The sequence below is a fragment of the Xenopus laevis genome, chromosome 6L (assembly GCF_017654675.1).
Source record: "Xenopus laevis strain J_2021 chromosome 6L, Xenopus_laevis_v10.1, whole genome shotgun sequence".
Taxonomy (NCBI): Eukaryota; Metazoa; Chordata; class Amphibia; order Anura; family Pipidae; genus Xenopus; species Xenopus laevis.
In genome coordinates, this window is record NC_054381.1 from 12611605 (window position 1) to 12734947 (window position 123343).

Consider the following 123343-nt stretch of genomic DNA (forward strand, 5'->3'; position numbering starts at 1 on the left):
TTTTTCAAAACACATCAGTTAATAGTGCTGCTCCAGCAGAATTCTGCACTGAAATCCATTTCTCAAAAGAGCAAACAGATTTTTTTATATTCAATTTTGAAATCTTACATGGGGCTAGACATTTTGTCAATTTCCCAGCTGCCCCTGGTCATGTGACTTGTGCCTGCACTTTAGGAGAGAAATGCTTTCTGGCAGGCTGCTGTTTTTCCTTCTCAATGTAACTGAATGTGTCTCAGTGGGACATGGGTTTTTACTATTGAGTGTTGTTCTTAGATCTACCAGGCAGCTGTTATCTTGTGTTAGGGAGCTGTTATCTGGTTACCTTCCCATTGTTCTGTTGTTTGGCTGCTGGGGGGGAAAAGGGAGGGGGGTGATATCACTACAACTTGCAGTACAGCAGTAAAGAGTGACTGAAGTTTATCAGAGCACAAGTCACATGACTTTAAATTTCTTTAATACAAGAAATTAAAAAGGCACTTTTCAAACAGGTCTGTGCCCTAAGATCAATATGTAGATTTAGCACAACAGTTTTGCCTCTGCAGTACAGAGGATTATTGTTATGATTATTTACCTTTATTTGCATATCTTCTGTAAACAGCACAGACTGGGGATAAACAGCAGCTGGGAATGATGAACCTCGGTTAATCAGCCCTATTGTTACAGTATAAGCTGCCTCAGTTCAATGTATCTGTACCATTGATTCACCTATAGGCCCTAAGGGAACTACGCAATATTGCTGACAAGATGCCATCAATGATATAACCTCGCTTGCTCTGCCCGGGGCAGGTTCAATAAACTCAATGTGTCAATTCAAACACAGCCTAAAATCAAAAGTGATCACAGGAATACGTGGATTAGAGAAAAGAACTGATCTTGTAAAGCTGATAAGCAACATTAGTATAAGGAACCACACGCATAACCATAATTAACCTTTCTTGGCCAAGTCTAATATTATTACAGCATTTTATCTATTGAGCCGGCCCTCACCCATGATGGAAATCAGACCTGGAGCCACAGCCTCTGATAGACAGATTCTATTCTACATGATAGCAGAAGCTTTGACTACAGTTGGGGTTGACTTACAATTTCAATATCCCATTGGCATGTCTGGAAGGTTTTAGGTTGCCCTGAAAGACTAAAGGGGTGGATAGACCCTTGTGAGTGGGGTTACTGGAAGAAGGGAAGATGACCTTGTTCACAAACACATACTGAGATATTTAATCAGTCGGCTTTTTACTCTGGTTCTTCAAGTCCAAGGTTACCATCCCTAGAAGAGTCAGCTAACTCTACTGTTGTGCCCAAACCACTGTACAGTTGCCAGGACTTGTTGTTCTCTCTTTCTACACATTGTGAGCTGTCCATTCTCTGGTCCCATTGAAGGACCTGATGCTCATACTCATCATGTCTGTAATGTAAGGAATATATACAGATGGAGCCAATTTTCCTAATTCATGTATCACATGCAGGTGGCATCTCCTTAATTTAAAGGGAAAAGGGTACGGGAATATTTGGCCTTTGCCACAACATTGTCTGATCCTACTGTGCGCGTGAATAAATTGCAGGAATTCCATCTGCAGGATATGAAGAGGATGGATCCTCAATGGCCAAGTGTTCCCATCAAGAAAGTCCTACAAGTTCTACCAGAGGATTAATAGTTTATTGGAAAGTGAAGGCATCTAGGGGCATGGGTTGGAGTGTCCTGTTCCTTCTGTTAGGAGATATGGTGGTGCCCTAGGGGGCACTGATGCTGGGATCATAGGTTCAGTTTCAGCCAGGGCAATTTCTGCATGCCTCATTTCTACATCCTCTGAGTAACCTGGTTTCCTCCCACACTCCAAAAACATGCAGGTTACTTGGCTCCTGATCAAACTGATCCTAGTGCAGATGTGATAGGGACTTTAGACTCAATTGAGGCAGGGACTAATGCCTGTTAATAGGCCCTATATGAATAATGGATAAAATAACAAGTGTTGTTGTATCTTTCATATTTCATATGTTGCTTTTTCTGCCTAAACTTTCAGCAACAGATAGGTCAATGTTGCAATTAAGATATTAGTTGTGTTTGCCACAGGAATACAACAGATAGTTAGCACCACACACCAGAGCGCGTATCAGAGTTTAATGGTACATACCATTTATTATGGTGTCTTGGCCTATTGGGAAGAATGATCTCTAGAGTTTTAAGAGTGTATCATTGCGAAATAAATATGCCACACGTCTCCATGAACAGAGTAAAGTCTACAGCCCCACTCACACCTTCAGTGTCTGTGCTTGAATAAATGATAAATGGCATTCATACAATGGAAATGTCTTCTTTAGAGAATTTCTGATATATAACAGGCTAAAATTGCATTGAGGAAAGAATCAATGGACTCCGGTTATAAAGAGCTCTTTGTACTTTGCCCCCTTGCCCTATGCTTTGCACCCATAGACAGAGGTCCTTTAGGTACATTTATGGGATTAATTATTAAGATTTTTTTGGACCTGGGAAATTACACATGGTTTATCCATTTTAAGGACACTAAAAAAACCCTAGCATTTTTTTAAAAAAAAAATCCTATAGTAAGGCTGTCCAACTGGGCCCTCCAACAAATTTATATGAGCCCCTGCATACCATAGACATCTTTGGAGAACAACACTGTGAACATCACTACAGTGCTGTATTCACTAGGGGTGGGTTGGGGGAGACACATAGGGATGACCCCCATCCTGTATAATAAATCAGAGAGAGGGGCAAAGCTCAGCTAGAACTTGGACAGAAATACCTAGTGAGTAAGTATTAAGGGGCTACTGTTTTGTGCTTTTTGCTCTAGGCATGGCCTATACATGGCCTTTCTAAAGAACCCCTCAAGTGTCTTACTAATACAGAACAAAAGCAATTCAGACAATAACTATTGTGTTAATTGGACATTATGGCATTGCCCTTTTCTGTAGCTTTCTGGATAATGGGTTTCTTGAAATCCCAATGCTTCTCAATAATTTACTGCAGAACTCTACTGGATGTAAGATCCCAGGCTCTGCAACAAGGCTTTAGCTTGTGTCTCCTCTGAAAGACTCTTGGCTAGAGAAGATTAAACTGGCCCAACATAAAGTGGCCTTAAACATTTTAAGCTTCATTGACTGAGCTTCATTACTTACTGGTTCATCTTGACATTGGTTCATGTAAACAGTAAATAGGTACCATGCATGGTTGGCAAATGTGTCAGAAATGTTGTGTGCAAATGTTGCAAAGTGTAAATGTTGGGTTCATATATGTTTTGTTGCATTTAAATAAAGGGAATAGGTGTAATGTGATAATAGATTTAAGTTAATGTAAGTTTAACTGTAGTTTAGACCCCAGACACTAAATACAGTGTAAAGGGTGTAACAAGGGAGGACACACCAAGGGTGGGGTTCTTCTTCTTCTTACTGACATTGGCTGGACAGATACAGGTACAGAGAGGGTCTCATTGTGAGTACTAGGTACTTCAGTTAGACAGGATAGCTAGAATGGGCAGCCCAGACCCCAACAAGGAGGTAGTGGCCTAGAGGCTATGGCTAAGCCAGAGATAGGGCAGAAGTGATAGTTGTAGGGCCAGCGGATACATCCTGAACCAGGGACAAGGAAATTCCTACCCAGATTAGGGCAGAGGGGCGTAGATTGTACTCCAGATTGCTAGGATAGGAAGGAGGTGCAAGGTCCTGGAAAGGGATGTATGTGCCCATGGCAAATAGGGTTGTGATTTCACTAGTGGAATGTCTTGCATACCTGTCAGTGAGTCTGTAACGTGGATGTAAGCACAGAACTGCATGTGACACCTGGATGTGGGTATCTTGTTGCTGAAGAAGTGCCTTTAAGTGAGTTACCCCCCGGAATTAGGCTTACATGCTGAACAACGGCAGTGCTGTATTAGTAGGGCAAACGCTATTGTGGAGAACTTTGGCAATTCTGATACATGCAGGGTTGGGTGCAGAAGTCCTTTTTATTAAGTTGCCCTAGTTTTCCCTAAGGGGTCATTCATGACCATAAGTACAGTGAGCAAAGTGCAATTCTGAGTGCAGTCATCATGTTTTGATTATCTTTTCAGACAATGAGCGTTTTCTCCCAAAATTCCAGCACCACCCAGGATAATTGCAGGAATGATGTTCTGGCTGGCTCGCAGGGCTGATTTCCACACCAGTTTGCCGGGTTGCGGGCGGGTTTGGGTTGAGCTCTTCCTTCCGCTATCCCCACCTTACTGTGCCGGCTTCTGTCTCTGGCAGCCTCTATTTATAGGAATGCACCTGCCCCACCATTCCCCTTTTGTGACAGGGCAGGTCAGGAACGGGTCTATAAAAAGAGTGGCCATGCCAGGTCGGGTAGGGTTTTGGCTGGGAGAACTTGGGTTGGGAGGCCTCGGGTTGGGTCAGGTGCGGGTCCAAATTTTTCTGACCCGCACATCACTCAACTGCACCTAATGCAATTGCGACCAGTGAGTGACAATTAGCACAAATGATTTCACACTTTGGCACTTTGGCAGATGCAATTGTGTTTTTTACATTTACTAAATCCAGTTGGCGTCATTTTTGGCATTCGCATAAGTGATGTGTGCCCCCTAGTGATGCAACTGCACGGCGGTGATTTACTCGGGAGCTGGACCACCAAGTTTGGCGCTAGCTCCAGGGTTTCCGCACATCAATAGACGCAACTGCACTCAATTCGATACAGAAATCAGGAAGAACCCAACGGCGCCGAGCACAACTCAGTGAGATCTCTAAAATATATAAGAAAAGTCCTGAAAAGGTTTCATGAAAAAAATTCACCTGCTTGTCACTGAATTGTAACAAGAAGAACAAACTTACCCTTCCATTTAAATAAACTGCCACGCAGCAATAAATATACATTTTTGTGATCCGTTATCTGGAAACCTGTTATCCAGGAAGTTTTGAATTACTGGAAGACCATCTCCCATTAACTCTATTTTAATAAAATAATTTGTAAAAATGATTTCCCTTTTCTCTGTAATAATAAAACTGTAGCTTGTAATTGACCCAAACTAAGATCCAATTAATCCTTATTGGAAGCAAAACCAGTCTATTGTTTTTATTTTATGGTTTAGATGATATTCTAGTTGACTTAAAGTACGAATATCCAAATTAAGGAATGATAAATTATCTGGAAAACCACAGGTCCTGAGCATTCTGGATAATAGGTCCCATACCTGCACTTTGATATGGACCTGTGATTTCAATGCAGTTTAATCTCCCACACAAAAATGACTTGTGGCGATATTTTTCCTTTGCAATTATATATTTCAAAATCTATTGACAGAAACATCATCTCGTTCAATAATAGCCGGTAATAAATAGTGGGTTGCGCGCGGGAACAGATGGGCGCTTTATTGCCTGTGCTATTAATTACTAAAAGAAAGTGTCGGGCGCATACGGAACCGACTTTGTACCAAGACTTATTTTCAAAGTTCCAAATATTATTTTTCACAGCCGTTTCCACAAAATGCCTTTCCCTGCATTCGATATCTATAAATCACTGAGCTCGGCTGAAACGGGGAACAACAGCAGATGTTATTAGATCCTTAAGAAGCCTTTTGAAGTTTTATTCCTTTACTGCTGTGCGACCCGTTAATGATCCGTGCGGAGCGGCAGCCTTTTCTCTCGCGCAGCCAGCAACTAAGTACTATGGATTATAAGATATATTTCCCTCTTAAATAAAAAATACAAGGTTTATGGGAGGTATTCGGCAGTATAGTATTGCACATAGCACCACTGAAGTGGGTCAGGGAGGGTTGGGAAATACAGTATCTGGATTTCCTAAAAAGGAATGTGGATTTGGCATTTTCTCAGACAAGGAATCTGCGTAAAGTCTTCCACCCCATCACCCATGGCCTACGTCCTGGGACAATGCCTCTATGGTCTGACATACCCTAAGTCTCTTTTATTGCAGACAGTTGCAATTTAGTATGTGGTCTTGATTATGCTGAAATACTAGGAAAGAATGCTGCATTATGGGAAAAAAACATGGTGACTTACCCTGCAAGTAAATTCCTGATACAAGACAGATGCAATGGCTCATCGGTGGTGTAACTACCTATACAGCAGATCTTTTGACTGCAGGGGAGCCCAGGGCCAAAAGGGCCAAGACCCAAGGTCTGCTGTACAATAGTTCTCCTTCTCCAGACATTTCAGAAGGTTGAACTTTGTCAGCTCTCTCATTGATAGTAGGCTGTGAGCAGATTAGTGGTTGAGTTGCCATCTTTGTGGAAAAAAGGGGACGTCAACAAAAGGGGTGGGCCGTGACATGGGGAGGTGATGAAATGTGGGCAGACAGTGATGGACTGGGCCGGCAGCACACCGGTAAAAAACACAGTGGACCCTGCCAGCTCAGACCAACTATTGGCGATGCCCTTCAACCTCCCTTTAGGCCCCTGGTCGTGAGCAGGAAAAAAGGTAGGAGCAGGGGGCCAGAGGGAGGTTGCAGCTAGGGCAGGGGGGCCTGAGGTGCCTAATGGTGTCTTCGCTGCTGGGGAAGGAGGCCTGGGGGGGTGGGAGGCCCCAAAGCAGCAGCCCAGGGGGCAGAGCTATGACATCACAGGTATAACAGGAGAAATGGGGAAGGAGAAAAAGAAGAGAAAGGGTAAGTTTGGGGCAAGTTCTGGGCCGATCGGAGGCTTAAGAGGGGCAGGTCAGGGGCTGAACTTTGGAATATTACAGATTTACCAGCAACTACCGTACATTTAAGGTAAATATGTAATTCTGGCAGGCGCTTTACTGGCTAGGCCCGTTAAAATGGTTGGGTAGCAATCCTAAATAGGGATTGGTCCTGAAAGGGGAGGGGGTTGGGCTTGAGAGGGAGTGATGGGCATCCTCCAAAGTTTTTATGCGGAGGGCACAGGTATGCTCAGTGCAACTCTACGGAGGCGCAAGGAGTGTTTTTGGACTGCAAGTAGAATGCCAACTTGCAGTCTTACATGACCCATAGAATGGGAATAGGATTTAGTTTTAGGACATGACTCAGGCGTGCATCCTAAATACGACCAGAGGGTTTCAGCAATGTATTATAAAATCTTGATATCCCAAGTCTCCCTGTGCCATCAGTCTACTGCTCTTATTTCAGCTTCCCTCATAAGGTTTGAGAGAATCAAAGCTGGAAGAGAAACAATTCAATATCCAGTCTTTTTCAACCCAAATGAATCAGTAACCTCTCCGCTGGCCTATCCAAAAGACAAATTGGATGCAGTTTCACTGGGTTCATACAAAGACCTGCTCTGGGACAACACTTTTATTTACAGTAGAGTGAGTTTAAATGTAATGTTCCTCCATTAATTGGATACTGTATTTAGTAGAAAATCAATAATCAATTTATAGGTCATTTAACCAATTCTCTCGCTTTTCTCAGATTAACAAAATGAACATATCGATCAACTGTTAGAGCAGAAGGAGAGCTGTACAGCAGGGATATCCATTCTGTAAACTCTAAAAGCCCAGACCCGCTCCCTGTACAAAGCCTACTGCACCTTCCAAACTTCTTCCCTGGTCCAAGGGGGGTGTGGGGGGATGAAGGGGGCCCGAGGCAGCAGCCCCAGTGGGCCTTGGGCCTCCCAGTCCGACACTGGTTAGGCTCATGCAGGATTCTAAAAAAAGAGGGCAAGATTGCAACAGCAGGGCAAGATGATGGCAGTAACATTTTGAGCAGCAATGGGCGAATCTGTCAGGAATATGTCAGAAATGGCAAACATTTTGAAACGCACTGAATGCAATGGGTGATTTTTTTGTGACTTTTTTGCGCAAAAATATAACGGAGTTAATGCCCGTTGGGGGCTCCTTTTTCTGCCACTGTTCTGTGCAAAATATATTGGGGGATCATTGGCCCTTTTGTTGATGCATTTGCGGTGAAAATTTTGCATAAATATTCGCTAATGGCGAAATGCAAAAAAAAAGTCACTTGTTGCTGTTGAATGATTTCCATTCAATACAATATTGGTTGCACATGGACCATATCCATAAGCCCCTTATCCAGAAAGCTCTGAATTACAGGAAGGCCGTCTCTCATAGACTCCATTTAATCCTGTAAGGGCCCGAAGGCTCAGTATGGAATGCGGACCCAGGAGGAGGCAGTTCAACAAACAAAGTTCAAGGTACAAAAGGGTATGGCAACAGAATGGTCAGAGTCAAGGCAAAGAGGTCAATCCAGGCAGAATAGGGTCAAAACAGTTAAACAGGCAAAGGTACACAGGAATCAATATAGCAATATTAGAATCACACCCAGTAAAAGCAAAACCTATATTTGGGCAACATTGCAGTCTTCAGGCTCCTTTAAATAGGCCTCCTTTGGCGCCAAAATTGGACGTGATGACGTTGACGCTGGTGTGTTTACGCTGACGTGTTTATGCTGACGTGTTTATGCTGGCGTTCAAACGCTAGCGTCCATTCCGGCGCTGGCGTCCAATCGGCTGGCGAGAAGGAGCTGGCTTCACAGTGCTGTGACCAGGAAGAACCATGTGGGAGGACAGGGCGCCGCCAAACAATTACAATTACATTTTTTTTATTCCCTAATTAAATAATTCAGTTTGCATAACTGATATAAAGACGTTACTGTTAAATCTCCGGGCTGAAGACGCTCGCCACCTCGTTGAGACGTTCCCATCATCCCCTTCCTTGTACACCGAGTGTCATCCTAAATTCCCCTTCCATTTCTGTTCCCAGACAAATCTGACTTTGTTTTTTATTCTCTTGCGTTTCACAGGGAATTGCCAGCTGTCAAGTCGCCTTTAATGCCAAGTGTACTTTGAAAGAAGATGTTTCCATTTCGGAAGAGCGGTTGTGACAGAATTACTGACGACTTCATCCAACACGCACTTAACTTTACATAATCATCAGCTTCCTCGGAATTTATTGCTCGCACCGATTTCTTTAAGCGACAGATCTGGCACCAGAACAAAAGCGTTCCCTGCCGAGACATGTCAGAGCCGTGTGCTATAGGCTGCCGTCATACAGAACAATCCCAAATCATTCTGTCATTTGCACTTTCATTTTTTTTTTTTTGCTTTTTGAAACCTGCAAGAAAAAAAGAAGCTGAAAATTGAAGGATTTTCACTAAGGTTCTATTTGCTGGAGATCCGCTGTCACGTTCAATCAGGGGGAAAAAACTCTGCTATCGCCGACGTGAAAGTGAAAATGTAATATATAGAAATATACGACTGCCTCTTCTTTTTTAATAAAGGCATTTCAGTTGCAGACAAGGCAAAGCCGAAAGCCTTAAACACTTTGATTTGATGAGCCCAGGTGACGCTCGCATTCCACGAGGACATATTATTAAGTTGTCCAAATTCTGATACTCGGGAAGGGGCTGCGATGTTCTGTAAAGAAGGAGAGAGGAGTAGAAGCCTTTATTCTAATATATGGCTCCCTTTTTATTTGAAATACTGACAGATACATTAGTTTCGATTTTGTTACTCTTTGATGGAGTTTTTTGTCTTTGGAATCCAAGCAAGAACAACTTGTACCCACAGGGGCTCATTTATAAACACTGGGCAAATATGCCTCCGGACGGTGGCCCATAGCAACCATTTTTTTAAAGCCAGCTACAGGTAGAAAGTAAACATCCATTAGGTATGCATTATTTGGGATATGGACGAATCCCCGAATCCTTCATGAAATACTCGGACGAATACCTAACCGAATTTGTATATGCAAATTAGGGAGGAGAAAGGATAAAGTGTAAAAAAACATTTTTTACTTCCTTGTTTTGTGACAAAAAGTTTTTCCATTTCCACCACTAATTTGCATATGCAAATTAGGGTTCGAATTCAGTTCGGCCAGGCACATGTAACCTCAATACACAAGGTATGGAAGACTTTCTCTTAAAAAGTTGTAGTTTATTGCTGTCACTCCTTCATAACAGGTAGACAGCGGCACAACCTTTTCTCCTCACCTCTCCTTAATAAATACTGCTGTCCCTTCCTCTATCACTGCCATAATGGCCACCCTATTTCCTGTTCCTGTTTGCTTTATTCACTCTTCAGTATCAACAACTTTCACAGTTCAACTTATGACTCACTGCCACCTAGTGGTCAAACTAATTATACATTAACCATTACTTAACAATTCACATTTCGCCCCCTTACACACGAGGATTCAGCCCAATCTGAATCCTGCTGAAAAAGCATGAAACCCGAAGCAAATCCTGGATTCTGTGCATCCCTAGTTGCCATGGGTTACTGCCCAGATGCAAATCTGCCCAGTGTTGATAGATGACCCCTCGCAGTGTGCATTTGGTTTCAATGTATGCTTTTTATCATAGGCATCATATGTTATTTGCACCCAGGAAACTACAGCAAGTGCCCTGGGTCACATTGGCAGAGCTGATTTCAATGATAGTGGTTCTGCTTTAATGATTGGCAGGAGAAGAATTCCCATTTTACTGGGCAAAAGCTGTTCTCACTTTTATAGAGTAGTTGGAGTGGAGGTCATTGGGCAATTTAATGCTGGGAGTCACTGTGTATATGTAAACTATATGTACATATTCCCCGGCTTTTCATACTAAAATTTCACTGTGCCATTTGATGCTGGAAATCACTGTGATATTTTATGCTGGGGGTCACTATTCATATTAATGCTGGGAGTCACTGTGAGATTTGATGGTAGAAGTCACTGTGCCAATGCACCGCATTTGCCGTATTCTTACATATTCCTTGGCATTTCATGCTCCACTTCTCTGGGCAATTTTATACTGACGGTGACTTGTGCCATTTGATGCTGGTAAACACTGTGGAATTTATGCTGGGGATCACTGTGTCATTTAATGCTGGGAGTCACTGTACAATGTAATGCCGGGTGCCACTGTCATGTTATGCTGAGGGTCACTGTTTGATGCTTTAGAATACTCAAAAGAAATTGCAATTATCCTTTATTAAAGGGGACCCGTCACCCCAAAAAAATATTCATAATCCTATTTTATCACATTAGTCAAGCATAATTACACTGTATAAATTATTTGAATCTTGTTTCCTTCAGTCTGGGGATTCATAATTATAACAAGCAGGCAGGAGCCATTTTGTGGACACTGTTATTAAGACAAACCTTGTATCATCTCAGAATCTTGTTTGTGCACCAAAATGGGGGACCTGATGTCCATCCCCATACTTGATGAAGAGCCTAGCTCAAAACGTGTTGTGTTGAATAAAAGCACTGATTTTGCAGCAACCCACTGCGTTGGACTGAAATTCATCACTTCTTGTTCTATTTGATATTGGCTTCATTGGACGGAAGCATAGTGATTGAACAGTCTGGTCGAATCCACTCTATTTTGTCCATCCCCATGCCCTGGCTACACAATTAAACAGTGAAGAAAACGGGGGAATGTGGGGAGAGCAGAGACATCTAGGAAGTGCTGAATGGAAAGTGAAAGTAATTTTATGTCCCGCCTCTATGCCACTGGTATAGAGGAGGGGCAGACAATATTTGATTGACAGCTGAGATTATGAATGCTTTAATAAAAAATGGAAATTGGACTTCATGTTTAATTTGAAAAGGACTTTTATTATAGAGATTTTTGTGTCTGGGTGACAGGTCAGCTTTAAGCCAGGTTTGCCACTTGTTTGAGTATTCTACAATACGATGACGTGGCCATACGTTTAGGAATAGCACCACCGTGTATATCAGCACCTTAGAAGTGTGAGTAGCGCTCCCTAAATATGTGTAACTGTTTAATGCTGGGGGACAATGTGTCAGTTAATCCTGGGGTTTTTTATAGTGCAGACAGATATCTATCGGACAGTTAATGCAACCTCATTCAAGGGTTTCCATAGGCCCAGTGAGCCTCCTCTATGTAAAAAGGAATCACCCTAGGTAACCTAGGTGGGGAGCCATGTTTCTTCTGCTTATGTGTTCCTTGCAGGGGATTGTTGTGGGCGCTTGCTCAGTGCAACTTTCAAGAATTCCTATACTGCGATTGTGCCCAGCTGAATCCTATGCAGGGAAAACCCTGGTGGCACCTAATAAATTGCCACCCCCTTGATTTTAGTTTTCCTTGTCCTTCAAAAACACTAAAAAGTCACATCCCATCACATCTATCACAATCAATTTTTTTTCCCCATAAATTCATCTTCCTTTATAGCCCATGATCATCCTCTCATTTATTCAGTGGTCTCATTCCGAAGGGGGGGGGAAAAATCAGTCCGCGTGGCTGGGCTCTTTCTTGTGATTGATCGCCGTGTTGATGACATCATAAAGAATTGGTGCCCTGAGGCACAAACATATTGGAAATACAGATATTGCTTCACACAACAGCTTGTTCCGGAGAAAATCTACTCAATTTAATTCTTAATTCATTGTCATTTTGTAAATAATGTTTTTTTTTAGATATCATATGTGTGTGTTTGCTGTGCCTTGAAGGTTACTCAAGGGGAAAATCATTTTCTTTTAGTTTCATGACTGGTGTGTAAAGGCTTAGCTTCCCCTTGCATGAGTGCCGTACATTGGTGCCTATAGCACATGCTGTTGCTGAGCAGCCCGGACACCTGCTTTGGGGGGGGGGTAGGGTAGTCTGGACAATATAAGGGCAGAGACGAGAAGATTTGGGGAGATTAGTCGCCCGGCAACAAATTGCCTCTTCTTCGGACAACTAATCTCCCGGAACTGCCACGCCACCACCTAGAAAATTTTCTGAAGTCGCCCAAGTGAGGCAACTTTGGGCAACTTCGGACAATATAAGGGCAGAGACAGACGAGAAGATTCGGGGCGACTAACCTCTCTGAACTGCCTCTCCGCCGGCTAGAATGTAAATCGCCGGAAGATGGCACAACGTGAGGCGACTTCAGAAATAAAAGGGCAGAGACAGACGAGAAGATTTGGGGAGATTAGTCACCTGGTGACAAATTTCCTCTTCTTCGGGAGACTAAACTCCCCAAACTGCCTTCTAGTTGCCCGAAGAAGAGGCGATTTGTCGAATCTTCTCATCTGTCTCTGACCTAAAAGTTTGGACCCCCAAATTAAATAGGAATTTAAACCAAATCTATTGACATGTATGGGAAGGAAGTGTATTTTTGCTTTTCTTTTTTATAATTGTGGCCCCTCTTGATAGTTGTACCTTTCAGCAGATCCAAACGATTGAGCATTTGGCACACAGCATTAATACAGGTATGGGACCTGTTATCCAGAATGCTCGGGACCTGGGGTTTTCTGGATAATGGAACTTTCTGTAATTTGGATCTTCATACTTTAAATCTACTAGAAAATCATGTAAACATTAAATAAACCCAACAGGCTGGTTTTGCTTCCAATAAGGATTAATTACATCTTAGTTGGGATCAAGTACAAGCTACTGTTTTATTATTACACAGAAAAAGGAAATCACTTTTAAAAATTGGGATTATTTGGATAAAATATGGCATTTCCATAATTCAGAGTTTTCTGCATAATGGGTTTCAGGATAACAGATCCCATACCAGTAATTAGAAGTGTTTATTACTGGCATTCCATAGAAGATGCTCAGTTCCCAGCGATTGATTCCTAACCTAACGTCTCCATTGTAGAATGTATCTTGAGTCGTATTCCCATAAATTTCCATTTCCGTGTTCGCGTGTCAGTTTCGGCATCTGCTCTGCGATCCGCGAACCACGGCATTTTCACACTCAGCGTATCGCTTTAACAGAGCTCCATAGATCTACAAGGGAGACATACCAGTAAAGCATTTTAGAATTTATTGCATTAGAAGCATTCGTAGAAAAAAAAAAATCAATTTGTGAACAATCTGCTTCCCTGAAATAGGAATAAAGCAAATCTTTTCCTACACATGCATGTTAAAACTTCTAAATGACTATTTCATAGGCATGTTCGATCTTTCTCCTCTGGGCTATAAGGAAAACACAGCAATACAATTTGATGATAAACTCAGTTATAAACTGATAAAGGTGGGAAAATAAAATATTTTAACAATGCGCTTTGTCTCTGTCTCTATATATTAGGTACCTATCTAGTGCTACCAATCCCTATTTATGTAGGGAAATGAGAGAGAGCAGACAGTAACCCTTCCAACACTTTCCTCTTCTCTCTGTCTCTATATATTAGGTACCTATCTAGTGCTACCAATCCCTATTTCTGTAGGGAAATCACAGCAGAGCAGACAGTAACCCTTCCAACACTTTCCTCTTGTCTCTGTCTCTATATATTAGGTACCTATCTAGTGCTACCAATCCCTATGTATGTAGGGAAATGAGAGAGAGCAGACAGTAACCCTTCCAACACTTTCCTCTTGTCTCTATATATTAGGTACCTATCTAGTGCTACCAATCCCTATGTATGTAGGGAAATGAGAGAGAGCAGACAGTAACCCTTCCAACACTTTCCTCTTGTCTCTATATATTAGGTACCTATCTAGTGCTACCAATCCCTATTTCTGTAGGGAAATGAGAGAGAGCAGACAGTAACCCTTCCAACACTTTCCTCTTGTCTCTATATATTAGGTACATATCTAGTGCTACCAATCCCTATTTCTCTAGGGAAATCACAGCAGATCAGACAGTAACCCTTCCAACACTTTCCTCTTGTCTCTATCTCTATATATTAGGTACCTACTGTATCTAGTGCTACCAATCCCTATTTCTGTAGGGAAATGAGAGCAGAGGGGTTAAATACATACACGTTGGGACATAATAAAATATATCTGCCATGGGTATGTCAGAATCAATTTACAGGGCCGGCAGTTTGTTTTGCAAATACATCAATTGCCAGAATGCATTCCATAAGGAAATGTACAGCACCTGCAAAAGCCAATTCCTTTTTATTTACAGACATATTTAGTCTGATTCAATATTAGAATTATTTAGTGTTTAATTGACAGTAAGGAGAAGAAGCATTGGCTGCTGGTTAATGTGACTGGAGCTCCTGATATGTCAGCCCTATGGCTCCCAATATAAATAATGTTACAGTCTCACTAATGGCACAATTAATGGATTCTGAGAAAAAACGAACGATGTTCTGAGAAAATCTAAACGATAAATATTAAATCCTATATATATTGCCAAAAGATCTCAGATGTACCAAGAAAATACAAGCAAACTTGCTCCTATTAGAATAGAGGTGAGTTTTTTTATCTCCAGGACTGTACAACATACCAACTGTCCTCTTGTTTATGGAGGAATTATACCCCCCTGTGATTCCCATTCACCTATTGAGCTATAATGGCTACTTTTAAATTAATTTTTAGTATGAAAGAGAAAGTGATATACTGAGAAAACTTGCAATTGGTTTTCATTTTTTATTATTTGTGGGTTTTGAGTTATTTAGCTTTTTATTCAGCAGCTCTCCAGTTTGAAATTGGTTGCTAGGGTCTACATTACTGTAGCAACCATGCATTGATATGCATAAGAGACTGGAATATGATATTTAAAAGTCGTAATTATGAGATTTAAAGTCATAATTATGAGATTTAAAAATCATAATTATGAGATTAAAAGTCATAATTTCGACTTTTTAAAATCATAATTTTGAGAATAAAAATCATAATTCACCATAATTTTTCTTAGCCTTAGAGAACATTTGTTTTTTTTATATTTCAAAGCTGGAAAAATTTAGAAGAAGAAGGCAAATAATTAAGCCATTCTAAAACATAATAAAAGTTAACTTAAAGGTGAACCACCCTAATAAGAAGCCATGATGGGGGCTTGACCTGGCGATCCAAGGGGCGTGGCATGACATTAGTGGGTGTGGACAGTCAAATAAAGTAATAAAACCACTATCCAGACAACTGGTCTGGTTTTCTTATAATCTATGATACCATTAAATATGTCATTACAGTGTGAACTAGTCACAATTCTGCTGGAATGATTTAGAGTACAGGGATCCCCTTACACTCACACTGTTTAGAAGGAGGGAAGGAGCTCAGAAAGATTATTGGACCCATTTCCATAAATAACAAGTAATGTATGGACATTAATATAAGACTTTTAGATTAATTGTTTTTAACCCATGTTTGCTATGGAGATGGGGGTGAGTATAGACAATGTTTACTAACACTGGATATACCTAGGTCGTTACAGGGCCTTGCTGAAAACATTTGAAGTCCCCCATAACCCTTGAAAAATTACCTCTGTTCACAAAAATACTTAAAAATAGGACCTACAATCGTTCAGGGCTTCACTGGGCACCCTATGCTCCTGCCCCCCTCCCCCAGAGCCTGTTCCCCCTATTGTTAACCCACTGTATTTTTATAAACAAATACATAAATAAATACAATAATAATAATCATAAAAAATAATAATAAAATAAATACATAAATAAGACAGGAAAAGGGCATAGGCACATAGGCACTACTGATGCAAGAGACCAATGTCTATGTATGTTACATATCATGCTGATTTCCATAATTCCAGGATAGTTACCGGTACATGGATATAGCATTTCTTAAAGGAACAGTAACACCAAAAAATGAATGTTTTAAAGTAATGAAAATATAATGTAGTGTTGCCCTGCACTTGCAAAACTGGTGTGTTTGCTTCAGAAACACTACTATAGTTTATATAAATAAGCTGCTGTGTAGCCATGGGGGCAGCCATTCAAGCACAGGATACACAGTAGATAACAGATAAGTACTACTATAGTTTATATAAACAAGCTGCTGTGTAGCCATGGGGGCAGCCATTCAAGCACAGGATACACAGTAGATAACAGATAAGTACTACTATAGTTTATATAAACAAGCTGCTGTGTAGCCATGGGGGCAGCCATTCAAGCACAGGATACACAGTAGATAACAGATAAGTACTACTATAGTTTATATAAACAAGCTGCTGTGTAGCCATGGGGGCAGCCATTCAAGCACGATACACAGTAGATAACAGATAAGTACTACTATAGTTTATATAAACAAGCTGCTGTGTAGCCATGGGGGCAGCCATTCAAGCACAGGATACACAGTAGATAACAGATAAGTACTACTATAGATTATATAAACAAGCTGCTGTGTAGCCATGGGGGCAGCCATTCAAGCACAGGATACACAGTAGATAACAGATAAGTACTACTATAGTTTATATAAACAAGCTGCTGTTTAGCCATGGGGGCAGCCATTCAAGCACAGGATACACAGTAGATAACAGATAAGTACTACTATAGTTTATATAAACACGCTGCTGTGTAGCCATGGGGGCAGCCATTCGAGCACAGGATACACAGTAGATAACAGATAAGTACTACTATAGTTTATATAAACAAGCTGCTGTGTAGCCATGGGGGCAGCCATTCAAGCACAGGATACACAGTAGATAACAGATAAGTACTACTATAGTTTATATAAACACGCTGCTGTGTAGCCATGGGGGCAGCCATTCGAGCACAGGATACACAGTAGATAACAGATAAGTACTACTATAGTTTTATTATTAACAGAAAAAGGAAATCATTTTTAAAAATTTGAATCAGCAATCCCAGTCATGGAATTGTATGGAGTTACACTAGTGCAGTTATAAGTCAGAAGGGCACCAGATAGTGAATGGGGGTGCAGATTAAAGGATATAAATACATCTCTTATTTAATAACATTTTCCCATTCATATGTGGCCCCAACTCCAGCCATTCTGCCTTTTTCCATGACAGCTGTGAATTTGGTTGGACAGGCATGGGACCTGTTATCCAGAATGTTCAGGGGTTTTCCAGATAAGGGGTCTTTCCATAATTTGGATTTCCATACCTTCAGTCTACTAAAAAAATCAATTAAACATTAAACCCAACCGGGTTGTTTTGCCTCCAAAAAATATTAATTATACCTTAGTTGTGATCAAGTACAAGCTACTGTTTTATTATTACAGAGAAAAAATAAATCATTTTTTAAAAACTTGATTTACTGAAGACGCGTTCCCGTAATTCGGAGCTTTCTTGAAATTCGGATTCTGGATAACAGATCCCATACCTGTAACCAAATTATATAAAAACTTTCTGAAATTTCACTTTGCACGTCCTATCACTGGTGCAGGGGACACCTGGGAGATGAAAGAAGATGGCAGTAGGGTCTCAGCAAGCAGTAATCTTGGGTAGTGTGTGTTTAAAGAAGAGGAGCATAAGCAACTAGAAGCACTGATGGGGGGGGGCTATCAACTTGACACCCCCAGTGAGTTTCCCTTCAAACTGTTATCACTTGGGAAATAAAACTGAACCCCAGTGGAAACTTCGGCAGTAGATGATTTTTGCCATATGGCAAGTTGGAAACCTCATGTATAACCTCATGTACTGAGAATATATCTACTTTGTACTTATATATGGTTTCTCCTTCTGAAACTGGGTGCCCAGGGCCAATGCTCTTTCTGTTCTATTAAATGCCCTGTAGGCTTTATTTCTGCTCTTCCATCTCTTTCTCTGCTTTCATGGCCAAGGAAAAGGCACATCTGGAAGCAATGGGAGCTGTTTCCATATCTCAGGTTTTGGCAGGCCCTATGCATTTCTGTCCCCAAATATTCAATATAATATTTAGTTTTCCAGAATGTTCTGCACCTTGTCAGCTCCTGGTCTTGGGGTGACTGCTAACTGATGTCCTTCAGATGATTTCAGACTTTCGGCGAAGGGTGATACCGATGTCTCTACTGTAAGACCTGGAAAACAAGCACAGGCTGCCATCAACACAGGACATTATTCTGATAAAGAAAATGTAAAATAGTTTGTTTTGATGAATTTCATATTGATGGCTTAAAGCACTTTACAAGTCAAATGGTCTGCTTGCCTAGTAGATAAGTATTCTGAATACAATTAGCACCATATATCATGTGATATTGAAACATTGCCAGGGCCGGATTTGTGGAAAGGCCACCTAGGCCCGGGCGACAGGATTTTAGGGGGGCGGCATGCTGTCCAACCACACCCACATTGGTTCAAAAACACTGGGGATGGAGATCCAATATTTTTTTAATTTCCTGTGCACCAATCCCCATTGCTCGAGACAGGGGCGACAAACAGCAGTGGGCCTAGGGGTACCCACTATGTAAATCCGGCCTGAACATTGCTCAGACATACAGACTATTGCAGAACAGCCAAAAAGGGAATTTTCTTACCTATTCTTATAAGTGTATTAGATTTTTTGCCTAAGAAGTGAGTTTTCACTGGAAGTTGATGCATGTCTTAAAAGTATGAAAAATACTTTAGTTCTAAAATCTTAGTTTTAGTAATGCTAATTATGAGGTTCCTGTTGCACTCTGGAGAGAACACATTCAAGTATGATCCTTTACCTAATTTAGAAGAAAGAGGCATATGTGTGTGTGTGCAAATCCCTACAGCAACTCAGTACTCGAGACTTGAGTTACACCCACAGCATGGTCATAGCCCTTTCTTCTGCCCTAAAGGAAGCCAACCACAGGCCAATCCTGTTTGGTATGTGATCAATCAGCCCACGGAATGATCAGATGGATTTTGCACAAGGGACATACACTGTATGACCAACTTTCTATTGTTCCAGTCATTCAGACTGACAGCCGATAAGACCAGAACATCAGGTAGTGAAGAAAAGTTGTGGCTCTTCTTCATATCTCCATTTATTGGCCAACAACCCTACATGATGAATCTGTCTGCCATATCGATAAGTCGACATATCTCTGTTTCCTAGATCTTGTTTTTTTTTTTTCTTGGATGTTTTTTTTTTGATGAATACAATAATGAGGCTGCTTAAGTCTACACACTTGAGTCTGTTCACTGATGAAACACTCACCAAGTGTATTAATCAATTGTACTTCTTGTGCAATATAGACTCTCCATTATAGGTTCATAGATCCTCTCAACATAGTCTCCATTGCTCCAATCTGGGCCAACAAGTACCTATGTGCAATCCTTGCAATTACATATAAGAATAACAGCAGTGCAGCTAATTGGAAGATACACAGTGAAGGAATTTTCTTAATAAACAAAAAAACATTTGCCATGTGCAACGTGAATATTATTTTCTGCTGTTGGAACACACGTCAATCAAGGCAGCGGCACATTTTTATTTTATGTACAGTGGCTTTCCTTTATAACAAAGATGGAATCTAAATGAAGTGTTATCGATAGGAAAGCTCAACTTGAGGTGCTCCGTTTCCTTTTCTTTTCTATTGGGAAGCTGTCTCTCTGTGTTAAAGGAACCGTTCAGTGTGAAACTCTGAGTTAGTCAGCGACTTGAAGGGGGGCCACATGGTACATTTCTGTTCAGTGAGTTTGCAATTGATCCTCAGCATTCAGCTCAGATTCAAAAGCAACAGATATGACCCATGTGCCCCCCTCAAGTCTCTGATTGGTTACTGCCTGGTAGCCAGGGTAACCAGTCAGCGTAAACCAAGAGAGCTGAAAAGCAGGAAGTAGTGTTCTGGCTATTATGTTACACATCCAGTCACTCCAGCCTTTATACATTACATTTTTGGCTAACTAACTATATTAGATACATTTTTTATTTTGCACAGCCTATTTATTTACCCAGTTTTTATTTTTACACTGTACAATTCCTTTAAACTCTAATAAATATTCAAAGGCTAACACAAAGCAAATAATACGCCTTTAAGGAAATATGTGAATTTTATGGAAAAAGCCACCAATTCCCTGTATTCAGGCAAAAACGCAATTTGCTTTTGGGCCCCAGAATCAACGAGGCCAAGTGTTGATAAATGTCCAAAGGAAGTATGATATTGTGTTGTTTTGAATAATTTTACTACTTTAAGTTTTCCATTCAGGTCTAGGACAGGTTCAGCGTCGGACAGGGAGGTCTGGGGCTGCCCTCATGGCCCCCCACCCCAGCCACAACCCCTGCCCCGTCAGTGCATACCTGTTTTTCTCTTATCATTTGGGGCAGGGAGGGGGAGATCAGGGAGTGCACAGTTTCAGGCAGCCATTGGGAGCAGGTACGGGGCCCACCAGGTTTTTCCTGGTGTCCGCCAGTCCAGTCCAACCATAGACAGGTTTGTGTTCAAAAATACTTAATTTGAATAATAAAAGAAAATGTAATCCTAAACCTCCAATATACATTCAACAGTTTTTAGAGTTTCTTTAAAATAACTTTTTTTTTTTTTTTTAAATTTGAGTATTACAAAGTACTGGCTATTTGGCAGCTACAGCCCCTATTACTGCAGTAGAGACAACACAATGTAATGTACTCAGGGAACTTTCCCTTGTTTAAGCCTCCATAGAATAGCTTGGATAGTATTAAGGAAAAATAGCAGAAATTTCTGCCAGCTATATAAGGCCGCTGTCATTTTCTTTACTCTTATTCCCTGAGGGACGCCCTCTACAAATACCCTTTGGACCCTGCAATTGATTGCATAATAATCTGAGGTTTTGCAAAAAGTCTCCTTGGTGACCAGTTGTCAAACCACAGGGACAAAAAGCCCAAGAGAACAAGGAAAAGAAGATAAACATGCCCTTTAGAAAGGTTTTTTGTGCTCTGATGAGTGGCCAATTTACTCACCCAGCTTAAACACCCCATCACTTTGCAAAGTAAGCGAGCTGTAAAGGGCAAACGGAGGCGAGTGCCAGGAAAATGAATGTCACACAGAAATGTTTTAATAAAACACTTTGTTTAACACAAATAGGAGTCTAGAATCTAGAATGATATTTTACATTTCAAAGGCACAAGAGAAAAACATAAAGTCATTCATGACCTCCAAGGTAGTGTGCAAAGTGCAAAAAAATGGCACTTGCCCAAGCGACACTTTAATCCCACTGAGGCTAGACCTTAAGAAAGCTGGCCATAAATTAATACAAATTCATCTTGATGGTCTTTGCTCAATGAACGATAACATACAGTGTGTTATATGTGATTGATCCCACTGTATTAAATGTATCTAATTATAGGATATGATGAGGTTCAGATGGGTTGTACTTAAGTCCCAATAATATGTATGGCATAGCCTGGTGGTCCCCAACTGTTTTTAACCACGAGCAACATTAAGATGTAAAATAAAGTTGGAGAGCAATGCAAACATAAAAATGTTCCTATGGGTACCAAATAAGAGCTGTGGTTGGTCATTTGGTAGCTCCTATGTGCACTAACAGTCTACAGGAGACTGTTTGGCAGTACACATGGTCTTAATACAACCAAAACTTGCCTCCAAACCAGGAATTCAAAAAGTACCACCTGCTTTGAGGCCACTGGGAGCAACATCCAAGGGGTTGGAAAGCAACATGTAACTTGTGAGCCACTGGTTGGGGAATACTGACCAAGCCAATCTATAGAACTAAACATTCCCTCAAAGATCTCAAACTGTTCAGAATGAAAAGATGGGCTTGCTGTTTGTCAGCCAATACATTTTCATGCATGCTTTGGTTTCATTTACCGTCTGCAGGACCCAGTGGAGTTATTTGCAATCCCCCTGGACAGAAGTGCAAGAGCATTAAGGGATGCAAAACCGTCTCCCACTTTTATGGAGCTCATTTATGGAGCATCTTTGACGGGGCCAGTCTGCACTGGATTGGGGTATACAATTTCATCTTTCCTCTAAATATCAATATTAGACGAGATCCAGTACTGCTCACTAATATCTTGTTAGCAGCAAGACAAACTATTGAAATCAAAATCGATACCATTTGATGAATTAGAAATAAACAAGTTTCCTCTATTTTTGAAAATTTAGTGCCCTTGGGGGCAATGTAGGCACCCTGATCCAGTGTCTGGTTTCCTTCTCTCCTTGTGATTATTATAATACACGTATGGTATATGTTATCTGGAAACCCGTTATCCATAGAGCTCCATATTATGGAAAGGCAATCTCCCATAGACTAACGATTTCCTTTTTCTTTGTAATACTAAAACAGTAACTTGTACTTGATCCCAACTAAGATATAATTAATCCTTATTGGAAGCAAAATGTTTACATTTTTTTCTAGTAGATTTAAGAAATGAACATCCAAATTATCCAAAGATCCGTTATCTGGAAAACCCCAAGTCCTGAGTATTCTGGATAACAGGTCCCATACCTGAGCCGATCAACTCTCTATTTACATTAACTGCTGATATTTCTTGATGACTAAATACTTATATGTGGCTAAATGTATGTAACACAACTCAAAACTTCCATATAAACAATGATTTAAAAAGAAAAAGAAATCTGGTCATAGGACCGATTCATGTGAGTTTTTTTTTAACTCTAATAAATTCGAATATACTAGGAATTTGGGAGTGTATTTAAAAAAAAAATCAAATATCTTAAACTGGAATGACCCTAAAAACTCTAAAACTCGAATAGATTTCTAATAGAATTAGACAAAACTTGAATCAAGTTTCAAGAAAAAAACTTGAATGTCAGGAAGACTATTAACATCTTCAAATACATATTCATCTTCATATACATGAACACGGCAGGTTTATGCTGGTGGCCGAATAGTCAAATTCAAATTATTCCCAGGGTATAGTTTTGTTAAATCTCGGAGTTTTAATCAAAATTTTAATTGAGTTTGGATAATTCGCAATTTGAATTTGAGAGTTTTTTTTAATTTTTTTTATTGGAAATCCAGCATATTTAAACAAGTTATTTCACTCCTGTAAAAATATAGTTTTGTTCTTCAATATTGCATATAAACATATGTCCAATAAAGTATTAATTTATACAAGAATTCTTACATTTTCATTTCTTCAACGCACTTAATACATGAATGTTTGCAATAGAGAGATATGTTGGGTGAGCTGTAAGATCTATTTAGATGGGGTGGCAGTGTTCACACTTCTATAACTACCACCACAACTAAATCAATAAATGCTGGAGATTCCTTTTCTTTTTAAACCAATAATAACAAAACTAACAAAATGATTAATTAAGAGTTAAACATCCCCTTTTTTTGTGTCCTAAATGTATCAAGTGTCGGATATCCATAGTCGCCCATAGGTTGATAAATCCTGGGAGGCAGCTATTGTCTTTGTCATGCTGGAGTCATTGTTGCGAAGATTAATGGGTTGGTGCCTCGTAGGCATTCTAGGTCATACCACGGGGTGTATCGGAAGAAGTTGAGAGTTTTGACCAAAAAAGAAATTCAAGAATTCGAATTTACTATTAGACCCTTAATAAATCTGCCCTTAGTCAAGGAGCTTGCCTTAGGTGTCCCTTAAAATTTGGCCCGGCATTGTGACTGGTGCAAAGATTGTGAAGAATTTCTTCTCCAAAACAATCCGATGGGACAAGGTTAGAGATCAGCCTTGAAGGAAACGTTAAGCTGCGAGGAACGGTGAAGAGCGAGCTCAAGGATCTCAATAACTGGAAGTAGGATATATTAATGTTCTCCATCCGAGAGAATCTATGGCATCAACAGTGCCAATGCTAACTGGTTTAAAATAGATTACAACATTGACATGGTAGAGAAATGAACATTATATCAGCAACTTTCCTTATTACTTGGCTACTTCTGACAAATGGGCTTGTTTATATCCTATTGACCTTCCCTGCTGCGGAGAATAGCACTGGGAATGGGAATGATTAAAGAATCCACTGTTCCAGGGACAGTGTTAATGTTGATATAAGGAGCAAGGTTTTACTTTTTATAAAAGAATGATAACTCTCTTTTCTTCAAGTAATTTCTCACTTGCGAATACGGACTGCACACAGGACAGGGAGAGAACCATCATTTACATTGGTTCAAATGGTGCCCTTGGTGCAGTGAGCATGTAAGTTGCCTCCCGCTGTTATATTAAATTAGCATGTGTAAAATACATTGTATATGAATACAACGTAACATGATAAAAGACACCCTTTGTTCTATTTGCCTCCACAAAGGCCATTTGCTTCTTGAGTTACTCAAGAAATTAAGATCATATCACACTTTGGTAAATGGGGGATTATATAAGGGATGTTGCGATCACCTTACAGGTGTGAGGAGCATGAAGCAGGCGCAGTTGCACCTCCCCTCAGAAACTGTAAGATAAATTGGTCCATATAGCAGGAGATACAGTGATGAAGGCAACTCAACCAGTTGATGTATCAAAAAGGAACCCTAGCAAACTTAATGAGGGGGGTGAAATTATTTTACAACTGAGATGCCATGCACAAGTAGATCTACTGAACTGGCAGGTCCAAGATGTTCTCCTGGCCAACAAATGAATCACCTTGGGTGCATGTGAAAACCTTGGAAGGACCACATCCAAAGCAGACGTGGATTGTACTTCCCAGATATTGATGGTGGAAACCATAAATGGACCAACAGGCTACTGACTCAAGTGCTAGCCAATATCGATCCATGTTGTGGTCATGTTAATCATCTAAATGGATGAATCAAGGTTAAAGCAGTGGTTTTTAGATTATTTATGTCAACACATTTCACTGTGATTCAACATTTGGTCCAGGGTTACCCTATATCTAAAACAAGGTAACTTTTATATGATATGAAAGTTTTCTATGGAGCTATAGTGCTGGGGACATCTAGAACATCTAATGCGTTTATCCCAAATTTACCCTATTTGCTATTACATTGGGTTTATGGGACTAATTTACAACAGACAAAGAAGGCTAGTTCCACAGGGATTTTTTGATCTAAGAAGTGAACAGGAACAGTACATTGGGAACTTCAAAGAGAGACATTGGGGTTGGTGGCAGTTGACACTTGCCTTTTGTTTTGATATCTAGATGTAGATATCTCTTTATCACATATTCTATAGACTTTTTGCTTTTTTTTGCCTTTTTCTCATGGAGAAGGGACTTTTTTCTTCAAGGAAATATAAACCCTCAAAACAAGTCAATGTGCTCTGCAGGGCTGGAACTAGGGGTAGGCAGAAGAGGCACCTTCCTAGGGTGTAATGATAGGGGAGTGCTGGGCAGGTACCCGTTAAAGGTTCTAATGCATACACCTGGTCTATGTTCACACAACCCTCTTCTGCCCAGATCTCCCCTCCACCAATCATCCCTGTATCACAGCAGCATGGCACATGCTTGGGCACAGATGGGGGTGGGAGGAGCGAGGTGGCCAGCTGCGTTGCCTAGTGCCCTTGGTTGGCTTAGCCTGGCCCTGGTCCTCTGCTCACCACTTTACATTATCTTGTCAATTCTCATTACATACCCAATTAAACTTCTTGCAATATCCTGAACCAATAAATTCTCATGCCTATAGACATATTGGAGAAATCAAGCAGAGGGTGTAGGTTGATGCTAATAACGCTGTAGCCTATCAAGGAGACATTTTAAGGGTAAATCATCTACTCGTAGTACAGAATGTTATTGGGCCGAGTGAAACATGATAAAAATTACACCTGAACAGTGAGGGTAAATGGAAATAGATCTTACACTATAACCACATATGTGTGTTTCTCAGGAATTAACAGACTTTATGACCTTCCCTGGGTTTCAGGCAACTTAGAATCTTATGGAACATTGGTGTCCTTATTTCGGACTGCCTAAATCCTGTGCTGGTGGTACCCACCTCTGTCTCTGCCAGAGAATTTCTCACCGCCGCCCCTCACTGTCTGTGCATTCAGGCTCTGCACTCACACATTTGTCTCTGACTTAGGGAAACAGAGATGGAAGTTTAATGGAGATAAGTGGGCACAGAGGAAGCTACAGCCCATTAGTACGTCGAGAGCTATTTCTCCATCTGTATAATAAACTTGTCTACGAGTTAGATTGTGGAACATCTCTCATACAGCACTATAATTATTATTACATATACAGCAAAACAAGACTATCACCCAGGGTCAGACTGGGTCCGTTTCCACCTGCCTGAAACTCTGTGCTCTCTGACCTCTCTCCCTGGGAGGTTGGAGGAAGGTTGCGGCTGGCAAGGGGGGCCCTGAAGTTGGGAGCCCACGGCGGGAACCTGATGTGACAGCCCAAGTGTGCCTGGACCCATAATACCTAGTTAGAAGGGTCCTTTACCCAGGGGGCATATTAATAGTCTACTCCCCCACCTGGGACACAAGGGGACCCAAGTAAAAAAAATACTGACATATAGCACAGTTGACCATGTCCTAACATGCCCAGACCAGTCCCATTACAAACAAACTCATGACCCTACATAACACCCCATTCAACCCTTTTTTCAGCTGGCATCGTACTGCTGTGCCTATCTGGGACCCTGGGTCGCACTTAACAGCAGAATAAGCGGACTTGGGTTGGCCCACTCGATTTTTTCCCTGTGTCAAGCCAGCCCAGTACTACCCTGGGCAAAAGCAGCTAAACTTTGGTTTTCTGCAGGACAAAGGCCATGCTGGTCATTTTAGTTGACTGAGTGAAGCACAATGATTCAATAGGGTGCAGCACTGTTTATACACCCCTAGCCCAGCATGAATGATAGATGTGTCTTGGGGGTCAGTAACATCAATTTTTAAAAAAAAAAAAAAATTGGTTAATATACAAACACCAAGACAAATTAAACGTTAAAGTCAAAAAGCCTTTATTAAGAAATAACTTACCGAAACTCCGCTCCTCTTCAGAAAAGTTGACGCTGGGACAATCCAACGTGCGGCGATCGATTTCTCCTCCCTGGCTATCTCCTATAAGGAAGGCAGGGAGGAGACATCAACACCGCTGTCTCGTCTTTTCTGAAGAGGAGCGGAAGCCGAGTTTCGGTAAGTTATTTCTTAATAAAGGCTTTGCGATTTTAAAGTTTAATTTGTCTTGGTGGGGTTTTTTTTCAATGTATACTAACGAATTTTTTTTAAAAAAAATTTGACGCTACTGGTCCTTTAAGCATATCTTATCACTTTAAATAATTTTGTGGAACTACACTACCTTAAAATATTCTGTTTTCATCCCAAATGAGAAGGGCGAGTGAGATTTATTTTTTTTTGAGTGTGAATCTTTATTTGCCGTGGGGGTTTTTTTTCACCTGTGTATTTCAGATATTCCCTACCCAAATGTCAGCCGAGATTTTAGAAATAAGGGATCAGGATTAATGACTAAAATTCCGAGTATCCTAGCAACACCACCCTGTGATTTTGGTAAGAAAGGAAAGAATATAGCCTTTGTGCTCTCGTGGGTCTCTGTGTGGCTCTGTGCCAGTTTATACTGGATTTCTACCACTTATCCAGCACAACAGAAAGTGGTAAATAACAGATGTCAGAAGGCAAATATGTGATTTATTTTGGTCACAGTCCAGTGTCGGACTGGCCCGGCGGGATACCGGGAAAAAACCCGGTGGGCCCCGACCCCTAATGGGCCCCTGCCGGGCCAGTCCCCCGTCCCGATCATACTTTAAAGAAAAAAATGTTTTTCTATGTGCCGCGCAGCGCCATTTGCGCATGTGCGCGGCACCTTTCAGTGAGAAGCGGCGCCTACACGCAGGCGCGCCGAGCAGCGCCTTCGCGCAAGCGTGTTCAGTGGGTCACAGTAGGGAGGCAGGGGGGTCGAGGGGGCCCTGGACTTTAGTCCCGGTGGGCCACGGGCCCCCCAGTCCGACCCTGTCACAGTCTCACAGAACAGATACAGTTCAATTACAAATAATTAATTTGGACATATACGAGAATGCTCAGGACCTGGGTTTTTTCAGATACGGGGTCTTAATAATGTGGATCTCCATACCGTAAGTCTACTAGAAAATCATGTTAACATTAAATAAAGCCAATAGGATTATTTTGCTTTCAATATGGATTCATTATATTTTAGGTGGGATCAAGTACAAGCGACTGTTTTATTATTACAGACAAAAAGATATCATTTTTAAAAATTTTAATTATTTGATTAAAACGGAGTCTATGGGATTGCCTTCCTTCCTTCTGATCTTTCTGGCTAACATGATTTTGGAAAATGAACCCTATACCTGTAAATAAATATAACAATAAAATTGCAGCCTCACAGAGCAATATCGTTTTTTTTTTTTGGCTTCCAAGTCTGTGATCACCATTTGAAAGCTGAAAGTCAGAAGAAGGAGGCAAAACATTCAAAAACTATAAAAAAAAATAAAGAGTTATATAATATACTAAAGGCTGACTTTAAGATGAAGAACCCTTTTAATGACGTCCAAGTTAGGTGAGGGTCGGGGATATGAGGGAGTCTTCGTGCCTCCCCTGGCAGTGCTGTATTAATAGGGGTGGTCCTAGGTCTCCTGCAGCAATTCATCTAGCATGAAAGGAAGGCTGCAAAGTGCAAAAACATGGCTGATTGCATCTGTTTTTTGCACTTTGCACCTTGAATTCAATGCTGTAAATCTTTAATCTCACTGCTGGCTGCCCATAGGTTTCCTATTACTTTCCATAGGGCTCCCATTGCATTTTATAATCTATCTCAAGAGGCCAGGAAGAGGCATGTCCAAGACAGCATGGAATTACATCATTGGGAGTGAGTCCAGCAGAAGAGTCATACAGGTCCTGTTATCCAGAATGCTTGGGACCTGGGGTTTTCTGGGTAATGGATCTTTATACCTTACGTCTACTAGAAAATCATTTAAAAATTAAATAAACCCAATAGGCTGGTTTTGCTTCCAATATAGACTAACTACAGCACATCTTAGTTGGGATCAAATAAGGGTACAGGTATGGGACCTGTAAACCAGAATGCAGGGACATGGGGTTTTCTGGATAACAGATCTATCTGTTATTTGGATCTTCATACCTTAAGTCTACTAGAAAATCATGTAAACATAAAATAAACCCAATAGGCCGGTTTTGCATCAAATCGAGATTCATTATATCTTAGTTGGGGTTAAGAACAAGGTACTGTTTTATTATGACAGAGAAAAATGAAATCATATTTCAAAATCTGGATTATTTGGATAAATTAGAGTCTAAGCAAGACGGCCTTTCTGTAATTCGGAGCTTTCTGCATTAGAGGTTTCCAAATTAATGGATCCCATACCTGTACTTGAAAGTAGTTACAATTAAAATGAAATATCCTTTAGGTTATGCCCCAGCTATGCCCAGTCATTTGCCCAATCAACAGAAAAACCAAAAGTGGTTCAAAACATTCCAGAAAACAGACCCCTGACCTGTAACTTACTTTATCCATAATCAATACAGGGCACTTTTAAATAATACTATAAAACCCATGAAAGGCTTACATTTCCTCACTAATATACCTTCCCTTGTGTCTGGGTACAAACAAAGCCATTTGTGCTCCGAGACCACTTCTTCCATTAGATGTTAATTAAATTTCATCTTAGATCATCGCAACAGCGAGGGCCCCGCAGCTCTGAAACACTTCATCTTGTTTGATCAGTTTTTAACCATTGTTCAAGCGGAGATTGATTTAGCCAGGAGATGCCAATGTTGACAAAAGAACGGCAAGGTCACCGTAATGCACAAAGGACAATAAATTACAGTCTTCTTTGGTATTGAAGTTAATAGACATATTGTTCCGGGCATTTTTTTTAATCTTTCCTTCATCTTATCAATTTACTGGAGTTTCACAATACGCATAAATGTAGAAAGAATTTATCATTGAGTGATATTGCCCTTGGGGAAAGTAGCAGGATTAATGGAGAGGCTGCAATAATATCCTTCAATTATTCATATTGGTATTAATTCATACGCCTCTCTAATAATGTGCTATTATGGATAGTCAACAGTAATAGGTGGATTGATTGTGGTCCCATTTTTGGGAACCAACCCTTTTAGATCAGTTGGATTGTAATATCTAGTCAAATAGCAGAAGGCTGGTCACTTTAAATGGATCATATCTAAATGGATCATGTGAGAGTCCATCATCTAATAAAAAAGTGGCAAGACCCACACCTTCCTTCTTCAGTTTATTGGAGTTGTGTGCGGGACAAGAATAACTCAACTCGCACTCAACCCTAACCAGAAAAATGTTGCTATTGTAGGACCTGCACCCAACCTGTTACCATCATCTTGCTCTGTACGCTTCTTCCGTTGCGCCTCAAGATATGGGATCTTTGGGAGCAGTGGAATAGTGGACTTCCCAACTCTGACCCACACCAAACCCTACCTTGCAATGGTTGGGAAAATTTCAACTGGATCCCACCCAAACTGGTGGTCAAACCATGAGTCACAGCAGGTTTTGGGTCAAGAAGCCAAACAACCTGGTCTGTGCTGATTGTCCTGAGCCACTGGACTGCATAGCATGTGTTAAGACTCACCCTGGTAATCTAGCGTGGGGGTAACGGGGACACCCGCCACGTACGTCTTCTTCACATGCGATGCTGTAATGGAGCAGGAGCGTGTGCTGCTTCCAAGTTTCAGGTGGTCAACGTGCACCAGCATGAAATACAAATATTTAAAGGGCTTTTACATGTAATTCATTACCCAACATAAAGGTCTTATTATTAAGTTCCTGGGTGCTTTCTTGTTGTGAATCTCGTTGTGTTGGCCCTGCCTGTCTCTGGTTTAGTCCTGTCTGCTGCCTGTCCAGACCATTTGCCATTCTGAATACTCTCTTGGATTTTTGCCTTGTACTGTGACCTGACTATTCTCTTGCCTACCGATTCGGTACTGCCTCTGCTTTTTAGTGCTGACCTGGCCTGTTCCCGATCACGCTTCTTGTTCTTCGTTTCTGTACAATGAGTGATTCCCTTGCCTGCCCAGAACTCTCTGCCTGGTCCTCTCATACTAAGACCTGGCGGCACCTGAGTAGCGGAGGGTTCATGACGAAATGAAAGGTGGCTGTTATAGGTGGAAGACTGAGCCGTGACCGGGACCTTGGGGGTTGTTCTGGGTTTGGGATTCCAATTGTAACAGCATGTGTGTGGCCTGCTTTGAACTGAAATATTATGGGAGAAGGAAAGCTATTGAGGCAGTTTATTAGATTAGCTACAATATTGCAAGCTATAACACTATATTTATTCTGTGGAATGATTTACCATACCTGAGTAAACAGCTCTAGAAGCTTTTTGTTTGTTTAGGATAGCAGCTGCCATATTAGCTTGTGACATCACTTCCTGCCTGAGTCTCTCCCTGAGCATGCTCAAGCCCGTGCCCTGGAGGTTTTAGCTGAAAGAAGGAAGTCTGATACAGAAGCCCATGAGTACACAATAGAAGGAAAGAAATATGGTGGGTTTACGTGCCATAAAATCCAATGGAGAGAAAATGCCTAGGGTCAATGACGATCATCCCTTTGGATCAGGTCACAGGCCAACCAGCCATTGGATTTACATAGCATGTGTGGGGCCTTCTTTCATTGGAAATCCACTGACCACACTGTATTTGTTCGCTCTGGGTGAAGGAATTTGGAAAGCGACAGTGTAACAGCTGCAGTATATTGGTCCTTTATGGTGAGTTTGGGTATTGGTTTTGCACACAGGAATATAATAAGAACGAGAGAGATGGGGTTGGATGGCTAAATATGGTCAATGTATTCAAAGTAAATACATTTCTATGAGATATTTTAAACTTAGCATATGACAGAGGCTGATAGAGCAGCTGTATCTTAGGGCTGCACCAGGGGTTGATATAATATGCAAATAAATGAGCCATTGTATGTCATCAGAGGACAGTTGCTAATAATGCCAATCAACTTAGAAACTGCTTTCAAAAACAAGCAAAAACATGAATTGGAGGATTCTAAAACAAAAAAAAAAGAAAACCCATAACCTAATTGGCCAGAGCAGAGAAGAGGGTCATCGGAAAAAAGTAGATCCAACAGATGGGTACGTTGAGTGCAAATAAAGGTGGAGAAGAATGCTATAGAGATCACTAATGTGGGGGCAGCAATGATATAATATCATGTAATAGTACCTGTTAATTCTGTTGGCATATGATGTCATACGTCATTTCAGGTTAAGACTGGGTAAGGCCAACTTGGTAATGTTAATTTCCTTAAAAACAATTGCTTTACCGCACCGCATGCAATTTACAGTAACAAGTCAGACATCCTTACCATGAGCGGCTTGGTATGCAGAGCCCAGACAAGCAGAGTTGGCCGTGGCGATGGTGTACACGGGGGCATTGAATACATCTGACAGGACCTGCAAAATCAAAAGAATAAGCAAGAAGCAGATATAAGGCACCAACATTTAACTGCAGCCTAAATACAACAAGACATTGGAAACAGGGTTGGATGGGAAAAGACCTGGTGAGCTCCACCGGCCCAAACCCGCATCACCTAAGATTGTGAGGCACCATAAGAAGGTATGAATTGGAGGGGACGGAGGGGGGGTTGAAGCTGGGGCAGGGGGGGGGTTGTGGGGGTGGGGGGGCTGGACAGGGCAGGGTCCCTGATGCAACTGCCCTGGTGGGCTTAGATTCCCCCCCCCCCCGGTCCGATGCTGATTGGAGAGAATATTACACCTGGCTTACACAGGACATTCTCTGTTATAGCTGTATCATGGGCGAATTTTAATGAAGGCTAAACCTCCCCAAATCAACACTGATGAATTTCATACAAGAAACAGTATGGGGGGTACATTGATGCTGGAAATGCGTTTTTCCTGTAGTGTTCTAAGGTTATTATGCAGGAAAATGACACTGTATTTACAGTATACTACTATGTGTCTGGGTGCATTTTATATAGAATTTGCACTGTATTTATCCAGCCATGTGTTCTGCAGTATTTTATATGAAGCTGTTACTCAGGGTCGGACTGGGCCGGCAGGACACCGGGTAAAAAAAACCCGGAGGGCACCAACGACACAGACCCGCTATTAGAAGTGATCCCTGAACTCCCTTCGGGCCCCCGGTTGCCGCAGAGAGAAGGAAGGCAAAGGGTGGCCAGAGGGGGGTTGAGGCGTGGGGGGGGGGCTGAGGTGTCTTCAGCAGAGGGGTGGGGGCCAGGGGGAGGTTTGGGGACCCTGAAGCAGCAGCTCCAGAGGGATTTTGGCCCCCTAGTCCAACCCTGCTGGTACTAACTGTCTGATATTTTATGTAAAACAGACACTACATTGATTGTACCATGTTCTTGCAGTTTTATTCAGGAAACTGGTCCTGGAATACTATAAAGCAGGGAACCCCAACCTTTTACCTGTGAGCCACATTCATAGGTAAAAAGAGTTGGGAAACAACACAAGCATGAAAAAGTCACTTGGGGTGCCAAATAAGGGCTGTGATTGGCTATTTGGTAGCCCCTATGTGGACTGGCAGCCTACAGGAGGCTCTTGGCACTATACTTAGTTTTTAAGCAATTAAAACTTGCTTCCAAGCCTGGAATTCAAAAATAAGCACCTGCTTTGAGGACCCCGAGAGCAACATCCAAGGGGTTGGAGAGCAACATGTTACTCACGAGCTACTGATTGGGGATCACTGATATAAAGTAATCCACGGATAAAATATCTTTAAATAGCTTCAACAAAAACAAGTATCATTCTCCTCCTTTGCCTGTACCACATGTTTGTGTGTTTTATTGTTACAAAAAATTATATTTCAGGGAAGTTTTCTGCCACCCCAGAATGACAACCTGATTTAGCTGGTTTTACCGTGTTTAACTATCCTGCCAAAATGGCCATAAAGCCATATAATGTGATACTCCAGGCCAAACACTGCTCCTGCCTATGGGTTTTCAGGGCTCACATAAAAGACAGTTGAGTCATATTATGATAATTAATGTTGTGTATGATATAAGTCATATATTCAGTACACATTTAATGGCATGCGCAGTATCAATACATTCCCACCCCAAAACTCGACTCCTTTGTGAACAAACCTGCAATATATCTTGATTCCTGGACGCCCCTCCTGTAGCTAGAATTCTTGTTTGAGGCACTAAAAAACAAAAAATAAAAAGCTCTTACTATACAATAATTCATTTTGGGGAACGAATGACACCACCAGGCCCTTATGATTAATATCACTAATCACTGTCTATGAAGGAGGTAAAAAGGAGGGAGCCATACCATAGAGAAGAAGTTTTTCAGAATTTTGAGATCAGAGAATCGTTTTACAATCCAAACCCCCCACCTTAGCGCTTCAAAAGGTTACAAATAATTTGAAACATGGTCATTCTAAAGATCCATGGCTACCCAAGATAGTACATAATAACACCTTCAGGTGGAGCCCCCCCCCCCCCCACTTCCACAACTTTGGATTCCCTAGGGGGGCCAACCACATAAACTGGGAACTGCTGCCATATAGGTGACATACATTATATGGTTACAGGTATGTGGACACTGGCCCAATACAATTATTGCCAGTCCTGGGGTATCAATATGAAATTGCTCCTCCTTTTGCTGCTGCAACAGCCCCTAATCTTCTCATCCCATTAGATGTTGGAACATTCTTGGAGCAAGAGCATTAGTGAGGTTGGGCACTGATATTGGGGCTCACAGTCTGAGTTCCAATTGATTCCAAAGGAGTTTGGTTGGGTTGAGGTCAGGGTTCTGTGCTGGCCAGTCAGGTTTTTCCACTCCCAGAAACCCATTCTGTATGGACTTCACCTTGTGCATTTTGGCATTACTGTGCTGAAACAGGGACGAGTTCTCAAACTACAAGTATGGGACCTGTTATCAAGAATGCTCGGGACCTGGGGTTTTCCAGATAACAGATTTTTACGTAATTTGGATCTTCTTACCTTAAAGGGATTCTGTCATGATTATTATAATGCAGTTTTTATTTCTAAATGACACTGTTTACACTGCAAATAATTCACTCTTCAATATAAAATTTCATTCCTGAACCAGCAAGTGTATTTTTAGTTGTAATATTGGTGTGTAGGGGCATCTCAGGTCATTTTGCCTGGTCATGTGCTTTCAGAAAGAGCCAGCACTTTAGGATGGAACTGCTTTCTGACAGGCTGTTGTTTCTCCTACTCAATGTAACTGAATGTGTCTCAGTGGGACCTGGATTTTACTATTGAGTGCTGTTATTAGATCTACCAGGCAGCTGTTATCTTGTGTTAGAGAGCTGGTTACCTTCCCATTGTTATGTTGTTAGGCTGCTGGGTGTGGAGGGGAAAGGGGTGATATCACTCCAACTTGCAGTACAGTAGTAAAGAGTGACTGAAGTTTATCAGAGCACAAGTCACATGACTGGGGGCAGCTTTGAAACTGACAATATGTCTAGCCCCATGTCAGATTTCAAAATTAAATATAAAAAAATCTGTTTGAGAAATGGATTTTGGTGCAGATTTCTGCTGGAGCAGCACTTTTAACTGATACATTTTGAAAAAAACATGTTTTCCCGTAACAGTATCCCTTTAAGTCTTCTAGAAAATCATGTAAACATTAAATAAAGCCAATAGGCTGGTTTTGCCCCCAGTAAGGATTAATTATATCTTAGTTGGGATCAAGTACAATCTACGGTTTTATTATTACAAAGAAAAAGAACAGAAAAATTTGAGTCTATTGGAGACGGCCTTTCTGTAATTCGGAGCTTGGCCTTCTTATTTTTTTTTTATAGTTTCCAGCTTTCAAATGAGGGTCACTGACCCCAAATTCCCTATAATGCAACAAATGTATTGTTATTTCTATTTTTTATTACTCATCTAACTCTAACCCATCTCCTATTCATATCCCAGTCTCTTATTTGAATCAATGCATGGTTGCTAGAGCAATTTGGACCCTAGCAACCAGACTGCTGAAATGGCAAATTGGAGAGCTGCTGAATAAAAAGCTTAATAACTCAAAAACCACAAATGAAAACCAATTGCAAATTGTCTTATATCAGTCTCTACATCTACTAAAAGTTAATATAAAGGCAAACAACTCTTAATAGAATTAATAGCCAATTCCATTAATCAGAATAGGGCATCCGCATACTTTTGGCCATACAGTGTAGCACCTTTCATAGAATAGAAACAGCAATAAAACACGTTGGGTCTTACATTTATTTTGCATGCTGTTATTGCCCAAAAGCTTGATTTATCACGTGACAAGCTTAGCGTATATCACCCTAAATTTGCCTTTAGAAAAGAGCAATCTCAGCAAGATATTTGTAGCTCGTGTTTTAAAAGCCAAGCAGCTGAAATCTCTGCAGAGGGAGGACTAAACGAAAGCACACGCTCATTAGCTAATCCGGAAACTCATATGTCCAACAACGCTAAGCCCCACTTATTGCAGGCAAAGCCCTGAATGATGATTTTTTTTCTGTCTTCTCTTTATTGATGATCCCAAGTGAGCTGCCGTAGACAATATGAAATTCGCCAGCTTTAAAAAAGAATTAAAGAGCAGCTCCTGGGAAAGGGTTTGTACACAAAGGAAAGCTTGTTCTGACACTATATTCAGTTAGAAGAGCTTTCGTTGACACGGTGAAAGGCAGTCAACTCAAAAACAAAACAGTTGCTTCCAGCATCCGTACAGCTCTTTATTCTTTGTGTTTAGTTGCTGAAAGGGAATTGGGATATTTAATATTTTATGTTTTCACTGCTTATACCTTTCCAATCTTTAGCAGTCTGCAGTTATCACTGGGTATTGCTTCAACAAAAATGAAGGGTTAAGAGTTGATCATCACTCTTAACTAGAGTGCGCCGGGTCCCCCTGCAAAAAAAATCTTCAGAGGGGCCCAGCGCATTCTGATCCCAATCCTCCTTCCGACTCCCCACCCTGTGCCGACCTGTGACCCCCGTCCCCGCCGGAGGAAAGAGAACGGCTGGGGAGGGGGTTTTCTCTTGTTATCTATATTTCTCTTGTTTGATACTGTGCCCCACAAACGACTGCTTTCTAAACTAAGGTCTGTTGGGCTTAATGAAGGCATCTGCACGTGGATAGGAAACTGGCTACAGGATCAGGTACAGAGGGTGGTTGTTAATGGGACATTCTCTACTTGGAGTAAGGTTCTTAGTGGGGTCCCTCAGGGCTCTGTATTGGGTCCACTTTTATTTAACTTGTTCATTAATGACATAGGGGTAAGTAATGTATCAGTGTTTGCAGACGACACAAAACTATCAGCCCAATTAATTCCATCCAGGATGTGGCACTTGCAACAGAATCTTGACAAACTGGCAATCTGGGCAGCTAAGGGCAAATGAGATTCAATGTTGATAAATGTAAAGTCCTGCACCTGGGATGTAAAAATATCCACTTATACCCTTAATGGGACTGCACTAGGCAAATCCATAATGGAAAAGGACCTTGGAGTCCTTGTAGATGATAAACTTGGCTGTAGCAAGCAATGCCAGTCAGCAGCATCAAAGGCAAATAAGGTCTTGAGCTGTATTAAAAGGGGCATAGAGTCACGGGAGGAGGGGGTCATTCTTCCACTGTATAGAGCACTTGTAAGGCCCCATCTAGAATATGCCGTACAGTTTAGGTCTCCATCACTCAAACAGGACATTATTGTATTAGAGAGGGTACAGAGAAGGGCAACTAAGCTGGTAAAAGGTATTGAAAATCTTAGCTATGAGGAAAGACTGGCCAAATTGGGGATGTTCACGCTGGAGAAGAGGCGCTTAAGGGGTGATATGATGACTATGTATAAATATATAAGGGGATCATATAATAATCTCTCTAATGCTTTATTTACCAGTAGGTCTTTCCAGCTGACACAAGGTCACCCATTCCGATTAGAAGAAAAGAGATTCCGACTAAATATTCGGGTCTGTTACAGTGAGAGCTGTGAAGATGTGGAATTGTCTCCCTGAATCAGTGGTACAGGCTGATACATTAGATAGGTATAAGAAGGGGTTGGATTGCTTTTTGGCAAGTGAGGGAATACAGGTTATGGGAGATAGCTCATAGTACAAGTTGATCCAGGGACTGGGCCATTTTGGAGTCAGGAAGGAATTTTTTTTCCCCTCTGAGGCTCCAGATGGGTTTCTTTGCCTTCCTCTGGATCAAATGGCAGTTAAGAAGATTAAAAAAAGTTAAAAGGTTGAACTTGATGGACGTGTGTCTTTTTTCAAACTAACTTATTATGTTACTATGGATGAAGTAGACCCTGCAGTCCAGGCCCCCTTGCAACTGTGGGGTCTGCTTCCTCTATAGTTATACCACAGTCACCATACCATTCTAATATACCTACTATATCATCTCTCCCTACTATACCTGCTATCCCACAGTCACACTCCCTTCCCAGAGACTATTATCCACTGTTACTATAGACACCATCTCTCCCTACTATACCTGCTATCCCACAGTCACACTCCCTTCCCAGAGACTATTATCCACTGTTACTATAGACACCATCTCTCCCTACTATACCTGCTATCCCACAGTCACACTCCCTTCCCAGAGACTATTATCCCACTGTTACTATAGGTACCATCTCTCCCTACTATACCTTTTAACATTCCTAATGATATATCTATAAAAGATTTCCATGGTTAAATAAAGACACACAGGGCCCATTGGTGAGATAAAGTATCATATATAATTAGTTTTCAAATATGTCTCCAAAACTAAATCCTCATTTGTATAAAGAAGCTTCCATTTAACTTCAGCATTTTTCCATATCAATTCCAGTAAATATATTAAATGTATTTAAATTCACTGAGGATTATTATAAGAGAAAGACATTCCATCTCTTCATGCTAAAAATAGTGCAATAAAATATCAGTGCCAAAGAGGAGAAATATATATAATATATATAAAAATATAAAACAAATAATAAACAAATACATTGCATGGAGTGATTGATGAGATGCTAAAAAATGAGTGGGATGAGAATTGGCAATAAAAAATTCAATATTTCGTTTCTGAAAGTAAATTATAAGAGAGAAGAAGAGAGGCCCATATAAAACCGCACCAAAATTAATGACCATGAAATTAAGCAAATGTTTGAACCCAGAGCTGGTGATTCAGAAGAGTCCAGTAAATCTTGGGTACGGATGCCAAGTTTTAGCGGTCCCTCTTCTCACAAGTGAAGCGTTTACATAAAGAATTTGCAAAATGTTTTCATTGGGAAAAAGGCAGTTAAGTGCCGGCTATTTAACATTGCATCTGTCACAGTGTCACTGAAATCAGTAACTTGAGTCGTATTAAAAGAGTAGCAAAGTCCCTGACTGAAAATGGGCTGTTTTCAACGAATCTCATCAAAAATCTTTTTTTTTGACCCAACATTTGCCAAGGATCCCATAATCCAGAGTTTGGCAGACTTTTCCAGTTCAAGAAGATTTGGAGGAGCAAATACACATTCGCCCCAAATCTTACCCTAACTGAACCTTAAAGGAATTGTTCAGTGTAAAAATAAAAACTGGGTAAATAGATAGGCTGTGCAAAATAAAAAATGTGTCTAATATAGTTAGTTAGCCAAAAATGTAATGTATAAAGGCTGGAGTGACTGGATGTGTAACATAATAGCCAGAACACTACTTCCTGCTTTTCAGCTCTCTTGCTTTCCACTGATTGGTTACAAGCAGTAACCAATCAGTTGGAGTCATTTATCAACATTGGGCAAATTTGCCCATGGGTAGTAACCCATGGCAACCAATCAAATTGCTGCATTCATTGTTCTACTTGCAGCTGGCTTTAAAAAGCGAATCACTGATTGGTTGCTATGGGAAACTGCGATTGGAGTAGACCCTCGCACACCCGTTATGTAGATGTGTAGATTAGCTCGGTGCTCGATGAATGGAGGGTACGGTGACCTCCCAGTAACTAGAACAAAAGAACACACCGGCACACGAGACTTGTATCTGCAGGGCGAGCCCTTGCAAAAGTTTTTACTGCACCACCGCAGTAAAAACTTTTGCAAGGGCTCGCCCTGCAGATACAAGTCTCGTGTGCCGGTGTGTTCTTTTGTTCTAGTGCTATGGGAAACTGCCCATGGGCAAATTTGCCCAGTGTTGATAAATGAGCTCCAGTGACTTGAGGGGGGGGCACATGGGTCATAACTGTTGCTTTTGACTCTGAGCTGAATGCTGAGGATCAATTACAAACTCACTGAACAGTTATGTCCCATGTGGCCCCCCTTATAGTCACTGACTAACTCAGAGTTAGAGAGCTGAAAAGCAAGAAGTAGTGTTCTGGCTATTATGTTACACATCCAGTCACTCCAGCCTTTATACATTACATTTTTGCCTAACTAACTATATTAGAAACATTTTTTATTTTGCACAGACTATTTACCGAGTTTTTATTTTTACACTGAACTGCTCCTTTAAGCTGACTTTTGGGGTGTATATAGGAGAGCAAGCATTCTCCTTTAAATTTCCTCTAAACTTACATGTAGGCCGTGTCCCCCCCCCACCACCGTACCAGCCCCCTGAGGTAGAGTCCTGCACAGTGGCGGAACTACCGGGGGAGCAGGGGGTGCGAGCGGGCCAGGGCCCGCACCCCCTCAGGGCCCCCCGGCAGTGCGTTCGCCGCTGAAAATGCGGCCAAATGCGGTCGTTCGGAGGGGGCGGGGCCCGGCTGAGCGTCACGCACCAGGGCCCGCCCCCCTCTACGATCGCTATTGGTCCTGCACGAGTTAATTTTCTTCAACCCATTACCGCAACCTGGACCTACAATTCACAATTTGCCCCCACTGATCCACTACCCGACCCAGCATGCAATAGGGCAATTTACCTTTTGACCCAGGACACAAGAAACTGGAAGTGCCATTACCGTGGACTAGGCGTGACATCACTCTCAGTGTGTCCCAATCTGCCCCAAATTAGATCTCATTGAAAGCAAAGCACCTCCTCTCCAGCCCAATGCGACCAAAATCCGCCCCACAATAATCCCGTTATGTCATAGATGTTCCACTTCAAGATCTTCCAAGATCTTTTACATTTTTTCTAAAAAAGGTGGCACCCCGAACCACAAATGACCTTAAAGTTCCCACTCACATCTTACAGACTGTAGGTCTCATTTATGAAGGCAGTAAAAAGCATATCTCCCAACTGTCCCGTGTTTAGAGGGACAGTCCCTCTTTTGACAGCTCAACCCACAGTCCCTAGTTTGTACAGGAAAGTCCCATTTTTCTCTGCAAGGAACAGCCAGAAAAAGAAAAAGTTTCTAACTTAATTGGCTTTTGGCAGAGAGCCCAGAACAGCCAGAGCAGCAGATAAGATATTTTTGTAACAATTTCGAGATAAGCAAATAAGTAATTGTAACAATATGAGATAACAGGTCCCTTGGGAAAAGTTACAGCTTAAAGGGCAATTCACCTTCATTAGCAAAACTGTAATAACTGGGAAATTTTTTTTTATGTATTTATTTATTATGCTTTAACATCATATGACAATACAGCACTGCCCATAATCCTATCATCCAGCCATTGATTAAGTCTACAGACGTTGTCTATAATATATATATACTGTATATTCACACAGGGGCTGTTTAAACATACATTATGTGGGTTTCAATTTTAAGGATTTTTATTTAATTATACACGGAATATAAACTCCTTTCCCCAGTGCATTATTTATTAATCAGATTCAGTAGTTCTGGGATTATCAACTGCACCCTCCCTTCTAATGCTGCGCTAACCTTTACAATTTATTCCAAGCAGCTCACTTAATAACCCAATGTTCTTTTAAGCTGAATGTAGAAATGAGAAACACATATACCGTAGGTATAACGGATAAGCAAGAGCCTCTCTCTCTCATATACACGCAGCGGGATGAGTTCAACAACTCGTTCCATTTAACAAACACAATCACTTTCATTTATATATCAAACACACAACAATGGCATTCTATGGCAAATATGTCAGGGAATTTACACCCATTACTCTAACATGGGCACAATAACGCTGGACACATGAGCTGATGTTGGGTATAAATCATTACTGATTGCAATTAGGCATGTGCACATATGAGCCGTTGAGGGGTTCTATGACCATATAAAGGCACAAGGCTGCAGGCTGAGTTATACAGGGAACTCTGAGTATCACTCATGTATTATAAGGGATAATGTACCCCCTACTGTAAATGATAAGGATATTAGAAGTCACTGAGGGGTTCTGTGACCATATAAAGGCACAAGGCTGCAGGCTGAGTTATACAGGGAACTCTGAGTATCACTCATGTATTATAAGGGATAATGTACCCCTACTGTAAATGATAAGGATATTAGAAGTCACTGAGGGGTTGTTCTGTGACCATATAAAGGCACAAGGCTGCAGGCTGAGTTATACAGGGAACTCTGAGTATCACTCATGTATTATAAGGGATAATGTACCCCCTACTGTAAATGATAAGGATATAAGAAGTCACTGAGGGGTTGTTCTGTGACCATATAAAGACACAAAGCTGCAGGCTGAGTTATACAGGGAACTCTGAATATCACTCATGTATTATAAGGGATAATGTACCCCCTACTGTAAATGATAAGGATATTAGAAGTCACTGAGGGGTTCTGCGACCATGCAAAGACACAAGGCTGCAAGCTGAGTTATACAGGGAACTCTGAATATCACTCATGTATTATAAGGGATAATGTACCCCCTACTGTAAATGATAAGGATATTAGAAGTCACTGAGGAGTTCTGTGACAATATAAAGGCACAAGGCTGCAGGCTGAGTTATACAGGGAACTCTGAGTATCACTCATGTATTCTAAGGGATAATGTACCCCCTACTGTAAATGATAAGGATATTAGAAGTCAATGAGGGGTTCTGTGACCATATAAAGGTACAAGACTGCAGGCTGAGTTATACAGGGAACTCTGAGTATCACTCGTATTATAAGGGATAATGTACCCCCTACTGTAAATGATAAGGATATTAGAAGTCACTGAGGGGTTGTTCTGTGACCATATAAAGGCACAAGGCTGCAGACTGAAATATACAGGGATACATGAGTATCACTCATGTATTATAAGGGACAATGTACCCCCTACTGTAAATGATAAGGATATTAGAAGTCACTGAGGGGTTGTTCTGTGACCATATAAAGGCACAAGGCTGCAGGCTGAGTTATACAGGGAACTCGGAGTATCACTCATGTATTATAAGGGATAATGTATCCCCTACTGTAAATGATAAGGATATTAGAAGTCACTGAGGGGTTGTTCTGTGACCATATAAAGACACAATTTGTAACAAGAGTTCTGGGGTGAGGGTTGTACCTCTCTGCTATCAGTATAACTGGAGTGAAAATTAATACCTTCTTTTTTTATACAGTTAGGCATGTGTAGTTGAATACAATGCCCAAAGGGGCTATTTCTTGCAAAATTAAAACCTCTAGTTACATGAGCCCACTGGGAAAATGTTTGAAGAAATCCAGACGGGAAATAAGTAGAAGCTTGTAAAACACAGATACTCATAAAGGGCAACTTATCCTGACAAATACTGGATGCTTACTGGCGTTGCTGAATAATAAATCGTCACTTCGCATGCAATAAAACTGACGGCAGTGGCTCTTAAAGCATGTTATCCTCTCTTTAAAATGCCACCAGGATTGTTAGTCTTTAGACAATATCATAAATAGTGCGGTTAATTTACGAGTGGCACCGAGCTCCACGCGACTATAAATAGCAGCTTTATATGAGTAAGTGTTGGGAATAGCTTTAAGGTTAATCTGCAGTTCAGTGAACGTGTTCTACGTATCCATCAGCCCTTTCTCTAAACACTATAATAAAAGGTGAGAGGGGTAAATCAGTCACAACGATGGTGATCGCAGACAGTTAGGCCAATGCTCTGTGTTTGCTGCGCTATACGGGCACCGATCATGCAGGAAAATGCTCCATGTAAGGCACAGATGGAGACATTCCGGGCATTTTGTGGCCATATTTGCCTTCATGGAGACTTATTTATAAATGCGAGTGTAGAGTGCAAGGCATTATTTTGAGTACAGGTGTGGGATCCGTAATACGGAAACCCATTATCCAGAAAGCTCCGAATTACAGGAAGGCTGTCTGTTATAATAAAACAATACCTTGTACTTGATCCCAACTAAGATATTATTGGGACTCATTTATCAACACTGCGCAAAATTGCCCACCGGCAGTTACCTATAGCTACCAATCAGTGATTAGCTTTTTAAAGCCAGCTGCAAGAAGAACAGTGAAAGCAGCAATGTGATTGGTTACCATGGGTTATTGCCCATCGGCAAATTTGCCCGGTGTTGATAAATGACCCCCAATGAATCCTTATTAGAAGCAAAACCAGCTTACTGGGTTTTTTTAATGTCTACGTGATTTTTTTTTAACAGACAAGATATAAAGATCCAAATTATGGAAAAATCCAGTATCCGGAGAACTCCAGGTCCCCAGCATTCTGGATAATAGGTCCCATACATACATATATATATATATATATATATATATATATATATATATATATATATATATATATATATATATATATATATATCTCTCTCTCTCTCTCTCTCTAAGGGAGACAGACATTATTTTATATATATATATATATATATATATATATATATATATATATATATATATATATATACACATATATACACATATATACACATATATATATATATAGATATATATAGAAAAAAGGAAAAATTTTATTAATTCAACGTTTCAGCAACCACACGTGTGCCGTCTTCCTGACCTAGGAGTGCGGCTTTTTTGTATGGATACTATCTTTCTTTGACCGGCACCCAGGCGGTTGGCTATTGGGTTAAGAGTGCACTGGTTTGTGGATGTTTAGATATATATAGATATATATATAGGTATTCGTCTCCCATAGACTCCATTTTATCCAAATAATCCAAATTTTTAAAAATTCTTTTCTTTATCTCAATAATAATAAAACAGTAGCATATACTTGATCCCAACTAAGATATAATTAATCCGTATTGGAAACAAAACCAGTCTATTGGGTTTATTTAATGTTTACGTGAAACTGGGCAAATGGGAGGTATGCTGATCCCATCTAAAACAAATGCTTGCTATTGCTACTTTTTACTTTCTATTCAGACCATCCCCTCTTCATATTCCAGTCTCTTATTCCAACCAATGCATGGTTGCTAGGGGAATTTGGACCCTTGCAACCAGATGCTGCTGAATAAAAAGCTAAATAATTCAAAAACCACAAATAACAAAAAATGAAAACCAATTGCAAATTGTCTCAGAATATCAATCTATACATCATACTAAAAGTTGACTCGTATGTGAACAACCCCTTTAAGGTATGAAGATCTAAATTACGGAAAGATCCATTAACCAGAAAACCCCAGGTCCCATACCTGGTATGTTTGCCTACCATATTGGGGGACTTAAACTGCACTGTAGGGCCCAGTGACAGAAAGCTACCCAACTGCCATGGATGTCAGCTCTGGTTTTGATGCTGCATTCTGAGCATGGAAAACATATGTTTGGGCATAGCAAACAAAAAGGATTCGGTTCGGGATCCGGCTGTTTTCAGCAGGATTCGGATTCGGCCAAATCCTTCTGCCCGGCCGAACCGAATCCGAATCCTAATTTGCATATGCAAATTAGGGTTGGGGGGAAATCATGTGACTTTTTGTCACAAAACAAGGAAGTATTTTTTTTTCCCATTCCAACCCCTAATTTGCATATGCAAATTAGGATTTGGATTCGGTTCGGTATTTGGCCGAATCTTTCGCGAAAGATTCGTGGGTTCGGCCGAATCCAAAATAGTGGATTCGGTGCATCCCTAACAAAAAAACATTGTTCTGTTGGCTTTAGAATCTGTACACTTTTTTTGCACGGCAATGCAGGTGTTAATTCCTTCCTTTTTGGAGGTTCTATACCCACGGGAGAAGATCGCTATCCGATCCGCTGATTCGCGCCCACTGCCCGGCGTTGGGACTATGTAAATACCAGGCCCCCTATGTAATAAATGTGCATGAAATAAATGCACAAATGGGATAAACTAAAAAAAGTATTTCTATTAGAATGTAATTAAAGATAATACAGTAACGCAGTAATACAACATTTCCACACTGTCTAATCACAATACAGTTAAATCTGCAGATAAAAGCATCCTCCATTTGTCAAATGTAATGAAACATGTCAGCTACACGGAGCCGCAGTTGCAATTCAGCAGGGAGAGGAGCAGCGCGGCGACATGTTGCTTTGAATGACAAGGTCACCGCTCTCCCTTTTTTCCTTCCTCTGCATTTCCACTGCTAAACGCTCAAGGTGCTGTAAATTAATTTGTAAAAAAAAAAAAATGGAGACAAGGCATCTAACGTGATTAGCGCAGACTGTCAAAGCAAGTCGAAATAACACCCCGGAGCGCTGGCGGACTAATTGGCGACCGTTAGAAGAGCTTTGGTAGTTAGAAGAGCAGTAGGAAAAAGAAAATCTAATTTTCAGTAGGGTTTTAAAGTTTTGGCTCATATGTTCGATTTGGAGGGGGGAGTCATGGTGCTCCAGGAGTTTGCTCCGAGTCTAATTACCCATAGTGGCCAGTGAGTAGGCAGTATTTACTGGTCTGCTGTCTGGAAGCAAATATTTGATTGGTTGCTATGGGTTACTAGACCTGAAACACCTTATTGAAGGTCAATGCTGAAATCTTTGAGATTAATGAACTACCTGTACCCCTTGGGAATGGAGGGGGGTCCCAAAACTGGTGTAACTCTGCACTATCAAGTACAGTAAGACTAATAAAGGAAAAGGATCGCTAGTTCCTATGAGAACTAGATACTCCACTGGGGAAGTGCCAGTACACTGACCCAGTACACTCAAGGAGTAGATCTCTGGCCCATTATATTCAAGGAGTAGATATCTGACCTATTATACACAAAGAGTAGATCTCTGACCCATTATACCCAAGGAGTAGATCTCTGACCCATTATACCCAAGGAGTAGATCTCTGACCCATTATACCCAAGAAGTAATTCTTTGACCCATTATACCCAAGGAGTAGATCTCTGACCCATTATACCCAAGAAGTAAATCTCTGACCCATTATACCAAGAGTAGATCTCTGACCCATTATACTCAAGGAGTAGATCGCTGACGTATTATACCCAAGGAATAGATCTCGGACCCTTTATTTCCAAGGAATAGATCTCTGACCCATTATACCCAAGAAGTAAATCTCTGACCCATTATACCAAGAGTAGGTCTCTGACCCATTATATTCAAGGAGTAGATATCTGACCTATTATACACAAGGAGTAGATCTCTGACCCATTATACCCAAGGAGTAGATCTCTGACCCATTATACCCAAAAAAGTAATTCTTTGACCCATTATACCCAAGGAGTAGATCTCTGACCCATTATACCCAAGAAGTAAATCTCTGACCCATTATACCAAGAGTAGATCTCTGACCCATTATACTCAAGGAGTAGATCGCTGACTTATTATACCCAAGGAATAGATCTCGGACCCTTTATTTCCAAGGAATAGATCTCTGACCCATTATACCCAAGCAGTAGATCTCTGACCCATTTTACCCAAGGAGTAGATCTCTGACCCATTATACCCAAGAAGTAAATCTTTGACCCATTATACCCAAGAAGTAGATCTCTGACCCATTATACCCAAGAAGTTAATCTTTGACCCATTATACCCAAGGATTAGATCTCTGACCTATTATACCCAAGAAGTAAATATATGACCCATTATACCAAGAGTAGATCTCAGACCCATTATACTCAAGGAGTAGATCGCTGACTTTTTACACCCAAGGAATATATCTGACCCTTTATTTCAAAGGAGTAGATCTCTGACCCATTATACCCAAGAAGTAAATCTCTGACCCATTATACCAAGAGTAGATCTCTGACCCATTATACTCAAGGAGTAGATCGCTGACTTTTTACACCCAAGGAATATATCTGACCCTTTATTTCAAAGGAGTAGATCTCTGACCCATTATACCCAAGAAGTAAATCTCTGACCCATTATACCAAGAGTAGATCTCTGACCCATTATACTCAAGGAGTAGATCGCTGACTTTTTATACCCAAAGAATATATATGACCCTTTATTGCAAAGGAGTAGATCTCTGACCCATTATTCCCAAGGAGCAGATCTATGGAGGCCATAGTTTCATCACCATACAGGGCCTGGCTCAACTGCAGATTCTGCAATATTAGGAAAAAATCAAACACATGAAATAACTAAAAACTCTGTGTTTGTAGGTCCCTCTAATAAAGAAGCTGCCCTCCTCCCTGTGTGAATGGAATTATCCTGTCTTAATATGCCCAATCGTAAATCTGCCGGCTACTTTTCATACACCAGGAAAATAGATGATTTGTTTTTATGCCCATGCATCAAATTTACAGGCAGCAGAAATTTGCAGAGAGCACCACAAATCTGTTTTAGCTGCAGTCTGGCTGGAAAGGTCACATGCAGCTAAAGAAACAATGGTTACGTCCACTTTAAAAATGCTTTTTGCAAAGTTCTGCTTTGTTGCAGTATCACACACCTACGCTTTGAAAACAGACGCATTATACATTTAGATGCATTGTGCAAGGCTTGACGCCAACCAGAATAGCCGGTGGCATGCGTCTACAATAACAGCTGTGCAGGGCGTGCGTTTAAAGGGCAAGTCATGTCAAAAAGTGAAAATATTTCTTGTAATGTTTCTATCTGTTTCTATCTATTCATCGCCCACTTACAAACAAACAACTCCTAGGGAAAAAAAATGTCCTATTATATACAAGATATGTTTTCACTCTATAGTTCTATAGAGAGCCATCAATGGCACTTGATTCCTATTTGTCTTCCGGAGTAAGAACTAAATCCATTGTATTCTGCAGGGCTTATCTGTTATCTGCCATGTGACCCTGTGGGTTTTTTTGTCCTATTCAGCTACAATAACTCCCCCATGGTTACACAGCAGCTTCTTTATATCAGCTATAGTAGCATTTCTGCAGCAAACACACTATTTTATCATGACAGGTTAACAGTACATTATAGAACACATATTTGTTGTTACTTTCCCGTTAAAGCAGTTGTTCATTTTTAAATTAACTTTTCGAATGATGTAGAGAGTGATATTCTGAGACAATTTGCATTTGGGCTTTAATTTTTTATTATTTGTTGTTTTTGAGTTATTTGGCTTTTTATTCAGCAGCTTGCAAGTTCAGCAATATGGTTGCTAGGGTCCAAATTACCCTAGCAAACATGCATAGATTTGAATAAGAGACTGGAATATGAATAGGAGATGCCTGAATAGAAAAATGAGTAATAATAACTAGTGATAACACATTTGTAGCCTTTCAGAGTATTCCTTTTTTAGATGGGGTCAATGACCCCCATAAACGCTGACAGATCAAGCGAATGGAGTGCAGTATGAAAGATCGGATCTTGCCATAACAACTGCAACAGGTCACCTCCTGATCAGAACATCAGCTCTGAAGGCAAGTGCCCGTTTACTTCAAATCCAGAATCAACAGTGATGCAAGAATTGGATAATCCCATAATAAAGAGTGTGACTATGACACCTACAGATCCTGGTGCAGCAAGGTGTAGAGACATCTACCCAACTAGAGAGCCATCTGACATTAACCAAGGCTTCAGTAAAGACATCAGGCCTCCTGATCATTCACTAGAAATTAATGATCGGCCTGGACTTGACTTTGCTGCTCCAGTATTAGATTCCCAGAGTTCCAAGAAGACCTTGGAGTTTGGGGTACAATAGACTCTTAGTAGGGATGGAGCTAATGCTACACAAGGTTCTTCTGCTACGGTGAAAAGGGACAACATGTTTCACATTAGGTGGGTTGTGGAGTGTAACCCCCCAGAGCCAAGCTCTGTCATTGATAACGTTCTGGTAAAGTTCTGGCCATGGGTTTTGTGCCCTCAGACTTGCATGTAGTCATTGACCTCCCTAGAGGACAATATCAGTTTTGTGAAGCCTCAAGATCTCAATACATTTCTGAAAAATTTTGAGCAGCACAAATCCAAAGCAATGTGGTTGGGTTTCTCAGCAAAACCCATTTCTAGATCCCAGGTGTGCACAGTAACCATATTGGTACATAATGAATCCCTTCCAGTGAATAATTTAATAGCCTGGCTAAGCAGGTATGGAGACATTGTAGACACTCCCACTAAAATTCTCGAAAAGAAAAAGATTTGGACTGGCTGAAGCAAATAAATAACATCATCCAGCACCTTCCTAGATCTGCTTATTTGGGGAGAGACAGGATCTTGTGTTTTTACAATAGGTCAGGTGCCAACCAAGCATATCTTGTTCAGTTGCAAAGTGCTCTCTGTGCTGCCCCATTAAAGATATTGCTACCTATTTTTGGCCTACTACATGCAGCTCATGTATTGCTCCTTCCTCCAATGTTGGCACTTTGTAGAAAGTATTTTTTATGTTCTCAGCAGATATCATAACCTACTGCATGTGGGATTCTGGTTACTCTGAAACCCCATTGGCGCAGCATGTTTGAAAAGACTAGGGTGTCTAAAGGGGAAGAAAAGAATATTTTATTTGTGTATTTGATGTAAAAATGCAATGTAATGTGATTTATCAATTAGCCTTATTCAAGGGGATGCCGTGTGTTTTGTTAGCATTGGAGTAACAATAGAGGAAGCAGACCCCGTGGTCACAGGGGGAAAAGGTGGCCCAGCCCAGAAGGTCTGCTTTATCTATAGCAGGGTCCCCAACCTCTTTTTTTACCCATGAGCCACATTCAAATGTAAAAAGAGTTGGGGAACAACACGAGCATGAACACTGTTCCTGGGTGGTGCAAAATAAGGGCTGCAATTGGTTATTTGCTAGTCCCTATGTGGACTGGCAGCCTACTCTGCCTCTGTTTGGCAGTACACTTGTTTTTATGCACCCAAAAAAACTTGCCTCCAACTAGGAATTCAAAATTAAGCATCCGCTTTGAGGCCACTGGTAACAACATCCAAGGGGTTAGTGAGCAACATGTTGCTCAGGGGATCACTGCTCTATAGTCAGGGCCGGATTTAACGAAACGGCGCCCCAAGGCCGCACAATCCATACCCTTGCTGCTTCCGGTCGCGCCGCCCTGTGTCCGCAGGATCCTAGCGCCGGCTGTGGCGCTCGCTGAGGCAGAAGCGCTGGGGAGCGTTAAGTCCCCAGCGCTTCAAAGATGCAGCTGGGCGGCAGGCAGCCCCAAAAATTTTGCCGCTCTAGGCCCGGGCCTATGTGGCTTTGCCACAAATCTGGGCCTGTCTATAGTACAGCAATCATCCCCTCTCCGGCAGCTCTAGTACCTGAAACTGATTTCATCATTCACCTATGTCTCTATGGGTATAATGTCCTATCCCCAATAGGGCCCAGTTTGGCTGTACCTTTGTAAAATGCAGAGTAGAGCAGTGGGGTTGACAGCCACCATCTCTCGCCACTTGATGTCCTTCTCCCAACATAAGGGAGTGGAAGGGTAACCAATGACGAGGGTTTCAGCTATATAAATGGTCTTTGTTTTCTTGAAACTAAGGCAAGTTAAGGAAGAAACTAAAGTCAGGGTGCTAAAAATAAAATGTTCTAACAAGGAAGCCCAGGTCTCTGTCTTCTATGAGCTGCTGCTTGAAAGCAATCACCATATACAGTCCGTTGCCCTACACCACTGTGATATGTATCTTTTTTATTATGGGAGCCACAAGTCAAAAATTCCCTCTCTGCCCTGCCGTATATTTACCTCTGGGAACATGGCTAAGGCAATGTTCTCTACATGGAGAATCACTTTCACAAAATAATTAGAAGCCGAAGTAACTGGAAATAAAGTTTACGCACGTAAGGACTAATCAGAGATGATGAATTTCTCCCGATCTCCTTTAACTGACACCGTGCATCAGCAGTGGAACATTTTTATTGACTAATGTACTTTCATGCCTTCCCTTCCCTTTCCAATGACAATTTGAAAGTCTGAGCGAAACATACAGCAAAATGACACTAAATTAGAGAGTCTTGTCGATAGCGTTATATGCTGAAATGTCAGCCTGACAACTGCCTTTACTTATACTGCCGGTTATTTCTCCAACAGGCCGACAGTTATAGACAATGGGTTAAGCGTGATCTTTGGAGAACTCGTATATTTCCTTTTAATTGTGCACAAGGGTCAATATCTTATTTAAATTCCACAGGTCATTTGCTTGAGCTATATGGTGTCGCCGCATTTATGTAGCTTTATTCTGAAGCCACCACAGCTTGGCTTAGAGATCTTTGTTATCCTTTCCAAATTCAAAATATCTATACATGGAACCCTATTGTGGTCTCCAAAAGCCACGGCTACAACTGAGGCTGATCCTATAAGGGCAATGCTCCTTGTGTTGTTTTTTTCAAAAAATGCTCTAGTTTTCTTGGGAAACTGCCAGGATTTGACAGTTTTGGCAATAGATGATTTTCTGGTGTAGATGATTTTCAGTCCATTTCACTAGCATTGTGTGGCTTCTCTAATATACTCCAAGGTGCAATTCATCCATGCCATCCTGTAAACATTATTTTTACCTTTATTTTGAATTTGCCACAGGGAATAATGTTAAAAAGGTGGTTCACCTTTAACTTAACTTCTAGTATGTTATAGAATGGCTACTTTTCAATTGGCCTTAATCTTTTCTTTTTTATAGTTTTTGATTGATTTCCCTGTTTGTTCAGACACTCTACAGCTTTCAACTGGTAGTCACTGACCCCCATCTAAAAAACAAATGCTATTGTTATTGCTACTTTTCATTACTCTATTCAGGCCTCTCCTATTCATATTTCTGTCTCTTATTCATATCAATGCATGGTTGCTAGGGTAATTTGGACCCTAGCAACCAGATGGCTGAAACTGCAAACTGGAGAGCTGCTTTATAAAAAGCTAAATAACTTAAAATCTACAAATACTAAAGAAATGAAAACCAATTGCGCCGTCCATAATTCGAAACTTTTCTTATTCCAGTCAATTTTTTTTTTTTTCAACACATTCATAACTTTTTAAAGGGGATGGTTCACCTTTAAGTTAGCTTTTAGTATGTTATAGAATGGCCAGTTCTAAGCAACTATTCAATTGGTCATTATTTCTTTTTTCTTTTTTTCTTTTTTTTTTACAGTTTTTTAAAATTATTATTATTTGCCTTCTTCTGAAACTTAAAATCCTTCAAATGGGAGCCACTGACCCCATCCTACAAACAAATGCTCAGAAATACTTTTGTTATTGCTACTTTTTATTACTCATCTTTCTATTCAGGCCTCTCCTATTCATATTCCAGTCTCTTATTCAAATCAGTGCATGGTTGCTAGGGGAATTTGGACCCAGAACCAGATTGCTGAAACAGTAAACCGTTTGCAAATTTGTCTTAAAATATCACTCTCTACTTGATACTAAAAGTAAACTCAGAGGTAAACCATCCAGGGGAGTAACTACAGAGGAAGCAGACCCTGCAGCTGCAGGGAGGCCCAGGAGGTATTGGGGCCCCAGGAAGTATTGGGGCCCCATGAGGCCCTAATTCATATACAATTTCAATAAATATTAGTACATTTATTGATTTGGTATAAATTTATTGGGGCCTGAAAAATAATTTGCTGTGGGGCCCAGTTATATCTAGTTACATCACTGAAACCACCCCTTTAACAGAGCATGGATTGAATCAATCAAACTGAATTTGATAATTAGGCCCCATTCTGTAACTCCAAAGAATCTAGTTGTATTCGTCTAGGGACATATTTTCCTCTACTCAAGTGAAAAGTCAAGAAGATATCTTTTGTGACAGATCACGCATGTACCGTGCTCCAACAACCAAATGCCAGAAATAACCAGATTGTTTTCACCCCTGGAATTCATTGGAATCCATACATTATTCATCAGCTTTGTCCTCTCACTAGGTATTCCATTTTGTTAAAAAACATTGCATCTCTTCTTAAATTGCATATTGTCCAATTTGTGTGTGTCCTTCATGTTGTCCTTTGTGTATCACTTTAATCAGGGTTTGTCATCGAGAGACGGAGCCGGTTCAAGTGCTATTCACGGAGAAGTGATTAGGAAAGGAGAGGCCATGATCATGTGTTTGTCAGTGCCATTGGAGATCATAAACACATCTAATGGAATGTTTTAGATTTCATGTTAAGTCAAGAATCAAAACAGATGAGACATTATTGGAATTGGTTCTGCCTCACTAGACAACATCAATGGAGGGAGAGAGAGAGACGGCTTTGAGAGCTTGGAGTCCACACCATTTGCATCTCATTTAGGAGCTGGTTAATTTAACCTCAACAATTAAATGTCACGCAAATACCTCGGAAATAATGAAAGAGATTATCTGAGCTACTATTAAATTCATTAGACTTGATCTCAATTATTATTATCTCACTTAATGACACCGTTACCAAGTTGCTCTTCAGAGAGAAATGTAGGACCATGGGTTGCACCAGCACATGTTGCATTTTCAGGTGGATATTGTTGAACTCCCATAATCCTCCGTTATACACTGGGTGCGGGTAACTGGTTCAGTGGTGCAGACAGAGGAGGGGGCCACAGGTTGAAAATATCTCATATTTGCCCTTGAAAGGTAATGCAGGTGAGAATTATTGGGTGTAGAAGAGGCCATTTTTCTTCTTTCAACACATTAAACATCTCTTTTGTGTTTGTATGTCTGTGAGTTAGCAAAGTTTATGAATACTGAGCTCGTACAAATTTGTTTTGATTTAGCACCTTGGAATGATCCCAGAACTGGACTGACCTGTATTCAATCAAAGCATGAGAATGGTCACAGGGCTTGACCGACCTGTATCCAATCAGAGCATTAGAATGATCATATGGCTAGACCAACCTGTATCCAATCAGAGCATTAGAATGATCACAGGGTTAAACCAGCCTGTATCAAATCAGAACATTAGAATTATCACAGGCCTAGACCAACCTGTATCCAATCAGAACATTAGAATGATCACAGGGCTAAACCAACCTGTATCCAATCAGAGCATTAGAATGATCACAGGGCTAGACCAACCTGTATCCAATCAGAACATTAGAATGATCTCAGGACTAGAGCAACCTGTATCCAATTAGAGCATTAGAATGATCACAGGGCTAGACCAACCTGTATCCAATCAGAACATTAGAATGATCACATGGCTAGACCAACCTGTATCCAATCAGAACATTAGAATGATCACAGGGCTAGACCAACCTGTATCCAATTAGAGCATTAAGATGATCACATGGCTAGACCAACCTGTATCCAATCAGAACATTAGAATGATCACAGGGCTAGATCAACCTGTATCCAATCAGAACATTAAGATGATCACATGGCTAGACCAACCTGTATCCAATCAGAACATTAGAATGATCACAGGACTAGACCAACCTGTATCCAATTAGAGCATTAGAATGATCACAGGGCTAGACCAACCTCTCTCTATCCAACCAGAACATTAGAATGATCACATGGCTAGACCAACTTGTATCCAATCAGAACATTAGAATGATCACAGGGCTAGACCAACCTGTATCCAATTAGAGCATTAAGATGATCACATGGCTAGACCAACCTGTATCCAAGCATAAGAATATTCACAGGTAAAACAAACAATCAAGTATATAAAAATTTCAGAAGATACTGTCTGCTCCAGGGTTGTCCATTAGGAATCCTCTGGCTGTTGAGGAGATGCTGTTGGACAAACCTCATTTTTGTCAAGACAGGGGCCACACCAATCTTTATTCCAGAGGGCCTCGCTAATCAAACTCCAGCCCTGTGGCTGTCGAATAATAAAACCGACCGCCTTTGTCGCTCAATTAGATAACACTGTTAAAATATTTGATTGGCTGCTGACTAAACACTGAAAGCAATTTGAAGCGACGCCACTTTATCAACATGTCAAGAAAGGAAAGCGGAAAGTGTCATTTTGAAACTGTTCAGTGATAAAGGGGCTTTTCATCCGGAGCAATCTCGCGAAGAGAGTCTGAGGAAGTTTTTATATATTGTCATTTAAAAGGCCCGTTATGTGCCATGGACAGAAAGATGGAAGGGGAGATATTAAACTATTCAACTAAATCATTGGCAAAGTCCTAGTGTGAGTACAGACACTGGGGAAGATAAAACCAAAATTAGAGGGGTATGAAAGCACTTATTTATATCCCTTTCCATGCAGAGAATGGTTTTAGTATTAAGAGCTAAATTAATAAATATATTCATTTTGTAGATTTCCTGGTTGACCTAAATGAGGTTCTAACTGCTTGCTAGGCCTTCTTGTCTATCTACCTTATTAGGAAGAACTCCTTTACAGAAAGGGGAATAAACACATAGAAAATCTGTGCTGCTGATATAATGGGGCTAACTCAATAAAGGCATCCAAGCAGACATTCAAATCAATGCATGGTTGCTAGAGTAATCTGTACCCTAGCAACCAGATGGCTGAAATTGCAAACTGGAGAGCTGCTGAATAAAAAGCTAAATAACTCAAAAACCACATAACAATAAAATGAAATCCAATTGCAGATTATTTCAGAATATCACTCTCTACATCAAACTAAAAGTTACCTCAAAGGTGAACAACCCCCTTCAACAGTGATGCATTTGCAGTCATATGAAAAAGTTTGGGAACCCCTCTCAGCCAGCATAATAATTTACTCCACTTTTAACAAAAAAGATAACAGTGGTATGTCTTTCATTTCCCAGGAACATCCGAGTACTGGGGTGTTTTCTGAACAAAGATTTTTGGTGAAGCAGTATTCAGTTGTATGAGATTAAATCAAATGTAAAAAAACTGGCTGTGCAAAAATGTGGGTACCCTTGTAATTTTGCTTATTTGAATGCATGTAACTGCTCAATACTGATTACTGGCAACACCAAATTGGTTGGATTAGCTCGTTAAGCCTTGGACTTCATAGGCAGGTGTGTCCAATCATGAGAAGAGGTATTTAAGGTGACCAATTGCAAGTTTTGCTTCTGTTTGACTCTCCTCTGAAGAGTGACAGCATGGGATCCTTAAAGCAACTCTCAAAAGAACTGAAAACAAAGATTGTTCAGTATCATGGTTTAGGGGAAGGCTACAAAAAGCTATCTCATGAGGTTTAAACTGTAAGGAATGTAATCAGGAAATGGAAGGCCACAGGCACAGTTGCTGTAAAACCCAGGTCTGGCAGGCCAAGAAAAATACAGGAGCGGCATATGAGGAGGATTGTTACAGACTGGTAATAGACAACCCAAAGATCACCTCCAAATACCTGCAAGAACATCTTGCTGCAGATGGTGTATCTGTACATCGTTCTACAATTCAGAGCAATTTGCACAAAGAACACGTGTATGGCAGGGGGATGAGAGAGAAGCCCTTTCTGCACTCACGTCACAAACAGTCGCTTGTTGTATCCAAAAGCTCATTTAGACAAGACACAGGCATTTTGGAACAAAGAGCTTTGGACTAATGAGACAAAAATTTAGTTATTTGGACATAACAAAAATCGATTTGATCGCGGAAAAAGAACACCGCATTCCAAGAAAAACACCTGCTACCTACTGTCACATTTGGTGGAGGTTCCATCATGCTGTGGGGCTGTGTGACTAGTTCAGGGACTACTGGGGCCCTTGTTAAAGTCCAGGGTCGGATGAATTCAACACAATATCAACAAATTCTTCAGGATAAAGTTCAAGCATCAGTCACAAAGTTGAAGTTACTCTGCAGGGGTCGGATATTTCAACAAGACAATGACCCTAAACACACTTGGAAATCTACAAAGACATTTATGCAGAGGGAGAAGTACAATATTCTGGAATGGCCGTCACAGTCGCCCGACTTGAATATAATGGAGAATTTATGGGATGATTTGAGCAGACTGTCCATGCTCAGCAGCCATCAAATTTAACTGAACTGGAGAGATTTTTGTACGGACGAATGGTCAAAAATCCCCACATTCAGAATCCAGACACTAATCAAAGGCTATAGGAGGCGTCTAGAGGCTGTTACATTTGCAAAAGGAGCTCAACTAAGTATTGATGTAATATCTCTGTTGCGGTGCCCACATTTATGCACCCGTCTAATTTTGTTATGATGCATATTGTATATTTTCTGTTAATCCAATAAACTTGATGTCACTGCTGAAATCCTACTGTTTCCATAAGGCATGTTATATATTATATATTAACACTTTGAAAGCTCAGCCAATGATAAACAAAACTCCAAAGAATTAAGAGGGGTTCCCAAAATTCATATGACCGTATACCTTGATGCCCACTTACGCACACCCCTTAGACTGTAAGCTTTTGTGTCCGGAGCCCTCATTACCTACTGTATCAGTTTGTCAGCTGTAATGTTCTCTTATGTACAGAGCTATGGAAAATGGCAGCACTGGATTAATGAACATGACATGACTCAATAAATGTTTTAGTGACTGCTACAAAAGGTTTAAAGGGATAAATAACATTTATTCTATGGCATTCTCCCATAACACAGAATAGTTTGCAAGGACCCATTCCGCTCTTATCGTTTCCTTAATAAATGTTTTATAGGAAAGGGAGAAGCCAAGCAGGCATGTTTGTACAGCCAATTAGCTGCCTCCTTATTAACATGCAGACGTCTGGTTCTGCGGCTTCACCTGTCTATTCCCAGTAATGCAGAGAAATAAGAAGGGACCTGTCTCGTTTCAGCCATTGCAATGTGCCGCCAGTAATATCATTTGGACGGTAGAAGCGAGACAGGAGAACAAGGCAAGTGGAAAGAGAGGGAATGTGAAATGAGGAGACAAGGAAAGAATTTGGAGGAAGATTGTGTGACATTTGGAAATAAAGGAATTCGCTGTACCTGCTGCACCTGTTGTACAATTACTAGTAGTCTAGCGCCCTCTATTGTCACTGAATCACTGTGACCCTTCCATACATTAGCGGACAATAGAATTGGCTTCACATACGCGTTTATATACTCACAATCCTATGGGAATCGCTTTATTTTATGGTGAATATATGAAGGCTCTGCACAAATAGTAGGAAGCATACTCTGCACAGATACAATTAAAGGGGTTGCTCACCTTTGAGTTAACTTTTACTCTCCCCGAGAAAGAACTAACCCCATTGTATTCTACGGAGCTTATCTGTCGTGTGACCCTGTGTCTTTTTGTCCATTTCAGTTAGAATAACTCCCCCGTGGTTAAACAGCAACTTGTTTATATCAACTATAGTAGCATTTCTGAAGCAACCCCACAATTTTATCATAGCGGGGTAACCGTAAATAATATTTAAACGCATATAACACAATGTCATTTTTTTACTTTTCCTATAAAGGGGTTGTTCGCCTTTGAATTAACTTTTAGTATGATTGTAGAGAGTGATATTCTGAGACAATTTGCCATTGGTTTTCATTTTTTATTATTTGTGGTTTTTGGGTTGTTTCCTTTTTTATTCAGCAGCTCTCCAGTTTGTAATTTCAGCCATCTGGTTGCTATGGTCCAAATTACCCTAGCAACCATGCAGTGGACTGGAATATGAATAGGATCTGAATAGAAAGATGAGCAATCAACAGTTGCAATAACAATAAATGTGTAGCCTTACAGAGCATTTGTTTTTAGATGGGGTCAGTGACCCCCAGGTTGACATCTGCAAAAAGTCAGAAGCAGTAGAGAAATAATTAAAAAAAAGAACTACTAGAAAATAAATTATGAAGACCCGTTGAAAAGTTGCTTTGAATTTGGCCATTTTATAACATACTAAAAGTTAACTTAAAGGTGAACCACCCCTTTACAGTTTTAGCACTGAAGGAAAGCAGACTGATGCACCTACTGCAAAACCCAATGGCACCGGCAGGTTGCTACAGTAAAGCTTTAAAAACTTGTTAGCCAATATGCAGCAATTCAGAGTCAAAACTAGGATATAAGATATAATTAATCCTTATTGGAGGCAAAACCAGCTTTTGGGTTTATTTACATGATTTTCTAGTAGACTTAAGGTATAAAGATCCAAATTACAGAAAGATATGTTATCTGGAAAACCCCAAGTCCCAAGCATTCTGGATAACAGGTCCCATACTTGTATCATGTTTCTGACCAGAACACAATTGAAGTCCCGTGTTTGATCAACCCGAGCAAAGATCTCTCTGCTTGTGAGACACATTATCCAGTATCCACCAGTCATTTCAATTTGTGCAGATTATAGGAAATGTAAAACGAATGTAAAACTTTCTTTAGTGCTTCTGAGCACTGTTGCAATTTAGATTTTTTTCCCCCTAGTTTTCAAGATATCATCCGTTTTTCCACTGTTAATATAATGAATGTGTCGTAACAGTGCCACCTGCTGTTCATTTCGGTCAAAACTGTTGGTAGAAAATTAAGTTAGCCAGAAAAGGAAAGTCTTCTGATGAGAAATGCAGGGCCAGGACTAGGGGCAGGCAGAAGAGGCACCTGCCTAGCGCACAAAGATGTGGGGCGCTGGGCAGTTACCTGTTTGAAAGTCTTCTGCCTACCCCTAGTCCAGGTGGTTCACTCCCCTGCTGATCTTGCCTCCCTCCCCTCTATCACTCTCCCCTCCCACCTTCCCCTTCGTTACTCTCCCCTCCCTCCCTTCTCTGGTTATGGCACATGCGCGCACAAGGGGGAGGGCAGGGTGCCTATAGCGCCCTGTCGGCTTGGCCCGGCCCTGTAGAAATAACCAGAGAAACATCAAGTGACTATTCCCGGCTCACAAACTTCATTTCCTGAGCAGAACATCAACAAAAGTTTCCTTTTTTCACTAACTTAACTTTCCAGTAGGCTAAAATAAACAGCAGATGATGCTGTTGTTTTGGTATTAAAAATGCTGATATCTTATATATATAAAAAATGTATATTAAATGCAAAAATCCCCAGTAGCGCACTCTGAGCCATTTTACATCCATTTGTTTTGTGAATTTACATTTCCTGTAAGAATTCTCAGCCAAATGCTAATTTTACATCAGATGATATTTCCAAGAAACTTACTGATTTTATACCCCAGCCTTTCAGCATGAATCCTCTTGGCCATAAACTGCCCTTCGATCAATGCCCGGATCTCCACATCCTTTGGGAATTCTGAAAACTAACAGTAGAAATACAATTTCTAACTCCATTTTGCTTCAGACATTAAAAGTATTCCAGTGAGATGCTAAATCCTAGGTAAGTAGCTGCAGCTGCTCTTCTATGACTACCATAAGTAGCTGCGTACACATGGACAGACAGACTGGTAACAAGTGCTGGTCTCCTGCTAAGAACTATAGTTCTCTGAATACACAGGATACAGGAAGAGAATGACAGTCCACCAGGGGTTTTTGGGTAGTTTTCAAGGAATTTCTCGGCAACTTCTAATATGCTTATTTTACATTAGGGGTAGTATTACAGTTATAGGATCCGTTACCCAGAAACCGATATCTAGAATCCAAATTACGGGAAGGCCGTCTCCCATAGACTTCATTTGATCCAAATAATGCAATTTTTTAACAAGGATTTCCTTTTTCCTTTAATATAAGATAGTAGCTTGTACTTGATCCAAACTAAGATATAATTAATCCTTATTGGAAGCAAAGTCAGCCTATTGGGTTTATTTAATGTTTACTGGTTTTTCTAATAGACTCAAAGTATAAAGATCCAAATTGCGGAAAAACTCTTTATCCGGAAAACCCCAGGTCAAAAGCATTCTGGAGAACAGGTCCCATAACACTGATACACAGAGCCCATTAATAACCCATACTATATCCTTATACGTGGTGCTTAGTGATGTCATCTGTTAAAATTAATCTGTTGGATAAATTAGAACGCCGGGTTAAAAAGAAGCAGACATCCACAGTTGCGCCAGCCTTCAATTATATATCAGTGCATTAATCTGTTGGATTCGGCTGAATCCTTCACAAAAGATTTGGCAGAATACCGAACCAAATTCTACGTTGCATATGCAAATTGGGGTTGGGAAGGGGAAAACATTTTTACTTCCTTGTTTTGTGACAAAAAGTCATGCGTTTTCCCTCCCTGTCCCTAATTTGCATATGCAAAATAGGATTCGGATTCAGTTCGACCGGGCAGCGGTTCGGGATTCAGCCTGGATTCAGCCTTTTTCAGCAGGATTCGGCTGAATCCAGGCTGAATCCCGAACCGAATCCTGGTTTCGGTGCATCCCTAGTTAAAATTAGTGCTTAGTAATGTCATGTTCTCAAGGTTCCGTGTTTTGCATGAGATAATGTATTCCCTAATGTAAAATGTATAATTAAAATAAAACCATTAAAGGCAACCTCTGAGATCTCTGCTTACTGACAGCATTCTAGCGATCAGGCAGGATAATCCCCATAAACACCCCTTTCTGATGGTTGTTTAAATGCCGGGTGCTTAGCCAAGGAAAAAAAAAATTCCTAGAAAGAGCAATATTTCTTTTGAATTTCTGCTTCACTATTTTAGGCTGCTGGCAGAGCTCCCTGCCTTGGGAAGTGATAAGTAATCCTGTAGGCCTCCGCTTTCAATTTCCCGTGTCACTCAGCAGAAAGAAATTATAAGGGCACCTGAACTCTCACATAAAACAAGTTCCAGCTCTTTATTTCATTCCGCACCACTGGGGGAAGGGAGGTGCTTCTTACATTCCAAATAATAAGAATTTTTTTTAAACGTGGCTGGCCACTCTTGTTATTGAAATGCTATTGATTAAAGAAGAAGGCAAGGCTTGAACACTAGGGGTGCCAACCCTGGGTCAGTGACCCTCTTTGCTGAAAAAGGATTATTCTAGTCACGTGAGTGCTGACCCACAGGCCAACAACTGGATCATAGCAAGGGCTTATGGAGACCTTCTGGCAGAAGAGCCCATCCAGTCTGTTCCAAAAGCATTTTCTAGCTGTCAGGAGCAGGGCTTAATTAGTACAAGGCACTAGACCGATGAGCTCCCTTCGCCCATCAGTGCAGGGCAGTTTGGTGATCACAGAAGAAAGAGGGTTCCCCCCATTCCCCATAGCTCCAACGAGTGTGCTGGGTGTCCATACGTGTCCTGCTAGTGATGAACTTGAAGAGTATTTTTTAATGGTTTGTTTAAATATAATGGTTTGTTGCCAATATTAGTGTCCTGCAGCGGTTCGGGTACCCTGCAGGTTGCAGGTAAAAGTTTCGGGAGCGGGTTTAGATGTGGGTCAGCGGTTCCTCGGGTTTGCGGGTCTTCTCAATAGCGAGTTTAACTCCTTATTTTCTGACCACGCCTACTTCTAATGATGTCACTTCCGGTTTACAATGACAGCACTTCCTGTTTTACTCCTTGTTTTCTGACCACGCCTACTTCTAATGATGTCACTTCCGGTTTAAAAAGACAGCACTTCCTGTTTCTTGATGGTCAGCAGGTCGCAGATCGGGTTACGGATAAGGTACTTGCAGGTCTTGTCGGGTAGCGGGTCCAAGCGGGTAAGTATGCGGGTTGCGGGTCGGGTTAGGGTTTAACAAATTGGTTCCGCGCAGGACTCTAGCCTATATGACTCCTTTCCCAAGCTGTGCAGGGGAGCTGGGGGTACTCAGCAAACTGCACTGTAGGATACGAACCAATCAGCAGCTAGGCTGACCTGACAGGGAACTAAAGACTGTCTTTGCTTGTGTGACTGCTAGGCTCTGATTGGTTATCCCCTGCCTACTGTTCTTATGTCAGGCACAGTTAGAAGACACGCCCACCCCTCATATGAAACACGGGCAGTGACTGCAGCAGATCTATAGGGAGCTTCAATAAAGGGGCCATTTATAAAGAAAATATTAGGTTTTAGACCAAAGTAAAACCAGTACCACATATTAGTCATACATTTTTTTAAGAGAGGTATTTACTTATGCTGTAGGTCTTCTTTAAATAACTCTGTTACGTTAGCTTAAAAAATGCTCATCACTGCATTTGATTGTGACATCATAGCTTGCTTCTGACCTTTGTTGTCAATGGGGCTCATCACAACACTGGGCAAATTTGCGCATGGGCAGTAACCCATAGCAACCAGTCAGTTATTGGCTTTTTTTTTAGCCAGCTGCAGGTACAACAATGAATGCAACGATTTGATTGGTCAAATTTGCCTTTGAGAAATAACCCATGACAACCAGTGTTGATAAATGAGCCCCAATGTCTCAGAACGCCCTGTTGTGTTATCCACTTATAAGCACAGCTCCAAGAACAAATTGGATGCATGCGCTAATAGGCCAGAGGAGCAGGTGTCTAGGTGTCTTGTCGTATCCCAAATAATTCAACCCAAATTAAATCCAAGGCAGTACATTCATTTTGGGATGTAGAGTGTAAGCAACTGGAATGGAGCCCCCATTGTTAGTGAGGTCATCTGTTGAATACAAACATTAATCAAGGACAGGCCTTGTTAGAGCTGTGATACAATACAATGTCAGATATGTACCTTACCTTCTGGCTGTCAGAATTGAACCTATGGACACCTATAGCTTGCGGAGTGATTTCCATAGCGTCAAAGTAAAAGCCTGGTTGAAAAAAGAAAAAAGGGGGGATATATATAAATCCATCGTCACCTGAATCTTATAAACCAGCTACTAGTACATTGCTAATTACACTGGGCTGCTTTGTTATAATATACACTGCACTTGCATAACCCCACGTCACTGGATGCTGGGAGTTGTACATTTGCTGCTGGCATGATTAAATGTCTTTAAAGGGGTCGTTCACTTTTAGTATGATGCAGAGAGTGAGACAATTTGCAATTGGTTTTCATTTTTTATTATTTGTGGTTTTTGAGTTATTTCGCTTTTTATTCAGCAGCTCTCCAGTTTATAATTTCATCTGGCTGCTAGGGTCTGAATTACCCTAGCAACAATACACTGATTTAAATAAGAGACTGGAATATGAAAAGGAGAGGGGCTGAATAGAAAGAATAATATTCAAAAGTAGCAATAACAATAAATGTGTAGCTTTACAGATTTGTTTTTTAAAAAAAGAGTCAGAAGAAGAAGGCAAATAATTCAAAAACTGTGAAAAATAAATAATGAAGACTAGTGATGGCTGAATTTGTCCCATTTCGCTGGAAAAAACGGAGAAAAGTTCGAGAAACACTGATTTTGACAACCGTGTCAATTGTGATGCTCACGTCAATTTGGCGCTGGCATTAAAGTCAATGGGAGTCCAAATAATGTTGATGAATGATGGTTTAGACCCGAGCAACTATTCTGCTGCGAGCCCAAAAATTTTTGAGGCCGGCGAAGTTTAATGAATTCGCTGCAAATTCAAACTGGCCGTTCTATAACATACTAAAAGTTAAATCAAATGCGAACCACCCCATTAAAATATATGTACTGTGTGCTTAATACCGTTAATATATTTGGTTTCTTCCCATAATTCAGTGCAAACTGTGGCATGTATGTAGAGAACTCAGCTTTTCTTACTGGTTACTTTCCCTTGAATAATACCCAAAGCAGCAATATACAGGGATGGCCAAAGTGGGACAACTCATCTCTATAGCATAAGTAGTACAGGTATGGGATCTGTTATACAGAAGATCCAAATTATAGAAAGAGCCTTTATCCAGAAAACCCCAGGTCCCGAGCATTAATATACCAGGTCCCATACCTGAATTATCCACAGATACACACTGGCCACTGCATTTTACACCTCCCACAGGTTAAAGAGGATATAAACCCAATAATGATGGGCTTTAATTCTAAGCACCTTTCCAATATAACCTGTATATATATATATATATATATATATATATATATATATATATATATATATATATCTATATCATCATCATCATCATTTATTTATATAGCGCTGTCAAGATACGCAGTGCTTTATATATAAATATGTGTGTATATATATATTGCAGGGCATCCATGATGGAGCCCCCCTCCATTCCTGAAGTGGCTCATTCCAAGCGTCCGTGCACTTACCTATATTTCCATTGTTTCCAGGGTGAGTGGATGTGAGCACTTGAGAAAAGACTTCCCAGGAGCCCGATGAGCAGTCGTCTCTAATCTTCTCTCTCATCAGGGAGCCATTTTTAAAACTGAAAGAAGCGAGTGAGACCATTAAGGGAACATAGAAGACTTTTGACACGCAACTCTTTCACTCTGAAATGGAATATTGACCTCTCTGCGCCTCCCAATCAAACCAGCTCCCAAAATTGCATCTGACTCCAGGGGAAAATAAATATCAAGGCTGTCGCTGTGATATTATGATTGTTACATGTGAATGGCAGGGCAGGAGAAGGGAGAGACAGTCATCTCAGGAGCGGCCATTCACTCTACAGGCAATTCATGGCTTTGCTTCTTTGTAGCTGTAAATCACCTTTACTGGTTCAATTTCCAGCTACTTCTATATGATACCTTTGTCTCCTTGCAACAAAGAATCAGGAAAGCTGAAACCAGTAACAAGAGACACATGTAACAATATGGAAAATAAGTAAATAAAACACAGTCACAAGAATAAAAATTGTTGCTTCACGTTTTGTTTTTTCAATATTATAAGGGATAATGTACCCCCTACTGTAAATGATAAGGATATTAGAAGTCACTGAGGGGTTCTGTGACCATATAAAGACACAAGGCTGCAGGCTGAGTTATTCAGGGAACTCTGAGTATCACTCATGTATTATAAGAGATAATGTACCCCCTACTGTAAATTATAAGGATATTAGAAGTCACTGAGGGGTTGTTCTGTGACCATATAAAGGCACAAGGCTGCAGGCTGAGTTATACAGGGAACTCTGAGTATCACTCATGTATTATAAGTGATAATGTACCCCCTACTGTAAATGATAAGGATATTAGAAGTCACTGAGGTTTTTTTTGACCATATAAAGGCACAAGGCTGTAGGCTGAGTTATACGGAGAACTCTGAGTATCACTCATGTATTATAAGAGAAAATGTACCCCCTACTGTAAATGATAAGGATATTAGAAGTCACTGAGGGGTTGTTCTGTGACCATATAAAGGCACAAGGCTGCAGGCTGAGTTATACAGGGAACTCTGAGTATCACTCGTGTATTATAAGGGATAATGTACCCCCTACTGAATGCACTGCCGGGTGATGTTGTGATGCTGATTCAGTTAATGACTATAAGAGGGACTTGGATGATTTCTTGGACAGACATAATATCAAAGGCTATTGTGATACTAAGCTCTATAGTTAGTATAGATATGGGTATATAGAATTTTAATTAAAAGTAGGGAGGGGTGTGTGTATGGATGCTGGGTTTTCATTTGGAGGGGTTGAACTTGATGGACTTTGTCTTTTTTCAACCCAATTTAACTATGTAAACTATGTAACTACTGTAAATGATAAGGATATTAGAAGTCACTGAGGGGTTCTGTGACCATATAAAGGCACAAGGCTGCAGGCTGAGTTATACAGGGAACTCTGAGTATCACTCATGTATTATAAGGGATAATGTACCCCTACTGTAAATGATAAGGAGATTAGAAGTCACTGAGGGGTTGTTCTGTGACCATATAAAGACACAAGGCTGCAGGCTGAGTTATACAGGGAACTCTGAGTATCACTCATGTATTATAAGGGATAATGTACCCCCTACTGTAAATGATAAGGATATTAGTCACTGAGGGGTTCTGTGACCATATAAAGACACAAGGCTGCAGGCTGAGTTAGAAGTGACAGTTGTGATGTGCGGGCTGAGAAAAACTTGACCCACATCCCCCCTCCATTTATAGACCCACCCTGCTGATGACATCACAAAAGGGGTGGGGGCAGGCGCAAACCTATAAAACAGGAAGCCAAAAGTTGGAAGCCGCCAGTCGAAGGTCGCGATCTGCAAGTGGAGCAGCAAGGTCGGCCTGAAGCAGCCCGACCCGCGGGTCGGCCGGTATCGGGACGACCTGTACATCACTACTATACAGGGAACTCTGAGTATCACTCATGTATAATAAGGGATAATGTACCCCCTACTGTAAATGATAAGGATATTAGACGTCACTGAGGGGTTCTGTTTCTTAATGTTAGGGCCCCTGATGTTGCTGCTTGAAGCATTCTTCGTTTAAACATCACCTGCATTCTGTGTCCCTTGTTTACTCTCACCATAGCAGAGCCATGTAGTCTTGGTGCTGAACAGGATTGCAGAAGATGTGACCTTCCAACGCAGGAGTAGGATCTTGAATCCAAAGGAAGAGCGTATCACTTGTTCCAAGACTGACCTGGCAAAACAAAGGAGCAGCTACGTCATGGACTTGTTTTTATAGCAAACAAGGGAAAGTTGTGCTCACCACTAATTTTTAAAAACATTAAGTGGGGGTGCAATGAGGCTGTGACCACAAAATACATAAATACAAGAGTCTGCACTCAACCCATTATCAATATATCAACAACATTGAGACATTTTATAGCTTAAGCTAAAGTATTAAAAATGCCTTACCCTTTAAACAACACAGGGATTGTTTGTCCATATATTACAATATATTTAAGCTGGCCAACTACGTCAAAGTCATCCCATATCTGGCCAGTCCTACGCTCAATTTTCATCTGATTCATTAAGAATTCTATTGCTTCATTATACATTTTACAAAGGGACTAAGTTTTACCTGCAACTTACCAGCTGCTTTCAAGGTTTAAACTCCCAAACATGTTGTAGCCCCAACCCTTTCCGGAGATAGTCAGGTGATCCCACTGGAGTCTAATAAAAGGGTAACCATGTTTGGGAGTTTTAACCTTGAAAGCAGCAAGTAAGTTGCAGGCAAAACTAAGTCCCTCATTAAAAAAACTAAGTCCCTCATTAAAAAAAAAACAATCCATGTAACCTCTGCGATCACCAATGCTAATTTGCGCTTCTTTACAAAAACGTTAAGTGCAAGTGGGAAAAACAAATTTAAATAAGCTGTAAACATCTAGAACGCTACATGAGCTGCCGGGGGGTCACATGTGCTCCCCATCTATAGAGGGTGAATTGTCCGGGTTATGAGTGAAACAAAGAATGCATGAGAAGAGTCTTAGAGATTCTTTACGAACACAGGTGCTAAACTGCACTTGCTTAGTTACCTATAGCAACCAATCTAACTCACAGAAATATAATCAAACGCCACTACTGATTGGTTGTTGTGGGTAACTACACTGGTATAGTTTAGCCCTTATGTTATTAAATCAATCCTCAAAGCCAGTATTAGGAGTAGGCAGCAGAGGCACATGACTAAGATGCAACAGTGGGGGGCCTATGACCCTGGGCACACACCTCTGCTGTCTTCTCTAAGTTCAGACAGAACCAGCATAATGAGCCACCAGGTAATTGGGGTTGGTGATGAGTTGGTGAAGGGGAAGGTTACGGCTGAAGGCTTGGGTGTCCTTAGCTTTTGGTCTGAAAAAAACAATTATTTGGGGCTCATTTATAAACGCTGGGCAAATTTGCACCTGGGCAGTAACCCATGGCAGCCAATCAGAGGTCTGCTTTCATTGCTCAACCTGCAGACGGCTGAAAAAAGCCACTTACTGATTGGTTGTTATGGGTTACTGCCCAAGTGCAAATTTCTCCAGTGTTTATAAATGAGCCCCAGTGTGTTTATGTGAACTATTGTGTGAGTGTAAAAAATTATATGGCATATTTATAAAGCTTTGTATTAAATATTATATTAAAAAATATGGTCTTTAAGATAATGTAAACCCTTGAACCAGATTACTGTAGTTTCTGCTGAGCACTTTTGCAATTTACATTTGTTTCTGGCTTTCAAGATATTAACTGTTTTTTTACAGTTCTAATAGTTCGAATTTGAAAAAACAGCGCCATCTGCTGTTCATTGTGGCCGAAAATTACATTAGTGAGAAAAGAAAAGGTTGCTTAGCGAGCAGGGAAGAGTCATTTGACATTTCTCTGATCAGTTCTAAGCAGAGCAGCATCCCAAGGCAACTGGAATGAGCAGCAGGGGGCACTGCGGTTTCAAATTCATTATATTAACAGCGTAAGAACTGCTGATATCTTGAAATCTAAAAAAAGAATGAGTGGAAAAGAGGAGTTCTCTGAGCTATTTTACACTCATTTGGTTCAAAGCTTTACACTTCCTTTAAAACCAGGAAGGGGCTGGTGGAAACATAGAAGAACTTACCGCTATATCATCTCGCTGCAGCCTCATTCCTGCTAAAGAAGCTGGGGAAATAATGAGATAACGTTAATTGGAGAATATATCACATTTATTATAATGTATTAGGAATGCACTGAATCCAGGATTCGGTTCGGGATTCGGCCTTTTTCAGCAGTATTCGGAATCGGCCGAATCCTTCTGCCCAGCCAAACCCGAACCCTAATTTGCATATGCAAATTAGGGGCAGGCAAGGAAATTGCGTGACTTTTTTTCACAAAACAAGGAAGTAAAAAATGTTTTCCCCTTCTCACCCCTAATTTGCATATGCAAATTAGGATTCGGATTCAGGGGTTCGGCCGCATCCAAAATTGTGGATTTACTGCATCCCTATAATGTATAACTTTATGAGTCTCAGTGTGTTAAGATAAAAGTCAAATTATTATAGGTATTCTCCTGCCAAAGACTCCTTCAGGTCAAATTCAGCCCTGAAAGGTGTTGCTCACCTTTCAATTAACTTTTAGTATGATGTAAAGAGTGATATTCTGAGATAATTTGCAATTATTTTTCATTTTTTATTATTTGTTGTTTTTGAGTTATTTAGCTTTTTATTCAGCAGCTTTCCAGTTTGCATCTTAAGTCTGGTAACTAGGGTCCAAATTCCCCTAGCAACCCTGCATTGATTTGAATAAGAGACTGGAATATGAATAGGAGAGGCCTGAATATAAAGTGGAGTAATAAAAAGTAGCAACAACAATACATTTGTAGCCTTACAAAGCATTTGCTTTTTTAGATGGGGTCAGTGACCCCCATTTGAAAGCTGTATAGAGTCAGAAGAAGCAGGTAAATCATTCAAAAGCTATAACAGATAAATAATGAAGGCCAATTGAAAAGTTGCTAAGAATTAGCCATTCTATAACCTGCTAAAAGTTAAAGTAAAGGTGAAGCACCCTTTTGAAGGGGTTGTTCACCTTTGAGATAACTTTTAATATGATGTAGAGAGTGATAATCTAAAACGATTTACAATTGGATTTAATTTTTTTATTATTTGTGGTTTTTGAGTTAATTAGCTTTATATTCAGCAGCTTAGGGATCGTCATAAATGATCAAAACAGCAATTAATATCAGCCAGAAGCCGATACAGCAAAACTGATTAATAATTAGAATATACATACTGCACTGGGTCTGTGGATATGAATTTCTACACAGTCGCCGGCTGCTTTACAGGGAAACAAACACAGCTGCTCAAGGTCAGGGAAGTAAGGTGGAGGCTCTCCCTTGCCGTTTGAAAGTATGATTGTTTCCCTGCAGAGCAGTTGGGGACTGTTTCCTATCTGCAGCAGTAAGAGCAAGTAAAACGAAGGGAGAATTTCACTGCATACAGTCAGGTTTATTATAAAAACGGTACACATTTTTAAATTAAAGTATATTGGAGATAGATTTCTTTTACATTAAAGAAAGTAAAAATGGGATTTTATTTGTTTGCCTTTCCATCCCTTTAAAGGTGAACAACCCCTTTAAGGAAAGTATTGTGCTTTTTTTTTTTTTTTTGCTTGACTCTGGGAAATACTCATTGCCCGTTGATAACGCAAACTAAATCTAATTATAAAAGAACGGATTCAAAGCCGGCGAATCACACCCATTAGCTGGGGAAGATGTAAATAGCAATTAAGCTGTTTAATATGATCTTAAATTTCAAACACACGCTAATTAAACTCCTACTGATCAAAGAAGATTATCCGACTGTCAGAATCATTAACAATAAGTTTGTTACATTTCATCTCCTCACCTGGGTTATCCCCGGTAAAAGCCACAATTTTACACTCACGGCTGAATCCGTAACGATGGACGTAATATGAGGAAACTGACCCCTGCCGAAGGAAAGGACGAGTAAAGGATTTTAATATTTGTTGGGTTTTGGATTCTACGGTGTTCAATATTATTCCTGCTGAATTGTGCTTAGTACCAGGGAATACCTATGCTGCCATAGTTTTATGGGATCTCTCTGTACAGACTATGAGCAAACTTAGGGGGCTGTTCCTGCTGAATTGTGCTTAGTACAGGGGGATACCTATGCTGCCATAGTTTTATGGTATCTCTCTGTACAGACTATGAGCAAACTTAGGGGACTGTTCCTGCTGAATTGTGCTTAGTACAGGGGAATACCTATGCTGCCATAGTTTTATGGGATCTCTCTATACAGACTATGAGCAAACTTAGGGGACTGTTCCTGCTGAATTGTGCTTAGTACAGGGGAATACCTATGCTGCCATAGTTTTATGGGATCTCTCTGTACAGACTATGAGCAAACTTAGGGGGCTGTTCCTGCTGAATTGTGCTTAGTACTATGCTGCCATAGTTTTATGGTATCTCTCTGTACAGACTATGAGCAAACTTAGGGGGCTGTTCCTGCTGAATTGTGCTTAGTACAGGGGAATACCTATGCTGCCATAGTTTTATGGTATCTCTCTGTACTGACTATGAGCAAACTTAGGGGGCTGTTCCTGCTGAATTGTGCTTAGTACAGGGAATACCTATGCTGCCATAGTTTTATGGGATCTCTCTGTACAGACTATGAGCAAACGTAGGGACTGTTCCTGCTGAATTGTGCTTAGTACAGGGGAATACCTATGCTGCCATAGTTTTATGGTATCTCTCTGTACAGACTATGAGCAAACTTAGGGGACTGTTCCTGCTGAATTGTGCTTAGTACAGAGGAATACCTATGCTGCCATAGTTTTATGGGATCTCTCTGTACAGACTATGAGCAAACTTAGGGGACTGTTCCTGCTGAATTGTGCTTAGTACAGGGGAATACCTATGCTGCCATAGTTTTATGGGATCTCTCTGTACAGACTATGAGCAAACTTAGGGGACTGTTCCTGCTGAATTGTGCTTAGTACAGAGGAATACCTATGCTGCCATAGTTTTATGGGATCTCTCTGTACAAACTATGAGCAAACTTAGGGGACTGTTCCTGCTGAATTGTGCTTAGTACAGAGGAATACCTATGCTGCCATAGTTTTATGGGATCTCTCTGTACAGACTATGAGCAAACTTAGGGGACTGTTCCTGCTGAATTGTGCTTAGTACAGAGGAATACCTATGCTGCCATAGTTTTATGGGATCTCTCTGTACAGACTATGAGCAAACGTAGGGACTGTTCCTGCTGAATTGTGCTTAGTACAGGGGAATACCTATGCTGTTATAGTTTTATGTGATCTCTCTGAACAGACTAGAAGCAAATTTAGGGTCATTTAGTAGCTCTCTAAAGGCTATTACTGTAAATCTAGGGGGCTATTCTTGCAGACTGGGGTGTTTGGCTTAGTGTTTGGGAGGTGTATGAGGGTAGTAACTGTGCAGAGCACTGCAGCGCCCCCTAGCCATTATTAACATGTTGCTCTAGTGCCAAAGCCTCTGTTAATTAAACTGTGAACAGAACACTGTAAATAAATTCAAGTTAATTGCAAAACTGAGGGAAGATTTATGTGTTTTCACTGCAGAAAGCAGTTGGTATTTATGGCTACAAGTAGTTATTGGAGCTGTTAGCAGAGACAATTTACAGCACAGCTTGAAGCCCTGACTCCCAACTGCTCAATGGCACAGATAAGCCCAGGAAACACTCACAGATCTTACACAACACTAATGTCCAGAAAATGTGAATATTACCTTCGATTAAACACCTACATAGCATAAACAGATAAAGCAGTTTACCAATTTGGCACTGATGACTAATATTCGTTTTCATGTTCCCCCTACATAGGGTTGCCACCTTTTCTCAAAGTTTTTACCGGCCGGTGGGGGGCGGGAACAAAAGGGGTGTTCCGTGATGCAAAAACGGGGCTGGACCTTGTACAGTGCCGAAAAAGGGGCGGAGCTAAATTGTGAGATGGCCAGAAGGCCGAAAAAAAAGGTACGATCTAAGAGAATTGGGGACGGGCCAGGGGCTTTTTTTAAAGGGTATTACAAATTTACCGACAACTACATTGCCGGTAAATTTGTAATACTGGCCCCAGCCTTGGCAGGTGTTTTACCAGCTAGGCTGGTAAAATACCAGCTGGGTGGCAACCCTACCCCTTCCACACACTTCTACTTGTCTATTTATAGCAAAATTGTAGTACAGGGGAATACCTATGCTGCCATAGTTTTATGGGATCTCTCTGTACAGACTATGAGCAAACTGAGGGGACTGTTCCTGCTGAATTGTGCTTAGTACAGGGGAATACATATTCTGCCATAGTTTTATGGGATCTCTCTGTACAGACTATGAGCAAACTTAGGGACTGTTCCTGCTGATTTGTGCTTAGTACAGAGGAATACCTATGCTGCCATAGTTTTATAGGATCTCTCTGTACAGACTATAAGTAATCTTAGGGGACTGTTCCTGCTGAATTGTGCTTAGTACAGGGGAATACCTATGCTGCCATAGTTTTATGGTATCTCTCTGTACAATCTTAGGGGACTTGTGCTTAGTACAGGGGAATACATATTCTGCCATAGTTTTATAGGATCTCTCTGTACAGACTATGAGCAAACTTAGGGGGTTGTTCCTGCTGAATTGTGCTTAGGATCTCACATTTAATGCAACCAATGTAAAGGAAAAAAAATTCCACAGGACTCAGAGGTTTCAAAGCTGGATAGAGATTTAAAGGAGAATTAAATGCTTTATGGAACTGACACAAAGATTGCCCTCTTAAGCTATAACAAGGCTCCTGTTTCAGAGCTTTTTTAAGGCTTATGGTGTAATTCTCATTTGTTTAGTGTCTTGACTTCAAGTTCACATGATGCTTACCCTTTATAATCCGGGCGTAGTTTATATATGATACTCATGCAATTTGCAGATAGTGATGCAACAGGATCTTTTACTCACCAGGACTGAGCTGGAGGGGACAACTGATCCTAATTTCTCCTTCAGATTAGGGGCACAGGCGTCCAGACACATCTCTGACCAAATCTTTTCACGAATGTTTAATAAATTCATGCCAGAACCTACAAATAAGGAAGAGGGAATGTTACCCCAATGTTTCTATATATCTGTAACCTTGTTATGAGATAAGGGGGTCCAGCCTGAAGGCCAGTTAGGGTGAGATTTGGGGGAGTGTTTATTTGTGCCCTGGGTACCCCTGGAACTATAGCAGGGAGACTGTTACCTCAATGTTTCTATATATCTGTAACCTTGTTATGAGCTAAGGGGGCCCAGCCTGAAGGCCAGTTAGGGTGAGATTTGGGGGTAGGGTTTATTTGTGCCCTGGGTACCCCTGGAACTATAGCAGGGAGACTGTTACCCCAATGTTTCTATATATCTGTAACCTTGTTATGAGCTATGGGGCCCAGCCTGAAGGCCAGTTAGGGGGAGATTTGGGGGGAGTGTTTATTTGTGCCCTGGGTACCCCTGGAACTATAGCAGGGAGACTGTTACCCCAATGTTTCTATATGGCAGGTAAGTGGTTAAGTGGTCAGAGACTGATTTGTAGGGGGTAAATAATGTTAGGGCTGTAGAATAAACATGGAATAAATGGCAAGGCAAGAGATTATACACTTTGTTAAAATTAACTATTTCTCTTAAATAAATAGAATTGATTTGGAGGCTGAAACGCCAAGAATCATCCTGACGACTTCACAAAGAAAGGTCAATAAGACGCGCAGTTGGGGGAAGAATAATCCATCAGTGTAAATTATTCTAGTCAATAGCCGCATTGCTCTGGGAGAGGCAAGGATAACAATGCCTAACACACAGATTAACCCTCCTCTTGGAAACACACAGATTAACCCTCCTCTTGGAAATATTCTAATGCCCGGGTTTAAGGCTCATGGTACAAGGGGCTTATTCTCTGTGGCCTTTGTATGCTGGGGATACAGAGATTGAAGCACCTGCAAAGGAGTTATCAAACAATTAGTGGCTGGGCATGCTGGGAGTTGTAGTTATAACTATGGCCCAGTGACAATGCTTGCGGCACTTAGGTGACAGGGCCCTTTTAGAACCTTGTGCAGATCTTATGGGAAATGAGCGCATTAACTAGCAGAGTGAATAGACAATCCCTTACCGTCGCTGTAATCGATTGGCGCATAATCCCCGAGAAAAAGCGACGCTGCAAAACTGCTAACTAAAGAAATCCTCTGCAAGAGAAGGGAAATGGATTTTATAATCTCCTCCGGCCAATCACCGGCAACGTGCCGAGTTTGTTACATCAATGAATAATAATAAAAATGAATTAGTCGTTTCAAATTATAGGAGTGTTAGGGGAATGTGCAGGGTAAGCGCTATCAGCACCTAAAGTGACATCCAGTAGCAAGAGCCCCCCCTAGTGGTACCCAGAAAAGCAGCTCCCCAAACCTAAACTACTAGAATGACATCTGTTAAAAGGGTGGTTCACCTTAAGGGTAAGGCCACACGAAAAAAAAAATTGGGGCCCCAAAAAAAAAATTCCAATTTTTTTTTACATTTTTAAAAAAAAAAAAAAAAAAAAAAACATTGGTTCCAGGGCCCCCTTACAAGTAAAAAAAAAAAAAAAAAAAAAAATCGCCTCGTCTTTTGAGTGACTATCTCTCCGAACTGCCTCATCGTTTTTCCCCATAGGCTGCAATGAAAAGTCGCCTGCGCTAATGCACACGTGGCGTTTTCTATAGTCGCCCAAAGTTGCCTTTTTGGTGACTATTGAAAATGCATCGCCGCGTCTGCATTAGCGCAGGGGACTTTTCATTGCAGCCTATGGGGAAAAACGCTGAGGCAGTTCGGGAGATAGTCGCTCAAAAGATGAGGCGATTAGTCGCCAGGCGACAAATCTCCCCGAATCTCCTCGTGTGGACTAGCCCTTAAGGTAACTTTTATTATGTTATAGAATGGCCAATTCTAAGCAACTTTTCAATTGGTCTTCATTATTTATTTTTTATCGTTTTATAGTTATTTGCCTTTTTCTTCTGACTCTTTGCAGCTTTCAAATGGGGGTCGCTGACTCCCTTCTAAAAAAACAAATACTCTGTAAGGCTACAAATGTATTGTTATTGTTACTTTTTATTGCTCATCTTTCTATTCAGGCCTCTCCTATTCATATTCCAGTCTCTTATTCAAATCATTGCATGGTTGCTAGGGGAATTCGGACCCTAGTTACCAGATTGCTTAAGATGCAAACCGGAGAGCTGCTGAATAAAAAGCTTAATAAGTCAAAAACAAATAATAAAAAATGAAAACCAATTGCAAATTGTCTTAAAATATCCCTCTCTACATCATACTAAAAGTTATCTCAAAGTTGAACAACTCCTTTAAGCAGTGTCGGACTGGCCCAGCGAGATACCGGGAAAAAAACGGGTGGGCCCCGACCCTTAATGGGCCCCCGCCGGGCCAGTCCCCTCTCCCGATCAGATTCAGGAGGGAAAAAAAGTTTTTTCAGGCGCTGCGCATGCGCTCAGCACCTGTTGATTTAGGAGCGCCGCAGCACCGCAGCGCCTTCACGCAGGCGCCACGAGCGGCGCCTGCATCCATGTGCGCTCGGCGCATCATATAGATGCGAGGGGTCGGAGGGCGCCCTGGACATTAGTCCCGGTGGGCCCTGGGCTCCCCAACTTAAAGGACCCTGCCTTTAAGTTCTAAACAGCCACTAAAACGAATGTATTGTAAACGGCTTATCTGATATTGGATAAATAATGTGAGCCCTAAAGCTCTATGTTTAGCCCCTGCCTGTGCATAGTGCGATGTATGGTATGATGTAGAGATATTGTGAGACAATTTGCAATTGGTTTTCATTTTTTATTATTTGTCATTTTTGAGTTATTTAGCTTTTTATTCGGCCGCTCTCCAGTTCGCATTCTCTGGTTGTTAGGGTCCAAATTCCCCTAGCAACCATGCATTGATTTGAATAAGAGACTGGAATATGAACAGGAAAGGCCTGAATATAAAAGATGAGTAATAAACAATAAATGTGTAGCATTACGGAGCATTTGTTTTTAGATGGGGGCAGTTACCCCCATTGGAAAGAAGAAGAAAAAGACAAATAATTAAAGAACGATAAATAAATAATGACAACCAATTGAAAAGTTGCTTAGCCATTCTAGAACATACTAAAAGTTAACAGAAAGGTGAGCCACCCCTTTAAGGAGCTTATTTTTGTTTAGGATTTTCCTTCCCTCCCATATGGTAAATGTTTAAAAGGGGTTTACAGTATATCTTAAAACCCTGCTTATTTTGTTGGCAATGTTAAATACTAAGGGGCCCATTTACTTAGTTCGAGTGAAGGAATGAATAAAAAAAACTTCGAAATTTGAACGTTTTTTTTGGCTACTACGATCATCGAATGGGCTACTTCGACCTTCGACTACGACTTCCACTTCGAAGTACTGTCTCTTTAAGAAAAAACTTCGACCACCTAGTTCGCCACCTAAAAGCTACCGAAGTCAATGCTTCCTAAGCATTTTTTGGTCGAAGAAAAATCGTTTGATCGATGGATTAAAATGCTTCGAATCGAATGATTCGAAGGATTTAATTGTGCGATAGAACAAATATCGCTAAATCCTTCGACTTCGATATTCCAAGTCGAAGGATTTAACTCGAATATCGAGGGTTAATTAACCCTTGATATTTGACCTTAAGTAAATTTGCCCCTATATGTTGCCAGTTTCAATAGAGGATAAAAATAACCACTACCTTTAAAGGGGGTGTATGATATAGAGAATGGTATTCTTAGATAATTTGCAATTGGTCTTCATTTTTTTTAAAATTCATTAGCTTTTTGTTCAGCAGTTCTCCAGTTTGGAATTTCAGCGGCTGGTTGCTAGGGACCAAATTATTCATAGCAACCAGGCAGTGGTTTAAAAGAGAGACTGGAATGTGAACAGAGGAGGGCAGAAACAGAAAGATAATAAGTAAAAAGTAATAACAATAAGTAGCCTCACAGGGCAATAGTTTTGATAAAGATCAATTGAAAAGTTGCTTAGAACAGGCCATTCTATAACATACAGGTATGGGACCCGTTATCCAGAATGCATGGGACCTGGTGTTTTCTGGATATCGGATCTTTCTGTAATTTTGATCTCTATACCTTACCTGCTATAAAATCATATAAACATTAAATAAACCCAATAGGCTGATTTTGCTTCCAATAAGGATTAATTATATCTTAGTTGGGATCAAGTACAAGGTACTGTTTTATTATTACAGAGAAAAAGGAAATTATTTTTAAAAATTTTAATTATTTGGATAAAATAAAGTCTATGGGAGACAGCCTTTCAGTAATTCAGAGCTTTCTGGATAACGGGTTTCTTGATAATGGATCCCATACCTGTATAAGCAGTGTAATAATTGCTAATTTAGAAAACCAGAAACAATGTGACAGAATGTGAAACAATATTGAAGGTGGGTAAGGTGCTGGGTGTCCCCATTACATGTATATAGTCGTGGGGTAGTGCTTGGAAACATAGCAGCTAAGCTCCCCTAAAGAATTCCATTTGGGAAACGAGGGTGGGGCTAATTATAAAGCAATAAACTGACCTCTGTCTGCGAGTAAACCTCTGCATTCTGATGAAAAACTTTAGCAATCTGATTTCCTGTAAAGCGCTGGAAAATAAAGGCAGAAAACTTTATATTTCCAAGCAAGTTCTCGATAGAATCATTTCATTATCTCTCAACATTAAAGGGCAAATATGATCACAACAAAAAGTGTAAGTACAGTAATCCAGCATTTTGCGGCAACTGTATAAAATGTACTGTTAGGAAATCTGAGATACTATTCCTAAATCCAGGTCTAAGTGGGCTGCAATTGGCCAGCAGAATAAAATCTGCAATGCCATAGGGTGAGTAGCTGTTAAAGGGCAGTTCATCTTTAAGTTAACTTTTAGTATGTTATAGAATGACTAATTCGAAGTTACTTTTCAATTGGCCTTCATTTTTTCTTTGCTATAGTTTCTTTCAATATGCAAATTAGGATTCAGATTCAGTTCAGCCAGGCACAAGAATTCAGCCAAATCTGAATCCTGCTGAAAAAGGCCAAATCCGGAACCGAATCCTGGATTCAATGCATCCCTACACATTTGTTGTCATTGCTGGTTTTTATTACTCATCTTTCTATCCAGGCCTCTCCTATTCATATTCCAGTCTCTTATTCAAATCAATGCATGGTTGCTAGGGTAACTTGAACCCTAGCAACCAGATTATCAAAATTGCAAACTGAAGAGCTGCTGAATAAAAAGCTAAATAACTCAAAACCCCAAATAAAAAAAATGAAAATCAATTGCAAATTTCACTATTACACTAATTCAGAGGTGAACAACCCCTTTAAGAAGGAACTATACAAAACTTATTATCAGCCTCAAAACTATAGGCCAGTTAGTCTGACGTCAGTGGTAGGAAAGCTTTTCGAAGGGTTAATAAAGGATAAGATACTGGACTTCATAGCAAATCATAATACTATGAGTTTGTGCCAGCATGGTTTTATGAGTAATAGATCTTGCCAGACTAACTTAATTTCTTTTTATGAGAAGGTAAGTAGAGACCTCGATTCTGAGATGGCAGTGGATGTGATTTACTTAGACTTTGCTAAATCATGTGATACAGTGCCACACAAAAGGTTACTGGTAAAATGAAGGAATGTTGGCCTGGAACATAGTATTTGTACCTGGATAGAGAACTGGCTAAAAGATAGACTACAAAGAGTGGTGGTAAATGGAACATTTTCTAATTGGACCAGTGTTGTTAGTGGAGTACCGCAGGGCTCTGTACTAGGTCCCTTGCTTTTCAACTTGTTTATTAATGACCTGGAGGTGGCCATTGAAAGTACTGTTTCTATTTTTGCAGATGATACTAAATTGTGCAGAACTATAGGTTCCATGCAGGATGCTGCCACTTTGCACAGTGATCTGTCTAAACTGGAAAACTGGGCAGCAAACTGGAAAATGAGGTTCAATTTTGATAAATGCAGGTTATGCACTTTGGCAAAAATCATAGAAATGCAAGTTATACACTAAATGGCAGTGTGTTGGGAGTTTCCTTAAATGAGAAGGATCTAGGGGTCTTTGTAGATAACACGTTGTCTAATTCTGGGCAGTGTCATTCTGTGGCTACTAAAGCAAATAAAGTTCTGTCTTGTATAAAAAAGGGCATTAACTCAAGGGATGAAAACATAATTCTGCCTCTTTATAGGTCCCTGGTGAGGCCTCATCTGGAGTATGGGGGCAGTTTTGGACTCCAGTCCTTAAGAGGGATATAAATGAGCTGGAGAGAGTGCAGAGACTAAGTGCAACTAAACTGGTTAGAGGGAGGGAAGAGTTAAATTATGAGGGGAGACTGTCAAGGTTGGGGTTGTTTTCTCTGGAAAAAAGGCGCTTGTGAGGGGACATGATTAGACTTTACAAGTACATTAGAGGACATTATAGACAAATAGCAGGGGATCTTTTTACCCATAAAGTGGATCACCGTACCAGAGGCCTCCCCTTTAGACTAGAAGAAAAGAACTTTCATTTGAAGCAACGTAGGGGGTTCTTCACAGTCAGGACAGTGAGGTTGTGGAATGCACTGCCGGGTGATGTTGTGATGCTGATTCAGTTAATGACTATAAGAGGGACTTGGATGATTTTTTGGACAGACATAATATCAAAGGCTATTGTGATACTAAACTCTATAGTTAGTATAGATATGGGTATATAGAATTTATGTGAAGGTAGGGAGGGGTGTGTGTGTGGATGCTGGGTTTTCATTTAGAGGGGTTGAACTTGATGGACTGTTTTTTTTCAACCTGATTTAACTATGTAACTAACTATGTAACTATTATGGTGGTAAGTGGCAGAACACTAGGTGCTCAGAGAACACGAGCAGTGTCTGAAAGTAACCACTAGAGGGCAGACACTGATCTGCTTTTGTACAAAGAACAACAAGGAAAAGAATAACATTTTAAATCCCCGTATATAAGTAGTCATATAAGTAGTCTAGTTAAAAGGGGGGTTATAATTAGGGATGCACCATGGCATTTGGCCTTTTTCTGCAGGATTCTAACTTGGCCAAACCGAAGCCAAATACTAATTTGCATATGCAAATTAGGAGTGGAAAGGGAAATCACATGACTTTTTGTCACAAAACAAGGAAGCAAAATCTTTTTTTCTCACTTTTCCTTGCTCTCCCCTAATTTGCATTTGCAAATTTGCGTTTGTTATTCGGCCGAATCTTTCACAAAGAATTCAGGGATTCGGCCGAATCCCAAATAGTGGATTTGTTGCGTCCCTAGCTATAATATAGGGCAAGGGCACATTGAAAAGTTTTACCAGCATTCAAGGTGAACACGTTTTCCCTTACTATACACATTAATATTCTATTTGGTCCCAATCCAATCTACCTCATATGCACGGGATCCAGAGATGTTGGCTAGTTCCTGTGCCCCACCAACAGCTTCCTCCAGGTGGCGACATTCTGTGGAAGTGCTGGAATCCATCCATATTGGACTATCCATGATGGAAAAACATGCCTGCGGAAATACAGTGAAGGTAGGAAATTCTTTCAGGGGGGGTGCCCACCGTAACAAAACCATTGTGTTCCGCAACTCCCCTCAACCTGAAACTGTTATCTGGTTGCTAGGGTCCCACTTGCCTTAGTAACCTGGCAAAGGAGTAACAGATGGTTTGAAATACTGCAATTTACATAAAGAAGGAAAGAAATGAAGTAGGAAACACTACCTCTAACAAGCTGTGAAGAGGAAGGGCTGCATTTAAATGCTGCAGCTGGTCCCTTGTTCCTTTTTTCCAGTAGACGCTGCCATGTTGCTGCAACATAAACACAACAAGATCAGATGACAGTTGCCCTACACCAGGGGTTCCCAACCATTTTTACTCGTGAGCCACATTTAAATGTTAAAAAGAGTTGGAGAGCAACACAAGCATGAAAAAATCAATGTGGAAATCAAATAAGGGCTGTGATTGGCTGTTTGGTAGCCCCTATATGGACTGGTAGCCTACAGGAGGCTCTTTTTGTCAGTACACCTGTTTATTTATACAACCAAATCTTGCCGCCAAACCAGGAATTCAAAAATAAGCACCTGCTTTGATGCAACTGGGAGCAACATCCAAGAGGTTGGAGAGCAACATGTTCACAAGCTACTGGTTGGGGACAACTGCTCAAGAGCTACTGGTTGGGGATCACTGCCCTACACAATGCAATGCTGGGGTTGGAAGCAGAATCACCTTATTTGTAAGCAAAGATTGTGATCTGTAGAATAAAAAGAATACGATACGACCCAGCAGCTAACTAAAGCCTTCAGCTGCGTCATGTTGTACAGGTATGGGATCTGTTATCCAGAAACCGGTTATCCAAAAAGCTCTAACTCACGGGAAGGCCATCACCCATAGGCTCTATTATAATCAAGTAATTCACATTTTTAAAAATTAGATATTTTTGAAAACTAAAACTTTATTACTCCTATATAATCCTATTTATCCTAATAATCTATTGGATTTAATTAATATTGAATAGGTTTCGGCCTTTTTCAGCAGGATTCACATCCGACCGAATCCTTCTGCCTGGCCGAACCGAATCCGAATTTGCATATGCAACTTAAGGGTGGGAAGGGAAATCATGTGACTTTTCATCACAAAACAAAGAAGTACAACATTTCTTTCACTTTTTCTTTTTCTGCCCCTAATTTGCATATGCAAATATGCAAATTAGGATTCGGATTCGGTATTGAGCCGAATATTTCACAAAGGATTTAGAGATTCGGCCAAATCTCAAATAGTGGATTCGGTGCATCCCTAATATTTAAATGTTTTTTTAGTGGAGAAGGTATGAAGATCCAAATAACAGAAACATCCCTTACCCGAGCATTCTGGATAACAGGTCCCCTAGCTGTAGTTCAGTAACATCTGGCAAGATAAGATGGCAGTTTGCCCATCACTTCCACCTTAAAGGGGTTGTTCAACTTTTGAGTTAACTTTTAGTGTGATGTAGAGAGTGATATTCTGAGACAATTTGCAATTGATTTTCATTTTTTATTATTTGTGGTTTTTGAGTTATTTAGCTTTTTATTCAGAAGCTCTCCAGTTTTCAATTCCAGCCATCTGGTTGCTAGGGTTCATATTACCCTAGCAACCATGCATCAATATGAATAAGAGACTGGAATATAAATAGGAGAGGCCCTTACTAGAGAGATGAGAAATACAAATTAGCAATAACAATACATTTGTAGCCTTACAGAGCATTTGATTTTTAGATGGGGTCAGCGACGCCCATTTGAAAGCTGGAAAGAGCAATAATTATAAAATTATAGAAAATAAATAATGAAAACCAATGGAAAAAGTTGCTTAGAAATGACCATTCTATTACATACTAAAAGTTTACTTAAAGGTGAACTACCCCTTTAATTAAAAGCATGCGTTATTTTAGTTAATGCCCTTAATGCCCTTAGGGTCAATAGAAAATATGAAAAATCATGGTTTTACTTGTGCCAATAAACAGATTGTGCTGGTTTACTGCACTCTATGTTGAATCAGTTGCCTGAGACAAGCCTATGGCAGCTCCCACTGTCATCATGAACTCACCTGCCCTGTACCTGATAGAGCTCTGACTCTGCCAAGGTTTAATCCGGATGATTTCAGTCTATCCAGGATCATGTCCAGGGCCTGTAAAAGGTATTCAGGGGAAACAGGTTACAAGAGGCATGTGGTCTAGTTGCTGCTAAGCTTATTAACATGAGACACTTCTCCATATTAGTTTAAACTAAATAAGTTTTATAGGCCAAGCCAAGAGAGAGTCGCACAGCATCATGGCTGACATACCCGATCAGTGTGATGTGATGAAAAATTATCCCTCTAATTCTTTATATTTAAATCAATATTTTCATTATATCTTTTACAACAAGAGATAATCAGCTTTGTGTATACAATCTAGCTAGGCTGCCAGATGTTCCTGGGCCCCACAGCAAATTTGTTTTAGGGCCTCCAACATATAGAGAGGTTCTCCTGTTTTAAGAATATATGTTGATATTGCTCTTTCTTTGGTCCTCGTAGGGTTTCCTATACCACCTGGGTCCCCCTGCAGCCGCAGGGTCTGCTTCCTCTGTAGTTACACACCTGTAGGCTGCTCTGTAGCCATTTAGGCTGAAAAAGGAGAACAGGCACAGGATACACAGCAGATAACAGACAAGCTCTGTAATATAATACAAAGGGATTTTGCAGAATGCATCTGTTATCAGCTATGTGACCTGAGCCTCGAATGGCTGTCCCCACAGCTACACAGCAGCTTGTCAATATAAACTATAGTAGTACTTATCTGTTATCTACTGTGTATCCTGTGCTTGAATGGCTGCCCCCATGGCTACACAGCAGCTTGTTTATATAAACTATAGTAGTACTTATCTGTTATCTACTGTGTATCCTGTGCTTGAATGGCTGCCCCCATGGCTACACAGCAGCTTGTTTATATAAACTATAGTAGTACTTATCTGTTATCTACTGTGTATCCTGTGCTTGAATGGCTGCCCCCATGGCTACACAGCAGCTTGTTTATATAAACTATAGTAGTACTTATCTGTTATCTACTGTGTATCCTGTGCTTGAATGGCTGCCCCCATGGCTACACAGCAGCTTGTTTATATGAACTATAGTAGTGTTCTGAAGCAAACACATCAGTTTTACCAGTGCAGTGCAACAGTGCATTATATTGTAAATACTTTAAAGCCATTTCATTTTTTGGTGTTACTGTTGCTTTAACTGGGAAGGGTACAATGATCAACATGTACCATTATATTACATTTATTCTTACCTTAACCCACATTAACACTGGAGATGTGACAGTCAGTTTATCCCTGTGAGTATGAATGCCACCTTGTGTCCTGAAACAAATTCCATACCATGAGTTACTGTATGTACAGTGCCTTCTTGCGCTTATAGCTACATTGTTCCCTGACCTAAAAGCATTTAAATACAGTGGGTTTCACTCAAATTGGCGTAAATTCCTGAAAAACATAAAATCCAGCAAAAAACTGTTTTCTTTACAAAATACTACTGTTTCCCCCAATCAGAGTGCAGGCTTTATTAGCTCACAAAATCTGGTGGGGGAAAGAATTTTTGTATTATTATAGGTGCCCTTGTATTGGCTTCAATGGTATTTTTCCCCAAAAATGAATCATGGTGTTCGCTTACCCAAACTCTGGTAAATCTCTATCAAATTGGACGTTATCTTCATGAACAACTTGCAGGTCCTCATTAATTGCAATTACCTTTAGCTGAGGAATAAAAAAAAAAAGAGCTGCATGAGAAAATAAATGGTAAGCAAAGGGTTTATTAATACACATTACCTATTAGCATGAACTTTCCTGCAGCTGTACGTACTGGTATTAACTGGTTACCCATCATACATCTTTTTTTTTTGTGAACATTAAATCAAACATATTGCTTTAAAGGAGTTGTTCACCTTTAAATTAACTTTTAGTATGATGTAGAGAGTGATATTTCGAGACAATTTGCATTTAGCTTTAATTTTTTGTGGTTTTTGAGTAATTTAGCTTCTTATTCAGCAGCTCTCCAGTTTCAGCAATCTGGTTGCTATGGTGTGAATGACCATAGCAACCATGCATTGATAGGAATAGGAAACTGGAAATATGAGAGGCCTGAATAGAAAGTAATAATAATTTATTGTATTGTAATAATACAATAAATGTGTAGCCTTACAGAGCATTTGTTTTTTTATATGGGGTCAGTGACCCCCATTTGAAAGCTGGAAAGGGTCAAAACGTATAGGTAGATGGGCAGTTAGATCTATTAAAGGAATTGTTCAGTGTAAAAACAAAAACTGGTTAAATAGATAGGATGTGCTAAATAAATAATGTTTCTAATACAGTTAGTTAGGAAAAAATGTAACAGATATGACCCATGTTCCGTTAAAGCTCATCTCAAGAAGATTAACGATTACAGTTAGGGCATTCTGACTGAAATGGCAGTTCCTCTTTAAATGTAGGATCCTGCCAACCCATATCCACTAACAGGTTTATTACAGTTTCTACCAATAAAGCCGAGGAGAGGGGGGATGTAAGGGAATACAGGGCCTCCAACCATGCAAATGTGACATTTACGGCTTAAAGCGTTTATTGATAGAACAGGATCGCCTTGCATTACAGGGACAGGCTCATTGGGCAGAAGGTTTGCATTACCCATGTAATATCCTAGTGTGTGGCGCAATACAAAGCCTAATAATCCTTTTAGGCTTTAGTACCTGGAATTGGATACTGGCGGATCTTGCAAGGGGTTTTAATCCAGAACCGTATCCGCCCATTCGCTGGCCGCCTACTCGCCCTTCCAACCCCACTCAAGTTCATGATAAATGTGGCTACAAGACACGTTCCAAACACTGACTGTCACGTTCAGGGTTACACTGGCCAGCCAGGAGCCATGGTGTGTATTAAAGGGGAACTATTGCGAAACTGAAAATTTAATATAAGCTTTCTCATACTGAAGTAAGAAATTTTAAAATTAAAAATAAAAATTCTGTACTGTTTCTGAAATAATCTAGTTTATATTCACTGTTCCTCTCTCAGCATCTGTTTCTCTTCATTCTGTCTTCATGCAGCAGATAGATAAACTTCATTATTTCAGAAACAATGCAGAATATTTAATTGGTTGCATTTAGAAAGCTTCTTATTTTACTATGATGAAGCTTAGATTAAATTTTCATTTTCGCGATAGTTCCCCTTTAAAGGACAAGGAAAGTTAAACTAAAGAAGGTAGAAATGTTGTACATGATGTTTTGGGTTTCTGTACCAGCCCAAGGCAACCACAGCCCTTTAGCAGTAAAGATCTGTGTCTCCAAAGATGCCCCAGTATCTCCCCATCTTCTTTTCTGCTGATTCACTGCACATGCTCTGTGCTACTGTCACTTACTGAGCTTAGGGACCCACTCACAATATACAGTACACATAGAATAGAAATGTCACAATATAAGGCTGATTAGTAATTAATACAGATAATTACTACATGGCAGCACAGAAACCAGTGCAATTAGTATCAGAATTTAATAATCAGCAAACCTGTAGCATCAGCTTATATTACAGGGGAAGCTCATTTTCTGCTGGATAATTAGTGACGAGCCCTAAGCTTAGCTTCTCAACAGCCAATCAGAGCCCACTGAGCATGTGAGTGTCACAGACACTTTCCAAGATGGTGACCCCCTGTGACAAGTTTGAAGTCCTGGATCATTGCTGCTATTGACAAGCTAAAACTTTAGGCTGGTGCAATAAGTTCAGTATATAAAATACGTAATGTTTAGCCCTATTCATTTTTAGGGTTTATTTCTCCTTTTTGGCACTTTTTGCTAACACCCCCGTCAGCTAATAGGAACTTGACTGGCTGCATAAAAGGGATTGTTGATCTTTACTTTTAGTATAATGTAGAGAATGATATTCTGAGATAATTTGCAATTCGTTTTAATTTTTTTATTTGTGTTTTTTGAGTTATTTAGCTTTTTATTCAGCAGCTCTCCAGTTTGCAAGTTCAGCAGTCTGGTTGCTAGGGTCCGTTTTACCCTAGCAACCATGCACCGATTTGAATAAGAGACTGGAATATGCATAGGAGGGGCCTGAATAGAAAGGCGAGTAATAAAATTCGTAGATTTACAAAGCATTTGTTTTTTAGATGGGGTCAGTGACCCCCGTTTGAAAGCTGGAAAGAATCATAAGAAAAAAAGCAAATAGTTCAAAATCTATAACGAAGAAAAAAATGAAGGCCAGTTGAAAAGTTGCTTAGAATTAACCATTCTATAACACATTAAAAGTTGACATGTAAAGCCATGTAATACCATGTTGTCCACCATTCAGTTGTTTATATTTACTCAAACACCAAAATATAGAGAGAAAGGCTCCCAAAGGCACAATGATGTTTATACAGGTATGGGACTTGTTATCCAGAATGCTTGGGACCTCAGGTTTTTCTGGATAAGGGATCTTTCCAAATTTGGATCTTTATATATTACACCTACCGTACTTGGTTTTGCTTCCAATAAGGATTAATTATATCTTAGTTGGGATCAAGTACAAGCTACTGTTTTATTATCACAGAGAAAAAGCGACCCGTTTTCAAAAGTTTGAATTATTTCCTTAAAACGGAGTCTATGGGAGACAGCCTTTCTGGATTTCGGAGCTTTCTGGATAAGGAGTTTCCGGATAACGGATCCCATACCTGTATATAATTGATCCTGCTTATGGCATTTTCTAAAGTGCCCTGATTACGGTATTCTTACTCAGGTTTGCTGTTGCTGTAAATCGACCTAATGTTTTCTTTAATCCCCTTCCCCTGCGTACCTGCTGTGTGCTGAAGTCAAACCCCAGGTAATAAGATTCAGAGTCCATAGTGGGACACAGGAAAGTAGCACAGACACTGCATGTAGTGAGCAGCTGCAGCACCGTGTGCCTGACCCCTCTTGCTCTGGGATCAATTAGTAACCAGCTAATAGTTACTCTAACCAACCCCACGCACTGCTGCTCACTGGGAGTACATGGTTTATTTAGAAACAAACAGATTTCCCAGACTCTGCCCCCCATTGCTTCCTGTGGTGTAACCCAGCTTCCTTCCTGACACGCTCGCCTGTAATATGATTCCTCCGTGCAGAGAGATCAGCAGCACTTTGGTTCCAGCAGCTCAGATCTTACAAACACACACACTGCCCTATAGCCGTTAATCTGTACAATCTTACTTGTTTACAGAATAAAATTAAATTGTGAGCCCTACTGGGACAGGGACTGATCTGGGAATTAACTGTGGAATATGTTAGGGCTATATAAATAATTCATACCTCCCAACTGTCCCTTTTTCGGAGGGACAGTCCCTCTTTTGACAGCTCAACCCGCAGTCTCTCATTTGTACTGGAAAGTCTCTCTTTTCTCTGCACTGAACAGCCAGAAAAAGAAACAAAGTTTCTCACTTAATTGGCTTTTAGCAGAGAGCCCAGAACAGTTAACAGGTGCAAATAAGATACTTTGTAACAATTTTGAGACACAAAAACACAGTTTAGATAAGGAGAAATATTTTCAAACTTTCATAACCTGCCAAATTTTGTAAAACAAACATGGTAATTAGGGGGTGTGGCCACAGAAAGGGGTGTGGTCAAAAAATTGCTGCGCTACGTGCGGGAAAAAAAAATTTGTCCCTCTTTTTACTTCCAAAATGTTGGGAGGTATGAAATAAGGAATATTATTAATTGTTCTCTTCTTTATATATGACATGTCTATATGTAAATCCTTTTTAGGGCTATTCCACACGGGGAGATAGCCTTGCGTTTGCGGTCGCGGCGACAAAGCGCCGCGCCAGTCGCCGCGACCGGCGCAGGCGACAGTTTTGTATGGGCGCCTATGTAAAAACGCCTGTGCTAACCACACGAGGCGATGCGCTTTTCAACAGTCGCCTGAAAATGCCTCGCCAGGCTTTTTCAGGCGACTGTTGAAAAGCGCATCGCCTCGTGTGGTTAGCACAGGCGTTTTTACATAGGCGCCCATACAAAACTGTCGCCTGCGCCGGTCGCGGCGACTGGCGCGGCGCTTTGTCGCCGCGACCGCAAACGCAGGGCTATCTCCCCGTGTGGACTAGCCCTTAGTGTATACAGCCTTTTGCATAGACATTGATGGTAAAAAGCAGCACTAGCTGCTAGTGTGGCCTCCACCAGTCCCCTCAAAGGATATGGCTAATTCTAAACAACTTCTCAACTGGCCTTCATTTTTTCTTTTTTAAAGTTTTTCAATTATTTTCCGTTTTTCTTCTGACACTTTCCAGCTTTCATATAGGGTCACTGATCCCATCTAAACACAAGTGCTCTGTAAGGCTACAAATGTATAGTTATTGCTACTTGTTATTACTCATCTCTCTATGCAGCACCTCTTCTACTCATAGTTCAGTCTCTTGTTCAAATCAAAGCATGGTTGCTAGGGTAATTTGGACACTAGTAACTTGTTGTTACTGTTCCTTTAATTTAATGGTGAACAACCTCTTTAACAAATATTCTGATTTTATTGTGCCTGTCTCTTTGCTCTTACTGAACCTGATTTACTTGTTTCAGAGATCAGTATATTATAGAAGGTCTGAGTAACACCAGAATAATTTAGGGGAATTAATTGCTTCATGATTTTTTTTTTAAAGCCCCTTTTGTGCAGTCAGATAATTATATTACCTTCCTTCCTTCCACAAAGATGCTTAACGACTGAGTTTCTAGATGTACAGCTTTAGGATCCATTGTTTGGAAACCCGTAATCCAAAAAGCTCAGAATAAAGGGAAGGCAATCTCCCATAGATTCCATTTTAATCAAATAATTCAGATTTTTAAAACTGACTTTTTATCTCTGTATTAACAAAACAGGGCCTTGAACTTGATCCCAACTAACATATAATTAATCCTTATTGGAGGCAAAACAATACTATTGGGTTTATTTAATGTTTCATTTAACGGAGATACAAAGGTCCAGAGCATTCTAGATAATAGGTCACAAAGCTGTATTTGCAGATTGCTATTTAGATGGCAGAGGTCAGGGATCCAATCTGAAACCCATTGTTTGAATCACTGCTTTACAGGATAAAAGAGTTCAGGAGATAAAGAAGCTTGGGAAGGCAAAGGAAACAGCTGCACAGTACTTTTCAAATATGGAATGTTGGCTTATAGATCTAATGGGCTGTGGGGATCATTGGCAATATGGCAGACTGCTACTCCTATGCTGGAAATGCTGTACGAGGGCTTGTTCCCACAGGTGATACACTTGGGTAATTTAACAGATGTAACGCACAATTGCTAAGTCTATTGCTAATAGCACTATTGGTAACTATGCAATGGTGCCATACGTATGCCAACGTCCTACTGTATATAGAAAGAGCCCAGCTACAGCAGTTTTTTGCATTTTGACACCGACATGCCCTAAATTGTACACAGGAATCTCCCAAATTGGAACATTTAAGTCATTCCTCTAAACTAACCCTAGAATACCAGTTACGCCCTCTCGTGCCCTTGCCATGCCCTTAGTGGCACTAAAGCAAGATGGCAAAAGCAGGGCAAGATTGTGACACAAAGGTAGAGTCCTGCAGCGGGTCGGGTACCCGCGAAAACAGGACCGCCATCAGAAATCGCAGGGCCCCCAACAAAATTTCCTGGGCGTCCTGGGCTGCGCCCACAGCAAGCCCCACCTACAGGTCCGCCCTCCCCACCACACAGTAAAAAAACAAAAAAAATATTGGGGGCTAGGGTTCCCACATGTTAATAAAAAATAAAAATATATTGGTGGTCAGGGCCCCCCCATTAAAAAATATTGGTGGCTAGGACCCCACATGAGAAAAAAAAATTGGTGGCCAAGGCCCCTTAAACGTCCATGCCTTCCCAAAGTCAGCAGCTCTCAGAAAGATGGTTGGCCTGGCTAATCAAGTAAGTGTTCCGGGCCCCCCTTACCCTCAGGCCCCCTACAACTCTCCCCCCCCTGTCTCCCCCTGATGGCTGCCCTGCACAAAAAAAGCAGGTACCCTGCGGAATGAGGGGAGGATTTTCAGGTGCGGGTCTCATCTAAATTTCTTATCTTATGTTATATTGTCTATATTTTAGTCCTTTTAAAATTTTACAAAACGTGTTTCAGTCCCCGCCCACTTTGGATGATGTTACGTCCGGTTTGCAGCACCTTCACTTTCTGTTTGATGGCGGTCAGTGGGTTGCGGGTCGGGTTGTAGATAAGGTAGTTGCGGGTCCGGGTCAGTAGTGGATCAAAGTGGGTAAATATGCGGGTTGCGGTTCAGGTCGCAGGCTGCGGGTTTGGGTCAGGTCCGGGTCTTAGAAGTTGGTTCTGCGCAGGACTGTACACTAAGGTAGGTTGGGCAAATCTTCTTCTTGTCAGGCCCTACACCTATTCTTACTTACAACATAGCAGCCATGATAATTCATGTGTTTTTGTTAACTGTCACAAAGAAGCCGATCATGAGACCAAATACAGTCAGACTGGTTTCGTCTGTTTTCCCTTTGAGTGTACATATTAGGCTCTAGTTATTTGTTCAGAATTAATTGCTCCCAGTGATGCCAGCACAAAGCTTGCACTTGTTTCTCTCTTACTTTATTTCCCTCCAGGTGATACTTTATGCCCATTAAATACAAAGTCAGATTTCTTTGCTTGCCCTTTTCAATGCTCTGCTGGAATTGGCCCACTAGCACTGACACAACAGAACTTTATTTAACCGATTCGTTCCACGCAGCCTGAAATGATATATACCCTCACCTTAACTACCAGTGCCATTAAGTTTTGTTTTTAACTCCTTTCAAGGTTTTTGTTTCCTACTTTGTATTTTGTCTTCTTAAAGTTGTACTGTTTGCCCATATTATATTTATACATGGGAAGAATACAATGTGTATTATCTATCTGCTGCCATAACAGACTTTCATTGATAATCCTATTTTATTTGCTTCCAGCACCAATAATGTACCTGCCAAGTATCTTCTCCAATAAGGTAAGGGGGGGGGGTTGTTTTTTCTTATTCAGCTACTATTTTATGTTAAGTCACATTATATTTTTGTTGTATTTTGTAACGTCAGACAAAAAGTCTTGCCTTGCTTTATCGCTGCTGTGTCTTGGTATTGGGTCAGAATCAATCGAGCCAATCAATGTTGCTTTATGTGAAGAGTTTACAGTTTCTATTATTTACATTTAAAGGGGTTGTTCACCTTTAAATTAACTTTTAGAATGATGTAGAGGGGGATATTCTGAGACAATTTGCAATTGGTTTTCATTTTTTATTATTTGTGGTTTTTGAGTTGTTTAGCTTTTTATTCAGCAGCTCTCCAGTTTGTAATTTCAGGCATCTGGCTGCTACGGTCCAAATTCCCCTAGCAACCATGCACTGATTTGAATAAGAGACTGGAATATGAATAGGAGAGGCCTGAATATAAAGATAAGTAATAAAATGTAGCAGTAACTATACATCTGTAGCCTCACCGACAATTTGTTTTTAGATGAGGTCAGTGACCTCATGTGAACACTAGAAAAAGTCAGAAGAAGGCAAAAACTTGAAAAAAGAAAAAAAACAAAGGCTTAGAATTAGCCATTCAATAATATACTAAAAGTTAACTTAAAGGTGAACCACCCATTTAGAAATCGACCAACAAGCTTTCAATTGCAATTACATATTTGAGCAACTTTAAAACTACTGAGAAACTTAATTAATGTATATTCCCTCGGCTAGCCTTATATTTTTGGGTGGTGCTCCCCTTCAAAGGGTTATTCACCTTCCAAACACTTTTTTTCAATTCAGTTGGTTCAGCTTTCCATTTTTCCATAATTGAAGGTTAAAGTTGAATGTTGGTGTTTCAGTCGTGATCTAGTGGCAGAATTGTTACAATTTGCTCCATTAGTTGATACATTTCTCAGTAGGATCTATGGGGAATATAAGTGCAACTATTGTATCAATTCTAACAGCTGCCTGTCATAAAACTCAGGGATTCTGCTCAGCAGGGACAGAGATAAGAAATGAATCCACTAAATGTATCAATTTAAAATAGTTTAAAGCGGTTGTTCGCCTTTAAATTAACTTTTAGTATGATGTAGACAATTTGCAATTGGTTTTCATTTTTTATTATTTGTGGTTTTTGAGTTATTTAGCTTTATATTCAGCAGCTCTCCAGTTTGCAATTTTAGCCATCTGGTTGCTAGATTTCAATTACCCTAGCAACCATGCACTGCATTGAGTAAGAGACTGGAATATTAATAGAAGAAGCCGTAAATAGAAAGATGAGTAAAAAAAGCAGCAATAGCAATTCACCCTTTGTGAAAGTTGGAAAGAGTCAGAAGAAGAAGAATGCAAATAACTCAAAAACTATATAAAAAAAAATAATGAAAACCAATAGAAAAGTTGCTCACAATTAGCTATTCTATAACATACTAAAAGCTAACTTAAAGGTGAACACTCTTTTAAGGCACACGCTCAGATTCGGGGAGATTAGTTGCCCAGCGACAAATCTCCTCTTCGGGGTGACTAATCTCCTGCTAGAATCGAAATCGGTGGCGGGATGACACCCAGATGGCACTCGGATCGATACGTTTTCCGAAGTCGCCCGAAGTTTCCTTGTGAGGCAACTTTGGGCGACTTCGGAAAACGAAGCGCACGATTGCCATCCCGCCGGCGATTTACATTTGGGGAAATACGTGGCCCCGAGGAAGAGGAGATTTGTTGTTGGGTGACTAATATCCCTGAATCTAAACGTGTTTTTCTGCCCTTATAAAGTCGGCCTGGGAGGGGGAATACAAAAAGGTGAAAAATTAAACTTTACACTTCAATTTTAGAAAAACAGTTACAAACAGAAACAGTAATTGGAAAAAAGTCTTTATTTCTGGTGAACTATCTGAAACCAACTGAACTGAAGGTGTTAGAAGGTGAACAACCCCTTTAAAAGCAAGCCTAAAATAGGACGAAGCTGTATGATGTGACCATTCTTCCCACATCAGATCATGTGCAATACAGTCAATAGGATTAGCTATCTTGTCTGGGTTATTGTATTGCATGACAAATTCATATATAAATCCCTTTTATTTTGTGCTTTACCTGATAGGCAGGGCAAAAAAAGGTAAATTTTTTTCCCAGCATCCTCAAGTTGCACATACAAAGCCTGATCCACCCAGCCTGCCTTGTCCTGGGTGAATTAAATAGCACTCTTATGAAAGATAAATTGAAAAGCCCTGAAACCATCTGGGCAATTGAGCACTTTTGGGGGATTCATTAAAGTGGTGGTTCACCTGATTAATTTTTAGTATGTTATTACTAAGCAACTTTTCAATTGGCCTTTTTGAATTATTTGCATTCCTATTCTGACTCTTTCCCGAAAAAAAACAAATGCTCTGTAAGGCTACACATTTGTTATTATTGCTACTTTTTATAACTCATCTTCCTATTCAGGCCTCTCCTATTCATATTCCAGTCTCTGGATACATTGTTGTAAGGGTAATTTGGACTATAGAAACCAGATTGGTGAAACTGCAAACTGGAAAGCTGCTGTGTGTGTGTGTGTGTGTGTTTGTGTGTGTGTGTGTGTGTATATATATATATATATATATATATATATATATATATATATATATATATGTGTGTGTGTATATATATATATGTATGTATATATATGTATATATATATCTCTCAAAAACAACTAATAAAAAATGAAAACCAATTTTGAAAATAGCACTCTCTACACTCTCATACTTAAAGTTAATGGTATCAATAATCCAATATTTGCATTCATTTTAGCACAACCATACTTGCAGCACTTGCAATATTCTGATTCCTCTGAATCCTAAAGGTGGCCATAGACGTAGAGATCGCCAAACGAGCGGATCTCTCCCCGATTTGCCCCATAGAAGTGGGTGATATCTGGCTGATCCGATTGTGGGCCCTAGGGCCCAACGATCGGATCATAATGCATCCGATACCGGCGGGACCGCATAGACGCACAGATGCGGCCGCGATCCGACAGGATTTTTTAACCTGCCAGATCGAGATCTAGCCGACTTTCGGACAGATATCGATCGGGGAAACCCGTTGGAGGGCCACACACGGGCCAATAAATTGCTGTCTCGATCTTCCGGCAGCTTTTATCAGTCTGTGTATGGGGGCCTTAAGTGTTCAACCAAACGGAATCCCAATACTCAAGGTCATGGAATATTAAAGTGCTGAAAGCTACAATTTTATTTTCAGCTAATTAAAATGTGGGGTTTTTTTGGTTCAGATTTACAAATTAGGCCTCAAATTTGGTTCAACTGAATCTTTTCAATTCTAGTTTTGGCATAACTGGGATGTGGGTGGATGGATTAGGGGTGTGAATGTGTGTGTGAATGACATTTATTTCTCATTTTGGCCCCATTTTATTTGTTGACAGGGCCCACCACTACCCAGGCCCATCTGATCAGTGGGCTAATAATTGCGATACCCTGCTATAATATATCGGTAGTATGGGCCCCATGATTACTGCTGGGAGGCCTTATTGGGGGCTACATTTGAGCAAACCATGGCTGCATGGCTGCCAAGCACTTTATTTTCCATGATCCATGATGTACTGTATTATACTAAACATATTAATAGTGCTTTAGAATATATACTCCTGCTGAAAAGTGCATAACAAGGCAATAGATGTACAGTACATCCCAGTGGATTATACAGTTGGAGAAAATGTTAAAAGCAAGGATTATGGCTATGGAAACTGCTGAGCAAAGTATTATATTTTCCCCGACAGCAGCAGGATTAATTCCTTGAAGGAAAAACATTCCTTATTGATAAGAAGGATTGCTTTGCAGTCTGTTGTTCATATCCTTTGCTTTGGTTTATCCCCCATAGAAAGCTCCCTTTTTCTGCATATATATATATATATATATATATATGCGCATGTGGGGGGAGCTCTAAGTGCTTTACAGCTGTTACAAACCAGATGGTTAGTGTATTCTTAAAGGGACACTCTGTCTTTCTTATTTATTTTTTATATTGTAATGCAAATATTTGGAGGGAAATGTATAAAAAATGTTATTTTGCTTTTCCTACCTATAAGCAATATCGCCTCTAAGCTGCATGCTCTTGTTCAAGCACACATATTTTGAGGCCAGTGCACACAATAAATTGTGGTGCGCACAAAGAAATTTTTGTGAAAATACAATATGTTAGCATATTTGGCCAGTGCATGGCTTTTTAAACTTCTTTGCTCGTCCCCCAAAAATACAGATCAGTGGAAGGGATTTGCATTAATTCAAATTCAGATGAAGATTGTATATGGGCACTGATACATTCCCATCTAACATATCTGTTTGGAATCTAGATGATTCCAAGAAGGTTCTGATTGGAAATAAGGTACCTTGCCCAAATGGATCCTGTACAGCCTTTGCGTTCTGGGATGAATGTAAATATACTGCCATAGATATTCTTCGAGTCACAACTGAATAGCTGATATGGCAACATATCGTATGCATATAACATTCCAAGGTCTCTCTAGCCTGTAGTGTTGTAGGGGATAATGTGTTGGAGAGGATGGTAGGCTGGAGAGGGTTGGTAGGTTGAAGGGGACGGTGGGTTGGAGGGGACAGTGGGCTGGAGGAGACGGTGGGTTGGAGGGGACGGTGGGTTGGAGGGGACAGTGGGCTGGAGGGGACAGTGGGTTGGAGAAGATAGTCGGTTGCAGGGGATAGTGGGTTGCAGAGGATAGAAGGTTGCAGGGGATAGTGGCCTTAAACCAGCTGCTTATTTTTGTATTCCAGGCTTGGAGGCAAGTTTTGGTTGGATAAAAACCAGGTGTACCTGTACTTCCAAATAGAGCTTCCTGTAGGCTGCCAGTCCACATAGGGGCTTCCAAATACCCAATCACAGCCCTTATTTGGCACCTCCAGGAACTTTTTCATGTATGTTTTGCTCCCCAACTCTGGCTCACAGGTAAAAAAGGTTGTGGATCCATGCTCTAGCTGATGTGATCACCAATATTTAGCCTGTGTTTCCTATGTTATTGGTCAATAGTCATGACACTATACTGGAATGATCCCTTTAAACACAGAGCTGTGCCTCGCCTTTAATGCCTCAGACTTGAAAATTGAAACCATTTGTTATGGTTGTTCCCTCCCTGTTTTTTTGTATCCTATTTAATTTTTTTGGCCAGGCTTTCTACCTTAAGTCAATAATCTCCCTGTACTGTACTTATCATTTACTTTTCAACCAAGACACCCAGGACAACCTGAAATACATGTAACCAGTTCAGCAGAGAGAGGAGACATTCTGTGCCAGGCAGAGTAACAGACTCTCGTGGTGCCAAGTGAATTGTCAGAAGGTCCTGAGAGCAGCCATCCAGAGATGGCAGGGTGCTGTGGGTGCTGGGAGAAGTTCTCGCTGTGGGAACGACTGGTAAAGGCGTATAAATATATGACTGAGATATTATCTGTGACTCACACTTTCAAGGAGCCAGCTGACGGCACCAGGAAGCCGAGCAAAATGGATATCAGCCGGCTGGAGGAGCAGTATCACTGCATTAAGCAGAAGCAGAAGCAGCAGACCCACATCATTGTGTTTAAAGCAGGTACGTGGGGTAGATAATCACTTTTTAGAACTAAAAATGAAGCAAATGCTCCCCTGCTGAACCGAGGGAGTTTCAATAAAGGTAACTTTAAAACGTGGTAAGAGTCCCTCACTCACTCACCCATCTCTCATTACTTAACTATTACTTATTTACCTTTTATTACTTATTATGTCTTAGTCCACCTCTTCTTCTCTGCCCACCCAACCTTATGTCTTCGCTCTAGCTGTGCCCCCCAAAGTTTCTGCTGATGGAAGGGGCTGGAAATTGTACTTCAATAACTTGTGTTCGTGGAAATATGGTCCCTTCCTTTATCCCCTGCTATTATCTAGCTTTACAGTGCAAAATATCATTACTATTATTGTTGTTATCACATATGGTTTATTTTTTAGAGTACAGCATATTAAGCAAAACTGTAATTAAGGGTAGTGATGAAACCTACTGTACAGCATTGTGTCATACATTGGAGCTTTATAAATATGTTATTATTAGTAGTAGTACAGATATGGGACCTATTATCCAGAATACTCAGGACCTATGATTTTCCGGATAACAGATCTTACTGTAATTTGGATCTTCATACCTTAAGTCCACTAGAAAATAATTTAAACATTAAATAAACCCAATAGGCTGGTTTTGCTTCCAGTAAGAATACATTGGAGCTTTATAAATATGTTATTATTAGTAGTAGTACAGGTATGGGACCTATTATCCAGAATGCTCGGGACCTATGGTTTTCCGGATAACAGATCATACTGTAATTTGGATCTTCATACCTTAAGTCCACTAGAAAATAATTTAAACATTAAATAAACCCAATAGGCTGGTTTTGCTTCCAGTCAGCATGACCGATATCTTGGTTTGGATCAAACACAAGGCACTGTTGTATTATTACAAATAAAAAAATAATCATTTTTAAAAATGTGGATTATTTGGATAAAATGCAGTCTATGGGAGATGACCTTCCCCTAAATCGGAGCTTTCTGGATAATGGGTTTCCAGATAAAGGATCCCATACCTGTAGTAGTAGTATTATTAATAATAACAATAATAATAATATCTGACATTCATAAAAATGCAATTAACTCTATTTCGGGTGGCAGTAGCCTCAGGGTCATTTCTCAGAAGAGGCAGGACCACCGCAGTGTTGCTTAGCACAACTATATGGCAGCGCAAGGAGCTTGTCTGGGTGCAAGTACCTTTACTTATGCAGGTCAAAAATAATAGAACAGTCTATGGCACCCAGTACGCACTGGCAGAAAGGGTGGTAGTGGGACATGAGGGTCGCCTTTGAGTGAATACACCTTCCCATAAGGAAGGGTCCCTGAAAAAAGCTCCTCTAGGGGTCTTCCTCAGTAATAATATTTTAAAGGAGTTGTTCGCCTTTCAGTTATCTTTTAGTATGATGTAGAGAGTGATATTCTCAGACAATTTGCAATAGGATTTCATTTTTTATTATTTGTAGTTTTTGCATTATTTAAATTTTTATTCAGCAGCTCTCCAGTTTGCTATTTGAGCAAAGGTCCAAATTCCCCTAGCAACCATGCCCTGATCTGAATAAGAGACTGGAATATGAATAGGAGAGGGACTGAACAGAAAGATGAGTAACAAAAAGTAGCAATAACAATACATGTGTAGCCTTACAGAGCATTTGCTTTTAGATGGGGTCAGTGACCCCTATTTGAAAGATGGAAAAAGTCAGAAGATAAAAATACTTAAGAAATCTATAAAAAAAAGAAATAATGAAGACCAATTAAAAAGTTGCTTAGAATTGGCCATTCTATATCATACTAAAAGTTAAGTTAAAAGGAAGTTCTTCTAAATCCCTCCTGGAGGAGCTGTTCTGTAGTTGCCTATAGACAATGTCTCAGCTGAGGGAAGCTGTAGCACACAGATAACAGGTATCCGGAAGCCTGTTATCCAGAAAGTGCCAAATTACAGGAAGGCCGTTGCAATCAAATATTTAAAAATTTTAAAAAACGATTTCCTTTTTCAGCTGTAATAATAAAACAATAGCTTGTACTTGATCCCAACTAAGATATAATTAACCCTTATTAGAGGCAAAACAATCCTACTGGCTTAAATTAATGTTTAAATGATTTTTCAGTAGACTGAAGGTATGAAGATCCAAATTACCAAAAGATCCCTTGTCTGGAAAACCCCAGGTTCGAGCATTCTGCATAACAGGTCCCATACCTGTATATAGGGGGGATGGGATTTGTACATATGTATCAAATCCAATTTACAAAGACTGAATGTGAGGTGAACACAATTAGATATACTGTTCTGCGTAAGAGAAACAATATGGTTACTCCAACTCCAATGTGTATAAATACATAACATAAAAATGATTTGTTCTTTGCACACAATAGCCTATTGTACCTTGCTGGCTAGTTCATTTATATGAACAGTTTTGTGTGGGTGTAGCCTGTGGGATCACTATTATTAAACCTACAGGGTACCTGACGTATACTGTATAAACTTTTTTCTTTTTTTTTTTTTAAATATCAGCTTTTGATTTTTTTGGTGTAGAATCCGTAATCTTCTGATGAGCATAAGCTCTGCCATTTGCCTGTTCCTTTAAGCAATGCCCCAGCCTAAAGGATCTCATGATAATGCTGATTATAAAGTAAATATATACATATAACTGAAGTTATACATGACTGGCTGAACTGCTGTTAATAAATAAACTGTGTTTGCCCCTGAGCATTCCTGTCTGTGCATTGTAAAGTTCAGAGCACAACTCTGGCTTCAAGGCTGATGGTACCGAGATGTTTTTCAGCCATGAATTCACCCCCTTTCCTCCCCACTGCCTGCAACCGACCTATAAACAAAGTTACAGAGATAATTTGGGTTGAAAAAACACAAAAGTCCATAAAGTTTAACCCCCAGGACATATATGTATACACTTTACTGGGAAATGTCTGACAATATCAGTACATTAAAGGAAAACTATACCCCTAAACCATGTAGGTCTCTATAAAAAGATATTGCATAAAACAGCTCAGCCCTGCTTCATGTAAATAAACCATTTTCATAATAATATACTTTTCTAGTAGTATGTGCCATTGGGTAATCCTAAATAGAAAATTGCCATTTTAAAAAATAAGGGCCACCCCCTGGGATCATATGATTCACGGTGCACACAAACAAACCAAACATGTTAGGTCACATGAGCCAATTAACAGACAGTTCTACCTTTTGCTTCCACACTTCTTCTTGTTACAGTTAGAGCTGCAGTATTTCTGGTCAGGTGATCTCTGAGACAACACACAGACCATCACAAAATGGTGATTCAAGGCAAAAGATATTACAGGGCAAGATTTAATTAAATATATATACCAGTTTGATAATATTCTTTTAATATGCCACTTAATATGATATAAACTATCTGTTGCCAAAGTATTCATTTTGGGGGTATAGTTTTCCTTTAAGGCAGAAAATGCTTGTTATAAGGTGGTATGCCGCATTGCTTATGCTGTCACCCGTTTGGACTAAAGAGGGGGACTGCAGCATCTGTAACTACCAATAAACAACACTTAGGGGTTATTTATTAAAAGTCAAGTTGCGAAATCTCGAAGATTTTTAGTTTTTTCACTAGACAACTCAAATTTATATAGGGAAAAAAGTTTTTTTTTTTTCCATGATTTAATATACCCCAATGCTGCAATCTGCCTGAATCTGAAAATCTGCTATTCAGACCTGTTGAGGTCCTCTTTAAGTAGGGTTGCCACCTTTTCAAAAAAAAATTACTGGCCAGTGGTGGGGGTGGGAACTAATGGGGTGGACTGTGCCGCAAAAGGGGTGGGTCAACATGGTCCTGCCACAAAAGGGGGCGGAACACGTTGCGCGATGTCCAGAAGATGAAGAAAAGGTACGTTTCCAACTTGGGGGCCAAGGGCTTTTGTTAAGGGTATTACAAATTTACCAGCAACTACATTGGCAGTAGATTTGTAATGCCGGCCCTGGCCTTGGCAGGTGTTTTACAATGTTTTATAAGTCAATGGGAGAGGCACCTATCCTAATTTGAAATTCTGTGCTGGGTTTAGCCCAAAATCAGACTTTTCAGGGTTTTCAGGCAAAAACTAAAAAAATTGGGGGGAAAGGTTTGAGGGTTTTTTCAATAAATCAGCTAGAATCGGGCATGGGAGTTTGGTTGAGCTTTTTTATAAATATTATAAACATAATAAATTCAGATTTTATTAAATACGACCCTTAATATGGGCACAATTTACAAAGACATGTTTATCAAAGGGGTCAAAATGCCAATGTGACTGTGCTCTTTTATAACTGCTTATCTACACCGCCAGACCCACTCCTCCAGGAAACCAATGGCTTTCCCCCCTGATTACCCCCGATCTCAGCCGCAACAAAGAATGTGTGAAGGGGGGCAGCCCCAGTGGGTCCCAGACACCTCAGTCCAATGTTGGTGGCAGAGGATTTAGCTGTAGAATCAGAGCAGGATAAGGTGTTCTGAATTAATCTATCTAATTTAAAGGTGTAGTTCATCTTTAAATTAACTTTTAGTATGATGTAGATAGTGATATTCTGAGACAATTTGCAATTGGTTTTCGTTTTTTATTATTTGTAATTTTTGAGTTATTTAGCTTTTTATTCAGCAGCTCTCCAGTTTGCAATTTCAGCCATCTGGTTGCTAGGGTCCAAACTACCTTCGCAACCATGCATTGATTTGAATAATAGACTGGAGTTTGAATAGGAGAGGCCTGAATAGAAAGATGAGTAATAAAAAGTAGCAATAACAATACATTTGTAGCCTTGCAGAGCATTTGTTTTTTAGATGGGGTCAGTGACCCCCAATTGAAAGCTGAAGAGAGTCAGAGGAAGGAGGAAAATAATTAAAAAAAAAAAAAACTATAGAAAATAAATAATGAAGACCAAATGGAAAGTTGCTTAGAATTGGTCATTATATTATACTAAGAGTTAACTTAAAGGTGAACTACCCCTTAAAGATGGGACATATAAACCTCAGAGAATAAACACATATAAATTGCACACTTGAATGAGGATTAGTCTGTAAATATTTCCATAAAACCAGATTAAACAAACCTCACTCCTGTTCCTGTATTGTATATATGCTCAGCTGAGAAGCCATAGAATACACCTAATACATTTCAACCCATCCTGGGTCTTCATCAGTCCTTAAGGGTAGGAACATGGTCAGATTCGGGGAGATTAGTTGCCCGGCAACCAATCTCCTCTTCTTCAGGGCGACTAATCTCTTGCAGACTAGAATCGGAATTGGCGGCAGGATGGCACCCAGATGGCACTTGGAGCGATTCGTTTTACAAAGTCGCTCGAAGTTTCCTTGTGAGGCAACTTTGGGCGACTTCGGAAAACGAGGCGCATCAATTGCCATCCCGCCGGCGATTTTCATTCTAGCCGGTGGGAAGGCAGTTCGGGCGATTAGTCACCCTGAAGAAGAGATTTGTCGCCGGGCGACTAATCTCCCCAGATGTGCTCGTTGCCCTAAAATGCATAAAAAAGCAGAAAGTCACAAAAATAGCTTTTCTGGCTTTTTGTTTTCCTTCTTATCGAAGTCCCTGATTAGGGTTTACAGCTGTCAGATGTATTCTATGCCAATTCTTTTTTTCATCCATACACTTTGAAGTTGTAAAATGGGCCAGCCCCAAGGAGTTAGTTTCTTCTTCATTAGGGTATGCTATTTGTTTATTTTTCCTGGCCTTTGTCTCTACATCAGCAGTTCTCAAAAGGTTTTTAGTCACGAGCAGTGTTTCAGGAGACAAGTGAATTTGTGACCATCTACCTATGGTTAGTAGGGGGATATCTAAGTACGTAAACTTTAATTGATGGAGAAGCTAAAGAAAGAGACTCAAGAACTAGTGCTACTCAGAAACAGGATCCTCCTCCTGTGTGCCATTACCCTAAGAAGCATTGAAGCTAGATTATTGCTAGGGAAGGTCCTCAGATATAAGAAAGACCATCTATGTTTTCTGGTGCTAGCATGCCCCACCAGCGTAAAGGTTACATATGGTGTTATTTTGATTGGATGGTTTCAATGCTATTGGCACTGAGGCACACACTAAGCTGCCGTCCTGGAGAGAGCAATGCCACCCACACATATACCAAGAATGTTCCTACTAAGTGCCCACAGTATGAGAATCAAACATATGTGACCAACAGAAAATGCATACAAACATTGCTTTTTAATTGTCAGTAGCAACTGATCAGCAATTAAATTAGATCACTCTATTTCAACTTCAAAAATGAAAGTTGCTACAGACAACTGCACATTATTAGTAAACCAACCGCACTGCAGCATCAGTCTCCCTTTAAGCCACATTTTAGTTTTTGTTTGACTGCTGTGTAATGAAGATAATGTAATCATTTCTACGGCCATGCTTAGGCTCAGGGACTTGTATTCACCTACAATAATCTAAGGGCAAACAGCCATTGTTTTTCACTTCTTTACCTTTCAGGCGTGACCCTAATAATCTCCGACAGATATCAGAACCTGCTTATATAAACTTTATGTAAGTCTGATGTGCCCTTGACTGAGCTAGAATGGAACTAACATACTCAAGTCTTCGGCAAAGATTGGCTTCTGGGTGTTTTTGTTCCAGATGCACTGCTTAGAAATAACTGCACAGGCTGCTTTTTAAGCAAGAAATAATTCATATTAAATTATGGAAATCTGTGTATATGTTTCCCATGGAGGTGCAGCCACCCCACAGGCACTGTTGTCTCTGTGACATCATACAGGGTGATTGAGATGAAAGAAAGCTTCCAGGTGTGAGCCAAGGTCCCGCTATAGTCAGGTGTTGGGAATGTCCTGCAAGAGTAGCAAAGGATCTCCAGGTGGGTCCATTCTGGGAAAAATCCCATTAGCCCTTTATTATTTCTATCACAAGCCTATATAACCTCTATACCAGTTGTCCCCAACCAGTGGCTAGTGAGCAACAATTTGCTCACCAACCCCTTGGATGTTGCTCCCAGTGGCCTCAAAGCAGGTGTTTATTTTTGAATTCCAGGCTTGGAGGCAAGTTTTGGTTGAATAAAAACCAAGAGTCCTGCCAAACAGAACCTCCTGTAGACTGACAGTCCTCATAGGGGCTACCAAATACCAATCACACTTATTTTGCACCACTCAGAGCCATTTTTCATGCTTGCATGTGTTGCTCCCCAACTCTTTTTACATCTGAATGTTGCTCATGGTAAAAAAAAGTTTAGGGGCCTCGACTCTATACAATTTGGGACTGACTCCATCTAACTATAGTGAGAGTGTGGTTTTTATGCACCAAAACTTTCTTCCAAGCTAGAAATTGAAAAATAAGCACCTACTTTGAGGCCACTAGGAGCAACATGTTGCTCATGACGAGCCATTGTTTGGAGACCACTGGTCTAATGTTTTCTTGTGGGCCCCTAGCATCCCAGTCCGATATCTCAGCCCTCTTGCTCCACCTCAGCCTTGATGGTCTAGTGACTAAGGTAGTGATCCCCAACCACTAGCTCATGAGTAACATGTTGTTCTCCAACCCCTTGGATGTTGCTCCCAGTGGCCCCAAAGCAGCTGTTTATTTTTGAATTCCAGGCAAGTTTTGGTTGTATAAAAACCAGGTACACTGCCAAAACAGAGCCTCAATGTAGGTTCACAATCCACATATGGGCTACCAAATGGCCAATCACAGCCCTTATATGGCACCACAAGAACATTGTTCATGCTAGTGTTGCTGCCCAACTCCTTTTACTTCTGAATGTTGCTCACAGGTTGAAAAGGTTGGGGATCCCTGGACTAAGGTATGAAGAGTGGAATGTGATCCAGAGTGGGGAAATGAGTACAATTAGGGGGTTATTTATCAAAGGTGGAGTTTGTGAGGCTAAACATCTTCAAATGGTTCAAGGACCTCTGACATTGACTTCTACATGACCTCGACAGGTTTTAGCTGGAGTATTTACAGATTCTGGCTCTTTGCAGCTCATGGGCATAATTAATCTCGAAAAATTCCAGTTTTTTTATTATCCCCAAAAATGTGAGTTTTTACAGAAACTACCCTCAAAAAACTTTAATTTTTAGGGAAAAACACAGCTCAACCTTAGATAATAGCCCCCTTAAAGTTACAGACCAACAGTATCCTAAAAAGCCCCAGTATCCCAGTACCAGTTGGGCATATAGTAGTGCAGTTGGAGCACCGTGTAGTTGGAAAATATGGTCCAAAGCAAAAAGATCTCTACCTCTTTGAGCAAACTTTCCCCGTGCTGCTCTCATAAATGAACCCCCCCTGTGAGATACTAGTAATGTTGTTAGTTTATATGTGCCATTAGCACAGCTTGTAGTGATTACTTTTCATTAGCTCTATTGAACAGCAGAGGGATAGAAGCTTTGGCTCCAAATCACCCCATTTAAGTAGAAGGACAAACATTAGAAAGCACTGATGGATGTGTTATTGACTTAGCAAATGCTGGGCCCTTTGTTTGCTGATTTATTGTGCTATTTGCTTTCTTGGCTTTAGCACAGGACTTTAAAGTACAGGTGGTTTAGAAATGGCACATGTTATAGGTTATATAATATGCCAATATGCCCAGCTCAGGTACGTCCAACCTACTGTTGAATTATAACTCCCAGAATCCCTAAATACTTGTATTTGTCAAGGTGTGCTGGGAGTTGCATCAGAACCACAAGAAAAAAAATCTTGGAGCTCGCTCAGTTCAGCTGAAAGGTATAGAATGTAATACAGTCACCATAATCTGGTTGCAGTAATGCCATGGGGCAAGTTTTAATTAGGGATGTAGCGAACCGCCGAGTATGTGTTCGCGAACGCCGTTCGCGAACACCGGCAAAAAATGCGAACAGTTCGCGAACTGTTCGCGAACTTCGAACATCCGAAAATCGTTCGATTCGAACGATCGAAGGATTTTAATCGTTCGATCGAAGGATTTTAATCGTTCGATCGAACGTTTTTCGTTCGAATCGAACGAAAATCGTTCGATTTTAGCGATCGAATGGTCGAACGATTTTGACGCGAACGCCTATTGGCGAACGTCGCGCGACGTTCGCGAACTTGCGGCGGACGCGAACAGTCGAAGTTCGCGCGAACTAGTTCGCCGGCGAACAGTTCGCTACATCCCTAGTTTTAATTATCCAGATTATATGATTGGAGGCGAGAATTAAATCACCATGGTTAAATAACACTCATTAAGGGCTCTTACATAGGAAAAATGCAGCATGTTGCGTCTGAACCTGCGTTCGGCGCCTACACGCGCCTGAGTGAGTACAGGCCCATTTCAAATAATGACTTGCGTCTATTCCTGCGCTCCCCTGCGGCTGAACGCCAAAAAACGGAACGCAGGGGAGCGCAGGTCGGAACGGCCGTGTGTAAGAGCCCTTAGACAGGTGTTAATTGATCAAGTGACATGGCTACTAGTGGTGTGCCAGAAAGGTTTGTTTGATAGGTCATATTGCAGACCCATTATTGGTATTACAAGTATGGGATGTGTTATCTAGAAACCCGTTATCCGGAAAACTCCAAATTATGGAAATTGACTACATTTTATCCAAATAATCCAATTTTTTTTTAAAAAAATATTTCCTTTTACTCTGTAATAATAAAACAGCACCTTGTACTTGATTCCAACTAAAATATAATTAATCTTTATTGGAAGCAAAACCAGCCTATAGGGTTTATTTAACAGTTAAATTACTTTTTTTAGTAGATTTAAGGTATGGAGATCCAAATTACGGAGATCCGTAATCCAGAAAACCCCAGGTCCCGAGTATTTGGCATAACAGGTCCCATACATGTATTATATTGCAGGCCCTTTACTAATATTATTATAAACACGTACTTCTAAATCACCAACATGTTCTGCAGCACTGTACAACAGAAACAAATACTCACCAATACAAGAAGTAAAGGGGGCTTATCAGTGTCGGACTGGGACACCAGGGGCCCACCAAAAAACCTTAGATCAGGGGGCCACCCAAACACCTTAGACCACTCTCAGTACAATTATTCTTCCTCACTCAACCTCTATTCTCCTAGTCTCTTTTCTTTACATACTATAATACTATAATCTATTATTCCATCTATTTGGCTTCTTTGTTCTCATAGAAATAGGGAATGGCCATGAAATAGGCCAAATATTTAGCAGGATGAGGGCCCACTGACACCTGGACCCACCGGGAGTTTTCCTGGTATCCCAGTGGGCCAGTCCGATACTGAGGCCTATTATTACTTATAACCTATGGGTGGTTGTTCCAGCTCTGTGAGATAGCCCTCCAGTGCCAGGCTATGGGCAGATAGGGTTGCCACCCAGACGCTATTTCACCGGCCTAGCCGGTAAAATACCAGCCAAGGCCGGGGCCAGTATTACCGATTTATTGGCAATGTAACTGCTGGTAAATTTGTAATAACTAGTCCTATAATCCCAACACAATCACTATCTGACTTTGATCCACCCCTACCTGTTTCCAATTTCCTCTCCTAGTTTGCCCCCTCTACACCGATCTTGATGCAGTCGGTGACATCACAACTCTGTCCCGATTTACGGTATTAACCCACCCCTGATGTCCACAAACCCGCCCCCTCACAGATACACCCCCTCCCAGGCCACACATGATAAAAGGTGGCAACCCTATGGGCATATTTAGCGGTTGTGTAGTAGTCCTCCAATGCATAGATCTGTGTCCCCTCACCATGTGGAACTGCATGTCCCACGTAGCTTCATATGTGTGTAGCTACTGGGCATTATGGGTGTGCCTCGCAAGAACACTTCAAGCTATTTAAGAAACCTGGAGTGACGGGTGTGTTTCACCAATGGCTATTTATATTATTGCCCCATTTTCAGGAGTTAAGCCTGTATTTCATATTTTCCATAGGCAACTAATCTTCTAGTCCGCCATCATCCTTAGGGCAATGACACAAAGTGCTACTATGTAATCGCTCAAAAGGCTTTTTTGAGCAATTACACGATATGAGTATTTTACCAGGGTATTTTCTGGCATTTTGTAGCCGCCACAAATCACAGGCAACAAATAGCACGGTGTTTATTACCCTTAAAGGACAAGGAAACTGTAACTAAAGAAGTAGCTAGAAATGTTGTACATGATGTTTTGTGCTTCTGTACCAGCCCAAGGCAACCACAGCCCTTTAGCAGTAAGATCTGTGTCTCCAAAGATGCCCCAGTAGCTCCTCATCTTCTTTTCTGCTGATTCACTGCACATGCTCTGTGCTGCTGTCACTTACTGAGCTTAGGGACCCACTCACAATATACAGTACACATAGAATAGAAATGTCACAATATAAGGCTGATTAGCAAAAATTCAGATAATTAGTACATGGCAGATCAGAAACCAGTGCAGTCCCCCCGGTTTTCCAATGTCACAGGAAGTTTCCTTGTGAGGCAACTTTGGAAAAACCAAAAGTGACGCTTATGCCATCCCGCCGGCGATTCACATTCTTGCCGGAGGGAAGGCAGATTAGTGTGCCACCACTCTTACTCTTCTGAGAAGGCTTTACATTACATGTTGGAACGTTGTTGGTGGGATTTGCTTCATACAGGAGATGTTTGGGATCACGCAGGCATTCAAATAGATCCCACAGGTGTCCAGTTGGGTAGGAGGGATCTTTGCAAGCCAATCAAATCCAATCTCATCTCAGCAAACTGATTCTGTATGGACCTACTTTGTATATAAAGTCATTATTGTGCTGAAACAGGACAGAGCCTTCCCCAAACCGTTGCCACAAAGCAGAAGGCACAGCATTTCCAAGAGTATCATTGTATGATATAGTGGCTCCTGTGTTAGTATTAATGGGTGTGCATACCTCTCAAAATATTGGAAATAGAAACAGGGACAAAAAGATTTGCTGTGTGGGGCCACACCCCCTAATTACCAGGTCCATTTTACAAAATTTGGCAGGTTATGAAAGTTTGAACACATTTCTGTGTTTTTTTATGTATTATTACAGTTTTGCTAATGAAGGTGAATTGCCCTTTATGCTGTGAGTCTAAGTTCTCCCAAGAGACCTGCTTATCTTAAATTGTCACAATAGTATCTAAGTGCACCTGCCACATATTATGGGCTTCAGAAACTTTGTATGTTTTTCTGGCTGTTCATTGCAGGAGATCAAAGAGAAAGTTGGGACATTTCAGTAACAAATAAAGGACTGCAGGTTGCGCTGTCGAAATCAGGACTGTCCCGCAAAAAACGGGACAGTTGGGAGGTATGGGTTTGGCCTTTATAGCCAATTCCAATCATTATAAGGCATGGCCAATTCTTTTAATGCACCAAGGTGACTTGCCGGAAGCTTTTTGTTAGATGACTAATTTCTTGTTTTGGGCACTGTTAAGCTCAACGAGTGGGTGGCAGACTGCAAAGGATCATGCAAGGATTTAGCATTTAATGAAAGTATCAGGACACAATCATATCCCAAGGTCCAAAATGAGATGCAGGACAATTATTTGGGGAACTGGCTGGATCAGGGATGATGCCTTAATGACAGGTGTGACCTAGGCGTGTTCAAATGAAGAAGGGAAGATAATGGCTCATATAGGTGTTAAATGTGAGTGAGTAAAGATTTCCATGAGATGGCATAGTGTGCTTATTTCAGCAAGCTATAAGAGCTTATCTGCTGTGTTTTTATAAAGTATATATAAAGGACACATATAGACAAATATATACACTATACCTGTACCATAAAGGACATATGTAGGTGTTGGGCAGTTGTAGCCCAATACAATGCCTGTAACATCTCCAGTGATGTCAATGGCACCCAGTGCTATTCAGGGTATTTTGAGAGATTTCTAGCTTAATGGCCAAACGGCAAATCAAAAATGCGGTACTTTTCCTTTAAAGTAGAAGAAAAGCTACCAAAGCAGTTTATTGCCAATAGATTAGCCACAATAGTCAAACTATAACACTATATTTATAATGAAGCTCTAGAAGCTGACTCTGTTTGTTTAGTATAGCAGCTGCCATATTAGCTTGGTGGGACATCACTTCCTGCCTGAGTCTCTCCCTGCTCATTCATAGATCTTGCCTCAGATTACAGCAGGGAGAGGAGGAGGGAGAGGAGAAAACTGAGCATGCTCAAGCCCTAGCCCTAGAGGGTTAAGCTGAAAACAGGAAGTCTGATACAGAAGCCCATGTGTACACAAAAGAAATGTGGTGTTTCTTTTGACAGGGGACTTGGAGCAGAATTACTTTGAGGGTTTACTGGTGTATTTATATAGACCTTTCTGATAAAGCTTACTTAGTTTTAGCCTTTCCTTCTCCTTTAAATTGACTTTAAGTAAGATTTGTATTTATTTATGGCTTATTTATAGCTTTTTATTCAGCAGCTCTCCGGTTTGCAGTTTTAGCAATCTGTTGCTGGGGTCCATATTACCCTAGCAACCATGCATTGCTATGAATAAGAGGCTGTAATATGAATAGGAGAGTCCTGAATAGAAACATGAGTATTAAAAAGTAGCAGTAAAAATACATTTGTAGCTGTACAGAGAACTTTTGTTTTAGACAAGGTCAGTGACCCTCTTTTGAAAAGCTTGAAAGAGTCAGAAGAAGACTGCAAATAGTTCACAAACTATAAAATATAAATAATGAAGACCAATTGAAAAGATGCTTAGAAGGAGCCTCTCCATAACATACTAAAAGTTAACTTAAAGGGGAAACACCCATTTACTAAACTGAGCCACTGTTTGAACAATGTAAACAGGCTAATTAGTGCACATTATAAAGTCTACTGGTTATTATGTGCTTACACTGTTTTAGAGGGGTTTGTGCCCGGGGCAGTGGACAACAGGAGAAGAGATCTGGTGTAATTTGGATTTATTTCATGCACATACAGGAGTCACTCCATAGCCCAACTGTGTGCAATGTAAATGTACAGCATGCAAAGCAGGTTTGGGCAACCCATATTGCTAACATACAGTTACAGTCTTGTTTCTCATCAATAACACAAGGGCGTTTCTGCAAAGTGGTTACTATAAGGGTAATTAATATTAATTGCAGCAGTGAGTCAAGGGAAAGCTCAAACTGAGGCACCGGTTTGTAGAAGTAAACAAAAACAAATCATTACAAAATAGGAAAATTCTGTATGAGGACACAATGGCTTCAACAAAATAATACATTTGCCTTTATAATAACCCGGAATACATTGGGACTAATAGGTATAAAGATGCACGTGTCCAAGCACAAGATTGGTCTTGTTCAAGTGTGACTTGTCTCATTGCCTGCTACGGGTTTCTGCCCTAAGGGCTCTTACACACGGGCGGTTTTTCCTGCGCTCCCCAGCATGCTGCAGGTGAAATGCAACATGTTGCGTCCCACCTGCATTTGGCGCTTACATGCGTCTGTGTGAGTACAGCCCCCTTCACAATAATTGAGTGTGTCTATTCCTGCGCTCCCCTGTGGATGAACTGAAGAAATCGCAACGCAGGGGAGTGCAGGAAAAAAAAAACATGTGTAAGAGCCCTTATCAGTGGCGTAACTACCGGGGGAGCAGGGGGTGCGATTGGGCCAGGGCCCGCACCCCCTCAGGGCCCCCCGGTAGATCGCGCGCCACTGAGTTTTTTACTAATTGCGGTTATACGGAGGGGGGCGGGGGCCCGGCTACACGTCACGCGCCAGCGCCCGCCCCCCTCTAGTTGCGCTACTGGCCCTTATACAGTCTTACACCTTAATTAGCAAACCTGTTATCTTAAAATTGAACTTAAAGGGGTAGTTTACCTTTAACATACTATTTCGTAGGACACAAAGATATTTGTAAACAATTTTCTCTGCAGATTTAGCTTTTTGTTCAGCAGCTCTGCAGTTGCTAGGGTCCGATGAACCCTGTAACCCTAGCAACCCAGAAAAGGTTTTTGGACGACAGACTGGAAGATAAATAGGGGAGCCCTGTACAGAGAGATAAGGAATAAAAATTGTAGCCTCGCATACTGTTGGTTTTTTTTTTTTCTAGTCAACAACCAGATAGCATTGAAAATTGCAAGTTGGAAAATCATTAAAAAAAGCTATATAAGATAGAAAATATCAAGACCAACAAATGTGACAAAGAGTGAGACATTCTATAAAGTACTAAAAGAGAACTTAAGTGTGAACTACCCCTTTAACATTGCATTTCTTTCCGAGTCATCCCTTGTGCTGGTGCATGTGCATATAGGAAAGCCATGAAATTTACTATATTTCATATGTGCCAGTCTGGAATCAGTGCAAAGGAATTAAAAATAAGAAAATATTAGAGTGCCCATACACATGCAAAGGATCTACTCCAGTCTACTGTGTTGTTAAAGGGGTTGTGCACCTTTCAGTTAGATTTTATGATGTAGAGAGAGATATTCTGAGACAATTTGCATTTGTCTCAATTTTCATTTTAATAGTTTTTGAGTTGTTTAGCTTTTTATTCAGCAGCTCTCCAGTTTGCAATTGAAGCAATCTGGTCCTAGGGTCCGAATTCCCCCTAGCAACAGTGCATTGATTTGAATAAGAGACTGGAATATGAATAGGAGAGGCCTGAATAGAAAGATGAGTAATAAAAAAGCGACCCCCATTTGAAAGCTGGAAAGAGTCAGAAGAAGAAAAAGGCTGATCCTTTTAAAACTATAAAAAATAAATAATGAGGCCACATGAAAAGTTGCTTAGAATTGGCCATTCTATAAAACTAAAAGTTAAAGGTGAACCACCTCTTTAAAGGAGATGATTGCGAGCCCAGAAACCCTGGTTAATGATTATATTCTATTAAGAGCAAATAACCACCCATATCATTTAAATCACTGATCCTACCCCACAGAGGTAGCGATTCCTAGCAGAAGTCAGCCAGCCGTTACCTTGTATGCAGTTCATGAGAACATTGTGGCAAGGATTTCAGATATCAGAATATACTGCAAATATGAATAAGAACTGAAAGTACTGGACGGACTGTGCGACCGGGTCCTTGTCCTTGTCTGCCTACAAAGCTAAAGCTTATTGCCTGGGAGAATAATGTCATACTGGGTGCTGGGTGTTTATTGAGTTAATATCTGCCCTTTGTTGTTAAAGGAAAAAGTATACCCCAAAAATGAATACTTGCGCAACAGATAGTTTATATCAAATTAAGTGGCATATTAAAGAATCTTACCAATCTGGCATATATATTTAAGTAAATATTGCCCTTTACATCTCTTGCCTTGAGCCACCATTTTGTGATGGTCTGTGTGCTGCCTTAGAGATCACCTGGCCAGAAATACTGCAGCTCTAACTGTAACAGGAAGAGATCACCTGACCAGAAATACTGCTGCTCTAACTGTAACAGGAAGAGATCACCTGACCAGAAATACTGCAGCTCTAACTGTAACAGGAAGAGATCCCCTGACCAGAAATACTGCTGCTCTAACTGTAACAGGAAGAGATCACCTGACCAGAAATACTGCAGCTCTAACTGTAACAGGAAGAGATCCCCTGACCAGAAATACTGCTGCTCTAACTGTAACAGGAAGAGATCACCTGACCAGAAATACTGCTGCTCTAACTGTAACAGGAAGAGATCACCTGACCAGAAATACTGCAGCTCTAACTGTAACAGGAAGAAGTGTGGAAGCAAAATACACAACTCTGTCTGTTAATTGGCTCATGTGACCTAACATGTATGGTTTGTTTGGTATGTTTGTGTGCACCGTGAATCCTACGATCCCAGGGGGCTGCCCTTATTTTTTAAAATGGCAATTTTCTATTTATGATTACCCAATGGCACATACTACTAAAAAAAAGTATATTATTATGAAAATGGTTTATTTACATGAAGCAGAGTTTTACATGTGAGCTGTTTTATGCAATATCTTTTTATAGAACATTTTTTTACATTGTTTGAGGGGTATCGTTTTCCTTTAATGGGCCAATAAGCCCAAACCATAGTGCCCTACTGCCCTTGGCTTTTACAGTATCTAGAACTATTCGTCCAGTGCCGTCAGTAAGTCTGTGCTTTGGATAATATATAATTTACCTATATTTTGCCTGATATATTTTTGATACCTGGGCCTATATGTATGTATGTATAAGGGGTGATTTACTTTGCAAGTTTACTAAAGGAGTACAATCATTTAGGCAATTGTAAAGACAGGGCTCTGTTGCAGCCTGCTGGTGCTCCCAGTATTTTACCAGCCTAGTCAGTAAAACATCTGCCTGGGGCAGAGCTTGTATTACAAATTTACTAGTATATGAATTAGTGATACCCTTAAGGGCAGAGACATAAACTCAGATTTGGGGAGAGGTACATCCGGCGCCCCCCTGAGGCACAAGCCCCATTTGGTTTCCCCTAATTCCGACCCTGAGGTTATGGCCCGCCCCCTTTCATCACCACTCCCCACCCACCAGTGAAAAGAATTGCAAAAGGTGGAAACCCTATACATAAATTAGAGGACAGGTAGGGGGCAAGAGTATAGGGTCTTCTACCACCCCCAGCCTGGCATTTGAGGATTCTAGGGTTACCACTTTTTTTATTACCAGTCTTTAGGTCAGGGGCGGGGCGTGATATCACGACTATGACATTTGGGGGCAGGGAAACAGGTCGGTTGAATGGAAGAACGGTGGATGGGGCAGGAAAATGGGAGCGGAACTGGGCAGACTGGGTGGGGAAATTGGTTAGAATGGGTTAGAAGGGGAGATAAGAAGCAGAGAGGGTAAGACAAGGGAGGGATTTATAGGGCATTTCAAATTTACCTTACCGGCAAGCAGGGCAGCCATCAGGGGGGGACAGGGGGGAGAGTTGTAGGGGGCCCTGAGGGTAAGGGGGGCCGGCCACACCACACTTACTTGATTAGCCGGGCCCGCATCTTTCTGAGAGCTGTTGACTTCGGGAAGGCATGGATGTTTAAGGGGCCCTGGCAACCAATTTTCTTATAATGTGGGGGGGGGCCCTGGCCACCATTTTTTTTCTCATGTGGGGTCCTAGCCACCAATATTTTTTAATGGGGGGGCCCTGGCCACAAATGTTTTTTTATGGGGGGGCCCTGACCACCAATATCTTTTTACTTTTTATTAACATGTGGGAACCCTAGCCACCAATATTTTTTTTGTTTTTTCACTGTGTGGTGGGGAGGGCGGACCTGTAGGTGGGGCTTGTGATGGGCTCAACCCAGGGGGCCCAGGAAATTTTGTCGTTTGTTGTTTCTGATGGCGGTCCTGCCGGCAAGTAATTTGCTGTCTAGGGTGGTCAAATACCAGTCAGTTGGCAACTTCAATTCCCGCCTATATGAGCACAGAATTGACCAAACTGACATTACAGTATTCATTTTGCCATAGAAAGAGCCATATGTGCAGACATGTTGATTTCTATCGGTGCGTTTATTTACTGCTAGTTTATGTTTCAGGTGAAAGTGAACTCATTTCGGGGGAACCCATGTTAAACACAGTTGCGGTCAATGAAGTGATCAGAAAACAAAAGTCTTTCGAAGAGCAGATCCCGGTGAAAGATGTAATGCTGGAAGTGCCGGATAAGAGTTACCTGAAAGAGAGCGACGGCTCGTGGCATGCACACCTCAACATTCACCGCATGGTGCAGCTAGACTGCCAGTTTGGGATACAAAATGGCAGTGTGAACAAAGTGAGAGCCATAAACTTTGAAAATAAGAGGCCGCCATTTAATCGCATGGTGAGCTGTGACACGGTGTCCAACAATCATAAAGAGCGCCGCTCCCTGGAAAGAAATGGCCGAAGCTCTTCTGTGGACAGCCCGCATGGCAGCTCCTACAGCAAATGTTCACTGCAACACACAGTCCCAGCGTCCTGGGCAAGCTTAAAGCTTTCTTCTCCCTCTGATAAACTCACATACTATCCATTCCCCCAGAAGAAAAACCCCCGGATATCAGAAACAGCCAGAAAGCTTGGTTTATATGTAACACATTAAAGCAAATATTTGCACTGGCAGCCAGAAGGTTAATGTGACCCATGTGCCTGCCCCACCTCTTCATTGGGCAGAAGGAAACAATGACTTTGGTTTAAGAAGAAGAAACACGATAAAAAAATAAATAAAAAAAACACAGTCCACGTGGCAATTGCTGGGTTGTTTTATAAGGCTATTTACTGTAGTCTTAATGAATGGGGAACTTTATCTGCCGGATGTGCCACGGGGAAAAATAAATATAAGGGGATTATTATCATTATGGTGTTATAACTTACAATATTAAAAGGCTCATTAACCAAAGCAGTGCAGATAGAATAGTGCCAAAAATTGTGTCATTTGCTCAGCTGCCAATTTTTTGGGGCGTTGGTGGATCATGAACAGGGTTATGTGCAAGGCCAGGGTGGATTAGGAGTGTGACATATATGCATAGGGCATTTTTTTTTTTTTCAATCTACAGGTATGGTATCCGTTATCCAGAAACCCGTTATCCAGAAAGCTCTGAATTACGGGATGGCTATATCCGATAGACTCCATTTTATTTTTTTCAAATAATCCAAGTTTTTTTTAAAAATGATTTCCTTTTTCTCCATAATAATAAAACAGGATCTTGTACTTGATCCCAACTAAGATATAAATAATCCTTATTGGAGGCAAAACCAGCCTATTGGGTTTATTTATTATTTTGTTTAATAATAAATGAATATGTTTAAATGATTATCTATTAGACTTAAGATATAAAGATACAAATCACAGAAAGATCAGTTATTCGGAAAACCCCAGGTCCCGAGCATTCTGGATAACAGGTCCCATACCTGTACTTGTTTTCAGGGCCCGTGGCCTCAGGGGGGGGGGGCTGCTGTTTTAGTAGTCTGGAACCCCATGGCAACTAATAGTGGCCCTGGATTTATATGCAACACCTATAAATGTAAAACACACAAAGGGAACTTTGTATTTACCACCCAGTTAAGGCCAGAGCACTCTGCAACCATATTATTGGCAGACATTAATGGATTACCACAAAGAGGCAAATAATCTAGGCTATTATGTATCCTACTGTGGATATATTGTATCCTACATTTAGGGGCTGATTCATTAAGGGTCGAATATCGAGGGTTAATTAACCCTCGATATTCGACTAGGAATTGAAATCCTTCGACTTCGAATATCGAAGTCGAAGGATTTAGCACAAATTCTGAGATCGTACGATCGAAGGATTATTCCTTCGATCGAACGATTAAATCCTTCGAATCGAACGAATATCCTTCGATCAAAAAAACTTAGGAAAGCCTATGGGGACCTTCCCCATAGGCTAACATTGACTTCGGTAGCTTTTAGCTGTCGAAGTTTAGGGTCGAAGTTTTTTTTAAAGAGACAGTACTTCGACTATCAAATGGTCGAATAGTCGAACGATTTTTAGTTCGAATCCTTCGATTCGAAGTCGTAGTCGAAGGTCGAAGTAGCCCATTCGATGGTTGAAGTAGCCCAAAAAATAATGCGAAATTCGAAGTTTTTTTACTTCGAATCCTTCACTCGAATTTAGTGAATCGCCCCCTTATCTTACTTTGCCTGTTTGTGGGAATCACTGTACTTAGCCCCTTGTGTTCCAGTATAGGTATAGTGGTATAATTATAATAAAGAGAGCAGGCGATGGTGGGGCCCATGGAGAGAGGGGTCAGGTATTAACCTGCTGGTTATCCCACCTCCTCTCCTGCACACGTCCCATGCTTATCTGTTCCTGCCCACCCTACTGGTGCAGGAGGCAGCAAGAGAAAGCGGTTCGCAGGTGGAGAAGAAGGTGAGGCTCAGGGATATATTTATATATAGTCATATCTCCCAATATCCCTAATCAGCACATAAGGTAGTTCCTGATCCATGCAACTTTCTGATAAGCCTTGTTCCTCTTTTCAGGGACAGTTCCACCAGACTACAGACACATGTCAGATCCCAGCAATGCACCATCTATTCATGAACAGTAGGGGCGCTGTTGCTGCCTGATTCATTTGTGCCAATGCACATATGCAGAGAAGCAATGGTCTGTGCTTGGAAAAAACACAGCTCCGTAATCAGAACATAACAATTAATAGCAGATAAACACTAATTACAGAGCATCGTTCCCTTTAATGGATTCTGCAAATGAGGATGAACCAAGGAAATTAGATATGTATTTTTATTTGTAAATTGTAATTTAAAATAATATGATTTTAGATTTTTATAGAAAAGAACTTTTATTCTACATGAGCCGCATGGGACGCTGCAGGCAAGGCTGGCATTTTTTTTAAATTCATGTGAATGTTATCAACTATGGTGTTGCATTATACTCATTTGAGTCTAAATTCTATAAGCATTTTAGAACATTGCAAATTTGGCATCTTAATCCCCGACCAGAATATTGAGTTTATTTTTCATCTCCTAGAGGAGCATCAGCAACGACCATTTGTTCGTCCCACTGGAAATTCTTCACTGCAGAGATGGACAGACCAACTGCTTTGGCCTCTTGAACATTCTGTGCTTTCTCTGTGCTTAGGGAGTTAAAGTAGATCTATACCACATAGCAAAATAATGTATTCTGCTTCTGAGTACTATTTCAATTTTCATACATTTTTCATTATTAGTGGTTTCTGGGATATTAGCAGTTTTAGACTGCCAACAGTAGGCTTTCAGGTCAGCAGCTCTCTTTTCTCACAGTGTCAGTGGCTCTGATTGACTATACTAGGTCTGCTGTCTTTTAAACGTAGGGCCGCTGGTTAATGGCCTGTGCAGAACACTGTCAGTTAGGGTTACTGACACTCTGAGACCTATTTATTGTGCTGTATAAAACTTAATTCCTGTAAAAACCTGTGTAAAATAAATGGCAGATTTATTAGATAGATTTGCCACCGTTATTTTACACCACTTCAAACCATTATAAGTTCTGGTGGAAGTCACTCTAACACATTTTTTTACACGGTGAAGCCTGTATGGTGAATTTTGTCACAGTTTTTTTACTCCACATAATGGAGTAATAAATCTGCCCCAACTGAAAATGAGCCACTGAACCAATAGCATGGAATATGCAGTCTAAAACTGCTAATATCTCCACGAAACCACTAAAAATAGATGTAAATTGCAAAAGTTCCCAGGGTACGTTTACATTAAAGGGGTTGCTCACCTTTAAATTAACTTTTAGCATGATGTAGAGAGTGATATTCTAAGACAATTTGCAGTAGGTTTTCAGTTTTTATTATTTGTGGTTATTGAGTAAATTAGCTTTTTATTCAATCTGGTTGCTTGGGTTCAAGTTACCCTAGCAACCATGCATTGATTTGAATAAGAGACTGGAGTATGAATAGGAGAGGCCTGAATAGAAAGATGAGTAATAAAAAATAGCAATAACAATTACAGAGGATTTGTTTTTTTAGATGGGGTCAGTGATCCCCATTTTAAAGCTGGAAGAATTCAAAAAATAAATAATTGATAAAATGAAACTATAAAATAATTCAAAAACTCTAAAAAAGTAAACAAATGAAGGCCAATTGAAAAGTTGCTTAGAATCAGACATTCTATAACATACTAAACGTTGGCTTAAAGGTGAACCACCCCTTTAACATTCTATTTGCTTTAGATAGTAAGGCTATGGGCACACAGAGCTGTAGGCTCCTCTGTGTATTTTTGCCGGCTGTGAGAAGTGGATCCACTCCGTGCCCCATCTTAATTGATTTGATTTCGATTCACTTGCATGCACTCACACGCAGTGGAGCTGAAGCAGAAGTCAATTCAAATATGCATCTTCGGGCAGACCTCCATGTGAAGGCATGCAGGTGGAATCGGGCCACGGAGAGAATCTGCTTCTCTCAGGCCTGCAAATGTATGCAAGCCAAGAGCAGCGGAGTCTACAGCTCTGTGTGACCATAGCCTAAGGACTGCAAGTGTGACACTGCATCATTCAAATCTGGGTGCAAGATAAAGATCTGAGGATTATCTGAGGGTTTTGATATAGGTCTTGGAGCACTAAGGGTAGGGGCACACTGAGCGATTCGGGGAGCTTTAGTCGCCTGGCGATTAATGGCCTCGTCTTTGAGACGACCAATCTCCCCGAACGCCTTCCCTCTGTCTTGCGCCGGCTAAAATAAAAAATCGCCTGCGCTAAAGCACACGCAGCGCTTCGTTTTCCGAAGTCGCCCAAAGTGGAAACTAAAGGCCCCCATAGACGCGACGATTCTTCTTTGCGAAACGACCGATTTCAGCGCAGCCCGACCGATTCGTCAAATTATCGTGCGGTTAGTGGGATTCAAACGATCGTACATCTTACGATTTTTCGTCCGACATCTGCCAGGAAATTGATCGGCCAGGTTAAAAAATCTTTGTCGGTCCCAGTACAATCTATGGATGTTTGCAGGGCCAAGCAGGCAGCTCCCCTTTGTTTTCCTGGTAAATTGGTCGTTTTAGTTGATGGACAGTTCGAACGTTCGTACGATGGTTCTCAGAAGATCTTGGTCTCACGATGTGGATTGGATCTGTTGAAAATCTGTACATCTATGGCCAGCTTAAGGGGCAATAAATTGCACACTGTAGAGCCCAATCTAGGTGGGCTAGGCTTACTATTCTAAATCATCCTCTTAAAGGGAACCTGTCACCCCGACATAAAAAACTGTATAATAAAAGTCCTTTTCAAATTAAATATGGGACCCAAACTTGTTTAAAAGTCTCACCTATCAATCATATATTGCTTGCCCCTCCTCTATGCCTTAGGCCGGGCAGACAAATACTTTCACTTTTCATTCTGCACTTCCATGATGTCACTTCACTCTCCACATTCCCCCTCCCTCCTCACCTTCTAATTGTGTAGCCAGTACTTGGGCAGGGGTATCCGTTGCCCCATTCTGGTGCATAAACACAATTTTGGCATGATACAAAGCTTGCCTTAATAACAGTGTCCACAAAATGGCAGCTTCCAGCTTGATTTGATTGTGAACTCCAAGACTAAAAGAAACAATATTTAAATAATTTATATAGGGTAAGTGAAGTTTATTTTGCTTGACTGACATCATAAAAAAGGATTTCCAATGATTTCATGGGGTGACAGGTCCCCTTTAAGGCTAAAGACAGAAACAGTCCATAGAGTTTATATACAATGTACCTGTTGGTCAACGTGTTTGTTTTCAAAATAATTTTGATGGTTGATCCATGT

General features: G+C 40.7%; 2 protein-coding genes across 3 annotated transcripts; one reads left to right on the top strand and one right to left on the bottom strand.

The window, feature by feature from the left end:
* Window positions 1-13288: 13288 nt before the first annotated feature.
* xylb.L (xylulokinase homolog (H. influenzae) L homeolog) lies at window positions 13289-89865 on the bottom strand. 2 transcript variants are annotated; one of them, NM_001114828.1, is given in 19 exon segments: window positions 13289-13639; window positions 18459-18556; window positions 32660-32747; window positions 34418-34476; window positions 61305-61401; window positions 64708-64781; window positions 66204-66319; window positions 68348-68463; window positions 70357-70397; window positions 72119-72200; window positions 75200-75318; window positions 76374-76446; window positions 79811-79876; window positions 82644-82772; window positions 82981-83067; window positions 84838-84918; window positions 86060-86129; window positions 86440-86522; window positions 89589-89842. In NM_001114828.1, coding segments are annotated over 19 exon segments (1800 nt in total). In that variant the 5' UTR covers window positions 89829-89842; the 3' UTR covers window positions 13289-13558.
* An 8868-nt stretch (window positions 89866-98733) lies between these two features.
* Window positions 98734-118674, top strand: LOC108718726 (uncharacterized protein C9orf152). The gene is made up of 2 exons (XM_018267113.2): window positions 98734-99328; window positions 117644-118674. The coding sequence occupies exons 1-2, from the start codon at window positions 99106-99108 to the stop codon at window positions 118177-118179; spliced, it is 759 nt and encodes a 252-aa protein (XP_018122602.1). The 5' UTR covers window positions 98734-99105; the 3' UTR covers window positions 118180-118674.
* The last annotated feature ends 4669 nt before the right edge of the window (window positions 118675-123343 follow it).

Coding starts and splice junctions, on each gene's coding strand:
- xylb.L (XM_041565202.1), bottom strand. CDS start 89,828: ATGGGGGGCAGAGTCTGGGAAATCTGTTTGTTTCTAAATAAACCATGT. Junction 70,398..72,118: donor TTTTACCGGGGATAACCCAG/GTGAGGAGATGA, acceptor TTATTTCCCCAG/CTTCTTTAGCAGGAATGAGG. Junction 64,782..66,203: donor TGGAAACAATGGAAATATAG/GTAAGTGCACGG, acceptor TTTTTCAACCAG/GCTTTTACTTTGACGCTATG.
- LOC108718726 (XM_018267113.2), top strand. CDS start 99,106: ATGGCAGGGTGCTGTGGGTGCTGGGAGAAGTTCTCGCTGTGGGAACGA. Junction 99,329..117,643: donor CATCATTGTGTTTAAAGCAG/GTACGTGGGGTA, acceptor TTTATGTTTCAG/GTGAAAGTGAACTCATTTCG.